This window comes from Lagopus muta, chromosome 18 (genome assembly GCF_023343835.1).
Source record: "Lagopus muta isolate bLagMut1 chromosome 18, bLagMut1 primary, whole genome shotgun sequence".
NCBI lineage: Eukaryota > Metazoa > Chordata > Aves > Galliformes > Phasianidae > Lagopus > Lagopus muta.
The window spans coordinates 1,777,061-1,917,565 of record NC_064450.1 but is presented as its reverse complement, the minus strand read 5'-3'; the positions used below and the strand labels follow the sequence as shown (position 1 = coordinate 1,917,565).

Here is a 140,505-nt window from a genome sequence, read left to right as displayed (position 1 = left end):
CTTGGCGGGGGGGAGCGGGGCCGGGGCAGCCACAGGAGGTGGTGGGAGGAGCACTGTCTGCTGGGGTTGTTCCCATTTGTGGGGGCTGCCGTGGGTCACTGTGATGTGAACAATAGCTTTGCAGATTGCTCTGGCACCAAGAGATGTGCTTTGGTGCCACAGCTCTGCGTTTCCTTGGTTTTGTGGGGAGGGCTGTGGAGCAAGAGGTGTGATCCCAACCGCGGCGCAGTCGTGATGGCCGTTGCGCAGGCACTGGCTGACAAGCGTGCCTAATCAGCGTGCAGAGAAGCTTGTTAGCTGCCCACTATCAGAACCAATCTGTTGACAGGCAGGGCTGGTGTCATAAATCAGGACTTCAGATCGGGAGGCTGAGACAGGGCTCTGCATGCTGCCTGTGGGCGGCAGCTCCGCACGCATTCCCAGACCTGTGGGACACAGAGGGCTGGGGGAAAGGTGTCATCATGGGCCACTGGAGCTGACACTTCTTGGTCACACAGCTGGGTGGGCTCCATCTCGGAGCATCACTGCAGCAGCTTCGTGGGCAGCCATAAAGACAAGGACCAGGATCTTCACCAGTGGTTGATTAATTTACCAGCAATCAGAGAATCACAGAATACCTGGAGTTGGGAGGGACCCGCAGGGATCGTGTTTGAACAGGGTGTCACAGTCTGAAACTGATCCAGGTCTGCAGAGACCCAGCAGAAACCCTCAGCCCGTAGCATCCAGCAGGGGTGGTTGGAGGGCTGGTACCAACCCAACTTCTGGCACGCAGAGGATGCTGTCAGTAGTGCCTTGGTCCCACAGCAGGTGGGACAGTTTGTACTGGGGCAAACCCAAACTGCAGTGGAGAAAACAGATGCCCAGAGCTGTTTTTTTTCTTTTTTCCTTAACTTCTCCTGCCATTACTCTCATCCCAGTAGCACACAATGTCCCCGAGACCTCACTACATTTGCAGCCCCAGCAGTGAGTCCATTCTTTCCCGGGGAGCAGCAGCTCCTATCTGGCTGCTTTCATCTGCTATTAGATCACTCCAGGAATCCTCCTTCAGCAATTAGGCAGCCTCCTCTTCCCTTCTGGAAAACAAACAAACAAAAAAAAAGAACTGTTTTGTCATTAAATGTGATAAAAATCTCCCCTTCATCTAGATTCAAGGAGAAGCTAATCAAAATATTTGCATAATCCTCACGATACTGCACTCATCAGGGCTTTTGTGGTGTCCTGGTTGCAGCAGGTTGAGCATCGTCCCAGCCCAGAGGAGGAGAAGATGGGATGGGTGCTGCAGATCCTGGAGCCCACAGGCATCTCATCTCCTATTGTCCCCATGGCCAAATCCCCAGGTTCTGTCAAGCAGCCCAAACCTTTGCCCATCCACAGGTGCAGAGCTGGGGAGTTTATTCACTGGGCCATCTTGCTGGGCTAGAGTAATGGAAAGAAAGGAATTTTGATGTCTGTCATTCTGCAGTGTCTCAGGTGAACTCCAGCCACGCTCTCCCCAGTCCCACGCTGCCCATCCAGCTCTTGCACATCCCTCACTTTGCTGAGCCCATCCTGCTCAGGGCGTTGGGTACCAGCAGCCAGCACCGCCTGGGTGGGTGTTGCAGTGGTGAATCGCAGCATCCCTTGGGTTGGTGCCTGGGTGCTCCTTCCTCGTCTGTTCACATGCTGAGATTTGGAGTGATGGAAAGAGGCACGTCTTGGCCAGTGGAAGTTGACGTTCCCCATGTCCCACTTTGTGAACAGTGCTCGTGTCGCAGATCCACAGCTGTAGCAACTCTGGATGACTGCACAGTGCCCAAGGGCAGCCCTGTCACGGGGACCTGCTTACCACCTCTGGGCCACCTGTAGACCAGCAGATGTCTGTCCATCCATCCATAAATCCAACCATCCATTCACTCTGCTTCATCCCGCCATGCCCAACAGCTCTCTGTCCATCCCACCCAAACATATGTGACTTTTGCCAGTCATTTCCAAAGACTCTCCTGATTTAAATCCCCCTGGTGGCCTCTTCTCTTCTGATGTGCAGAATTTTTCAGTAGTTTTCTGCCTCATTCCCCCACAGGAAGGCAGGCTGCCTCCTACAGCCCCGTCCAGGTCGATGCCATTGTCCTTGCTTAAATGTATTAGCATGGCTGTGCCCCTGGCAGGGCAGGTGAGCCACGTCCTCCACAATGCTTTCCATTTGCATCCTCAGCAGCTGCAGTGGATCTGTATGAGTCTGTATGAGACACCTGAGAACAAAGACCCACGACAAGGTCATCTTTTTGGTTTGTTTTTCTAGGCAGCATAAATAAATCTGTGCTACTTTGCTCCTGTAGATAATGGCTCTTTTCCTTCATGCACACTATTTTTGGCACAAGCAAGAAGCCTTCATATCTTCCCCTATCTATGGAGCCCACTTTAAAATGTTTCAGCCCTTTATCTTCTCTTTTCCAGCCTGGAAACGATACCATACATCCTTTAAATTTATTTTTGTCTTATGAATCACAAACCTTTAAACAACACCCTGCTGTGTACAAAGAGCCCCTGCTCAACACGAGGGCCATACGGCCATGGCTCCCTGCTGTCCGCATCCAGCAGCAGCTCTGGCACACAGTCCACGTCCTGCTGGAGCCCAGACAAGGCTTTTTGATCCCACAGAGAAGTATTAGTTCAAGCTCTGGACTTTTCTCCTACAGATTTTTGTCAAATGCTCTTGAGGTGCACTGGAAACCATTCAACCTTCTCCTGTTGACAGCCCATTTGCAAATGGAAAAGATATTTCTGCCGTCTTGTGGGGGCAGTTTGTCAGCGCAGGTTTCATTAATGTTTAATTCATTAATATTGGCTTCCTGTAAGTAAAGGTGGGAAATATTTGTGCCAGTTTTTCCTTCTCTGGTGCTCCAGCAGCGCACAGCTCTCTCAGTCCAACCACGATAGGTATCAGCGTGCTGGGATTAGTGGCTTGTGGGGACATCTGGGAGTGCTTGGACATCTCCATGTCGCCGTCATTCCTGCTTTAAGTCAGGAGTTTCACAACCAAAGCCTGAATGTGGAGCTGGCAGGGGAATTCTTCCCAAAGGTTGCTCTTCTGCTCCTTACACATGGAGGTTGTAGGGTCCCTGCTTGTCGGGTGGGACCTCTGCTCATGGCTCTCCTGCCCCACAGTGTGCTCCTGCTGCTCAGCACTGCGGCAGTGAGGTCTTCTCTCTCCAGTCTGCACTCCTTTGCAGTTTCATGCCCATACCTCCTGAGGAATGAGGTGTGTTTACTCACTTTGGGGCAGTCTGTCTGAAGCCCATGCCTGTTGCACAGCTGTGATCCAAGCCACTGGGATGGGAATGCAACTCCCAGCACCACTCACACCCCAAGGTTCTCTGTATCCCATTTCCTCCTTTGTATCTTGTAATAACCTCTCACTTATTTTCATTGTAGGTTACTTATTCCACTATTTAACAGAGCCTTAGCCCAGTAGTTCTGGCTCAGACCCACGGAAATGTGCTCTTCTGCTACTTTCCACCTCCAAACATCATCTGTATAAAATGAAATGCCCCAAGCCCCACTGTAAATTTCACTATTCACCTCTGGTGCTGCCTGCCACCCAAATGGCAGTGAGGTCATTGCATCCTACAGGAGAGCTCATTGTGTGTGAGGTCACTCCTGTTTCTCCAAGCCCACCTACCAGAGCCCTGCTAATGCACACAGCACACACATACGTGGTGTGCCTCACTTCCCCCAGAATGTCGCCCCTTGAAAGCAGTGGAAATATTCCTCTTACATACGCAGTGCATTGGGGTTGGGTGTGAGTGGAGAGTTGTGTCAGCTGCTTCCATGCAGCTGATTGCTGCACACCTCTCCCCTTCTGTGCAATGTGGGGTGATGCTGGCTCTTCTCTCAGCCCTTTCTATTGGGTTGGGCACCACGGTGCTCTTCTGCCTCTTTGCACAGCCCTGGCTGTTTCTCTGGCTGGGACAGGACCAATTCAGCCTCTTCCTTTGCAGCTCCTCTCCCTCCAGCCTGCTGTACTGCTGTGAAATCCTTTCTCCCAGCACTATTTTTGCTTACTTTCAGGATGTGTTCACTCTTGTAATACACTCAGCAAAGTATTTTTCAGTTTATATCTACTTGGATGCCCAGACCATACAACTTGCCGTGGGAATGAGTCTTTGATGGCAAATCTGCTGTCTCCAGGTGGGCCTTTCAATTCACTGCCTGTATCTGTTTGTGAATTCACCCTCGGTTCTAACTTAGAGACAATACCTGCCCCAGTGCTGTCATGTTCTCCCTGCTACTGACTGCATCCCCAAGGAAGATAGCCCCAAGCTGGACCCTGTAGGAGAGCAAACTTCCAGCTGCTCGAGGAACTGCTCAGTGAGATCCCCTGGGACACTGTCCTTAAGGGCATGGGCACAGAACAAAGCTGGCAACTCTTTCAGGACATCCTTCTGAGAGCGCAATGGCTCCCCATCTCCCAGCAGAAGAAACTGAGCAAGGGAAACAGGAGACAAGCATGGCTGAGCAAGGACCTGCAGCTTAAACAGAGGAAAAAATGAAATGTACAGAAAGTGGCAGCAAGGCTGTGCACCCTGGGAGGAAGACGGGGCTGCTACTCTGTGCTTGTAGAGATAGGCTAAGGAAAGCCAAGGTGCAGATGGAGGTGAACTTGGTGAGGGATGTTAAAGATAAAAAGGAGTTCTACAGGTACATAAACAGGAGGAGACAGGACGAAGAGAGCATTCCCGGACTGATCAAAGGTAATGGGAAGCTGTATTCCTCAGACATAAAAAAGCTGAGGTACTCAGTAAGTGCTTTGCCAAAGTCATCACAGGTGGGCAGGCTTCCCGTGCCTGCCAGGACCACTGAGCCTCGAGGTGAGGGTGTGTGAAAACGTTTCCGTCCCAGTGCAACGGTGGAACAAGGCCGAGTCCTCCTGGTGTAACTGAATGCATACAAATCCATGGGGCGGGATGATATCCATCCTGGGGCTCTGAGGGAGATGGCTGATGTGGCTGCCGAGCCGCTCTCCATCGCATGTGAACAGTAGCGGCTGTGCGGTGAAGTCCCCGGTGACTGGAGAAAGGGAAACGTTGCTACCATGGTTAAGAAAGGGTGAGGGCGGTGAGCCTCAGCTCTGTGAGTGGGCTGATGATGGAGCAGATCCTCCTGGAAGCTGTGTTAAGGCACATCCAGCAGAAAGGAGCGATTGGAGACCGCCAGCGTGGCTGCGCCAAGGGCAGATGGTGGCTGAGCGATGTGGCGGCCTTCTATGGTGGAGTGACGGCGTTGGTGGATGGGGGAAGGGCAGCGCATGTCATTGCGTGGACTTGTGCAAGGCCTTGGACATGGTCCCTCGCCATATCCTGCTCTCTAACGTGGAGAGGAGTGGATTTGAAGGCCGGGCTGTTGGATGGACTGGGAGTTGTCTTGGTGGCAGCCAAGGGCTTGTGATCCATGGCTCTGTGTCAGGGTGCTGAAGCCGGTGTCAGGGGCTCAGTAAGGGCAAGCGCAGGGTGCTGCCATTGGGTGGGGGCAATGCAGACTGATATTGAAACAGACTGGGGGAAGATGTGCTTGAGAGCAGCCCTGCGCAGAAGGACTTGGGGTCCTGGTGGGCGAGAAGCTGGCCATGAGGCAGCAGTGAGCGCCTGCAGCCCGGAAGGCCAGCTGTGTTGTGGGCTGCCTGAAAAAGGGGCGGCCAGCAGGAGAGGGAGGTGATCGTCCCCCTCCATCGGCTCCTGTGAGGCCCCATCTGCAGCGCTGCGTCCAGGCCTGGGGCCCCCAGCACAGGAAGGACGTGGAGCTCTGGCAGCGGGTCCAGAGGAGGCAGTGAGATGAGCAGAGGGCTGGAGCAGCTCTGTGTGAGGAAAGGCTGAGGGAACTGGGCCTGTTGAGCGTGGGGAAGAGAAGGCTGCGGGGAGACCTCACGGTGGCCTTCCAGTGCTTGAAGGGAGTGCATGAACAGGAGGGGGAACGGCTGTTTGTGAGGGTGGATGGTGATGGGACAAGGGGAATGGTTTTAAAGTGAGACGGGAGGTTTAGGTTGGATATGAGGAGGAAGTTTTCAGCCAGAGGGTGGTGAGGCACTGGAACAAGTTGCCCAAGGAGGCTGTGGATGCCCCATCCCTGGCGGCACTCAAGGCCAGGCTGCATGTGGCTCTGGGCTGGGCTCTGGGGGGGGGGGTTGGTGCTGCATAAACAACTGCAGGTCGTTGTGGCAAAGTGAATATGACACATTGAATAATTTAAATAATTTAATATAATTGAACATAAAATAACATAAAATAACGTAACATAATCTGATGGAGTCCCACACTGTCGCCGTCCAAGGTGTTGTTGGTGGACAGCCCAGGTTTGGAGGGGTTGGGCTGGGGCCGGTGCCGGTGGCCCTGGAGCACTGCCGCTGCTCTGTGCGAGGGCCGGCGAGGAGCCCAGGGCTACAGGTAGCCTTATTTGTTGGCTGTGTCTCCTGCTGTGGCCGTGTCTCCTGCTGCACCACGTGGGCCGGTTTCTGCCGATGCTCCCGTGTTGGCTGAGCCCACCCAGCTTCGCCTAGCGCGAGCGCTTTTGTTCTGGAGCATCTTGGCTCCGCGGCAGCTTCCTCTTGGTGGCTCGGATGCTGCCAGCGCTCTGCTGGTGCCCGCTGGGGGTGCAGGCAGGGGCTGGGCACTCGGCCGCGTCCTCATCCATGCCCGGGATGTTGTCCGGGACCTCTTTGGGTGCCACTTCTGGAAGAGGAAGAAAATCGCCACAGGGTTAAGGCCAGCTTTCCCACACCAAATGGGTGCAAACACTCCCCCGCCAGCTCTGCTGCCCCCAAACTCACCGCTGTTCATCCAAGCCAGGAGGTCACCGATGTCGGTGATGTCCTCCGGGATGTCGGAGCTAGTTGTCGCTGCTGGAAAGCAAGAAAATGCGCCGTGAGGCAATGCCATCTTTCCCACAGCCACCCGGTGCGGCCAGCCTGCCGCCCGCTCTGCAGCCCCCAAACTCACCAGCTGATTCCAGCGCTGCGATGCTGCAGCTGAGCGGAGCCGCGTTGGGATGGGGGCACACGCCGATGGGTGCTGGTGGCCCCTGGTCCTCCGGCTCCTCGGGCTGCTCTAAGATGGTGGGCAGGGTGCCGGGCACGAGGCGCACCCGCTGCTGCACCGGAGGTCCTTGGAGGACGGTGGAGGGGCCGGGCTGGCTGGCAGCCTGCAGCGGGCAGCTGCCTGCGGGCTGCGGGGGCTGCCCACGCAACACAGCCCCGGGCTGCTGCCCCATTGGCTGCTGGGGCTGCATGGTCCCTGCCACCGGGGGGTGATCCCAGCAGTGGGCAGGGGCATTGGGGGGAGGCATACCCGGCTTCATGCCCCCGGGTAGGAGCAAGAGCAGGGGTAACTGTTGCTCCCCAGGTGGGAGATGTCCCAAAACAGTGAGCAGCCCCTCAGGAGTGAGCTGAACCACAATGGGAGGCACCCCCTGAGGTGGGAGCTGACCCACGGTTGGGGGCTTCCCCCCACGTGGCCGCTTGCCCACAGCTGGGGCCTTCCTCCCACGTGGTCGCTTACCCGCACCTGGGGGCTTCCCCGCAGGTGGGAGCTGACCCACGACTTGGGGCATCACCCCAGAGGGCAGCTGACCCACAACTTGAGGGACCGCCCCAGGTGGCAGCTGAACCACTGTTGTGGGCATCCCCCCAGGTGGAAGCTGACCCACAACTTGGGTTGTCACCCCAGGTGGGAGCTGACCCACCACTTGGGTTGTCACCCCAGGTGGGAGCTGACCCACAACTTGGGGCAGCACCCCAGGTGGGAGCTGAACCACTTGGGGCATCACCCCAGGTGGGAGCTGAACCACTTGGGGCATCCCCCCAGGTGGGAGCTGCGCTCCCTGTCCCTGGACACCTGGTGCCCCAGGCCAGACAGAAGCCTGAGGCACCACGTAGGTGACACTGGGGACAGGGAGGGACTGGGTCGACACTGGCACTGCTCCGCTGCTGTTGGTCTGCATTGCAGCAGTGGCCAGTGGAAGCACAACGGATCCAGGGATAATCGCGTCGGGTGTCGGAAGCACCGTCGGCATCCGTGGAGAAATTCTCTCTGTGGAGAAATGCCCAGATGGGCGCTGGGGTGAGATCTGGGGCACTGGCATCCCCTGGAGGGCTGCCGTGCCAGGAGCAGAGGGAGCCTGCTGCCTTACCTGCCAAGGTAGCTCGAGAGTGGCAGTGGGGGGTTCCGTGACCGCTGGGGTCAGCCCCTCTCCACTGAGGTCACAGTGCGCCTCTGTGTCACGGTCCCGTGGTGACACAGGCATTGCTCTGTGCCTGCCCCGTCACCACCGCTTGCTGTGGCCGCTCAGTGCAGCCTGCCGTTGTTTCAAAGGAGACAATAAAGAGGAGGGAAACGAAGTTTTTGTGTGGTGATGGTGATTGGACAAAGGGGGAATGGTTCTAACGTAAAGGAGGGGAGATTTGAGTTAGCCGTGGGGTGGGATTCTGTCCCAGTGCAATGGTGGAACAAGGCCGAGTCCTCCTGGTGTAACTGAACGCATACAAATCCATGGGGCGGGATGATATCCATCCTGGGGCTCTGAGGGAGATGGCTGATGTGGCTGCCGAGCCGCTCTCCATCGCATGTGAACAGTAGCGGCTGTGCGGTGAAGTCCCCGGTGACTGGAGAAAGGGAAACGTTGCTGCCATGGTTAAGAAAGGGTGAGGGCGGTGAGCCTCAGCTCTGTGCCTGGGCAGATGATGGAGCAGATCCTCCTGGAAGCTGTGTTAAGGCACATCCAGCAGAAAGGAGTGATTGGAGACCGCCAGCGTGGCTGCGCCAAGGGCAGATGGTGCCTGAGCGATGTGGCGGCCTTCTATGGTGGAGTGACGGCGTTGGTGGACGGGGGAAGGGCAGCGCATGTCATTGCGTGGACTTGTGCAAGGCCTTGGACATGGTCCCTCGCCACATCCTGCTCTCTAACGTGGAGAGGAGTGGATTTTTGAGTGGCTGATAAGTCTTCTGCCCTCAAGGCGAACATGGCCCAACAAACAGCTTTCTGAAAGCCCCTGTTCCCAGACGCCGGTTGTGCCCTGTGCTTAGTAGGCTGTCTGCCACTCGCAGCAGCAGCAAAGCCAGCTTCTGGTCAGATCTCTTCACTTGCAGAGCCTGGCAAGAGCAGGAGCACTGCCAAGAGGTGCTGTTGCTTTTGGTGGGCTTGTTGCCACGGCCGGAACCCTGGTGTGCCTTCATAGCCTTGTTGCTTCTTTCCACCTCCCCTTACTGCCTCAGCTGCTCCTGGCTTTTCTGGCTGGAGTAAGATGTAACTGTGACTACAGGTTGATATCTGCTAGCCCACCTCTAACAGGAGGCTGATGATTTGCTTGGTAAAATCCCTTCACATTTAATTTTACTTACTCTCCAGTCATCCAAACTTTAACTGTAATGTGAAGTCCCAGCTTCCAGTCCATCCTTTTATTGCAGCTGTCTTTCTATGCTTCTGTGCCATATTTTCATTGATAGGAAGAGCATAAGTACAGCTGTGTTGTAGAACACACAGATGGTCGATAGGCCACAAGGAGCTTGTGGAGGATGAATACCTCTGCTGCTGTGCTCTACCATGGATGCTGTCCTGCGTGTAGAGGGAACATTCCAACGCTTATTTTTTTGGACACTCCTTTTTTAAAACAACAGCAACAAAGTGGAGTCTCGTCTACAAACTGAATCAAAGCTCTCAGACAACGTTAAGAATTACCACCATCTTATCCATTCCACTATAAATTCCTGATGATCTGCAAGTCCTTTGAGGCTTCTTAATCCTGACCTGAGATCGCTCTGAGAGTGTGCCCAGCAAAAGCACAGCCAGTTTGCTTTTCCTTCAGTGAAATATCGAGTTCAGTCCATGCTGTGAATACCACTGAGCCAACACTGTATTCCTCCTGAGTCACCCTTGGGTGACTGCCCCACAGGCTGCGTTAGAGCAGCCTTAAACAGGTTCCCCACTGACCTCTTCTCCACTCTCCTATTTGATTCTCTCTCTGTACAAACTGGCAAGAAGCAATTGGCTCAAGATAATAAACTCTCCATAAAAACAACCACACTGTGTTGACATTTTTCTGTGCTTACTGCATATATAGAGAGTAAATGTTGTTTTTTTGGGGGGGGCTGCTTAAAGGTGAGTGAGTTTTGCTGATCATTCCCTGTCTGGTTGATGGATCAACTTCTGAGTGGGGAGCAAGGAATCCCTGTGGTACGGTGCTGCTGTCTGCGCACTGGTTTTGTAGCACCGGTTTTGGTGGTTGATCGTAGTTTTGGATTGGGTTTTTTAGGCCACTCCTTCACATCTTCTCCATTCTCACACAACCGCACACGACACAGATTTCCTGTTGTTGAGCAGGAAGACGTTTGCCTTTAATAGCTGAGATTTTTGATGGTACAGGAGCAGCGCTCACCACCTTTGATCAGTTTGATCAGCTCCTTCAGTAGATTCTTCTGATCATCCCGATCTTCATCAGGTGTTTCTGATAGCACCACAGGTTCATCCCAGTTAATCAGTAGAGACAGTTTCTCCAGCATACCGTCCTGCTGCTTCTCCATTTCATCTAGTCTTTCTAGATATCTAGACATCCAGTCTTTCTTGGTGGATGAAAAACTTAGCACGAGCCAGCAGTGTGCTCCTGCAGCTCAGAAAGCAAATGGTATCCCAGGATCCATGAGAAGAGGGGTGGCAGCTGGCACAATGTGATCGTCCCTCTCTGCCCTCATGAGGCCCCAGCTGCAGCACGGCGTCCAGGTCTGGGGTCCCCATTACAGGAAGGACAGGGAGCTGTTGGAGAGGGTCCAGGGGAGGGACACAAAGATGAAGAGGGTGCTGGAGCACCTCCCCTGTGAGGACAGGCTGAGGGAGCTGGGCTTGTTCAGCATGGAGAAGAGAAGGCTGCGGGGTGAGCTCATTGCAGCCTGCAGTACCTAAAGGGAGCCTACAAACAGGAGGGGAATCAACTCTTTGAAAGGGTAGATGATGGCAGGACAAGGGGAAATGGTTCGAAGTCGAGGGACGGAAGATTTAGGTTGGATGTCAGGGGGAAGTTCTTCACTATGAGAGTGGTGATTTGCTGGAACAGCTGCCCAGAGGGGCTGTGGATGCCCCGTCCATCCCTGGAGGTGTTCACTGGCAGGTTGGATGGGACCCTGGGCAGCCTGGGCTGGTATTAAATGTGGAGGTTGGCAGCCCTGCATGCAGCAGGGGGGTTGGAGCTTGATGTCCCTTCCAACCCCTGCCATTGAGTCTATGATCCTATGAATTCTTCCTGCACAGCTGGGGTGATGAAGCCAAATCTATCGCTCAGCCCTGGCTCGGAGCTGGGCCATGGAGCAAGCACGTGCTCCCAGTTAGCAGGCAGAGATCCACCTCCTGCAGGGACTTCTGAGGCCACAGGCAGAACCTGCTTGGCGGAATGCTGAACATACCTGAAACAGGAGGTTGTGGAGGGCTGGGAAGGGGCAGGATAGGGAGGGAGAACTTATGGGAAGTGCTGGGGGAGGATGGCCAGGAAGATGCTGAGCACAGGGAGATGGACGGGAAAAAGACAAAAGCACAGGCTGAAGAAGCTGTGAGATTTGATCCTCTGCTATTCAGCCATCCCCTGCTCAATGCTCCCCGCTGCCTGTGCCTGGTGCCCTTAAAAGGAAAAAGTACATCCAGGGATGCTCCTTCCCTGTGTGAAAATGGGGCTGCTCACACAGCCTTCGCTCTGCCCTTCCTCCCCTCTGCCAAAGGCCTCCACTCCCAGTGCCCATTCATCCTGTGCTGCCTCTGTTCGAGGAGGAGTTCCAGCTCCTGGAAGACATGAATCTTCCCAATGTATCACAAGCTAACAAGCTTGGACAAAGTGCTCCAGATTTCCCTCCGGGGGGACTCAGCAAAAGCTGTGATTTATCACGTTCTGCATGCAGCACTTCCCCAGGCTGAGTGTCGGCCCCAAACTGTGCTTAAAATGTTCCTCCTGCCTGGTTCCTGACCTGAGTGTGACTCGGTGAGCAGGGTGGGACAGCGAGGATTTTATCCCTTCATTCAGGAGACCTAAAGCCCTTTGTGAATATTCGTCATCACTCCAAGGCACTGGAACACTGCTGCCACTTTGGAGAAGCATAAAATGAGTCAAGGATGGTAAAGTGACTTTTGTACACTCACATTGGAGTGGACCCAGGAATGTCTACGAATTTGGGGAGACCCAATTCTGAAGCAGGAGATGAGTTTTGAGGATTTTGCCACAATTCCCAAAGTTCCTCCAGTAATGGGATGGTGTCTCCTGTCATCCTTTGCATCCCTGGTGCAGAGCCTGGGCCCTGCCAAGGAGTTTTGCTGATGAGTCTCCAGCACAGATATCCTTTGGTTGAACATATTACAGCTATGGAAGCTGCTGGAGCTCTCCCAGGGCTACCATGAGCAGGAGATGATGTGGATTTGTGGGGATCTGGACAGCATGTTCCCAGTGACACACAGTGATCGGGACCGGTGAGAAAGTCTCATCTATCTCCAGCTGCATAACTGCAGATCTGTGTGTTCTCCCTCAATCCCAGCTCATGTTGGACCTACAGTGTGCAAGCAGATCAGCCAACAGGTTCATCCCACATGAAAGGTGCTGCAGGTAAAACCAGAAAATACAGTTGTCTCGCCAGCAACCAGCAAGGCAACGACCAAACCTGCTGAGCGGGATGGAAACCGGTCAGGTTGCACCACTGAGCTCAGGGAGGCTGGGCTGGGAGCAAGGCAGCGGGAAGGTTTAGAAATCACTTGTCAGCCTACTTCCAGATGTGTGTTTGCATGTCCAAATGTCAGTTCAGAAGGCATAGGAGGAATGTGTGTGACCTCTCCCTGCTCTGTGTCCAGAACTGCCTGCAGCTCCTGGGCACGTGGAGTGCCTTCTGAGAGCTGCTGGAGCGGTGGTTCCTCAGAGGACTGAGGGTGATGGAGGGGTGAGCTCAGCTCATAGGGCTGCAGGATGAGGCCAGAAGGAATCAGAGAGTCATTAAGGCTGGAGAAGACTAAGATCACCAGGGCCAACCCCATCGCATCCCCACCGTGCCACTAGCTCATGTCCCTCAGTGCCACATCTCCACGCTTCTTGGACACCCCAGGGACAGTGATTCCCCACCTCCCTGCGCAGCCTGTCAGTGCAGCAGCACGCTTTCCAAGAAGAAATTGTTCCTGATAGCCAACATGAACCTCCCGGGTGCAACTTTAGGGCCGTTACCTCTTGTCCCATCGCTAGATCCCTGGGAATCCCCTGCATTCTAGATGGGGACTGGGACGCACACAGGATCATTGATGGAGATGGCATCACTTGTAGGGCTTGTTCAAGCTCTTCCCTTTCCGTGGGTGATGGCTCAGCTCCAGTTATTTCTTCCTTCAGCTCCTCTGGGGTGAATTCTGCAATAGGAGCTGTGCCTTTGGAGACATTCAGCCTGGACTGATGGTGGCTCAGAGGTCTGGAGAACTCAGAGATATTCCCAAAAATGGAGGGGATCTGCTGTCCCCTTCTGCAAAGGCTACGGGCCATTGGCTGGAGCTGGCAGAAGATGAACATGGGACACATGAATGCACAGTTCATGCCACAAGGGCTGGCAGATCTGGGGAGCTCCTCACCAAAGGACACTGTGGCTGCAGAAAGTTTTCATGGATTCAAGGAGATGCTGAATAAGCATCTGAAAAAAAGAGATGTGTTGAGATTTGCTAAACCAACAAACCACACCAGGCCCAGGAAATGTTGCACGCAGAAAGAATCCGGAGAGTGGGAAAGTGTCTGGGGAACAGACTGCATCTGCTTCTCCTGATCTTACTCCTCCCTGGTCACCTTTATTCTATTGCTATTTCATTGGATTTTACCCGCGGTTTGAGTGTCAGCTCCTCCAGCGACATGGAACCTTCCTCTTTCCTTCCTGAGGTATCCAGAAAGAGAAAATAATGTGATTGTAGGAATTGACGAAGGGAGGAGAAGTCAAATGTTCAAAACTCTTAAACTAGGGGCATGGGGTGGAGGAATACCAAGATAAGCTGCTCCCATGCTGCATGCCACCCTCAGTGACTGCCTGGAAATGTGATGGCAGAGGAATGAGGATAATCCCAGTGTCAGGGTCTCCTCCAGGGGACAGTCAGCTCCAATGGGGCTACGGGGCATAGAAGGGTCCTGTAGCACAGTGGGACTTCCAGTGGATCAGACATCCATGAGAAGGTGCAAAGATCTGCCTGAACCTCATCAAGAGCCTCTGCAGGAGGCCAGGCACTGATGGAGGCAGGAGGTGGGCAAACCAGATATGTGGTCTGAACTAACAGGAGGAAAAAGTCCTCCTGTGTCTTCAGTTGTATCAGCAAAATCACATCTTGGACCTTCCTTCTCTCAGATTAAGGTGGTGGCAGGGACCTCAGGCAGGGCATTGCAGCTCTGTCCAAATGGGGTTCCAAGCAGGATCTAAAATGTGTTGGATCTAAAATGTGTTGGATCTAAAATGTGTTGGAGCTTTCATCCCTAATTTATTTTGCTGGTGTGTGACCACAGCTAATGGGAACCTCCCATGCAAGTCACTCCTCTTCCCTTTAATCATTTGGAGGGGCTCCTCAGCAAGCTGCCTCATAACCTGTAATGCATTGCAGCAAAACCTACACATCTGGACACAGTCAGCCCCATGTGGCCATCAGGGCTGGGAATGGACCCTCCTGTCCCTGAGCCCTGGGCAGGACAGCATGGGAGGACATGAGATGGCCTTCAGGGTGCTGGGCCAGGGGCAGGATGCACACAGACCTGGGGAGCAGGAGAGTTTGTGTTTCTCCTTGAGAGATAATTTCACTTCGTGGTGCTTTATTTTTTATATAAAAATCTGAAACCTGAAACATTTCCTGTGAAAGGAACCAAAGGAAAAAATACCATTTTGGGGACAAAACTGCTTCCAGTAGGAAAGCATTTGCTCTGCTTTTGCCTGAAGGAAACTGCAGACACGGTACTGAGGAGGTAGCGTCCCGATGGGGAGCAATGGGGCTGCATCCAGCAGTGTGTGTGTGGGAGGGGGGACGTTTCCCATTCAGAGCAATCTTTTCCAAGCTACTGAGATATCAGGTTTAATAGATTTAATAGAAGCAGAGAGCTGAAATTCTTGAGGCAGCTTTGGCAGTCTAACGAATGTATATGTTCCATGCACAGTATTAAGCCAGTGTTACAGAGCAGCTCGGATAGCAGCAGTCTGGAGTGAATAATGTTACAAGTTCGTTGCTATTAACCTAAAACCAAGTGTTATAAATCCAGGAAATTTGGAGCTGAGGTTAAGCATCAAGGAATTCCAGGCATGCCAGGAATGCAGAGATCCGGCACACAGCACCTGTGGTGCACCCCGGGGGAGGGATAGGGGGGGATGGGGGCTTACAGCTGAGCAGCCCCAGTGAAAGCAGCTCCATGCAGAGAAACGGGGAGGAATAACAAATGCATTTGCACAGAGCTCTGTGCATGGCTCTGGGTGGCTGACCTGCCTGCACACGCTCAGCCCGCTACACGTGCAGGCTGTGGTTAGTGCTCAGCACAAATGAGAAGCAGCGAGCCAGCGGACTAAAATGAGGGAAAAATGAGTTTTTGTGCCTATGGAGGGGATGTTTGGAATGGGTGGCGGGGCTGGGTGTGCAGAGAGCCAAACCGAGCACGTGGCAGATCCATGGCCTTTCCCAACAGCTTCCCACCAGAGATGCTGCCAGGTGGGCGTTCCTGCAGCAGGGCAAATCTGGCCACAGCAGCTCTGGAAGAGCAGCAGCCGGCCCAGTAAAAACCAGCAGGAATCGGGGCAGCCTGGGAGGCTGGCAGGTCACAGGAAGGTCCAGCTTTGCTCTGTGCTTCTGCTGAGCATCACCAAAACACACAGGGACCCTGAGGTGATGCTGGAAGGGCTCTGGTCAGACTGAGGTGCTGGGGCACAGCAGTGTGTGGTGGGGGGCTCTGATGGAGGACACTGCTGCTTCCCACTGTCACTGGTGATTTGCATGCAGCCCCGCACCGTGCAGCACCCCGATTAATGCCCGCTGACAGCTTGCTGTGTGATGCAGCAGCATTAACCCCTGCAGTGCCAGCAGCAGGCAGGCAGGAGTTAATTAGATTGGAATGCGGTTTAATCGCAGGTTTCCTGAGCTGCTCACTGCCTGCTCTTACAAAGCGATGGAAAATGACAAATATTTATCCCCACTGTGGCTGCAGCCCTTTATCTTCCCACATCACCATCAGGCTTTTCCAGCCCGGCGTTCGGCAGGGAGCGTGTAAGCAGATACTATATAAGGGTAAAAGCTGGTTTGGGCAGCTGTCAGCTTTTGCATTCGCTGCATTCCTGGGAGGAGAGGCTTGGGGAGGAGCGGTGGGGCAGGGGCGCTCCTGGCATCCAGGTGTTGCTCGGGTAATGGGGAGCACGATGCCCTCAGTGGGAACAAAAAGGGTTTGTGGGCCCTGATGGGGAATGCAGCCAGTGCCAGGTGCCCCTCTGAGCCCTATAGCTGCTTCCTTTGAGAGCCTGGGCTGGGGGCTGGGAAAGGCTCTGTCCCCCAGGGTCACTCTGTTCCCTGCTGATGTACTAATGTCCCTGGGTGCAGTCTCTGTGCTTGCTGCTGGGATGTCTCCTCGCCTGCTGCAGGGCTGAGATTCGGCGCTTTCTGTCAGCCTGGAGCTCTGCAGGCCCTCCTGAGCTGTTCCATCCTAAGGCGGTGTTTGCACCATGCAAAGCCACCACTTCTCAGTGGGTGCTATTCAAACACAGAACTGTGAAAGCACTCTCCCTCTCTACTCATTTCCACGTGGTTTTGCCCTGAAAAATCTCTTGACTCATCCAAGCTGTCCTGGAGGCATCTGTGGAAGCTGAGCAGAGAACGATGCAAAAAAGTGGTATTTTATTTTTCCTAGGATCAGGTTTAGTTTCCGCTCAGTGATGAGATTTGGTTCTGGAATAACCACGCATATATCAGCTCACAGCACAGTGCCCCATCTGTGGCACCTGTGGGCTCTGCAGCTCTCCCATGACACACAGATACTCACACCAGGAGCTGTGCCCAGCTGGCAGAACACAGCAGGGTTCATCCTCCAGCAGGAGCAACCCTTCCAGCAGTGCCTTCAGCAAAGTCAAAGGAGAGCAAGGTTATATCCAGGGTAATTAATAGCCTGCATGTTTGTTTTGCAGACAGCCTTTTCAGACAGTCAGGCCCATCTTAAACAGGTGAGAAAAGGCACAAGTCCGATTATATATAAAATCATCAAATCATTTGCAAATCGCCTTTATCTTCTTCCTAAGGCTCTGCAAAGCATTGTCACTATGGTGCTTGGCCTTCATCTGCATGTCTGAGCTTGGAGCACTTTCTGAGGAATGCAATTCTGGTTTCTTTGTGGCCTGACACAGGCTGCAACCACAGCAAGGTGGGAAATGGGAATGCTACCTGCATGGGAGCAGGAGGGTGTCATGGGAGTGGGGGAAAGATCACAGGAATGAGGAGATGGTCACGGAGATGGGGAGATGATGAGAGGAGTGGGGAGATTACCACAGGGATGGGAGATGGGCATGGGAGAGGGGAGGTGGCTGTGGGAAAGGGGAGATGGGCATGGGAATGGGGAGATGGCAGGCATGGGGCAGTGATCAGAGGAATGGGATGACCGTGGGACGATCACAGGACTGAGGATATGGCTGTGGGAATGGGGAGGCAATCAGGGAGCACAGTGACGCTCACAGAAATGAAGCTGTGCTGGGGAGATGGCCATGAGAACGGGGTGATGCTGATGGGAACGGATCATGGCCATGCTGGATGCACTCTGCTTCCTGGGAAGCTGTGCTCTTTCAGCCCCTGCTGCCATTCCATGGTTCCTCAGGACTGGCATTTCAGTCCCTGTGGGAGCCATTTGGTGGTACCCAAGCCCTTCCAGCCCTTCCCTCTGTTTGACTCCCGTGCTCTATTTCCAGAGCTCACAACCTGCTGTTGTGCCGGGGGGTTTGACTGCTCCCACGTCTGCTCATCCTTGCCCCCAGGGAACTCAAAGCAGAGATTGATTTTCCCATCCCCTCTCTCCAGCCCAGGGTTTGGCACAGGAGCCAAATCTTTCCCAGGTCGATGACCACTGATAGCTGAGTATTGGCTTGCTAATTAAACGGGTAGGGTTCAGTCAGTCATTAAATGGGATTGAATTAAATTGAATTAGATCATGGCTGGGGGCTACATCCCAGGGTGAGCCCGGCTGTCAGGGCTCCCAGCACAGCGTACCCAACTGGCACACGTGGGCTGAGATTTGCTGCGATAGGGGTGTGATGGAGGATTGCACCTGGCAAGAGCATCCTCAGGAGCAACCTGAATGCACTGCACTCATCAGTGAGCTTCAGGGGAGGGCTTCTCAGCTGGCCTCAGCCAGCAGCAGGATGCTGGTGTTGGAGAGCCCCAGCTGTCCTGCTCTGAAGCCAAAGATAAAACAGGAGCAGAGGAGGATTATAAAGACCAGCTGTGTTGTACAGACCAGATCTGTGAGTGTGGTATGATAAAACACTGTGATAATAGAAAGAGACCTCCTTCTCCCCTTTTATCTCATCCCTTGCACAATGGTGAACTGGATGATGACAGATATCCTTCATGCCCGAAGGACCAAGAAGTGATGCATCAGCACAAACAGAAAAGACTACGCAGCAAAAGAGGCATAACTCACAGGAATGGGATCCCACTGAACATGGGAGATGCGGGCGGCCGGGATGTGCTCCTCTGGCCCTGATCTGCACTGTTCCATGCTGGTGGCACTGGGATGTGCCTGAACTGGGGATACCTGGAGCCACCATCCCAGCTGGGTTGTTCCCAAGCACAGCTCCAGCCCTGTGGGATGGCAGAGTCAGTGAGCCTGGAAGCACTGAGGACTACGAGCACCTCCCAGCCAGAATTTGGGTCTCCTCGTGGACACCTGGACGCTGGCCCAAGGGCCAGGATTATTTATGTGAAGACCAGAGAAAGGTCAGCGTGCCAGGATGCTCACGTGAGCAGGCAGCAGCACGGCTATAAAAAGCCCCGTGATCACTTTCCAACTGGTGATTCAACAACAAATGCAAAAGTAATATTGAAGCCGCCTGCTGTGCCAACTGCTGGCTGTCGGCAGCAATAAAAATGCCGTAAATCAGCTCCAATTAAAGGCTGTATGGAGCTGGGCAGGAGGCTCTGGCTGAAGCTGGGAAACTCCCCGGCACGCCAAGATCACCACGGCAAACCTGCACACCATTACTTGCCGCATGCAATGGGTGATGGATGGTGCTGCAATTGGGTTTTATAGAGTTGGGAGAGTTGGAAGAGCTGGTGTCTGAGCACAAGGTGAGATTTGGGAATGCTTTTCCTTCTGGAGCTGGGATGTACAATGATGAGTTCAGTTCCCAGTGCGGGTCCTGTCCTGCTCTGCCACTGACTGTGTCCAGCGGTCCCCTGAAGCTGAAAACAGCCTGGCCAAGTGTTCCTGCAGCTCTCAGCATCTCACTCTCTCACCATGAGCCCTGTACCTGTGTCCCAGCTTTGCTTCTCCGCTCATGGACACAGCCAAGGCTTTGGATGCCGAGGGCATAGGAGGGCATTGGATATGGGAACTTTTGAATGTGACGCATCTCAGAACAATCGCTGGGTTTGCCCAGCTATGAATGGGACATTCACTTCAGATCAGAAAATGCTGTGGCAGCGTGGGGAGAGGGGCGAGCAGGACAGGGAGAGGACCACCAAGCAATAAATAGGATCTACTGCTGGGACAGCCAAGGTGGCTGCTGTGCACATAGGAACAAATCAGCCGTGCTCATGGAGATGGTGCATGAGGAGCACGCTGCCAATGAACCCTACATTTGAAAGAGGGAAATCTTCCACATTGGGCAAGGAAGATGTGACGAGCTCATCCTGCTGGCATCCAGGCACATAAATCACAGTTGTGCTGGGCGGAGGCTGGTGCTGGGTGAGGCAGAGCCCCACCAGGCAGCGTGCCCTGTACAGGTGCATACACGGGAAAATACCACTGTTTTCTTCACTGTTTTTGCAGTCTGCAACACCACAGCTAGGCTGGAATAGGTGGTCTTCTGAGGTCCGTTCCATCTTGAAGTCCCCTATGATCCTATAATGCCTCAGAAATGTTTCTTTCTGCCTTTTCATCTAATGGCTGAATCCTTTCCTCTTAAAAACAGCGCAGCAAATGGGAAGCACTGCTGCAATACGAGCAGGAGGAGGATCTTGTTGGGGAGCTGCCTGCTCCCAGCCAGCCAGCAGTGGCCAGCAGCTCCCAGCCCTGCGGCGCGGTGCTCCAGGGCCAATCTCAGACATGGTGAGCTGTGCGGGAGGAGGAAAGATCTGGCGGACACGTTCCTGCTTCCCGGGGAAAGGGAGGCTCAGGTTTCGGGTTTTTTAACAGGTTTGTGAACAAACCCTCCTTTTCCTCGAGGGAAGAGAAATGCATGCCAAACCCAGTGCGGAGGGTGGAAGGCGAGGTGGTGAAAATCCTGTTCTACCTTCCCAACCTCTGCTCCTTGCCAATGGGACGGATGGAAGAAAGGGGAAGGAAGAGAGGAAGCGAGGAGCAGGTAAGCACAGGTCCCCACCCGGGTCTCGCTCCCAGCATGATTGCAACAGGTTGATACGAGCCAATCTCATCCCACATCCTTCACGTCACCTGTTCTCCTCTGAAGGCGCCAGTTGTGCAGAACATCCCATGTGTTGCACAAGCCGTCACACGTGGCCTCCTGCTTGTCGGAGGCTCGCTGGGACAGAGCAGCCGTCCTTCACTCTGCTGCTTGGGCCTCGCCTCGGTTGCTGCAGAGGTGGCTATTTTTGCTGATCTGACATCAGGTTCGCAGCAGCCTGTCCGACAAACCATTGTGCAATCCCCTTTGTGAGTAAGAAGCAGACTTTCCATTCCTGATTTAGCTAAGTTTTTAAACTCTCCCAGGCCTAAAATATATGGTGGGTGAGACAATGAAGCTCATATTTGGTGCTGATCCATGCTGAGAGAACACCTCCTGTTTCGAAACGTTTCCTATTGACATATGCGATTAAAAAAACAGCATGGCCCTAGAGGACAGCACGCCTGGAGAAATAAGTGTAACCTCATCTTACTGTAATTTGTTACATCCTGGAAGGCTTTGAATCTCAAGCACGAAGCACGAGGCTTGAGTTTTCAATTCCTTTCAAGCTCCTGCCATGTACATGTTTACTACAAAGTCGTTCTATTGTAGAATAACTTTTATTTTATTCCTACAAAAGCACTTGTCTGGGTTTTGAACCTATGTAACAAAGCTGCCAGATTTTACGCCAGCATTTCTGCCTTTTCCTCACGCCTTCTTTCTGAAGGTGTCAAAACACATCAAGCACGATGTGATCTCACCACTGAGATGGCCGAGGTGAGAACGAAACCTCCTTATTGCGTGGACACTGAAGGGATGGAAAGAAACTGCATCTGCCCGGAGTTACAGCAAGCCAGGATTCAAATTAGAAACCAAATTCACATGGATTTTATTCCCATGTCCCTTGTCGCCACCAAGCACAGATCACATCCACGCATACACAAATCCTGCATTTAAATATTTAATTTTGGCTCGGTATTGTTCAGTGCTTGAAGTTACCAAGGACAGTTTGACCCAGAAAGGTGCTGAGCTGTCCTGCTTAGCAAGGCTGGGGGTCCCTGAGGGAGCCTGGAGCCAGGCTGCGAGCCCTGGAGATGCGCCCAAACGCTGCCGCAGCCAGAAAGCAGGGCAAGGAAGGGGACACAGGGCCCTGCAGGGAGCAGCCATCAGCCTTGCAGAAGTTTGCTCTCCCACCTGCACGGTCTGGTATTAAATGTGGAACCCCTGTGGCAGGGGTTGGAGATTCGTGGTCCTTGAGGTCCCTTCCAACCCAAGCCGTTCAGAGCTGCGGCTGGGCCCTGAGCTGGGGGGCAAACAGCCCACGGAGGCTGCGAGGTCCCTCCCAACTCAAATCATTCTGGGTTTGTGAGATGGAAAATGCTTTCTACCTGCCCTTTCCAGACTTGTGGAGAAGACAACAGTGTCTCTGTGTGTTAAAGACACGCGGTGGGTGTGGGGAGTGCCTCCAAACACCAGTCTGCATATCAATAACGGTGTGATAAGAACAAGAACTCCGTGCTACGTCCCTGACATGCACTACGACACATCTGTGGGATCCCCAAAGGTTTTCCACAGAAATCACTTTCTGAAAGACAAGTCATCACGCAGCATGCCATAGGGCAGAGTTTTCTCCAAGATGCTTCTATTTTTTTTCCTTTTAAAAGACGCCACATGCCTAAAAATGGAAGTTCTGTGAGCGCAGCAGCAGGACGCGTGTGCGCTGCGTGCTTCCACCCATCACCGCCGCTCTGTGGGAGCCGAGCGAGGAAGGGATGGGAGCCCACAGAGCCGTGACCCCAAACCCGGCACGGAGCCACAGCGCTGTGCCGCTTCGGGAGCACCGGGCTCTGCCGGGAGAGCCCTGGGCTGCCGCAGCGGGTCAACGCCCTCATTTCTCTGTGAGACAGGAGGGACCCCCGCACCTCCAGCGCTGCCGTCCGCGGAGTCGCCGCCCGCCGGGCCCGGGCCCTCCTGAGGGGGAGGCGCGCGCCCGCCCCGCGCTGCGGCACCGCGCGCACCGCCCGCTGCAGCGCCGTGAGCGCGCCGCGCCCCCCGCCGGGCGTGCTGCAGCGCGGGGCGAGGCCCGCCGCGACGGGCGTGGCGAGCGCCCAGTGAGAGGAGAGTTTGGAGCCGAGCGGCCAATGAGAGCCGCGGGGCGGGGCGGGGCGAAGAGGCGGGGTTTGGAGGGTAGCGTGCGGAGGTTGCTATGGCCGTGGCCGCGGAGCGGCCGCATGGCGGGCCAATGGGCGAGCGAGCGGCGGCGGACGGACACGCGAGGGAACCAATGGGCGCGCGGCGTGCAGCCGCGGCGGGGGCGGGGCTCGCGGCGGCGGCGAGAGGGGGGCGGAGGGCTCGGTGTGGCGCTAAAGGCGCGCGGCGGGCGGGGGGCGGAGCGGCGCGGTGCTGAGAGCCGGCGGGCGGCGCGAGCTGCGGGGCGCGGCGGTGAGCGGCGCTGCACAGGTGGGGCGGAGGGCCCGGCCGGGGCATCTCCCGATCCCGGGGGGCGGCCGAGGGAAGGGGGGCCGGCGGCCGGGTTCGGGGCGGCGGGGGCGGCGCCGAGGCGCGGGTCCGGCACACAAAGACCCCTTGTGCCGCGCGGGCCGCCCGCGCCGCGCCGAGGGGAGGTGGCCATTTTCTGCCGCTCCGCCGCCGCGCGGGGCCGGGCCGGGCAACGCCGCCCTTTGTGCTGCGGAGGGGTCCCGGAGCGGCCCGGCCCCGCGCCCTTTTGTTCGAGGCCGGAGCGCTTCTCTCGGTTCCTTCGGGTTTTTTGGTTTTATTTTATCTTTTTTCTCTCCTGCCGTCGGCAGCGCCGGATCCCTGCGTGGGAACCGCTCTCATTTGGGTATTCCATGTAAATGCCGTCGTTCGCGGCGCGGGGCGAAGCGGGGCGGCCTTTGTTGTGCGCCGCGGGGATGGGAGCGGCGCTGCGGGGCGGTGGGCGCTGGGCCGCGCTTCTTTCGGCCCCGCGCGTCCCCGAGGCCCGGCGCTGCGGCTCCCGTCGGCTCCCGTCCTCCTTTGGCTGATCGCTGCTTTTTCCTGGCTGAAAGCGGCGGTTATTCCGCACCGGGTCCTGTCGGCGTTTTCCCTTCTCTTTTCTGGAATGCTTTAAATGTTGAGTCATCGCCTCTAGGTTTGAATTAGACGGTCTGTAGCGAGCGCTCTGCTCCCGCACCGCGGGTTCCGTGCCTTGCGTTGAGCTTAGCCGACCTCACGATCCTCCTCGCCTTGCGCGGACCACAGACGTTGTGCTTCGTGCGCCTTGGGCGCGTTGCGGAGCTGCCGTGCCGTGCTGCGGTGACGAATGTGGTTTGCAAAACCTTCCCTGCTTTCACGGCTCGCGGTGTGCTCCGGTAGTATTCAGCATCTGTAGCGAGAGAGGGAACGGTCAGGCAGATCTGTGCGAGGTGTCTGCCTTGACCTTGATGCTCTTTTGGGCAGCTGCAGATAGGACTGCAGAGCCCATGAGCCCTGGATGTAGCGGTGTTGCTGAGTGAGGGTGCCGTGCCCTCCCTCCTAAATAGATGCACTTAGATAAAACGGGCGTGCAGAAGCTCCCATCAGCAGTTTTTCATTCACCTTCATCTGTGAAGCTGCTGGAAAATCCAACATCAGTACTGAACTCGCTGCCTTGTGCCTCGAGGTAAACTCGAGAGGCAGGCATTCCTTATTCTTAATGTGGTCACGTCATTTGTTCACAGTTGGCAACAGAAGCGGGCTGTGAAAGTGCAAAGTCTTGGAGCTTTAGGATGACGATGAGCTTGAAGGCTTGTTGGAGCTTCTGAAGTTCTTGTTTGTAGTTGAAAGTCAACTCTTTGTTAAAGTAAACGGCCTGGTGTCACTCATTCTGCTCTTTACTGTAGTTAGCTGTGTGTTGAATGTTATTTATGTATCATATTTGTTATTCAGTAGAAGTTGAGCTTCCTGGTAAGCTTATGTTAGAATCACCTCTCCTTTTTTTTTAACCACCAAATAAGTATAGGTGCATGTTGTTCTTATGGTTCCTGCCATTGCTGCAGTGTCTCTCTGGTGTACAACTGGACTTGGTTTGTGCTGCTTTTTCTGTAGCGGGTCTGGGATGACATGTGAAAGATCACTGACTTCTGGACAGTGATTTAATTATTCAGAGGGCCACTGCTGAGAGGGGCTTCCAGTTGTATGGCAGTTTCATGCTATGGAAAGCCTTCACACTATGCCATCACCCGTGGGAAGATGCAGACGTTGGTGGCAGACCATTTAATTGGTGTCATGGCTCCGTTTGTGGGTAAGAGTGCAACGTGTAACGTGCTTCTTGCTTCTCTCCTTTGTAATGCACAGGGTAACTGATAGAGGACACCTTCCCTTCCCACAATGGCACAGAGATCTGGGCAGGAAGATCCCGAGAGATACCTCTTTGTGGACAGGGCTGTCATCTACAACCCTGCCACCCAGGCTGATTGGACTGCCAAGAAGTTGGTGTGGATTCCTTCAGAGCGCCATGGCTTTGAGGCAGCCAGCATCAAGGAGGAAAAGGGGGACGAAGTGTTGGTTGAACTGGCAGAGAACGGAAAGAAAGCGTTAGTCAATAAAGATGACATTCAGAAGATGAATCCCCCCAAGTTCTCAAAGGTGGAAGACATGGCAGAATTAACCTGTTTAAATGAAGCCTCTGTACTGCATAATTTAAAGGACCGGTATTACTCTGGGCTCATCTATGTAAGTACTAATTACTGGGTTCATTACGGTTGCTCGTTCAGCTGAAGTTTATCTGATTGCCATTCCTTTGCTTATTTGAAATGGAGGAAGTGGGTCTTGGCTTTGGTTTTGATAACGTAAATGCTTTGTGTCCTTTGCATTGAGATTAGCCCTGTGTCTTTTTCCATGCTGCGTGCAGGTTAGGAGCTCTGTTGTCATAAAACAAATAATAAAAATTTCTCCTATGGAAATAATTCTGCAAGCATCTTTCAAAAATAGAATGCTAAATGGCAGCTCTGGGTGCTTAGCTCATGTGGCTCATTAGAGCACTTGCCTCAGACATGCTTAACTGATACAGTGAATGGTATCAAATGGCTTGTTTGAACTGAGAGATTACAAAACCTAACTTTGCTGAATAACTGCTCTTTAATTGCTCGTATGAATAAACAAGTATCTTGTTTTAACTTGCAGTCTATTAAAAATGGTAATAAGACGTGAATTAAAAGCTGGGAAGTGCTAGGAATGCAGAATGTCTAATGTCAACTCAGTGGGCCAGGAAAGAATGTGTTCAAGTGCTTAAAATCAATAAGATAAAGCTTTCTTTTTTCAGCGGTTTCGAAGCACTAATTGAAAGATGTGGTTTATTGCCATCTTTCTTTTGAGTCAGGAGTCACAAAGGCATTGGGGCATTTCCTCCTTGAACAGCACTGAGTGCTGTCTGTGGCGTGCAGCTCAGAGGAGCTCCTTGTCTCTTGGGCTGACTGCACAGTGGCTCATAGCTTTTGGTGATACTTGGGCTCGACGAGCAGCCCTTCTATCTCAAGTGACTGGAACATCTGCTTAAACACTTGGCTCACTTTAATAAATGCTTGTTCTAAAGCTTAAATCCATTTTTATGTAGTTCTGCTAGTTAGTTGGCTCATTTCTCCTGTCTGCCTAGGCATCAGAGGACCCTTGGTAATGCTTGGATTTAATAGATCTCCTCGTACTTCTGTGTTCACTTCTGTGTGTGTTTTTGCTTTTTGCCATTCCGAGGCTTCCACCAAGAGACTGAGCTCAGCAAAACATGCTTCTGGAATGCTTCCTCTAAGCTTAAAAGTAAACTAAATGGATAATTAGTAAGGACTGGATTGAGAATTAAAAGTAAACAAGTTGATAAGTCAAATATTCTATGTGTGTATCAGTCGTAGTACTAGTTATGGAAGTCATTACCTCCTCTCTACCAGTATTCCTTTATAATGAGAGCTGAAAGGTGTAGGCCTTATACTGGTGCTTGCTTGGATATTTAGGGGCTCCATACATCAGATGTAACCACAGATCTTTCTGGAGGCTGGCGCTGAGAACCTCTCACTCTTCATACAGGCAAATGTGCTGCTGTGTTACTTTGGATGAATGACAAACCAAAAAGCCCTCTGTCTTGCTCTTGTCATACACAGGAGTTTGTGGTAGCTTACAGTTAGCTCACCTATTTCTAACCCTCTCCTGCTTCCCCAAATGGTGCTTTCTGTTTTCATGCTCGAGCTGTGGAGGCGCAGGCTCTGCAACTTGGTTCCTTGGCACTGAGGGACTGCTGTCACATAGGAGGATTACTGCATCCGTATGTTAGTGGTGACCTCCCCGCCCCCGAGCTGGAAGTTGGTTGAGATCAAGAAGCTAATGGATTTGTTGGCCTTAACTGGAGGTCTGAGCCACAGCAACATTGCTGGAGGATGCTGCTTTTACCAAGAATAGTGTGTGTCTGTGCACCCGGAGTAATTGCTTATTTGAAGTTAAAACTCTGCTCACTTTGTGGAGGGGGGGGAGCCACAATTGGAGGCTGAACATTGGCAGAGAATAGGCCACAAGAATTTCAACAGCAGCTTGAGCTGGTGGGATTTTTAGTGCAGTTCTGCTCTCTCTCAAGGATCCCCGTTTCCTCAGCCTTGTACCCGCATTGCTGCTGCTGCTGACTGCACACCCAGGAGCCGTTGCTATTGCCTGGTAACCTGCTGATGTGCATCTGGCATGAAAAGCCAGAGTTAAGAGCTGATGAAGTGAATTATAGGAAACTGACCTTGGCAGGAATTGGATTGAGGCATGTCTGGATTCCCAGGTGCTTTGATAATAACCAAGCTGATGTTCATTTTAGTGCTGACCTTGAGCAGCTGAGATAGCAACGATGAATCTGATGTGCTTTCTATTAATTGCTAACCAGTAGCATACAGAGTTGCCTTTCTAGGAAGTAGGTGAGACTGTCCACTGGAGTAGAGTCCTTTCCTTTCAATCCCTGGAAAGGAAACAAGCTGTTAAATCTGACTGACGAGTCTAGTAATCTATCATTTACCTCTGCAGAATGAAACTAGTGGAGGAGCAGGGAGAGGTGACTACATCCAGCAGGTGCCGAGTTGCACGAGCTGAGCATTGAGAAGAGTTCCATGCAGCATTTAAGGAGGGATGGTGGGCAGTTCTGCAACCTGTAGCATCTCTGGTATCTGTCCAGTGGCATGATCTTGTGTGCTGTATCACTGTGCGAGTGGTGAGCATGAGTGGAGAACTGGAGACTGGTGGTGTGTGAGAGTGTGTTGTCTGTTCTTGGTCCTGTCTTTATTGCTGCTCTCTTCATGATGACACAGAAGACAAAAAGTAGCAGGGTTTGCATGGGATCTGCTGGGAAGAGTGGTTGGAGTGTGAACTGTGGTGAGCCCAGTCAAGGAGGAGACAAAATGATTTCATTTCCTCCTCCATCTTGAACATCACCTGTTCTGCTCCTTGCCATAAGGCTTATTTTCAGTGTAGCTGAAGAACATTAAGATATCTTTCCTGGTGAAAATGTATTATTTTTGCAGTTTATTCTGAAGCATACTATATTCACACCAGAAATGGGGCAAACCTGTCATTATGGCTTCTTGTACATGGACTTTTCTCCTTGACCCACTGACAGTTAAGCATGATCCCACACAGCCTCGAGTTCCACAGATGATCTGTGCTCATGCTGATTTTTATGGTGAAAATCCAGACCTTATGCTTCCCTAGGTATATCCACATTCCTTCTGGTAGGGATATGTCATGTGGATCTCTGATACTCTAGACTGCATACTCTGCTCTGGAATGGCCGGCCTTAACCCTAGCCTCAGTCTGTAATTAGTAGCCTCTTTCCTTGCTGTAGATCAAGAACTGGAGGCAGTTGGTTGTGAGTGTAGCCAGGGGGATCCACAAGGGCTGAGAGGTTGTTGGGAAGGTTTGGATCAATAGGACTTTGCTCAGACTGGTTGTGTGCCAGTTCTTTGTGTCCTTGTGCCTGATGAACTGCTTTCTCAGTGCCTTCTGGGGATGCTGCTGTAAGGGAGGAGTTTGCCTTTGGGCATGAGCTTTGGGTTTTTGGCTTGAGTGAGGGGACATCTTGATGTTTGCAGTAGTGTTCTATATGCAGGTCTTGCAAAGAGTTGTGGCTACCAGCTGTAGATCAGCGTTTCTGTTTAAGTCACATCAGGTAGACATGATTTCAGAGGGCAGGCTGAGGGGGATCTTTAAATCAAATGGCAAAATAGAGGCATCCACTGGGAAGAATCACTTGTAAGGGTCTATCAGCTCTGCACACTGCAGAGTTCTGCAGACCTTTGTGGCCAACTGCAGGCTGTTTGCCTTGTTACTTCATGAGGTTCTGGGTTCCCTCTGAGCCAGCTTCTGACCTCCCCACCGTCCAGCATGGTGTTTGAATGTAGGAATTCATTCTTTGCCTACTGACCTGCTGTGCTGTGAGCTGGGGAGCCGGGAGCTGTGCCACTCGTGACTCAGACAGCTGTGGTGTCAGTTTGCTGCTTCAGAGCAGGGGCTGAAGCTGTGGCTTTGGCTGTCAGAGCTGTAGCTGTCACCTTCTGTTGTGTCCCCTGGACAAAGGAGATATTTGAAATGGATGTCCTGGTGGGGAGCGATGGGGCTGCCAGGGGAGATCACCAAGAAGGCAGAATTTGGTCTGGAAGCAAAATGCAGGGGAAAGAGATGCTGCACGTGATAATATGGAGGGGAAAATACAGAGCTGCTTTGCTGGGGAGCTGCAAATAATGCTCCAGAGGAGTTTCTAGTGTAGGAGGAAGCATTTTCTCCATCTTCATTTGTGTGCTTCATTCTCAACAAAGCATTAAAGATCACAATTCAGAAAGATTATATATAGGTTATACATAGTCAGCTGTGTTCAAAATGAGGTTTCTGCAGAACTTACTATCCAATTTGACTCATGGCTGATGTGAAGAAGAGAACTGTTGGCATATATATGTGGTTTTTTTTCTTTTTTTTACCATTTTCTTCTGTCTGCGCTTTGAAAAAAGGGAGCTTCAGCAGGTGACTGATCATCACACTGCTGAGAGTCCTTCCATTTCAGAGTAAGATCTTATTTTTTCTTGAGCTCCGAATTGAATTTTGTGGTATGCTACATCACTTCAAGGACTGCAGAGCAGAGCTCAGGACTGTTCCTGGTCACTTGAAGTGTTTCAGTGCTTTGGTGGGCAGCAGTCTGGATTCGGTTCTTGTAATATCTTGAATATTTAAGTTGCTCTGAAGTGTTTTAGTAAATAGAAATGCAACTGACTGCAGAGATCAGGAGTGTAAATACCTCCGTTCTGCTGGGTGGAAGGTAAGATGTCTGCAGTACTGCAGCTTGGGCAGGAATTGGGAAGAACAAGCTGATGGCTGTGCTGCTGAGGTAGGACTGCATGGAACTTCCCAGCAATATGAAGCTCTGCTTTTGTCTCGTAGTTCCTTGGTGGAAAATAGAAGGGAAAAAGAGAGCTTCATGCCCAACTCACTAACACATATTTTGTTAAAGCAAAAAGATTCTAAGTAAATGAATGGTGTGGATCCTGCATGAGTTTGACACACCTGTCTGCTTTTCCAGGAGAGAAGAGAGCTGAGTGTCACATCTGAGTTGCAGGGCTGTATTTGACTGATGCATGTGGACAAATAGCTGAGAAGTTCCTAGAAAGCTGTGTGTGTCTGCTCGAGGGCTCTGTGAAAGTCCTGGTGTTTGAATAACTGAGGGGAGACACTGCAGGCCCTGAAGTATCTGCCTTGTGCAAAGGTTGCCATTCCTGTGCCTACCAGGATGGAATGAAGGAGCTGCCCGTTTAAACTGTGGGTGGTGTTGATCTGTCGCTAAGGCTGACCATCAGTATCTTGTAGGGTTTATAAAAACCATATTCAAAATCCATTGCCCCGTGTGTTCTGCTCTGTTCCTTGCTCTCCTGAAGGGAGGGGTCGTTGCCTGCAGTTAATGTGGCTTGCTGATATTCCATAAGTCTTGGCAGTAACTGCTTCCTGACCTCGTTTGGTCACAAGGATTGGAGCAGCTGTCTGAGAAATTGTGTTGGTTTTGGCTTCGCCTGGTTCTGCTGTTCCTGTGGAAGAACAGAGGGATGCTGGGGCACATGGAGGAAGGGTTCAGGTTCAACTCTCAAGTCTTTTGAACTCAAAATATGGATCGTTTTCACCACCCACCACTCAGTTTCATTTTAGCAAAGACTTTTCCAAAAGGGTTGGAAGCTGTGCAACTCCAAGGGCTTCTGGAACTTTCCTGCTAATTACTGCTCTCTGCATATGCTGCTTTTTCCTAGCAGCAAAGAAAACATGCTCACTATTGTGGTTACAAACACTTCGGTAGATATTTCTTAGAATTACAAGTATTATCTCCATAATTGGTCTGCAGCCCAATTTTTTTTTTTCCTATACTTTCCATTTTATTTAGCAGAAGAGGGGGCAGAAAATGACAAATGAGCTGCAGTCCCCAGCTCCAGGGCCTGCTGTGCGGAGCAGGTCTCAAGCTGTAACCTGTTTCTTCTTACGCCACTGCTCCTGTGAGGCCAGAGCATAACCTAGAGCAGTCAGTGTAATTATATAAGCTGCTGTATTCTAATTGTTTCAATTTTTGTGCTGGTCCAGTTGGGAGAACTTCAGATCACTTTGTAACACACTGCTAACAACAGACCCTGCAGGAATCTCGAGTCTGTACCTTCACTTCGTCTTCCCATGAAAATGACCCAGTTGTGTGGGCTCTGGTACTTGATAGCAGGCAGCAGTGCTTGGGTTCAAACTGATGACTGCTTTGACCTCAAGTTGTTTTTAGATTAATTCAGGTTTGTGGAAGACTCAAACGTGATCAAGTAGACTTTTGGTGTACTAAAATCTCTCATCCCTACGCAAGAAGGAATACAAGGTCTGATGTATTCTCTGGTTCCTTTAGCAGTGGTAGCATAGCAGCCCACAGTGATGCAGTAGTTTGGATATGGACTGGTAACACAGTGCCTTTCTTCAGCTGAGTGCTCCATCCAGCAGAGCCCTTTGAGCCCAGTGCCTGCAGCAGGCAGCCTGAGGTGGGCTGGGGGCTGCTGTACGGCCCTGCAGAGCCTGCTAGGGGATATTAATACTGCACTGCCCTGCTGTGAGCTGGGATCATGTTTTCCCCTGTGAGGCTTGGCATGGTTGGGGCTTTTGCACTGTGCTCAGTGACACTGCTGTCAGTCTGAGTGGGGAGCTCTGAGCGGGGCATAACCTGTGCTGCCAAATTACATTGTTTATTCTCTTTTTAAACAGTCTGAAGCCTGTAAATGTGACAGTGTAGTGCTACTGAGCTCCCTGTCTGCAGGGCCGGCTGCAGAGAACATCTGTAGACAATGCTGTTCTGCAGTTTGGGCAGTGTTTTTGCTTTAATAGCTGTATATGTGTTCCCTTTGTCATCCCCACGGAGATCTTGCCCTTCAGCTGTTTGAGTAGCGGCCAGGGCTGCTGTCCCTGTGCAGCCCAGCTTCTGTCAGGCTGAGGCTCCTGCTGCCCCGCTGTGTCTTTCACCCTTGCTGGTGTCTCTGACCTCTGCTTGCTGGATGCCAGTAGGACTGAATTGTTTTAGCTAGAGTTTGTGCAGACATCTGGGTTAATTCAGGTGCCAGGCTGCCAAGTGCTCTGACTGGGGAGCTTGGGCTGGGGGTGATGGTGATGTGCCAGATGCTGGCTGGGCTGCAGCTGCGCATGGTGGAGGATGTGTTCCTCTCCAGGCTACAGCTTCTGGCTTCTCAGGGGCTGAGGAACTACATCCCATTCTGTACAGTGTGAATTTCAGGTTACCTCAGTGAGTAGGGGAGGAAGGCTGTCTGTGAGAGCACACCCAGCTTGGAGGCTTAAGTAAGGTGTGGAGAGTGAAAGGCAGCAGCTGTGCAACCTAAGAAGGTAAAACTGGACAAGGGGACAATGACGTGGTGTTGTGGCTTTCCTATCTAGAGGATGGGCCCTACATTTGCAAACATGGGATACAGGTCTTGTTTTCTAGGCAAGACATTAGTGGGTTACACTGCAATTAATGGTAGGGGATGCCTAGAAGCTTATTTCAGCTTAATTATTGATGTAGTAGTGGACTATATCTATCACTTACTGCATTTGAGGAGCTGCAGATAAACATTGAGCCTGGGTCCTGCAGCAAGGCAAACTGTTCCATTTCTCCCTTTAGAGAACTGACCTGCATCTTGCTGATGTGCTCTGAAACCACTCTTTACAGAGGCCTTTTTCTGGTGTTGCAGCAGGAGGCACCAACCTAGCCATCATAACAGCATTTTCCTTGACAGAAGAACTGCAAGGCTGGACTGTTAAGCTAGGGAGCTGTACAAAGGTTTGGGCACTGTTGCCATTGTAAAGGTACACACACACAGTGATGTTTTGATGTGTTTTTAAGGAAAGACAGCACTGGGGAACCTTTCCTGCTCTGAAGCACTGGTACCAATCAGTGGGAGTGATCCTGTAGTCTGCAAGTTGAAACTTTCTTTTGTGTCTGAAGAGTTCAGATAAAGTGAGAGGTAAATCTTCTGTTACCTGTGTGGCACTGGTAAGCTGCTCTCCAAGAGACAAGTGATGATGCACAGTGTCTGACAGATACGTATGTCTGTCTCTTTCTCAGGTTGCTTACTGCTAGGAATATACCGTAGCTTTCAGATAGGCCTCTGCAAGCAGGCTGAGCTCTGCAGTCTGGGGCTGCATACCAAAATCCAAATTACTAAGTGATATATTACTGGATTAAAGCTTGTAAGCATCTGGAAATATTCAAACGCCACAATTAGTGTCCTGAAGGAGAGTTTGTATACAGCACTGTCAGAGCTCTGCTTTACTGTTTGTCTCTGGAGCCTTGCCTGGAGAGCATGCATTCCAGCAGGCAGCATTGCTGTTGCTTGATATTGTCTATATCCTGTTCCTGTGCAAAGCAGAAATGTGTTTCAAGCAGCTGGCTTAGTTTGCAGCTGATCACACAGTCCTAAGGTGAGTAAGCATCTATACTTCAGTTTTTCAATATACAGACCTAACCCTGTAAGCTGAAACTTGAAGTCTGCTTCCTCATCCAGGACAGTTGCTGTAGCTCTGCAGTGCTCAATTCTCATTCTGGTCTCCTGGCAGAGTTTGGGCCCTGGGAAGCAGAGGAGGCTCAGGGCATCACTCAGCCCTGCCTGGGTCTGAAAGCTTTGGGCACCTGCAGCAGCTGCCTGGGGCTGATCATTGAGCAGGGCATCCATTTGTAAGGCAGGTGTAAATACGTATATGTATTTTCCTCTGGCAGGTCACAATCTCAACCTATTTGTCTTGCCTTCAGGTTACATGTTATCTCTCCTTTGGGGGACCTTGGTGCCATCTTTCCTCAAATAAATGAATCTCTGTAGCATTGTGGTGTTCTGAAAGAAGTGTGACTTCAAATTCTGCAGGGAAAGGGCAGGAGAGTGAACTGAGTGACAGGTATGCAGGGCAGCAGGATGGTTGGGTTTGTGGTATTGTGTGTGGAAGAGCTCTCTTATGGTGGAGATTTAGTGGTCTGATACAAATTTATCCTCCAAATGAATGAACCTCAGCATTGGTGAAAGTGGTGAATAGTTCACTTGCTTATTGGGGTCGTTCCAGATTCTGTGATCCTTGCAATTACTGCACTGGGAGGTGGTCTGGAAAGGCTTCCAGGTTAGGTGTCATCAGTAGAGCTCAGAAACTTGCTAAGTTTGTTTTTATAAGGCGTTAGTTAGACAGCTGCATCCTTGGTAAGGTGTATCCCAGAGAGGTGAACCCAGGTCTGTGGAGCTGGATAGCAGAGCAGGGCCCAGGTGGAGCTGGGTGAAGGGTTCCAGAACCACCCTGTATGAATGAGCTGCACTGGATGATGCCTAATTAACTGTCCGTGTGGCTGCAGTGATCAGAGGATGTGCTGGGGCAGAGCTGGGAGCTGACCTGGCTGTAGGAATTCTTTTCTCATGAGCAGATCTCATCTGCAGTCAGCAGTGAGCTGGTCTTCGTCATCCAAAGTGACCATAGCAGGGAAATGCAGCACAGCTGCTGCTTGCTGACTTGAAGCTGGTGGTTGCAGGATGGGTGGATAAATATGTGCCTTGCTTCTTGCTATCATTGCTTGAATGCTGGAATGATAAAGAGATTTATGGTGATCTTTTGATGTCTTCGTGCTATTGGTACTGCTTGTAGATGAGTGTGGGTGACCTCATTTGGCTCCTTGGTCAGCTGAACCGTGCTATTAAAATAACCGTCCTGCCTTCCCTCTCCATTATGATCTCACTAGTGGCCATGATGCATTTGGTCAGGCAGCTCATTCTATTACTAACCAATTCTTGTAGGAATTTGTTCTCCAAGAGGCAATGCCCACTCGTAAGTCACTGCCAGGGCAGCAGTGCTGGTGGGAGGGGTGGTGGTAGGGCTGGAAGGGAGGCCAGAGAGGGACTGCACTCTCACCAAAGGCCCTTTCCTTATGTTGAGTTAATAATAAGTTGTTCTTTTGTGCTTGGGTCAACTGACCTGATAACATCAGTTTCCTTTCTTGAGAAATACATACGTTATTCCCAAAGATATTTGGCTAGGTAAGGCACTGCAGTTCTTATCATCCAGCATATCAGAACAAAGCAGAGATTCCTTTCCAGTCAGGACATCTGATGTAACACCAAGTTCTTTTCCTTTACTGATAGCCCCTGGCTCAGAGATGGCCTTCTGCCTGTACTTCCAGGATCCTTTGTGCAGAAGGAATAAAGTTCCTCCTCTTCCAAATAAAAATTGTTTTTGAAGTAAAAAATGCTGTAAGATTCTTGTGTTGTCTGCTTAATACTACGTAGGCTCCCAGTGGCTGTCAGTGAAGTCAGGGCTAGCAATAGCTATCCCTCTTCTAACAGTCTGTAAAGGCAAGGCAGTCTTCCTGACCCACAGAGATGCTTGTTGCCTCTGGCAGAAGACAGCTGCTCTCTCTTGCTAACATTCCCATGGTACTAAAGATGCTAATGGTGTTAAAATGTGCTTTCAGAACTTGGTATAAAAGAAAATCTTTCCAGTAATCTTCATTTCATAAGGAAACAACACTAGGTGTGGGTTTAGAAAGGGGGGGAGCCATTCTCATGCCTCGGATGCCTCAGTTAAGGGAGATGACACGAGCTTTCTTCTGGCAGTGCACAAAGTTGTCTTTCTGTTACCTTGCCTTTGTTACTCAGGCCCTTGCAGCCAGTCCATGTTTGCATATCCTCCTGCTGGCAAAGGGAGGACTGATTATTTTCCATCTCTGTATATTGATATGTGCAACTGCTGATGTTTATGTATATCACTTACGTGTGATAACTTCTGTAGAGCAGAGGTTGAACTGTTCCAAAGTCATCTTGATACTTAATTCATGTGGAAATGTGGGCCTTTGTGTATTGCTTGCAGTGTACACTCAATTTCAGTAGCAGTAAAAAAGAAATGCCTCAATACAAGTGACTTCAAAGAGCAGTGTAAAAATTGTACTTGAATGTTTTGATATGATGGCAGCTCTGATGATTTCTGTTCAGTATCAGCTCTAAAAGCAGGTGACAGAACGCTGTCTGCAGTGCCTGCTGCCCTGTGCCCAGGATGGGGGAATGGAAGGAGCAGCATCTCCAGGAGGAGATTGCTTTGGGCCTCTGCAGAAGGAAGACATGGCATCATAGGAAAACAGCAGGATAGCAAGAATAGTGGTTGGGAATAATAGGCTTTTTCCTTATCCAAGTTACATAATAGAATAATGATACATTAGCCTAAATAATAGGGTTTGCTGTTGCACAAAGTCTCTGCTGTCTGTCCTTACCAACCGCTGCCAGTCCCAGCTAAAGATTGTGTGAAGAATGTGATGTCCTCTCTTTGCTGCTTTAAACTCTGGTCTTCCACAAGTGGTGTCTCAGAAATGGACATTTCTGTGTCAGTGCAATAACTCTGGAGATATCTAGTAGTTACTTTTCTCCTCTGTGTTGTGTGATAGGTAAAATCACTGTTCTCTTTTGTAAGCTCTTGATTTTTTTCCTTTAATTTAACAGTTTTTAGCAGATGATTATAGGGTAAATCAATATTGCAGTTCTTCCAAGTATAAAAATGAAAATACTTTCGCAGGCGTGTTACTGAAGGAGTAGAACATCAAAAGGTGCCCTTAATTCTTTAACTTTATAAGTAGAAAAGAGACTAAAATATCTGTGGGAAGGAGATCAGATGTTCCACTTCAATGTTTATTTATGTTGATTATCTTTAAATGACTTTTAATGCAGGTAATTAAAGAGCTTTTTAACAGAACTATAAACCAGCGGTCTGAGGATAGCATGTACTTAAAGTTCTCCAACAGAAAGGACCTTAATTTTGCTCTAAGAGAAATCCAAAATAGCCTGTGAAAAACGTCTTGCTCCTCGTGTTTCTAATTCAATTCTGTGTTTATTAATGAAACCTCTTTTTCTTTTTTAAGACCTATTCAGGGCTGTTCTGCGTAGTTATAAACCCGTACAAGAACCTCCCGATTTACTCAGAGAACATCATAGAGATGTACAGAGGGAAGAAGCGCCACGAAATGCCACCACACATTTATGCCATATCCGAGTCTGCCTACAGATGCATGCTGCAAGGTAAGGGCGTCAACATGTCTTACAGTCATTCAGCGAGTCTCAACTCTTCCATGCACTTAAAGCTCCCGAGTTTTGGAAGTTTAGCAGTGTATTTTCCTGCTGTGTTGTAGTTCTTAATGCAATCTCTATTTCCTCTTGTACTCAAAAAAAAAAAAAAAAAGCTCTCTTACCTTCAGCTTTTAGACCAGAAGTAACTTGGAGCTTGACCCCTCATTGGTGTGTTTGTCTGCCTTACGGCTCAGAAGCAAATGGATGCCAATAGGAGGTGTGCTGTGCCAGCTGGGGGCACTGGAAGTTGTAATGGAAATACTCCCTTCTAAAAGAAAAAGAGATAAGATTGATGTCAAAAGTTGTAAGTGCCCTGGCATTGAGTGAAGTGAGAATGAGAATGAGAATTGAGTGCAATGAAAGGGGAAAGCTGAGGTGTAATGGCTTGTTTCTGTGCTCCTTTAAAAATGGTGACATCTCGGCCATTGGAAGTAATGGTCTGAAATGACAGTGAGACACAGCCAGGTGCTTCACCTTGAAGATCCAGGTTTGTTTTTTACCACCAAACTCACGTGAGCTGTATCTGTAGCAAAGTGAGCAACAATGGTGGGCACTTGGAATTTTGGAAAATGAGCATCTGGCAGATAAATGCATTGAAATAAACACCACTGTGGTAAGTATGTTGAAAGAAGCAACAGCATCAAACTTGTACAACTGCACTGACACAGTGTTGGATGGTGCTGTCTGCACTGGTTCCTGGCTTACGCTGGGGATACCTTACTGATCCAGAAACACCAGCTTGCTCTATCTAGAGAAGTGCATGTAGGACAGAGAGAGGCCTGGAAAACGTGCTGTGTTCTGCTGCACGTGTGGCTGGAAGAGAAGCTACAGCCTGTCAGCACAACACAAACCTCTCACAACTCAGATCAGTCTTCCTAACTTGGAAGACAAGTGCAGACTTTGGGGTTGCATACATACATACAGTGTAAGTCAACATCAGTAGTTCTCAAGGCTCAGATGCTCTCTGTGTATCTGTTCCCCAGTACCAGTTTGTGTCTCTGGACTTCTTGCTGGATGTACAAATTTTGTCCTGAATTTAGGAAACTATGTTTAAAGAAAAAGCTTTCATATGACAGTCTGTGTTTAGTTACAGTTGTTTTCTTTTCATACTGATACATCTCTGTGTTTTTCAGTGCTTACTTGCTTTGTGATTTTGATAGTGTGAATTTTTCTCTCTTAAAAGAATGAGGGCGTGGATTGGAATTAAAATAGCTGGGGGCTGTGCAGCAGGACCAACGTGTTACAGAATGATTTCTTCAAGGTTAACAATGTGTTTCTGGTATCCTTCACCTGTATGGAATTGTTCCCTGGTTATTTTTGCAAGCGATTGCAATCAGGCAGTGAACTTTCTGTTGGTGGTTTGCCTTCACAGTTCCTTTGCTAAGGATAAGTAAGAGCTCAGGAATAGGTATTGGCAGTTGTACAGTAGGCAAATATTTTACTTTAGCAAATTGTTCTTGCCTAATCGGGTTAGATCAGAAGAGACCTCCAGAGGAAGGGAGAAAGCAGCACAGCTTCTGATTTTTGTAGTGCCCTCAGTGAATTGTTTGCAGACATTGCTGTGCTGTAGGAGAAAGGTGGAGTACAGAGCTCTGGAGATATTTGCCTGAAGTATGAGGCATGGCTATTTGTATTGGTGATTTGCCTGGCTTCTCATATTCTTGCGAAGCAGCGATGGGCTGTGATGAGAATGGCTGGTGAGCATTTGTGTGAAGTGGGATAAGTGGAAGGGAGGGGCGGCTCTGCTGCTGCTCAGTGCTGGGCTTTGGTTGCAGGGCCTCTAGATGGGACCTGCTGAGCAAAGCAGTGCTTGAGGGAGCTCAGTTTGAGCCTACAAATACCCTTAGCTGTTACAATTGCAGTTTGTCTAATCTTTCAGAGTGTCAACTAGTACTTACCTTAATAGTAGGAGTCGGTAACAATATTCAACTTATTTTTTGGTTGCCAGTTTGCAGTACAAAACCAAGTGTGGGATGTGCCTGTCACTTGGTAGGGACAGGTTTTTCTTCATAGCTGAGAAGTTGATACAGTTCAGTTTCCTTAATCTAATTATTCCTTACATTTTGCTCTAGACTTTGTCATAAACTTATGGAACAGAAAACCTGTACTGGAAGCTTTTGGCTAGTAGGATTAGGTCTAACCAAGAGCTAGCTGTCTTCATTGCAGCACTTCAGGTGAAGTCATGAGTGGTCTCCACTAACACAGCCTTATTTAAGCATAGTCTGACAACAGTGCTTTTTCTCAGCAGTTGCTAATGTGGCTGTAAAACTGTTTCTGCAGTTCCCATCCCAGTTTGTGCATGCAGTTGCTTTGGGAGGTGTAGATAGGATGGCAAAGGGAGAGTGAACTGGGGGTAGAGAGTTGTTATTCCAGTACTACTGCACATAATTGTTGTGCTACTGTAGTTTCTTTTGATATAGATGACTACCGTGTCCAGTAGTTGGCTTCTGGAATTTAATTATTAGGATTCAAAACTGAGATTGAAGCCATAGGAATGCTGTTTCGTTGGGTAATATGACCATAACCTCAGAGAATACCTTAACCATTAATTTAGGCCAATGAAAGCGGGTTGGCTGTGTTTTCCTGGCCCGCTCAGTGGTATTTTGTGCAGTGTAATCATGTTTACTTTTCTCATAATCATAGCTACTAATTTTCCAGGTGTTGGTGAAATGTGTTTATGCTGATCACCAGGATACTTGGACCTGAGCTGTGTCCAAACAACCAGATTTCTTACAACACAGTTCCTGTGTGCTGGTAGTAAAGGGCAGCAAGTAAACTGCTACTCGGTAGTTCAGCCCTTTTATGCCATTCATTCAGAGCTCAGATGATGAGAGATCGGCTTCACACTTCTGCTGAGCTGAGGGTTCATGTGTTGTGTGAGCCTTAATATTATCTTAAGCAAAAAAAAGAAAAAGGTTGTGAAAGCAGAGGGTTTTTCTGATCAGCAGAAACAGAAGTGATGCATGTGTCTGAATAGGTGCTCGTCATCTTAGGCACTGCTGAAGTGCTCCATTTTGTTAAGCTGATGATGTGCACTGCATGTTGCACTTCACAGCACTCTTACAGAAAGGCTGTATGTGGGGAGTGCTGCAAACTGCCAGCCATAAAGCTGCTGCTGCACTCATCCCTGTGAAGAATTTCCTGTTTGGGAGAGCTGTCATCGCAGGTCAGCTCTCATCTTGCCCTCCAGTGGGAAGCAGAATGGGCTGGAATTCGTTTTGGAATTTGTTAACCGAGGAGGACAAAGGGGGAAGGAAGGGAAAGAGCAGGGGAAGCAGAATATGCTCAGAAAGCCTGGTTTCTCATTTCTGAGAGCAAATAGTAATCTGCAGAGAGATGTGATAGCTTACACTAATTCCACACAAGAAAGAAGGAGGTGGAAAAATCATTTTTAGGGCTGTGTTGCAGCTGGCCAGTTCAGTGCTGGTGCAGCTGTGATGTGCTGAGGATTTGAGGCGAGCTTTGCAAGGAAAAGCAAATCTCAGTGATTGCTTGATCTCATAAGCATTGACTTTCCTGCAAGCCTTGCAGTAAAGATTGAGTGCAGGCAGTCTGTGAGTACCAGGCGGGACGCGGCGCGCTCCGATTACGGCAGCCCGGGTCTCTCATCCGGAAGCACTCATTACCTGCTGTCCTGACCTCAGAAGGTAATAACCTGCAATTCTGCTTTACATGCTGGATTTCCCCTCTGCCTCCCCTACTAATTAGTTTTCAAAGCATTGTGGTGGGAGGCTAAGTGCTACTTCACAGGTGATTTAGTGGATTTCCCTTGTGCTTTCTCTTCATTTTCTTAATGTGAAGTTGAAGCAGTGAGTTCACATAACCCAGGGGCTCCCGGCTTATTGAAGCTGTTTGGCCCTAGACAGAAATCCTATGCATTCATGCATAGGGCCTGGTTGGCATGCTTCACTAAGGAATCCTGGGCAGAGCTTTTCAAAGCTGCTGGGCGGTTGACATGGTCATAAGGAATTGGTGTCCTAATCCCTGTGACAACATTGACCTTAATTCTGTTTGGTAATACAATTTGTAAGACTTGCTGTGTTCCTCTGCACTGCTGAAATGTACAGGCGATGAGCAGCAGAAATATGGATAGGAGCTAGGATTTTCTTTAGGAAATGAATTCTGACTGCTGATTCCTCTATGACTATCTTTTTTTCCCTTTTTTAACAGAAGAGGCTTGACCTGATTGTGCAGGCAGCACTGACATAACTTTCCTCTGGTGCTTTTCCCATACGAGGCTCTCCTCTCCTGCTGTACTTTTTGAGGAAGTGTGGCATTGTCTTCTTATGCCTCTTTATTCACTGAATCTGAACAAAATACATTGTAGGATGTGTTGAGGCAGACTCGGTTTGCTTCTGGTTGCTGAAGACCTGCTTGCCTGCTAATATTACTCTTGTATAATTATGCTTAGTCTCTCCTTTCTATCCCGTTTCCCTGAGGACGTCTTGGTCAGCCCTAAATTAGCACTGGTATTTTCAGACTGCTTTAATCCTGTTCCAGGGGAGCTTTATCAGAAGCTGTGCAATAGGTGAGGGGAGCGCTCGGTGCTGGAGGAGCTGGCACTGCCACTGCTGCTCCCTGCAAAATAGCATACTGACCTATATCTCTAGTTAATTCCCTTTGAAATGCTTCTGGGAAGTGTTTTTTATCGTATGAAATAATTTAGAATAAAACGTGGCAATTCTTTTCTGTATGTTACTGAGTATTGAGGTGGCAGGGACAAGTTGCTGTGAGAGTGAAGAGCCTGGCTAGCATTCTCCATGATGGGAACAGCACATCAAACCTGTTAAATGTGCAATTAATGTTGTTTTTCACAGTATCTTTTTTGAGTTATCAAAACCTCAGAGTTCTTCAGCTCATCACAAAGTGCAGGGTGGCAGGAACTGAACAGAGCTAACTGCTTGGCAGATGTGATGGGAAGGATTTCTGGGCCTCCTTATCATTGCACTGCTTTGTGTTTTCCTTTTATCCAGCCAGGCTGGTGTGGAATGTGAATATTTGTGTGACAGTAACATGGGAATGTGATATACAATGATTTTTAATGGCTGGAAAGAGGGATGGAGAATCGTGAAGGAAGAATTGAAGCAGAATAACTGAAATCCATCATGCTGAAACAGTCTTCTGCCTCATTTCTGAATTTGAAGGAAAATGAGAAATGCTTCTGTCAGCTGAACCTGTGGTGCAGTACTTCATTTCTCCTCACCTCTTTGTTCCTTGGTATCAGATCTGCTTCAGCTGGGGCTGTTTTGATGACCTTGTGCCATATTAGCACATCTCTGAATGATGTCAAAAGCAATTATTGAATAAAGCTTAATGATGCTCGCTGTTAGAATGAGGTTGTATTCTACCACGTGTTTTTTCTCACCTTTAGTAGTGTTTGAAGTTCTTCAGTACTGCAGTACTTGGACAACAGTTCTTAACCTTTGTCTTTTTCTGTGTCAAAATGTGTTTGGATCTCTGCTCTAATTGGAGCTCAACCTCAGGGTTACAAACTTAATTAGACATAATAGTATTTAGAGTGAACTGCTGTTTTCTTAACTCTCAGTTCCTTAGAAGTGTTACTTGAAGTGGTTGACTGTGTTAATTTTTTTGGCATGCCTTCAAGAAGGAGCTTTGGCACTCTCCCTGCCCTTCCCCCGAGGCGCCGTGTTGCACAGCCCAGCCTGAACCTTTTGGTCAACGCTGCGACCAAGCGATGGGAGCTTGAAGATCTGCAGAGCAGGCTGAGCTCATAGCTGGTTTGTGACTGTGCTAGCAGGCAGACAGGAATTCAAGAGCAAGTGCATCCAACTTATGAAATCATTCGTGAGATGATTCATTTGTACGTATTACTCAGCCAGCACCTGCTTCTGGTAAAACTCTATTCCACAGTTTTAGTTTAGATCAAACTTTATTTCAGGGTGGATGTGAAATAAACACTATTTTCTGCTTTTTTTTTTTTTTTTTTCCTCATTTGGTTTTATCCTTCAGATGCCACAAATACAGATATTACTTCCTGCACAGCAAAAGCTTCAATGAATGGTGTTCCTGAGAGCACTTTGCTTACAGCAGCTCTGCTGGTGATGCATGCAGTCATTTTTTTGGTCAGTCATGTCTGCGTTCCTCTGGAGTGCTGAACGAAGAGTCCAGTTGTGCTGGAGCTGCCAGCAGTAGCAATTGCAGTAGCTCCTTTTTTATCCACCCTCCTATTTATTAAATGTTCTTGCTGTGTTCTGGCACAGAAACAAGAAGTAGGAGCAACTGTGAGCTTTTAGCTAGCAGAGAGGAATGGTGAGTGTTCTTCTGTTCTTTGTCTCCAGTAAGCCAAGGCTCTCATCGCCAACATGATTATCAGTGCATCTCAGTGCAAGCTTTCAGTGCTTCCCTAGCTTCCTAACCAGGAGTGATGGCATCATCTAGTATCCATTCACTTGTCTGCCCTTGGTGCTTCCAGGCATTTGGCCAAATGGAAGCTTCTGGCTTTCCAGATGCTCAGGGGCACCAGGTTTCTTTTATTTCAAGGCTTTTTCAGAGTGCTGGCAAGACCATCAGCTTATGTGTACAAGGAAACTCAAAAGAAAAGGAAAGCGAGGCTGCAAGCACCAGATTTCTGAGCATGGAGAAGGAACCGCTGACCTACTCGCTGTGGCTGCGTGTGGATGTTTGGCACAGAGCTGCCCCAGCACCCAGATGTTAGCTGCTGTCTCTGAGATTCTCTTTTAGATCTGCAGATATGACAGTGGTATGCATGATGTCTGTCCAGCGTGTTGGTGGAACCTGTTCCAAAGTATCCAGCTAGCCTTCACAGGAGTGTGTGTATGTGAGGTGGTGTGGGCATAAAGACTCAAAAAGGTTTTTTAGGGAGAGAGCGTGCCTCTCAAACGCACTGATCTGTGAATGAATCTGAGTGGACAGGAGGTCATCTGATAACGACCCACGTGAGTTTTCACATGTAATTTTGGTAATTATCATAAGCACAGGCTCTGAAGTAACTGCAGTGTGAGGGAAGGCCCCATGCAGGTACAGATCTGGTTATGTGGCTGATCTTATCCCTTGTTCTCTGCTTTCTGTGGCTTGGCAGGGTCACTGCTGGAGACATAAACCAGCCTGTGCTTGCGTTCATGCCCCTCGTTTGTAGATTTTTTCGCCTGCAAAATGCAAAGTGATTCTAAGATGACACTTGGCTTATGTGGATTTATTTTTTTAGGACAGCAAAAACAGGAGCCCAGGACGAAGGGCTGTACCTCAGCTCACAGCAGAGGCCACACACATGAGGTGTACGATAAGGAATAAATTGCTCTGGTTGTGCTGGAGCTCTCACTGCTTTGGCAGGAGCTTGTGAGGGTGAAACAGATCTGTCGCAATCTGAATTAATTGTGCAGCAATGGTTAAAAATCAGAGAATAGGATCAAAGTGGAAAACACTTTACTGCCCTGAACTTAAAACTGCTGCCCCAAATTTGACATTTGTACCTTCAGTGCTTTGTGCTGCTCCAGCCTTTCCCTCCTTTGGGAGGAGAGGAAATAAGTCAGGAAAACATTTAAAGAACAGCTGAAGTTATCAAAACTGTGTTCAGCATGGGAATGATAATTGAGGTCAAACAGAACGAGTCTACATCTGAAATGGGACAGGGAGGGGGAATGGTGCTCACATCTCCCACCCATCTCTTCCTATGCGAGAACAAAGGGTCATTAATTGGCAATCACAAGTGATGTGCAGAACAATGAGAAAACATTTCTTAACGGGGCAGCTAAATGGTAGCAGCCCATGTCTCAGGATGTAGGGCTGCTGGAGTTCTGTGCTTCTTGAAAAACTGCTGTTGGAGTGTGATGGACCAGAGACAGAACTCCTGTCTTGCTAAGTCAGCGCTTATTTGTGCCCTGCGTGCGGAGGCAGCCATGGCTGGAGCTGTGCTCTGACATGGCAGGGCTCTGCTTGCAGCTGGCTGTTGGGGGCTGCTGGTCCTTGAAATGGGGGGCATCTCCTGAGCTATCCACTCTTGAAACCTCTTACAAGACAGTAACAGTGGCTCTTAAATATTCTCTGAGGACACTGTTTTGTTACAGTGATCAGTGATTCTAAAAGTAACAACTTCATTGCTAGAGAGCAGAGCCGCAGTAAGTCCATGCACCGCATCTGAGACGTCAGATATTTTGAGGTGAAGCCCCTCAAAAGGCTTGTTATGGATCCTAGAAAACACTCATTAGAGAAGCATCTACAGCTGCAATCCAGCAGCTGCTAAACCATGCACTGAGGTCAGCTCCACTTACCCCAGTTACTGTGCTGGTGTGGGATGTGCCTCTGGGCTGTGTCCTGTCCCCTCTGTGACTGAGGATGAAAACCCAACTGCTCAACTTCCTGTTACAGTCAGAAAGCCCAGCAAAGTCCTCTGCTCTCGTTCCAAACCTGCGGAGTTCAGGCAGAATGGAGTAACTCGGGAAGAGCCCACTTGGTTCATAGCCAGTTCTCTTCAGTGGTTTGTGCCTGCTTAATTGTTTGGGAGGGAGAGGAGCAAAAGTGAATTAGTGAGCCTCAGTGGCAGATATTACTGTCAAAGGACCTCCTTGAGTTATTGTTTCAGTTGACAATGTAATCTTTGTCTAAACAAAATTGTGCTGCAGAGGAAGCAGAGCAACTTAAGCGGGGTTGCTGGAGATTAGAAACCACTGCTATGCTGAGCACTCTGCAGTCCAAATAAACCCTTTTCAGCCTGTGGTTGCCAGCTACCACTAATCTTAGGTTACTGTTAAGCAGTATGCAAATATCGCTGAGAAGTAAGCATAGGGATGGCCCCAGCTGAAGGTTTAGGAGTTGCTCGTTTCTGCTGGGAAAGCAGCCTGTCTGTGTGATGTGAAGAGCTGTGAGCAGAACAAGCGAGGCCTGGCAGCTCCGGAACCTGGTGCCTGATGGGCTGGGACCTCTCACTGCTGTGGCTGTGAAGCGGAAACAGGAGCTGCTGGAGGCCAGTGGCTGTGTCCCATCCCTGCTGCCTGCAGCCCTTGTGCACGCTGTGGCCCAGCCCTTGTCCTGCAGGCTGTCCCTGCGCTGCCCTGTGCTGAGGGCCAGCTGTGTGCTGCAATCCTCCTGAGCTGCAGCAGCTGCCCCTTGCACGGGGCTGCTTGCATTTGGCTTCCCATTAGATAGGATAAATGCACATCTGTTTGGATGGATCTGTTAAGGAGTGCGTTGTCTCTTAATTTCTCTTAGTGTACTTAGCAAATATGTTTTAACTTCTAAATTAAACATGTAGGACTCTCTCTTAATGGAAATAAGTGAAACTGCTGGAACACTGACTGTGAAAACATTGTTTGAGCTTCTTCAAACTTGGTGAGGACTAGACAAAAAATTCTTTCTGATGTATAATGGAGAAGCTGCCCACGGTCCCACAAAGTGGGCAGGATGCAGTCTGGCAGCTATTTGTTTTCTCCTTTTCTGCTGATTAAGCCCCGGCTAGCAAGTCAAAATAAATGTCACAGTTTTTATTTGGGAATTTGGGTAATTTCAAGCTAACATTGCAAATGCTTAACACTCAACTTCTAAAATGGTCTCAATTCTAGCTTGGTTTGTTTTCCCAGGGCTGGGTGCTGTTAGGTTGCACTGTCTGTGCTGGAGCACTTGTGCAGCAGCCTGAGCTCTGGGGTGAGTGAGTGAGTGATGTGTGGCTGTGAGATGTGCAAGAAGTGCTCGCACCCAGCCAGCAGTGGGGTGAGCCCTGCTGGGGTTTGCCTCACCTCTGCCATGCTTCATTTAATGATCAACTCAGTGCATAAGGCAGTCGGTCAGCAAGCAGAACTGAAGCGTGGCAGTTGTGATTTATCTCAAATCTGGCACCTTTTGGAATAAGGTACAGAACCACTTTTTTTTGCTGCTTCTGTTGTTTTTTTTTTTTAAAACTTCACCACTTGCAGAAACATCCACACAGTGCCTTTGTCAGTGCTCACCTTCATAGCAAAGAGATCCTCTCTCAGTCCTTTGTGAAAGACTTGGGCACATCTTGAGCCTTGGAGTAAGAGGTAGGAATTGACTTACTGGACTGCCAAAAGAGGCTTGTGACCATCAGCCTCAGTGCTTACTCCTGTAGACTGTACTCCTGTAGAAGAAATGTAACAGACAGTGCCTCTGTCTTGTGTTGTGCCATGTCAGAAACAGTAAACAGACAAGATCGGGAATTAGTAATTGCTTTAGAGATAGCAGTGCTGTTCTGTCTTCACTTGGAAGTGAAGGGTGTTGTGCTGGAAGAGGAGTTGTGCTGGAATTCTTTGTGGCCTGGTGTCTGAGCTGGCACAGGGGTGTTCTGTGTTCTGTGGGACAAGTGTGAGCACTGCTGAAAAGAAACCAAGCACTGTTATTAATCATAAAACCACTGGTATCTGGGGGGAGGGGAGGAAAGAGGTGCACCTGAATTTCATCTTTGAGGATAAATTGCAGTGTTATGCATTTCAGGACAAATGAGAATCTCTGCAAGTTCACCTCGATCTCAGTTTCAAAGCTATTCAGCTTGGAGATAAGAACTTACAGCTTGTCACTAAGCTGATGGTGACGAGGCAGGAAGAAAAGGGTGAATGCAGTTTCAAGGTGTATCCCTGCTTCCCTAAAGAGAAGACATCACTTCCAACTTCCAGTGGCACCTGTGTGTATGTGGAAGAATCCTGTGATTCTCCTGCTTGTCCTAATGATGTCCCTGACACCTCTCCTTTTTTGTTTTAGTTCCTGAGACCTCCTGGAGTGAGTTATCTCCTGAGGTGTGCTTTGGCTCCTGTGGCATTTTGGATCTCTTCTGATCCTTTGGCCATGTGGAGGTTCAGGTTCATTAAGGAGTTCATAATGGCTGCTTAAATTGAGGTGCCGTAACTTTACCTGCCAGCTTTATAGCGTTGGCAAATTACATGCTTTCTGAAACATTCACTTGCGTGTTTAATGGGCTGTTGTTGGCAAAATACTGTATTCCTATGAACTGTGAGGCTGCAGAAAGTACCCTGACGAACACAACTCAGCTGTGTTGCACAGCTGAAGGTAGAGGTGAAATGTAGAGTCTGCAGTGCTGCTGAAGGAATCTCCCAGGAGCAGAAGTGTTGGGGTGTATTTGCTCTGCAGTAAGATAGGTGCTCAGCAAAACACTTGTGCCTGTCAGTCTTCCTGTGTTATGCTTTTGGAGATGTTTGTTGCAAGTCATTTCATGATGTAAAGTGTTTGATAGTTTATGGAGTATCCAGGCAACATTTTAGTGATAAACACAAAATATAAAGGCATGCTTCGTCTCTGTAACCAGATCGTTTTCTGTGCTTAGCAGTCCAGTAGGACTTGGTCATTCAAAGGTTACTCAAAGCTTGGAGTTCAAGAATGGCAAGTTATCAGACCACCTGTCTCCTTTACGACCCAATCCTATCAATCCTCAGCAGCAAAATCCCTGTGGATGCAGGGTCCCTCTGCTGTAGGCAGTGACTCACTTTCATAAAACCTGTCAGGAATTCAAATTTTAAATCTCTTGGAATTGTCTGATATTTGAGCCTGCTGCTCTGCAGTAGAGGACAAATACCAACGGAGCTTCCAAACCCAACATCCACAACAAACAAGGGAATCAGCCAGGTAACCAAGCTTTTCTTTGTTTATGGACCATGGCACCTGAATGTTAAGTACTGTCTAAAATTGAAATCCCTCTGTTTCCCCATCATCATGCTCTGGAGAAATAAATAGGGTGCATTAAAATGGATCATCTGGAGGGAGTCTGGTGCTGAGGAGAGATGACACTCGACGTAGCTGCAGTGGAGAGCAGTTCCCCTGTCTGTAGGTTCCTGCAGGCTGAAGGGTGGAAGTGCAGCACTGCGTGGCCTTGTCTTTAACAGGGCTTGGGAAAAGGTTAAAACTCACGTTTGTCTCCTTTCACCTCTTCTCTGGAGTTAGCTGTTCTATCTTGCACACTTCTGTTCGTGTTCTTACCTAAATAAGGATTAATGCTGAAAGGACGTGTGGAAAGGGAGGGATAGCAAGACAGTGTTTGTATGAAGGCTGTGACTAAATGTCATCTCAGAGCAGGGAGGGATGCATTAATTCTGGAAGCAAGTAATAGGCCTGTGGAAGTGTTTTGAATGTGTATTTGTTATTATGATAGCTCAAAACCTGGCTTTCTAGTTGGGCAGTTTGCTGTGGCCCCGGATGGCTCTGCCTTTCTTGTGAATTGAGTTGGGAAAGGCAGATCTGGGCAGCTGCTGTACTGCAGTGTAGTAAAGGGGAGCAAGGCAGTTGCAGAGGGTGGGCATTCATTTGCTCACAAGCTGTGCTCTGTAGTTTGGTTTCTGTCCTTCAGTACTACTGCTTGTGAATATTTCTAGGAAACTTGAAGACAGATTCTTCCTTTTCTGCTTGATTATCTTCTACCACTTTATGAATGACCATAGTGTGAGCACAGCAGAACTAAGGCATGCTTTTAAGAAAAGCTGCTCTGTTAAAATACAGTAATTCCTTTGTAGGCGGACTCTAGATTGGAGCAGTGGCTTTTCTGAACATCCTGCCTGAACCAATTACCCAACAAATGCGTTTAATGCACATCTGGAACCTTACCCAGAGTTAGCAGGGGTTGGTTAGGGCTGGTGTGTGTGGGGAGGATAATCCTTTTATAACTTGGAGACAGAAGGGAAGGGAGGAATAAAACATTTCTCTATCCAAACTCTCGAACCTTCTGATTTTTCTATACATGCGTAGTGAAAAATAGATTCCAATGTTTATATTGGTAGATTTTTCATACAGGAAAATGTTGCAAACGTTTGGCAGCCAAGCAACAGCTTTGTTTGAGGAGGTGCCAATTGTTGTCCTCGTACTCAGTGAGATGAGTGAAGTAAGTTTAGGGGCTTTAGGGGAAATAATAGCTTTCAAAGCTGTCATTCTTGTCCTTGTATTCTGGTGTTTCTCCTTTGCTTCAGAGTTTGATCTGTTCAGCACTGGACAAGGTGGTTCCTACCAGGGCTGCAGCCTGCATCAGTCAGGTGTTAAACACAGCACTTGGTTCTTGCCTTGGGAGTGAGAGTCAGCTTCTGGATGGGGGAGGAAGAGGAGACCCAATAGTGATACCAGTGCTTCAATGCCTGATGCCTCCAGACTCTGAATAGTTTGGTGTCTGCAACTGGTGTAACAATCAGCTGCTCCCAGAGGGAAAGACTTGCTCTATGTTGCCACATCTGCCTTGTGCTGGCTGCTCTCTTTCCTTTTATAGATATATTTTGGTAGGATAAAATGTCTGCTAGCACGAGCCCCTGATGTGCAGTGCAGACATGCTTGGGATGGAGGAGCTGGTGGCACGAGCCCTCTGGCTGGGAGCAGCACAGCACTGGGCACTGAGAGAGTGCAGTGCACGGGCTGCTGGTGGGATGGGTGGTTCCATGCCTTCTGTGCACTCATTGCAGCAGTGCTGTGGCACAGGCTGGTCAGGGTGCTGAGCAGCTTGAAAGTGAAGTTCCATTGGTTGGCTCAGCTGCTTGAACTGGCAGGACTTGTACGTTTGGTTGCTGGTCCAAAGTGGAATGGACTGGGGGATGTGAGCAGGGGAAGCAGAGGCATTGGCAGCAGCTCAGGTTATCTCCAGCAGTAGGGGAACTTTAGCCCAAGGCTAATGTCAGACTGTGTTGTCTTTGTGCTTCCTAATTCCTCCATTCAGAAGGACGTGTTATTTTGTAGAAATATTGGCAAGCAGATAATTAAATTTTGTTTTTATTCTTAGGCTCTGTGTGATTTTGGAACTTGTATTTCTAATTAGAAAAACTGTAGTAAGCTTTCCGTGCAGCTTGAATGTTACGACCTTCAGTGCTGTTTGGAGACCTTGAGATATATTTAAATCCAAGCTGCAGCCCTCTGGAGTGATAGATTCCCATGGGACTTCACTGTTTGTTTAATAACAAAGGGTTGGTCTTGTGATGTGGGTCAAACTGAGTCAACAACTTGCTCTCTTCTTCATCTCCTCGTACTGCTTGCTTGTCCCTGTGCCTATATCCGTCTGAATTAAATTGACTTTGTGCTAAATGAGTGCCTTCGATTAGTGAGCTGAGCTGCCTCCACCTGGGAGCAGAGCAGCACCCAGAGCTGCTGGGGCGGCAGGAGCTGAGCTGCTGGAGCAGAAGGGGAGGATTTTCCAAAGAAACCAGAAGTTATCTGGCAGGTACTGATAGAAGAAAGTGTTACTGACCCTGTCTCACAGATGCTTCTCCTTGCTAAAATTATCTGGTAAATCATGTGCTCAAAATGCATTGTGCCTTTGTCGAGAGTATTCATCATCCCAGACTGAAAGCCTATGGAGCAGTGGAAATGCCAAACTTGCTGGTCCTATTGATGAAACTGAGTGACTTGTATTCCCTGTCTCAGTTGCTATAAAGGTTGGAGGAGCTGATAGCCAAACTCGTTCTGCTTTTTGCTCCTGGAATTTTGCCTGCATACGCCATGGGATTTGTTGCATGAGTTTACTCTTTGCATATTTCTGCAAGTCTCTGTCTCGTGGTGGTGTGAGATGTTATCTCATGAAGGCCTTGCTGGAGAGATGATAGTTTTGGGCCTGTTTTTAAGCATCACAAGACTTAGAAGGAAATTTGTTTTCATAACGTATACAAGTTTCCATGAACAACCACTTCAGCTTTAAAAACAAACAAACAAGAGCAAAGGCTATTAAAATCACTGCAACGGATGGTAGATCTCATTCTTTGTCATAATAATGATCTGTTCTGTGGGCTGAGTGCTGCACTTTGTGTTGAAATTGAATCACAGAAAACAGCACAGCCTGGTGAAAATATTTTCACATGTAAGCACAATAAAGTGGTGGTGCTTCCATGCCCCAGATGAGTTCCCAGCAGCTCAGTTCTGTCAAAACACGGCCAAACAGATGCTAGACAGTGCTCTAAGGGACCAGCTCTTTAGGAAGGGACCAGCTGCTTTGAAATCAAGACCCTAAGTAAACTGCTTTATTTGGGGAGTGGAAAGCTAAACCAAACGAACTGCAAATGAATGTTCTTTCTTAGTCCCTTTGCTGTGTCCAGATGGACACAGGAGAATGAATTTGGAGTAACATACTGCAGAGTTTGGCAGCTTCTTTGTGACACGTGCCTGTGCAGGTTCCTGGACATAGAAAATGGAGGAGGTTTTGTGCACTTGCTGAGGTTTCTGGTAAGGCTAGGATACGTGCAGCTGCCTGGACTTCTAGATAATCTTTAGGATGAAAAACTCATTGATACTGCCTAGCTTGTTGTGAGCACGAGCTCTGTGTGGTAAACCCACAGGTAAAACATGGAATGGTACAAAGCAGTAACCCATGCTCACTGCTTTCTGCCAAACTGGTTTTGTTTTCAGGGCAAGCGCTACCTGTATTCCTGGCTGGTTAAGTGATAAACTGAAGAGCTGTTCTTCAGAGGAGTCTTTTTTGACAAACTGCAGTGACAGCATTGTGGAGAAGGGAAAACTGAATTACCTCTTTAGAACCATCATTGCTAATACTACAGTCGGGAAACGCTACCTTTGCACTCCACTCAGGATACTAACTTTGCATTCACTCTGCAGTTTCTTCTAAGTGAGGAGCTGACTGGTGCTGTGTTACCTTGGCTGAGCTGGCATGGAGCTGCCTGTGAAGTTCTGCAGTCTTGGTGCTGCCTGGAGGCAGGCTGGGTCGGAGCTGCTCCTCTTTCCCTTTGGAGCTGACAGCCCCAAGGCCCGTCTGACTGCAGGAGCTCTGGGCTCTGTCTCCTGCTGGTACCTGAAAGTTATTTCTGCTGGAGCTTGCAAGAGCAGCTGCCCTCTATCAAAGCCAGAAGAACACAGAATTTTATAGACCACACTCTTAACATTTCTGCTGTTCTCCCACTGCTGTTGCCTGCTGCCAGCTTTTATTTCCTGCAGTCACAGTCTTCAGCCTTCCTTCTGGTGCATATGGACAGGAGCTGCTTCATACCAGGCACGTGTAGGATGCCAGGTGTCAGCACTCATGTCAGGAATACCACCACTTCTTGAATCCCTTCATTCCCCCTTCTAATAATTTGGCTCGTGTTCCTATTCAGAACTGTTTGAATATTAGTTGCTGTCTGTGCAACAGGTAGGAGAATCACTGGTATCTTTTGCTCTTTCTGAGCACGTAGTTACAGGAGGTGGAAGTGCAAATCCTTGTGTGCTTTAATGTTTTCAGTGAGAACACAAAAGTTGGTGGTGCAGTCCCAGGCCTCTGGTATAGCTGTAACATTATGCAGCAGCATCTGCCTGCAGGAGTCCTTGAATCTGTGTCCTTCAAATGTTCTATTCATATACTCATTAAAATAGCAATGTTCTGCTTTCTTTGGCTGCTTTGTCTGTGCTGGCCATTGAAGGCATGTTTGGAGCTGCTGTCACAAGGGGCTCTCAGCTCTCCCCCCACCTCTGTGAGTTGTGCAGCTCTATGCTGAGGTGCATGAATGGACCTGCAGCTCAGTGTGGCCCAGGCTGCTGTCCCAGTCCCCCCTCAGCTGTGTGGCACTGCTGATGTGAATACTAGCAAAGCTAGGAGAAGGAGACAGAACACATGCCTAGCACCACAGCCTGCTGTAGCTGCCATAACACTGATCCCAGCCCCTTGCTTTGTCCCCACAGCAGCAGCAGCTCTGTAGCTTGAGTTTGTGCTGCTGGGCAGTGGGGAGGCTGAGCACGAGCCCTTCCTGAATGTGGGCAGCTTCTGGGGGAAGTGTGGTCACCTGCTGGTCCTGAGTGCTGGCTGAGGCTGTAATTATGTGTCAACACCTGCTGTTTCACAACAGCATCCTGAGCTTGGCTCACCTCATAGGTGAGGTGCCTGGTTTCATGCTGGCTGCAGAGTTGAGCAGTACCTTACAGCTCAATGTAAGAATAGTTTCTCTGGACCTGTTTTGAAACTCTCTAAAATGGTTTACGCGCTCACCAGAAATAGTCACAAACACTGAGGTTGTATACACAAATACAGATGTACTTCAGATCGATCAGGCATGTGGGGAAGGTGCCTCGCAGCCACTGAGGCTGTGTGCTCCTAGTGTGGGACTGAAACCTGTGTCCTGGAGGGAACTGCGGTGGTTCTCCTGCTGGTTGTTCCCTTCCTGGGCTCCTTCACAGCTCATGGTCAAGGAGAATGGGTAAGGGTTGGGTCAGTGGGGAGCCCAGCTTGTAGCTTTATGTCCACAGAAAATAAAATGAAGCTTGACTTTGAGTTAGTGTAAAGTGGAAGGTCTCAGTTCTCAGGAGGTGGCTGTGTTCTTTTGGAGTAAGTAATGAACATCTGAAGGTATAAAAGCAGCAAAACTTTGTTGGAAACTTAAGGAAAGAAATGTTGAGCTCACTGAAAAACTTGGGCACAAAGGGAGGAGAACATCCTTCACTGCAATGCAATGCTTTACTTTCTGCAGGTATACTTGAATGTTTTGATTATAGAACTTTTAATATAGAGTGCATGATGAAATATATTCTGTAAAGACCCTGTAATTATGGAATGCCTCTTGCAGGGTATGACCTGTCTTCAGGCATTCTTTCCAAAGGTCGTAAGCGCAGCAGCGGGTGTCACAGAAGCTGCACTGTATTGTAGAGCTCAGCTGTGTATTTCCCTGGCTGTCCTTTTGACAAGTCTTTAGTGAATGAGCTGAATTATGGAAGCACTTTAGGCTTGCATGTTAATTAAAAAGAATAAAAAGCTAAAGGGGAAAGCTGCTGCTTGCTAGAGATGCTGGTGCTATTTCCAAGTAGTTATTTCTGGTCATTAGCATTGTGTACTGGAACTGTTTTCTTTCTTGATTAATACTTTAGTATTTTAAATGCTTTATCCAGTGAATCTCTGAAAAGGTGCACACAGAACAAAAGGAATAAGGTCAGCTTTGTCTGAAAGTGTTTGAGAACATTCGTAGTCTGCATTAAAGCAAAATCCCGATTTATGACATCGTAAACTGAATGTCAGATGTGTTGTTTGCTGAGCAGTGTGTGTGAGAACTAAATTATTGAAGGCATCTTACTAAAAATAGTTCGAGATTGTCCTTAAATTGTTAAGCTGAAAAGTTGAATGTCTAAATGTTCATTTAAAACAAACTGTCTTGCAAATTACAGGATAACAGAGGCAAAACTAACCCTGTTCATTCTTGTTTTTGCAGACCGTGAGGACCAATCCATTCTCTGCACGTAAGTGAGCTCTGCTTTTCATTTGGGCACTTTTGGAAGTTTTTGGTGAGAGAGGGGAAGGTCTCAGGTTAACATTGTTGATTGAAGCTCTGGTTGTTACGCCTTGGTCTTCTGCCTTGACAAGTAGCAAGTAGCTGTTAAAGGCAGGATGAAGTGGTGTTCTGTGTAGGGAGATGCTCTTAATAATTAATTCTCCTTATTAAGAGTTCTTACAGGTGTGTGGCACTGAAGAATTGCAGTTTCAAAAATGTCAGTCAAGATGCATGAATCGGAGAGAATTCCCTAAATGTGTGTATCTGTCAAAGAGCTCTGTTACAGCTCTCAGTGTAGTGCCTTGGGAAGCATGAATCCGTGCTGGTCTTGAAACCCTGCTGAGCAGCAGCAGCGCCTTTGACTTGCTTCAAACAAGGGAACTCTGGGCAAGCTGATGCTAAGATTTCCTTCTTTGCTTCTGTGTGGGTGCCTGAATTTGCCTCACCCAGAAGCAGGTTTCCAGCTCCAGTGTAAGTGTGACAGGGAGCTGGCCATGAAAGCTGGGGTAGCGGAGCAATGCAAGTGCTGCACGGTCTGCCTTATGGCACTGCTGAGTTGGTCTGTCCTTGGGCTGCTGCTGAAAGGGGTGATCCAGTCTCACCTCCTTTCACATGCTGTGTTTGTGCTGCCTTCTAAGTTAGCACTGGGTGCTGGTGCTCCATCATAAGGCAGTTTAGGGAGGTAAGGTAGCAGAAAACCACCCTGACCATAGAACGCTGCTTTCCATCTGCTCGCTTCTCCGGCCAGCAGTGCGTGAAGGAGGGATGAACGTGAGGAAGGAAGGCAACAGGGAAATGTCACAGTTGGTAGCAGCCAGCTAGTTTGACTGGTTTGTGTGTTGTGAAACCACACCATGGCTGTGCTGAAGCTGCTTGCAATTAGCTGTCTTGGCTATAACTTGGATATACTCCATTATCTGAGTGGAGCAGGGAGGATGTGGTAGCTGCATGCTCCTGCCTTGGCTGGGTGAGCAGTTGGCCATGCGTTGTGCCAGTGCATAGCAGCTGCTTTGAGGCCATAGTTGGTGAGGATGCCTGCTTCCTGAAATAGCTTGACGGTGAGATTGACTGCTGGGAAGGTTCTGTTTAACTGCCTGACTAACTGCTAGGTACAGTTTGTTCACTGACATGAAGTTCAGATCTTCCACCTACCTCCTGTAAAACAACCTTGACTACCAAACGAGAGGATCCCTCTTCAGTCTTGCTGATAAGGCTATGCTCTTTCAAACCATAGATACTATAAATACAAGCTGCACGGGCCTAGGGACACAGAAGCAAATGCAGTTCTGTTGCTAAGGTCAAGGCACAGTCAGCTAATACAGACTTGCCTCGTTCTCTTGTCCCTTCTCTTAGTAGAACTTGTTTTTGTGATAACTATTTTACATGTGATGTACAGGACAGCCCTCAAAGCACAAATAAGATCCTGGAACAAAAAAAAAAAAGCTTTGTTCTCTGCATGTTTGTGGATGCTTCATGTGGATGCTTCAACATATGCTTGCCCCAGGTGAATTGTTTTGAAGTAGCTTTGTGGCTTTGGGCCTGTGCATGAACTTTGCACTCAATATGGTCAGCCGAGACCACAGCGATTGGAATGACAGTGCTGCAGGATTTACTGAATGTCTGATCTGTTCATTTGGAAATTGAAAAGTCTTCAAAATCTAGTCTTCAATTTTGTTGTTGTCTCACCTGTGGAGTTACCATAAGCTTTTGATCCTTCTGAACTGAAAATGCAATTGAATTCTCTTTTGTATCTGCTGCAGTGCGCTCAGCACGGAATATGTGGGGCTTGTGACATGTTCTGTGTCTTATGTTCTAGGCAATTGGCATGCTGCTTAATGAACAGCACCAGCAGAAGACAGGATTTCAATGCTGCCCTGGAATGATATTGCAAAATGTAACACTGAAACTACTAGCGCCATGATACTGCACAAGTGTTGCTACCTGTAATTCAGTGTATTAGATACTAATCAAGGCTGAACTTGGTAGAAGCGTGACAGCATCTGGCAGAAGCTGGGATTCCAGGTTCTGTTGGCTGTCTTGTTGCTTTAACTCGTATTTATTTTTACTTTTTTACTGAAGTACCTACAGAGCAGTACGCAAAAGAGAAATCCTCATTAAAAGGATCTGTGCCAATGAACATATATTACAGAGAAATATACATTGCTTCATTAACGTGGCCTCGGAGTTACGAAGGGTAAGGTATCAAACCTCCAAAGCAGCCAGATAAAATTCAGTTACATCTTGACTTTTGAGAACGGAGAGACGTGATCTGCTGGTCACTGGGTACAAGTATTCCGTGCTCTTGAGCATCATATTTCCACCACAGCCCAGAAGACTTTGCATTGCTGTCCAACCATTAACACTATTTGGATGCTGACTACAGAAGAACATAGTAGGTGTTACAGACTGCTGTTCAGGTTAACCTTTTTCTTGAAATAATTTGTCTTAGTGCTTTTCTCCAAACTGGACACAGACATAAAAAGCAGCACATCAAAACCACATAAATTCCCTTGCATGTATCTTTTGAACAAGTAGGTTATAAGGACAGCTGCTGACTACAGCACTGCTCCAGAGGTGGTTCTCCCATGGCCTTCAGGACAGAACTGTATTCTTTCATCAGGTTTGCATTTTAAACTCATTACGTGACAACTGGTCAGGTGGGGTATGAAATGACCTCCAGCAAGACCACGGCAAACTTGTTTGTATAGCTGACCAAAAGGACATCTAATATGTTTTTCTCAAGTGTGGATTAGTGTCCAGGACTCGTCTCTATTGCGTTACTGCTTCTGCATTGAAAAGACAAACTGGGCATTTTCCTGCCATGCCACTGGTTTTACAGGTCTTTAACTAAGGCAGGTATAAATACAGTAGGAGTGTGTCTTAACCGCACTGGAGGTGGTTTCAGAAACTCCTTTGGCAGTTCATGAAAGGCTTGATGTCTTCTCATCCCAGACATGTCATCTCAGGACCTGATTCATCTGACTGACCCCAATCTTTAGTAAAGTTGAAGATCTTCAGAATAATTTCTCTCTTCCCCCAGGAGTGATTTAAGCTAGCTAGTGAGAAAGGAAAGACCTCTTGCTTGTGCATGTGGATGGGTGGGGAGTTGTAGTGTGCACGTCGTTCTCCTCTCTCCCATTGCCTTGACCCTAACTGTCTTTATGTGCATCATGGAGGTAGGTCCCCCGCATGGCTTTGCTGAAGGTCTGCCTGGTCAGCATCTTCACCTTTGTCCCTACTTCCAGGTGATGCAGTTTGCTATATTTTTGTTCCCTGTTGTAAGGGTCCAGGTCAGCTCTCAATGCAGCTGGAACGGCACTGTACCAAGTCTCACTCAGACTGCCAGGACAGATGCCCTTTTCCTCTTGACAATCAGGAGTGCTCTTTTGGAATGTCTTTACTGTAAGTCTGGATCTTTAAGGAATTCCAGTCTGTTTCTTCACTGGGGAATCTCTGGAATTGCAGTTATCTTCATGCAGTCAATGAAGTAAATAACTACACATCTAAAGCTGTCGTGAAACTGCAAAGGTGATTACTTAGTGTAATGTCTAACATTCTAGTTAAGTGGCTTCTGTAGCTGTGTTAAGAACTTCTTGATCTTAGACAGTATGTAGACGTTTGAGGACTTGCTCACACTTTGCTGGAGGAGTGACAGTGGCTAACAGTGCAGGGTGGTTCAGCATTTGGTAGAGGCTGGTCACATCTGTGTGACAGCACACGTACATGGGCAGTGTATGGAAAGGCTAGGCTGATGGATGGCTCTCCAGGCATGCCTCTTGCTAGCATCTCACCGTTCTGAAGATAGCAGGGTTACTTGGAGGCTACCTGACTCAACCTAACGATCTGCTGACATTGTGTGAGGACTTTGTGGTCTGTCATCCCCAAAAGATGAGCTTTGCACAAACTGATGGTATGTAATCTCTTCTCAAAGTTGGACTCCACACCAGGAGTGGAAAAACACTGCTGGATGCTTGTGTCAGCAGGACATCGTGTCCTTTGCCTAACATGGAGGCTGGAGAGCATTACTCACATTGCCAACTGGTGTGGTGGTTGTTCAGTTCTCCAATCCAGACTTGCTGACACAGACGAATTTTTGGTCTTGGAGTGGAAGTTTACGTTAAAGTGTAAAACAGTGTGCATTCTCTTTCTCACTGTTACTTCATTCCACCCTCTTCTTTTCACCCACATGCCCATACTCCATCTTTTAAGGAACCAAATACAGGCAGTGCCAGCAATCTGATGTTTCTTCTGGCTTAGAGGTTCACTGTAGGCCTAGCATCCATAAGAAATCAATTACAGAAAAGTAGTATAACTTCATGCTGTGTGTATGCTGAAACAAGAACTCATACAGTGAGGTAGGATGTGAAATTGTGATGAGAAGCTGTGCAGGCTTTTCTGTCTTGAGAAGCTGCAGCTGCTGGAGTTTTGGGAAGTTTTATTGTTTTTCTTTGGATTTTATTCTGTTAATGTTAAATAGAAGAGCTGCCAGGCCGTTGGAGGCTGATGACCAAGATGAAGAAATTTCTTCTGTGGTATATTAGGAATATGAGAAATATTCAAACCTCTCCTGGATTTGTTGTCTTTAACTGCAAGGCAGCTTTTGGAACTTCAAACATGAAAATGTGCCACATTGCACTTTCCTGAATCTAATAGATTCTAAATATGAGAATCTTACCACAAGCCTACGGTATTCTCAAAACTGAGACTGGGCTCGATAAACACTCATTTAGCAGATGCTTGCAGCCATACAAGGATATCTAATCTGAATTGGCTTCAGGAGGAGTGGTGGGGTGTGGAGGGAATAGAGGCTGCTTATTAAAGGACAACAGCAGCAAATACCAAGCATTTTTGTATACAACCTCTGGCCGCAGTCCAGCTTGTAACATTCCCCAGACAACTGGTGTTGAGATGATGAGAAGCATCTAAAGGGGAATGGAGGAGCTGTAAAACAGCCTTGTAAACAGCAAAGCCTGTTAATGCCTCTTCTGTGCTAGTCCAAACTATCACTTACACCTCTTCATTACAGAGCATTAGTAGAGTGATTAAGGCATTCTTGTAATTGCAGGTCTCCACTGTAAATATCTGTTTGTTTATAACTGGCAGAAGATCTACTCGGTTGTGTCTGAGAATAAGTCTCTTTTGTTCTTTGCAGCCATTGTTGTGAGCACAAAGGCCTGTTGTTGGGCCTCTTACTTGCGCAGTCACTTACGTGTGTGCTCCCATGCTTTGGTGCCTTGGGCCTCTTTGCATGAAGCGAAGCGCCACTGCCTGCAGGACTTGTGAGCAGCACGGCTTGTGAAATTGCTTGCTGAGGAGAGCTGCTGCTCCTTCTGCCAAGCATTCAGCCGGGAGCACCTTCTGCTTCCACATAGCTGCCCATCCCTGAGCAGAACTGACACACTGAAACTCTTTGGGCAAGAGAAAGGTTTCGATCCAGGCTCCCAGCATGCTGACCTCTTTAGTTAGTTCTTTGGTATTTTGAATCATGGAGAGATGACTGGTAATGGGATGCATTAGGCACATTTGATCTGATCACCCAAAATATGTTTCAAACGCTTCACAAATGTTTTTGTTCAGCAGGAACTTGGTGTGTGGGCAGCAAAGCGAGGAGAAACCTCTGAATTTCAAAGCTGTGTGTGTGTGTGCTCCTGTCCCGTGTGACTGGCAGTGCTGCATCTCACAGATGCTGCCTCACACCTGGTCTGCAGGTGGAACAGCTGGAACTTCAGGACGAGATGCTGGTGAGGTCCTGTGCTGCACTGACACAAGGTCACCTTGTGTCAAAGCTGCTGGGCAAGATGAGCGGCTGCTTCAGTTTGATTTTCCTTCAGAACAGTGTTTCCCCTTGGCACAGGTCTTCACAGCTGCAAGTTGTCCTGCTGGTGTAATTGCTGCTGCTATAGGCTCTGCGGGAAGAGCTCACTGCTCTCCTGGAACTCAGATCTCTGCTTCTCTCCTGCATGCTGCCCCTTGCTTTCTGACTAGCGGCTCATCTCTCACTGTGTTCCTTTGCCTGTCTTCTCAATGTCAGTCTGTCTAGCAGAAGAAATGCCTTTAACCTAAACCTTGCATAGTGGAAGTAGCAGCTTTGGGGGGGGGTGTGGAAATAGTGCAGCTGGTTGAGAACTCAGTCACTCATCACTAATTTTTTGCCAACCAAATTGTAGCTGAGATGAATTTGCCTGAAGAGTACTTCTCTTCTTGAAAATGACTGCAGGTTTACATCCAGTGAGTTTAAAATCATGCAGAAGCTTTAAAGTGGTCATGCTAGGCAGTTTTTACCAATTTTTCCGCGCAGGTTCGATGCTTATTCAAAGAAAAAGCTTTGCTGTTTTGTAGTGCTTTATCTCTAGAAACTATATTAATTTTCCTGTCAGGCTTCTTAGCCATCTCTGTAATGTTTGCATTAAGGGAGAGCACCTTCAGTTAATTAATGGCACAGTGTTACTCATCCGACTGGAGGCCATTGCTAAAGATGGTCTGCTTGGATGACTCCACTCGATGTGCTTCTTGGCATGCTCCATAGTCAGAGCTGAGAGTTGAATTCATCTCACAAAACCTTGTTTTTGCTCATAATGGAATCAAGGCAGAATTAAGAGGTGAAGTGGTGACCCTGCTGCAGTCATTAGTGATGCTGCCATTGACTGAAGTAAGGCTAGGAGCTCAGCCAAGGGCTTTCATTGTTTAATTTATGGTAACATATTAATTGAGTTGTATTAAAACAAGGTTTTGAAAAAAGTTAATCTTTAGCTTTGTGATACCACTTACTCCATAAATATTGTACATAGCGTTACTAAAAGTTTACCTTTTTTGGGCAGGTTGGTAGAGGTAGAAGGCTTTAATTTATGTATATAATTTATGTGTTTGACTTTCAGGGAAGGATCTAAAGTATGCAGATGTCCTTATTTCTATAAATGAAGAGGACTTCATCCTAAATCTTGTAATTCTTCTAGGGTGCATGGCAGCAGAGCTATCTAGCTTGGTATCTTGCAGGAAATATTTGGCATATTTGTAAGCTCCCAGGAGAGGAGAAGGAGGATGATAACATCCATCAGTATTGCTTTTGAATGAGGGCTCGTATAAAGACCTCTAAAAATCACTATTAGATTTAAAGGCTTTTTAACAAAAGGAATGTATCACAAGCTTTTGACCTTCCTATGCTGTGTGTATGCCAGAGAAGTGATTAGTGGGCTCCTAAAGCTGCGTGCTGTCCTTCTGAAGGCTGACATCTGGGCTGTGCTTGCTGTGCTATTTTCTTTGCACTAGGCGTTTCATCTAGTTCATCTTTTAAAACTTAATACATTGCTTTTATAATAGGTTGTTAAGCTCTAAAGTCCCAGCTAACTGTGTGTTTCCAAGCTCTGATGACAGTAAGAACAAATGGTATTGCTACAAAGTGTAAACGTTTGGCTGTGCTTATTTACTTCTGTTACGTGCTGGTATAGTTTATATTAACACAGCTTTGCCACCACGATCAAGGGGAAGCTAAATAAAGGGGAAGAAATAAAGCAAAATTGACAAGTAAGCATGGGCATCTGAGGTTTGCTTTTTCCTTCCCAATCTTCATGATTATCTGTCACAGTTTTACAGCTTTCTGTGTGGCATCTCGCTGGGTAGAAATGGAACTTTCCTTTTTTTTCCCCTTTCTTTTAAATTCAGCAGAACCCCATGTATTTTCCCTTGTGGCAGTCCCAAGGTACTCTCAGCTTCTATGCTGGGTATTGATGATTTCTTGGCAGAAAGGGAACCTGGTTACCCATTAGCTAATTCTCAGCGCAGTCTTTGTAACCAGCTCTTCAGATGATACATCCCAAGGTTTTTTGTATTGCATGCATCCAGCACAGCTGGTTTATTCGGTGAGTCCTGAGGGACTTCCCCATGTCTCCTAAATGTTTTTCAGTAGTCCAGTGCCAGTGATTTCTACGTGTTCTTATGGTGTTATTGTGCAATTATACTCATTTTCTCATGATGAAGGTCTGCAGCAGTGGGGTGGCAGTAGGTGGTGGCTGCCACCACTGCAATCAAGTGCCCTGGGTGACCCCCAGGCTGTGCTGCACATCCCCATCACGTGGTGCAGTGCTCTCAGCTAACACAGCTCTGCCAGCTCCAACAGGCAGAGTGACCCCAGCATTCCCACCCAGCTCTTTCACGCTGCTCTTCCAGACTGGCTTTGCTCAGGCACTGGGCTGCTCCTGGCCTGCTGGTGGAGCAATGCTCACCTCCTGCCTGCTACCACGAGGTCATCTCTCCCAGTGCAGTTCTGTGTGACTCCTGTGATGTGAGGGGAATGGAGGGTGGATGGAATCCATTCTCTATGAAAACATGGGGTAATGTTGTCTGCATATGCAAAATTACAGTTTCAGCTGCTGTGTTGTCCCATTTTTGTAGACGTTGGGTGTAACATGTGGTAGGGTGCTTCTGAGTTGCCTACCTGACCTGATTTGGAGGTATCCAATACCAAGAGGACACACTGCCGCAAAACCAACACGTGCAGCTTGGTTAGGAAGGGGCTTATGGAGGCTGCAGAAGGATGCACTTGGATCCCCCTAGGAAAATAACGGTTTCCATTTAAAAACCTCAAGTGAGCAACCTGCAGGCAGGCAGCATGTATCCTTGTGGTTCTCAGAGCTGGTTGCTTTCTGGATGCTGGGAACCACCATTCAATGACAGAAGAACTTCAGCTCTTCCAGTGCAACACCATGTAACAAAATGCCTTTTAGTTTGCTGTTCTTGACATGCGAGTCCCTGTCACAGCTGACATGAAATCTCTTTGCAGTGATTAACAGCCAGTTGCATCATTAAGGCAGACCTGGTAGTCTCTGTGTGTGGATTTATTTAAAATAATAACAATGCTTAGCATCATTTGTGTTTGCTGTGCTGTGGGCTTGGCCAAAGCTCTGCCTGTACTGTGTTGGCAGTTGAGTTTAGGGTACCCCATATGGAGACCTTCCAGTGCATTCTGACATTCTGCTTTCAATCTGTCTTAAGAATAGCAGTATGTTAGCTACCTCTATTGATGGGAGCACCGTACCTCTCTGCACCAGTTCATTTCGTAATGAATGGATGTAGCCCCATGGCTACGAGTGTGTTTGAAGCCAGCTCACAGACTGAGAGGAGCTGTGGAGAGTCCGAGTGCTCAAAGTGTGCCTTGCTGTATTTTGAAACATCTGGAGATGTTGAGAGTTTCCGTCAGCTTGGTAATTCCCATCACCAGGTCCTGGAATACGAGATGCACTAAATGTTTAATAGTTTAAATGTATGTATTTGCAGTCCGGAAAAAAATCTGTCTGTGGGCAAAGAACAGGTCTGTTTCTCATTACTTACAGTACCATAGGAATTCAGGCATCTAGTCAGAAGCTTTTAATCAAACAAATGTTACATATTGTATCAACATCCTAATGCTGAGGAGATCTTTAGGATGAAGGAGGTATTTTAAACAAATACTTTGCAGCTCCTTGCAACTCCAGGATTTTGGTTGCAGATGGTTGCTGAAGTTCTGTTGCGCAGTTTGAGCTGTAAGTGGAATGACTGGGGGTTGTCATTATCAAAGAATTGACGAGCTGTTGTAAAATCAATTTTGAGGAAAATGTTTAAAATGTTTTGCAGAGGCGAATCTGGTGCCGGGAAGACTGAAAACACTAAGAAGGTTATTCAGTACCTTGCTCACGTTGCTTCCTCCCATAAAGGAAGAAAGGACCATAATATTCCTGTAAGTTGGGAAATCTTCTCTTTCTTTATTGTTCTACCAAATTCTATTGAAAATAAAACAATAAAATTAATTAACGATGAGCTGTAATGAAATCCTTGCAACTTTGATCAACCATTTTCTCTTTAGTGGCTGAAATGAACACTTAGCAATGGCATTTCCATTTCGTGTCAGCTATTTAACTGTCATCAGATAATAGGCTTTATGCAGGAATTACAATTAGAAACAGTATCAAAACTTTCTGATGCAGTAAATCCCAGTTTCCTAAAGGTATTTCATTAGCATGAACGGTGGACTTGTTTCCTATCAGATGCAGTCTTTAATGCTAGTATGCGTGAAGTGGCTTGCATAGTATCATAGAATCACCAGTGTTTCGAAGGTCCTCCAAGACCTTGCAGTCCAACCATCCACCCAGCACCAATATTTCCCACTAACCCACATCCCTCAGTAAAACATCTGAATGTTTCTTCAACATCTCCAGGGATGGTGCTTCCACCCCCTCCTCGGGCAGCCCATTCCAGCTCCTGACCACTCCTTCAGAGAAGATATTTTTCCTAATATCCAACCTGAACCTCCCCTGTTGCCATGCGAAGCTGTTCCCTGTCATCCTACTGCTAGTTACACGTGAATGGGCTCAAATATCTGTTACTATGAGCACTTGGAGCACTTTGCAATGAAGTACTTATTTAACTTTACTGTCAGGCCAGTAGGTAGCTCTCACCTGTGCTGGTGTGTGCATGCCTTTCTCCAGGAGTACTGCTGGTTGAAAGCTTTCAGGGTGCATTTTCCGGCTTAGCAGCACCTCCTGCTACTTCCTTACTGCATAACACTAAGCACTAGGATGCTCAGAGCTGTCAGTCTTCCTGTGTCAAGGCTTGAATTTCTGGAGAAACAGATATTGAGTTGGGATGAATTTACAAAGAAAGGAAAGCCAAGGATTTGAAGGGAGAGAAACAGAAAGAATACTTTGGAGATAGATTTGGAGAAATCCAGTTGAAAGTAGGGGGAAACTTGAATCTTCCATCTACTTGAAAGCAAATGACATGGCTCTGTAAGTTACTGCTTATTCAAATTGTTGCTGGTTTATTGCACAAAGCAAATCAATGTTAGGTTTTCTCAGAGCATGTCATGCAGTCTGAACAGACTGCAGGTTGTCTCATCTGTCACAGGCCTTAAAGGGAAGTCTTTGCCTTGGAGCATCAACAGTACTGGACAGGTGTTCATACGTTACTTACTAGGGGTGTGTGTGGGTTTGCAGAAGGCTATTTAGGATGTCTTCCATAAGATGTGGTTTTCTATGTGGGTTCTGGCTTATGGGAGTTATTGGCTTTCCATTGAATAACCTTGAGCAGAACCTGCACCTTTTACTGTTTCTGCATGAGTAAAATTGCCCACACCTTTCTGGGGGTAAGGGAATTATGCAGCCTGGATCTGTAACAGCTATTCTTAAATATGCTGTGATAGCTTAGGGTGCCTCTGTTCAAAAGAGACTTCTGCAACCCAGAGACCTCCTGCCAGCTGCTCTTTTGAGTGGATCACGCTTGTAAGTTAGATGAGGTTGCTCAAGACTCTGCTGAGCTGTTTTGAAAAGCTCAAGGGATGGGGATTACACTGCCTCTATGGGAGCCCATTCCAGTGCCTGACCACTTGGAGCCTCATTTCTGACTGTGTAAAAGAGATTGGATATTGGCCTCATTTGTGCTGTGTTTCCACTTTGTGCCAGTATAGTTGCTAAAAGAAGCACCCCTTTGTCAGCATAACAATTCCTGTGGCCACTCACTGGCTTGGAAACTGATACAGGCTCAGGCTGTGCTCTTAATGTCAGCCTGGCTTCAGCGGAGATGAATATTTGTATGAATTGAGGGGGTACAGGGCAAGGGGTAAGCTGCGTGCGACGTGTTGGTGAGGGGAAGGGTGAGCTGCTTTCTTTAAGGCAGCGTTGGCAAATGCAGTTTAAAGCACAGACCAACCAGGAGTTTAATTTCCTCCCCCCATGAGATCGTTTGTGTTGGTGATGTTCATCCCCAGAGTTCTGAAGGTGGCTGTTGTGATTGGCTGCTTTGTGAACCATCGTTGGCATGATGGAGACAGGGGAAGCTTTTATTTCTCACATAACATAGTTTTACCCCCCAAAAAGGAATAGGTCCCGAATGAAAGTTGGATGCTTTGACTGTGTGCTTCATTCACTGTTGTGCCTTATTAAGCACCAAGTGAAGTATTTCTGAAACACACAGACTGTGTAACCAAAACAGCTTTGGAAATGAATTTCCCTTTCTGTAACAACTCGTTTTTACTTATTGCAGACAGCACCCAACCTAGACAACTAACACCCAGAAGTTTAGAAGTGTCAGAACTGGAGTTGTACACACGGCCCCAGTTTGTTCCTGTTGACATTGAAAACTGCAGAGGTTCAGTAGTGGTCTGCAGTACTGCTCTGTACAACACTTGTGTTCTCACAGAGGAGATGCTAAATAGTCTTGTTAAATAGACTGTGAGTTAGGGATTTGTTTTTATCCATCCTCATAAATTACTGACACGCTTATTAGTGAGATATCTGAGTTCTGCATGGCTTTTTTTATGAAGCACTTTGCACGGTGATGAAGGAACAGTTATTTTCCCAGTGCTGTTCTAGGGTTACCTTCAGCCTGACAGACAGACTTGTAAAGATGCTACAAAAACTCAGCTTCCAGTTGGGCACCTCAAGTCTCACTGGAGTAACGCTGCAATTTGTACATCACCAGGTGCGTTCCTCAGGAGCAGGTGAGGAGCAGCACACAGAGCTGTACTGTCACTTGGAGCACAGCGTGGCCCTGTTTGGTATTCAGAACTTGGCTGCGAGGCTTTTGCCTCAGTAGGGCTCTCCTGTGCCCCTGCAGTGGGTTGGGTGAGGTCCACTGTGAAAGAGAAGCAGTATTAACTGTGGAACGTGGCTGAGCTAGATGATATCGAGTCTCTTATCTAGGAGTGGAGTAGGCTTTCTAGAGACACGTGAGGGAGGGAGCACTAAAAACATAGGCTGAAGGTAGGATGGCAGTGAGCCTGGATCATTCACAGGGAGCTTGGTTGGCTTCACAGAGGGCACACGGGCTGCTGGGTTGGTGTGCAGCAAGGGAGGAAGCTGGAAGGTGTTTGTTGACAGCTGAAAACTTACAGCTTCACATTCAACAGATTTGACCTCTGAAGACTGCGGGAGAGATGCTGAGAACTTTGCAAGTAGATCTGATTCATGGTTTATTCAGTTGCTGACTGTGCCGTGTGTGGAGCAGCCTTACAAAGAGTCATGGTGCTTTAACTCAGCTGTCTCAGCCTGGAGGTGACCCACACTGTTATCTCCTGCTGTGCTCAGCTGCCTCTGGGCCATGTGTAGCACCTCCTCTGCTCTCAGTTATTTTTCTGGGTGGTGAGGAGATGTGGAGGCGACGTTTGAAATGAGAAGAAGAAAACAAGGTTGGGTAACTGGACAGAGTAGGGTGGGAAACCAGTGAGAGAGGGTTTGAACAGATTGAGGAAGAAGACATGGACAGAAAGGAGAGTTCTGTTTAGCTTTGTGACTCGTCAGTCACCAACGTACTGGGGGTAGGAATAAGAAAAAAGGTTGGAACTTGTTAATGCATGTGTTACAGAGCTGCTTTACTGCAGTTGTGTAGTGAGCCCTAATTCTAACTCCTGCATTCTGCTTTGGTTTACAAACACCATGGGTTTAGTTGCTGCAAAATACAGAAATAAAGTAGAATGCATACCCAGCTTTCCAAAGGGATGAAAAAAGTGCTGCTTACTGCCCAGGGATCACTGCTAACTTGCATGTACTGCAGGCTGTGTGGGGTTGGGGAATGCTGCCTATGGGCAGATCTGGACCCTATTTGTGGTCAGGTATTTGTAATCAGCAGATAATGTAATAGCAAGACTGAAAATAAATAGCCCAGTTCTATTAATGATATCCATCACTACTGACTCTGTTTCTACTCATCTGAACCTGAGCTGGGCAGTGCCAGAATGAAAGGAATGCGTTTTCTTTCTCAGTAATCAATACAAGACCTCTATTTTCACTAAAATCCAGCTCTCGTGCTGATGCTGCTGTAAGCCTCAGAAATAGCTGTGATTACTTAGTTACTGCATTGGCCTTTGAAGGTGAAATGCAAAGTTGTTTAATTTGTTTCATTAACTTCAGAAGAGATGTAATTGGTTTTGGAGCACAGGACCTTGGGTTGGCTGGCTCAGATGGAGGCTCCCCTTGATGAGGATTTCCCAGGTGTGCTGTAACTGCCCTAATTGAATGGGAGATGTTAAATGCCTGATGGTGCTCAGCCCTGTTCCTAGTGAGGGAATGAGGAGAGAGCAGTGCAGTAAGCAGATAAGCCTCTGAGTTGTGCCTGTCGTTTCCCACTGTTTGAGGATTGCTGGTCTTAGACTGCAATGTTGAACCTGATTTTCAGGTGCCAGGGTTGTTTTCCAAGCAGGTTTGATTGAGCTGTGCTGAATTCACACAGCTTATCTGAATGAGGTGAGGTTCTGGCAGCTGCTTTGAGGAACTCTGTGCAAATCTGTTTTCTTGCACTAAAGCACTTCTAAAGCAGTTCTAGAGCTTCCAACTAACAGGCAATCAGTGGATACCAAGTATCTGACTTTGGTGTGGAGCTCTGTGTCGTACAGTATTTCTCCCCCTCAGGCTCTGTGCCATGAAGCTTAAGTTTGGAAAACTTGCAGATGGAGTCAAGAATATAATAATGAAACCAAAAACGTGTGCTGCTGCAGGAACTGTGCAGAGTTGAACTGTGGGTTTATTTCCCATTCATAGCCTCTTTCCTGGTAAATCTTGTAGGTATTTCAGTTTAAGATTTTGCTTCTTTTGATGCTTGCTCTTGAGTGAAAGAAACAAACCTGGTCTTGGTTGGAGGCTCTGCATCTGTTAAATATTTGATGTGCAGCCCAGAAATAAAACTTCAGATGTTTTAAGGATTGCTTTCCTTACAGGTTCTGCCATAACCTGCCTTATTCTTTAAGGAGGAGCGATCATTTCGTTCATACAAAACCACCTTACTGGGACTGTAGAAATAGTTGTTTAGCATTACGGGTGTTTATTTGGCAGAACTGTGGAAAGCTGTAAAACAAATCATGCTGTTGCCCTTTTCTCTTGCTCCTCAAGGTCCCTCTGTCATCTTGTATTGTATTTGAAATTAGTTCTTTGCATAAGAACGGGTTTTAGCATTTTGTGCATGCAATGGCAAGTGAATAACTCCCTTTCTAAAACCAAATAGTTTGTATGAAGTGAGTAGTACATGGTTAAACTAAACCTGCTGACATGAATAATGTGGGATGTGACTTGCAGCTGGAATGCCTGCTTGCTAACATGTGCGTTTGTTTGTTTGCAACGAACAGCCCGAATCACCCAAACCCGTGAAACATCAGGCAAGTGGTTTTCTTTATGCTTTTCAAGTTATGTAGGTGACCTTCGTCTCTATTTTCTGTCGATTTCCATTTATCTGCACAAGCTTTCCCCCACGTTCTATACAGCTAATAGTAATTTCAGTAACTATTTAAGTGGCTTTGTTGAGAGCATGGGCTGGTGAAGAGCTTACAGGCTCCAAGGCATTGCAGAGCACTGCTCCTCACACCATGGGTGTCCCTGTCCTGGAGCACCTGGGTAACCTCCTCTTGAGCTGAGCTTCTCCAGGGTGCTGTGTGCATGCTGAGTTAGCGTGCCGTAAGGGAGGACAGCAGTTCTTTGTGCTAAATAAAGGATGGGGGTCATTGGAGCTGGCAAAATACTTCTGGTTAACGTATGATTTTCCCTGAATGTTTTTATAGCTGCTCAGGTAACCTGGTCAAAGCTTCAGTTCTCAGGTGTGTAGGGCTTGGTGTATCTGTTTGACTCCAGAAGTGGAGCATCCCCATGGCTCACCAAACTAGGTGGTGTAAGTGCCGTGTACCTGCCCAGCTGAGTTAGCACTCAGTCCCAGCTGCTGTCATCTCGGGCTGGTTGGAGCTGCAGGCTCATGCTGCCCAGCCCCGCCCTGGGCCAGCAGCCACCCCGCTCCAGCTCACCTTGCCCGTGCTGTGTGGCATTGCTTCTGAGCATCAAGAGGAGAATAAGATGGAAGCTGAGGGTAAGACTGTGGGAAGAAGAGCTTGTTCCCACATATCGTGCGAGATGCATGCTCCGATCTCTAACCTGAGATGGTAAGTGATGCCTCTTTGTTGTGGGCATGAGCTTTTCAAATAAGGAGAACGCTTTGCAGTGGCTCTGTGTGATACAGACGAGGCCTGGTAACTCAAGAACTGCCGTGAGTTAAGTTAGCTGGTTGCATTCTCCCCCCATTTTCTGAAAGCTGACCGTAGTGCATCTCAACTCCCAGTGGGGAAGGGGGAAGGAGGGAGCTTTGGTTTACTGGAGGCAGCAGGAAGCCACACGGACAGCGGTGGTGCCTTTGCCAGTGTGTGGTAACTCCTTAAAGCCCTGTAACCCAATCGTGTGTCGGAGCCCCGTGGTCTCATTTTCAGAAGTTACAGACATTCTTCATATTTAACCTGATCCTTCCTCCATCTAAACCTCAGACAATTCAAAGTTGTGGGCTTTTTCTTTTTACTCAAGAATTTCCTTGTTCCAGAAATAAAGCACTGAGTTAATTCTCCTTTAGCTTAGACTCAGCGTGCAGTTGAACTGAATTATTTGTTGGCAGACATTTGAAATGTATCGGTGGAAACATGCTAATCCAGAAGTGTTGATATTGCATAAACCGTAATCATTAACATCTCTGTTTCGATGTCATTTTGAACTACAGAGTGGACCCCTGTTGTATGTGAGTAGCATGTAGCTCCCTGCTCCCCAGTCTTCACAACGACCCAAGCCACTGGGATGCTGGTGTTTCTGAAACTGAGACAACAACCCGTCCTTATCTTAACGTTGTCCTGCATGATGTATTGCATGACTTCACTTTTTCCACGGTTTCAATACTGCTTTTTCCAAGTTCTGGTTAGATGCCTATGCTGGAGATATGCCTGTAGACCAAACTTAAACTGTTTCCAAAGCACTGAATGCTTCCTTAGAAATGTTTTTGACTCTAAAGCAATCTATCTAGAAATGAAAACCACTAAATCCAGTTTAAAATGTTCTACCACCGTTCTTTTCAGCAGCTGTTCTGCACTGTGCAAAGGTTTGCACACAGCAATGGCTGTGGGAAGTCCACGTGTGAAGGACAGCAGCAGAGCTGGCCGGGCTGCAGTCACTGCTTCTCACCTCTCTGATGGCACTGCTGAGTGCTTCCTTCAAACCCCCTGAGATAATCATAAAAATGCACTACAAAACTGACTGCGTTGTGCTGGAGAACACCAATGGGGTGATTTCATGTTGTGTTGCAGGCGTTCCTGTGCACAAGGCTGAATTAGTGCTGTGGTGCACAGAAGCACTTAAAGCATGGTCAAAGCATTCTGGAGTGCAGAGCTTTCAGGCAGCACAGCGATGCTCTGTAGTAAAGCTCAATTCTGAAGTCAGTATGCTTTCTTTTCCAGAATAGATAGAGTTTGAAATGTAAGCTGTGACATGCTTGCTGCGTTTAATATACGTAGCGTGGTTTGTTTCAAGCTGTGTGCAGCATGGTAAGCAAGCTTTTCATTTTTATTTGGTGTCTGAACAGGAGCTGCAGTGTGGTTGGGAGAGGGGATGGGAGGAATGGTGTCAGCAAATGCTTTTTCCTGTCTGACACCTCTGTGTAGGAATTGCTTAAGACTATGAACTGCTTACGTCCACACAGCAGCTGTAACAGTGATCTTATTTCCTTCAAACTGCACGTTTTATCGATTGAAAAGCACTCCTAAGGGCTGTGATGTTGTCAGCCCCAGCTGTGGTTCATTGGCACTGTGGCCCAAGTGTGGTCAGGGCTGAGCTGCATGCGTTCAGTTTTTCTCAGTTCCTTTGGAGTTCATAGAGTATGTAGTCCCAAAGGAATGTTTGGATGGAACCAAGTTCTGAGCAGGTCCTGTTAGAAAGCAAACAGCCATTTGTTTCCAGAAGGACTTGAAATATAATTGAGTATTAAAAATCAGAGTCTCAGGTGTTAACCTGTAAAATTCCTGTGTGAGAATCTGCCTCGAGGAGGTCTAAAGAGACTGAAGTTTCCGTTCCAAAATGCTCAGTGTGGGGCCTGTGTTCATCTACACTATAAACAATTGGAAAAAGCAGGTTTATGAGCACAAACGTCAGTTTTTGAGACTACATCCCAGAGAGATGCAGCTTCACTTCTAAGTTTTTAAACTATCTTTTAAAGCAGGAAAACAGTGTCATACTTTCCTGTGTGCATCTGTGACTCTCGGGCTCGTGGAAGCAGCACAGACTTCTTTTGTTAGCAGAGCTCCTCGTGGGCAGCAATTGTAAAAGCTGTTGTGCAATTTCCTCAAGATAAGTGCTTTGATTTCTACATCCATTGGCTTGAGCTGAAGGAAGCACTTAAAAAAGAAATATTAAAGATGCCTAGCAATTTTGGCAGAATTGGGCAGTTTGAAAATGATCTTTGCATTTGGTGTTACTCAATTCCCACTGTGCCGCTGTGACATACTTGTAGGTGCATTCAGGTCAGAGATGTTACAGTGACATGAGTGTGTGACTGATGGGAAATGAGCACTTCACCGATTTCAAATTCAATGTGGAAAACGAATGTGCTGTCAAATAGCTAAAGAGAGTGAAAAATCTTTAATTAGTTTTTTTCCTCTCAGGCATTTGAAGTCTGTGCCTAATTTCATCAGCCCTAGAGGTGAATTTTTGTTTTCCATCTTCAATGATTTGCAATATCCATGGAGTCCTGTTCAGTCCCCCTGTGTGTGTATTAAACGAGCACAGAGCACAATCTTCACGGGATGGAAGAGGCTGCAGTGAGGGGAGGGCTGATGACCTCCTTCTGAAGATGGTCGCACTGCCACCAGCTGGGTAAAGTGACTGTCAGGAAGAAGCAGGATGTAGGAAGCTTTCACCACGTGCACTGTGTTCATGTCCATGTGCTGTTCTGTTTGTGTGGCTTTTAGGGGGAGCTGGAGCGTCAGCTTCTTCAGGCAAATCCCATTCTGGAATCCTTCGGGAACGCGAAGACGGTGAAAAACGACAACTCCTCCCGCTTTGTGAGTGATCCCTTTTCTCTTGGAGTCTGTAAATCACATGACTGCTTGTGGAGAAATTCCTCTTCACAAGTTTAGCTGGTACCAAAAGGTTTCTTTACTCTTTCCTTGGTGGCCTCAGGTTCTGCTGTAATGCCTTCTGAATTGTGCTGGAGTCACTGAGGATGCATCTTTGTTGGCTTTTGACAAAACTTGGTTTAATTTACCCAGTCTGTAGTGTCCACTGTTGTTGAGATGCCAATGGTATTCGTAGTGTAACAGATATATGTGTGCCATGGAGCTGAACGGTGACTTGCATGCCCAAATCACTGCTGAATGATGATAGAGTCTGAAGAGATGCAGCACCTCTGGGATTTGGCTGAGCGTGTTGCTTTCCTGTCAATAGCTGCTGATTGGTTCAGGGAGAATATCCTCAACTTAAGGAAAAACAAGGCACCAAGCTTACATATAAAAACTGCTCTAAATTTCAATGCCCTTTTGACTGCTTTACTGAAGGGAAGCCAGGAAGATAGCATGACTTACATTTGAGGGCAGAGCACTGCTGTAGCTGGTTGAGTTTGGATGGGTTGGTGCCTTCTGCTTCAATGGTAGGTGACTTCTTTTCTTGTGTTCCTTTGAGGCCGTTGGTGGAATTTGGGGTGAAAAAGCTGTCTTCTGTTTTCAGGGAAAAGTCGTTTATAGTGCAGCTTTAAAACTGTGTGGGAGGCATTAAATCTTTTCTCTCGCAAGAACTGAACTAAAATTTACAGAATAAATGAAAGATTTTTGGCTGCCTGATCTTTCAGCGGCTGCCTGGATTCATTTGTATAAAATCAGCTCAAGCGATAAGGGCTCTGGGGGGTTGCATGACTGAATCCTTCTGTGTTAGCAGTCAAGAAGGGAGAGCAGAGTACTACAGAAATTCAACGTTTTGATAACTTTATAGCCACGTTGGTTGCAGTACTGGCTGATACTCATACATGTTGTGATAGGATTTATATTATCAACAGGTTTGGCTGCCCAGTAATTCTTTGTTCCGTTGCTTGAATCCATCAAACACTGCACTAACTTAACAAAGATACTTTTCTTCATGGAAGTTGTTAGCATCTGCTCTGTATTACGTTGAAGTCTGCACTGCCATCGTGAACATAATCGCTCAGATGGCTCCAGCTCTCTTTTTATAAAGGAACAAGTTTAATGCACTCCAGATGGTGTCGTCTTTATGTTAAAAAAAAGAAAAAAGAAAAAAACACTCATAAAATCTTTAGCAACAGGCATTTCAAAATCCGACTTGAAAAATGTGTCCTCCCACAAAGTGGGAACTGCTGTTGTTCAGCACACACGGGCCTGACAGTCTGAGGCTGTTCTGATAATCCAGATAATACTGAAATGAGGCTCGTGTCAAGGCATTTTCTTCTTCCCTCTCCTTGACAAAATGCAGTGTTCTGCTGTATTTCCGGAAATAAATTCTGGAGGTTGCAGTGGATGGGAAAGTGGTCTTTGTTGGGTTCCTATTCCAGCACTGAATGCTGCTTTCCCCCTTGTGTGGTTTTCAAGAAGCTGTGTACTTCAGTGCTATAACAACAGTGTAAACAGAATTTGGTTGTTAGATACAGTAGTGGTGGTCATGCTACTGATGAGTTAAAGATTTCACAGCAAGACTTGCCTGAGCTACAAGGCATATTAACATCTCGCTTCATGGGAGATAAGCTAGAGAAGCGGCCCATCTCGTGCAGACTTCAATGGGAGCTGAATGTTGAGGCTGAGGGTGTGTGGGTCTCCTCTGTCTGCATTGCCTCCCAGTTAGTTTCATTCATGGAACTGGGGACTGGCAGCAGAAGTTAAATAACCTCTAAGTGTGAAACGGAGTAAAGCAGTTGCTAATTATGCCAGAAAAAGCTACGGACTAGACATGATGTAGTGCTTCACGTTTGCTTTCATATGAAACATGGCAAATTCAAGCCGTGTCCTTCTGAGAAGGATTTGTCATCAGTTATGTGTGTGAAGCTGTCAGCTGCCACTGCTGACACAGGTGCTGACACACGTTCCATCTAGCCAAGGGCTGTATTTCACAAAGTGCCAGTTTCCCCATTGTAACAGTTACAAACATAGCCTTCTGGACTTGTTACTGCACAAAAAATTAAGTGCTTTAAGTTGAGCCTAGATATTCTCAGAAACAGGAATTCTATTGCTGCTCCATGACAGGATGCTTGAAAACGTGCCCCATTCTTTTCCGCAGCTCTGACTTCCCAACCACACTGCAGGTTAAGCAGCAAGGGCAAGCACTGAAGCTAATTCATAGTATTCCAACAGTTTTAAGAGAGCTTTGAGAACTCTGTATTAAAAGCTGTAGAAAGTAAGGCTTCAGCTGGTTTTATGTCTCTTTCGATCCCTGACGTGGCTGGGTGAGAAGCATGCTCAGCCTTGTGTGCAAGTCTCTGACATGACTGGGCTTAACTGGGAAAGTTGAGAAGCTGAAGGTGTTCCGCTAAGTTGTAATTATCTGAATGACTTTGGTAATGTGTGCAGGTGTTGTAATAGTGCAGCATGGCAATACATTCCAAGAACATCAACTACAGTGAGCCATCACTAGAACACATCTATTCTCCAAGCTTGTAGAGTGGAATTTTTAATGTGGAAATCAGTGGTGTGTTCCCTGAGCTAAATAGATCTGCCAAACAGGAATTCTTTAACATACCAATAGAGCAATAATAGCAATAATCTGCCAGACCTGAGGTTTGTGAGGATTTGGATTCTGCGTATCAGCAAACTTTCAGAAATCTGTCTCTTTTCACAAGAGGTTGGTAGGTGACTCTTTGCAGCTGTCATCCAAAGATGCACTTCGGTGGCTGTTAGTAAACTGCCATTGATGCTCGCTGTGCTCCAGAACCTGTTTCTACATAGGTAAGAGTATAGACATTGGATGTGATGAAAACAGAGATCCTGATGTGGTTGCTGAGTGGTCCCACCGGTTTCTTCACATTTGCAACCAAGGCAATACTTAAAGTTTGTGCTTTTGAAACCTGTAAGTATGGCAACAGTACTTTTAGAAGTGGTCCAGCTCCAAGCCAGAGGCAGTGGGGAACATTTGTGGCCGAGTGACAGGCCAGCCTACTGATGTGGCTTCAAAGTGGTTTAATTTGGTTGGACTCTGATACCTGATGTAAAGCACTCACAGCCACCTTCTTCCCAAGATCCACTGTGTGTGTGGGAAGTGTGATCTGTATCACAGAATCATTAAGGGTGAAGAAAGATCTCTAAGATCATCACATCCAATTGTAAGCCCATCACCACCATTCCCAGTAAACTACGTCCCTCAGTGCCATACCTGTGTGGTTCCTGAGCACAGCCAGGGATGGTGACTGCACCACCTCCCCGCACAGCCTGTGCCGAAGCCTGACCACTCTTACAGGAAAAAATGTGTACTGATATCCAGCCTGAACCTCCCCTGGCACAAACTGAGGCCATTCCCTCTCATCCCATCACTCTTACCTGAGAGAAGAGGGCTCCTGCTGCACCACAACCTCCTGTCACGGAGGTGTAAGGGAGCAGTAAGGTCATAGCCTTTCCCTCACCCAGCAGGCGGATGACCTGGTCACAGCAGGAGGTTGGGTCGCTCAGACAGGACCTTTGTGAACCCTGCTGGCTGGGCCTGATCCCCTGGTCATCCTGAAGATAGAATCATAGAATCATTGAAAAGACCTTGAAGACCTTGTCCAACCACAACCTACCCAAACTACCTAACAGCCCTCCACTAAATCCTGTCCCTGAGCACCACATCCAAATGCGTTTTAAACGCATCCAGGGATGCTGACTCAACCACCTCTCTGGGCAGCCCATTGCAGTGCTGAACAACCCTTTCTGTAAAGTTTTTCCTGATACCCAACCTAAACTGGCTCAGCTTGAGGCCATTTCCCCTCATCCTGTCACCAGTGAGCAGAGACCAGCCCCGCTCTGCTGCAAGCGCCTTTCAGATACTGGAAGAGAGCAGTAAGGTCTCCCCTCAGCCTCCTTTTCCCCAGACCGAACAGCCCCGGTTCCTCCAGTCTCTCCCCATAGGCCACATTCTCCAAGCCCTTCACAGCCTTGTTGCCCTTCTCTGGACCTGCTCCAGCACCTCCATGTCCTTTCTGTACTGAGGTGCCCCAAACTGAACACAGCACTCGAGGTGAGGCCTCACCAGTGCTGAGCACAGGGCAGGATGACTTCCCCAGTCCTGCTCACCACAACATTCCTGATCCAAGCCAGGATGCCGTTGGCCTTCTTGGCCACCTGGGCACACTGCTGGCTCATATTCAGCCCACAGTCCGTCAGCCCTTTGTGGAGAAAAGATGTACACTGAAAAGAGGAGTCTGTTCTTTCTTTACAACTGCTAGGGAAGAGAGGGCATGAACAGAGATAGCAAGCACCCTAGTTGTGGAAAAGGAAGAGTTGTGATGGTTGAGGTGGGCAGATAAAGCCTACGTGGGTTAAAGCCTGAAGATGTGGGGATGGGTACATTTAGTATAGCAGTGCTGAGCTTGTATCACTTAAGGACTTTTGTCAATAGGAGAACTTGAGCTTCTCTCTTAGAAAAGTCTTTCATAAGTCTGTCTTACAGACATACCTAAAATCTTAGTGCTTTAACCTTCAGAAAATGTTTGTGTGCACAGAAACGTGTTTCAAGTGATGAGTGCATTGAATGGAGAAGATTTCATTTTGGCTTGTGTGAAATGCCTGTTATTCAATGTGCAAATGCCGTTGTTTTCAAATAGTTGTCATAATCCCAAAGTAATTACTTAACAAACGTATTTTTTCTCTACAGGGCAAGTTCATTAGGATTAACTTTGATGTTACTGGTTATATTGTTGGGGCCAACATTGAGACGTGTATCCTACTTAATGTCATATCGGCATTGGAATGCAGTGAAAGGTTACCTGATTTCTGCAGTCATTCCACCGTGTCCATCTCTTCCTTTGTTTCAAAATAGCTGATCAAGTATCACAGTCAGCATGCTTCCTTATGCTTAGAAACCGGATATCCCAGCATTTAACGCTCTGAAATCCGCTGGATTTTCTGGCCAGCCTTAAAAGCAGGGTATGTGAAAGTTAAGCAAGTTATTTCAAGTGTTCTCCCTCTGTGACAGTGGTGGAGGAATACACTGCTAATTAAAAGTGCTCACACTACTGTGCCCAGTGCTCAGTGCCCTCACTGCTGTCTGCCAGGAAGGAGGAGCTCAGCAACAGCCCTGGCACTGCAGGTGTCGTTGTACCAGGTCAGCTTCTGGTGTCCCAGGCCTTCTGGATAGCAGGCAAGGCCAAGTAACACAAGACCTACTAGCAATTAATGCTGAAGCCTAGGTTAGTTTTAGCTTTGAGGCCCGTTTTTATTTATGACTGCCTAAAAACAAGTGAGAACACTTACACTAAAAGCCTTTCTCAAGTGGTTTTGTTTATGCTAAGGATGTGCATGTAAACTTTTTTAGTCTGTTTAGACTATTCTGGGGGAAATAGCAGCAGGGTGGTCATCAAATTATGAAATCAAAAGCTTTGGTCAACAATACCTTGTGAATGTTATTCATAAACAGTGATACAACTCAGCTTTCATTCTGTGCCTACAAGTTGACTGCTTCATGTGAAGTGCAGTGTGTGTTTGCTGCTCCACACAATGTAATTTCCCAGTAATGCTGGGGAATGCCTACAGTTAGTTATTCAAAATACAGTTTAATGCTGAGTGATTTTCTTTCTCAGTTCAGTATTTAGCACAGCAGTGATGGCAGCTGTTGCTTTTATGAAAATGCAGGTAACTGTTCTGCCTGGGGCTTTGTGAGGACAGGAGGACTTTGCTCTTAGGGAGTTGTTTTCAGGGCAGGATCTGCCTTTGTGTCAGACATTTCAAGTAGGATATCTCACGTTTGTGTTACAGTATGGGACATCAAAATGTGAAAGCATTAACATAGCAGCTTGTGGCAGCTTATTAGAAGTTACCTGCTGCACATGGTTGAATTTGAAAAGTGTTTAAAGGCAATGCAGAATATCTTACGAGAATGCTGCCTTGTGAAATTGATAAAAGTGCTGAATGCACTTCAGCTGAAGTACTGCAGAGTTCAGCAGCTGCTGGGTTTTTGTTCTTAGAGTAGCACTACCATCCTCAGAGAGGAATGACTGAAGAAGGATGACCAGCTCCCCTCTCACTTAGGCTCCAGTTGATCCATTACAGTGGTTGTCAGCTGCAGGCAGCAAGGAGATCCAGGCACCATCCAAGAAATGAGTTTGCTGCAATTAAAGTGAGCTTCTATCTGAATTTGAAACCCCTCATTGAGCGTTACTGAAAGTTTGTGTTGGGTTTAGTCCTGTCATTACTATGAAAGTCCCTTTTGCTCCTTGTTGAATTACACAGCCTGCTTTGAAAGAGTTCTGTTTGCACAGGATGTTCTTTTTACCAAAAAATGTAGAAGATCCTTGACTAGCTGTGATCAGACCTGCTGGAGAAGTCTCGCGCTGTTCGCCAAGCTAAAGATGAGAGGACATTTCATATCTTCTACCAGCTGCTGGCTGGAGCAGGAGAGCACCTCAAGTGTAAGTGAAGATTCCCACTCGTTGATCCTGTTTCTTCTGTGTCCTGAGTTTGTTTTTTTGTTAACACAATAGTGTTTGAACTATCGTTTGGTCTTGAAACTGAATTTTGAAAGAAGAGCAAAGGAAAAGGCCAGGTGGCTTTATTTTGAAATAACTTCTGTGTTCTGTCAAGCGTGCTGTCAAGCCACAAGCAGATGGCTGCTCCATGGCAAAGTCCGCTTTGGGCAGGGTGGTGGCTTCAGTGTCCGGCCAGGATTCACTGAAGTGAAACTGCAGCACTTCTCACTGATTAATAATGAATCCTGCTGGCAGTCACAGCCAGACCCATTCCAAGCAGCTCCTTCTAACTGGGGGGAACAGCAGCCATTTTGCCAAAATACAACGAAACCCTGAGGCTTTCTCCACCCTTTGCAGTACTGTGTTGATCCTCTTTGTCTTTGGTACCTGGGAATTCCTGCTAGGCTGTGAGAAGTGGAGCTGTATGAAAGCACAGACTTCTGAGAATTGATCCATTCCTTCTGTATAAGAAAAATCTGTATTTGACATTTCTGATGTGTCATCAATACCAAGCTCCACTTCTGCCAGCATCTGTTACTTTTCAATAGAGATGCTTGTTTTGGGATACTTTAAATAGGAATTCATGATTATGGTAGACCTGAGTAAGGTAATGTCCTTTTTACAGGCATGATGCATTAAAGAGCTAGTGTAGGTTGCTACAGACAGAAGCAAGAATCCCAGAATTTCTGCTTTTAGAACACACTGATGTTTAGAGTTTAGAAAGAACGAATTGCTAAGCTGGTATGATGACATGCAGTCATAGCTGAGGAACTTTATTTTTTTGTAAAGCATGGGTTATTCCTCTAGTGAAAGCAGAGCACAAGTGGGTGTGAATAGCAGTTATTTAGCTTGTTCTTCTCTTCTCCTTCCCCCCAATACAGCTGACTTACTGCTTGAAGGATTTAATAATTACAGATTTTTATCCAATGGCTACATCCCCATTCCTGGGCAACAAGACAAGGATAACTTTCAGGAGACAATGGAAGCAATGCATATCATGGGCTTTTCACACGATGAGATCTTGTGTAAGTGAAACCTCTTGCATTTTTAAAGTGTACTTTTTTCTCTCTTGCACACACTCACTACGTTAGTCACCAAATTTAACATTGCTTCAGTATCTCGACAGCCTGCATCAAGCATTTGCTTAACATAAGCTTACAGCTGAGTTAAAACCATTTGCCTAAAAAGTGTAGTACGAGCTTCATTTCCTTTGTGGACTTGTACTTCAACTTTGGAAGGAAAGTGTCTTAAGAGGCAAAAATTGTGAAGCTGAGCCCTTTTCAATGAACTGGTCTGTATGTCTTTGTTGATACAGCAATGCTGAAGGTGGTGTCTTCAGTGCTACAGTTTGGAAATATTTCCTTTAAGAAGGAGAGAAATACTGATCAAGCTTCTATGCCGGAGAACACTGGTGAGTGGATTGCATTTGTTTGGCTTCCATTAACTTGAGCTGGGGTTTCTTCCTACCATTTGTTAGTGCATATCTCTTGAAAGTACAGAGCAGTCTTCTGAGCTTCCTTGCTGAAGTTTTGTGCCAAAAAGAGGCCATGATAGTGATGGTAGTAGCCAAGGGGCAATTAGTAAAATTCTCTTCCATTCTTGTAATACAGACAAATTTAGGTATCCATCAACAGAATTTATGTTGTTTGCATTGCTTTTAAACTTTGGATAAGTATTTCAGTTCTAGTCTTGTTTATTGCTATCTACAAAGACTTCAGCACTGGGAGAAAGTGCGTGCTTAAATGGAGTTGTTTTCTTTGGTTCTTGACAGCAGTTTGCTTGCCAATGATAAGAACCCTTGAGCCAAGCACAACTTCCATAGTGAAATGGGGGAACTTAAGAATGCTTTGTTTCAGAAAATCTGGTTTCTGAAGTGGTATGGTAGTGTGACTAGAAATGAATTTCTCTTTTAGTGCCTTCACTGTAACGCAATCAGCATTTTCAGGAATTCTTCCTTTGCTAAGCTGCTGAAATGGTTTACAGATTTTTAACTTAGTACTTAAGTTTTGGCCTTCTAAAAGCTGTGATGGAAAGTCAGCTTTGAGAGCTGCCTTCAACGCACAGAGCGGGAAGAAGAATTCACAAGACCTGCTGCACACACAACTCAAATTCTCGTCCACCTTGTTCCATAATTGCCCTTAATTTGCTGTGCCTGCTTGCTGCTTGTGGTGTCCAAAACTTTTGTCATTCCCCAGCAGTGGCCTTCTGCCCAAAGTGTTCCAGCAGGCAGGTATGGATTACAGCTGGGTAATCATTGACTCGGCATTTGGCTGGCAGTTTGCATTTGGGGTTTTTCAGGGAGAGAAAAAGGCTGGGTGTGGGATTGGTTTTTGGGCTGAGGCAACTCAATGGAGTTGGTTTTTTTTCCATTAAAAAAAAAAAAGGGATATACAAAAGAAATAGATGTTTCTTCTTTCCTGACCATCTTCACTTTTGCTTTATTACTATCAATTTTGGACATTATATCCAATATTGTACTTAAGAATTTTGATATATTTATACTGTTGAACAGTTGTAACGCTGGATATAAAGTTCTGAATTTAAAAGAGAAGATGCTGAAAAGCTCAGCTCGTGGTTGAAGCCTCTGGCTGTTGTCCTGCATTTAAGAAGTGCTGTGTTGGTCTACTTGGTGATTCTTACCACGTCTTTTTGAAGGCACTTTTTGAAACTGATCTTTACCAGTTTGTCATCTGTATTGTCACATCTCGCTGATGGCTTTCCTCAGTGTCCTGCAGAGAACTGGTGGTGCTGAGTTTGGTGTGTCTTGAATAGGCTGGGAAGACAATTGTGTGGGTGGTGAAGCAACCTGTATTCAGGGGAAAAAAAGTGGAAGATTTTACCCAGTGTCATTGATAAAGGTGTTAAATAGTGCTGATCTACTTGTCTTTGGGTTTCCACCTGGGTGTCAAGCAGTTGTCTGCAGTGCTTTGAGTTCTACCCTCCGGCCTTTTCCTTGTCCACCAAGTGAACCGTGCATCATTTCCATGCCTCTCCACTTCATGGGCAGGGATGTTGTGCAGCACAGCATCAAACTGCACAAATCCAGGTAGATGGTGTCATATCCCTCATCTACCAGTGCCATAACGCCATTATGGAGCAGATCTCAGATGATTGCCCTTAAGGAAGCAGTGCTGGCTGTCACCAATAGGGCTTCCCTTAGGGCATGTCGTACCTGACAAATGTCCGTGCATGCAGCTAAAGTGAAGGCAGTGCTCTGCTTGTGGTGCCACGTGAATTTCACCACAGCTGTGTTTGCATTAATTTGCAGGGACAGGCAGAATCTTTTAAAGGAAGCGGTGTTCTGAATGCCACCTAAAGAAAAATATAGAGGAAGCTTTTGTATGTTGGTATCAAGATCTACTTTTAATGAGGATTTATAAAAACAGCTCTTCTTATTTCTACGATAAATCAATGAGCCGCTGGATTAGAAAGCTGAGGGTTTGAAACAACTTCCTGGACAGTGTGCAGGGCGCCCTGCTGCAGGCAGCACTTACCAGGCCTTAAAATATCCACAGTGCCAACTTCATTTTTAGAAATCTGGAATCATAAGCACCTAACCTGCTGGAAAGGTGGTGTGGAAAAAGGATTGGTGCGACAAAAATATGCAGCGATGGTGTGAGTAATGCCTAATGTCAGATAACAAGGCTGACATCAGGAGTTTTTGCTGTCTAAAAGTGAGCTGCTCTTTGCTCAGTTCGAAACTTGACTGTGTAACACATTGTACAATGTGCTCCATATGGACTGTAATACAAACATGCATAGCTTTATGCTGACAGCTGTCTGTACTGGAAAGGTTTGTAAGCGACCTTTAATAAGATGGAGTTGACGTGTGGCATCATGCTGTGTTCTGTTTTTTGTTTCTGGAGGTGAAAATGTTTCCACTCAAGACATGAGGATGTGTCTGCAGGCAGTGGTCTGCTGCAATTTCTTGAGCTCTAGCATTTTTCACATTTCCTTGAGGGAAGTTGGTGGGGTCTTTCTTTCTGTAGTCACTTGTATCAGCTTTTTGAAGTCCTGCAGACGTGGGCTCTGCAGTCGGGTAGGTCTGTCCCCAAAAGCAGTGCATCTCCCTGACAGCGACTTTGCACAGCTGTTCAATTCTTAGGTCAGCTCATCGAATGCCTTTATTCAGTAGCTTGCTTCACCCGTGTTGCTGGCTGCTGTGCAGGATTTAAGTGCTGACATTTGTTACTTTTATACCCAGTCGCACAGAAACTCTGCCATCTGCTGGGAATGAATGTCATGGAATTCACCCGGGCCATTCTGACACCACGCATCAAGGTCGGCAGAGACTATGTCCAGAAAGCCCAGACCAAAGAACAAGTAAGTTTGGGTACTGGAAATTAAGTGACAGAGAGCCCCATCCTGGTTAGCTTTTAGTACAGAAAGGCGGTATTAATTGTGTACTGCCTCCAAATTTAAATTTAGTTTTCATTAAATGTTCTTACATGGTAGAAGTCTGTAGGAGAGTATGAGGAAAATCTTCCTTTTCCTTGGCCTTCTGCTGGTTTCATCATTTCACTTGTTCTTATCAAATGCATAGAGGTCTTTTTATGCAGCAGTTTAAAATGACATCTCAGTAACTTTGCAGAAACCTGCTGCTTGTTTTCATTCCTCAGTGGCATTAACTCCATTAAACTTCTTTTGTTACTCAGCTATCCCTGGTAGCATCCGTGTCTGTGTTCTTTTGATGACTTTTCCAGAGTCAATAAATCTTCCTGTTTGAATTTGCAGGCAGACTTTGCAGTGGAAGCTTTGGCAAAAGCCACCTATGAACGCCTCTTCCGCTGGCTCGTTCACCGCATTAACAAAGCTTTGGACCGGACCAAACGACAGGGAGCATCTTTCATTGGAATTCTGGATATCGCTGGATTTGAGATCTTTGAGGTACTTCACAACTTCAACCAGACTTTCTTTTCCTCTCCACGTTGCTGTGCGTTCAGGCTTAGCTGTAGAACCTCTTAATGCGTGCATGTTCCAAGGCTGCAGGAGGGCTTTGTGTTTTGTATTGTAGTGCTCTGATAACCTGAATGATAGTGCCAGGAAGTCACACTCTGGTCTAAACCATTCTTCTATGTGTATGTGATGTTCTTGTATGTGATGGTTCAACAGTTGTTTTTCCTATGACATGCTAGTTTCATATATGAATAATCCTTTTTCCACTTGTTTCCACAGCACACTTGAATGTTGTGTAGTTTGGGGAATTGCCTCATGAAGTAATTTCCATTTTTACTTCCAAACGTGATAAATGTTGACACTGAATTAACACTGCTTCCTAATGCTCTTTTTGCAGTTGAACTCCTTTGAGCAGCTCTGCATCAACTACACCAATGAGAAGCTTCAGCAGTTGTTCAATCACACGATGTTTATCCTGGAGCAAGAGGAGTACCAACGAGAGGGCATAGAGTGGAATTTCATTGACTTTGGACTGGATCTGCAGCCTTGCATTGACTTAATTGAAAGACCTGTGAGTTTGTGCAGTAAAAATGCTCTAAGACAAAGAGATTCAACCTGGGGGTTTGTTGTTTAACGCCTGCAAATTTATGCAGAGATATTTTGAATAGCAGTTGCAGAAAACAAGTTAATTTGAAGGATGGGTCCAAAGACTAAAATACCATGTATTAGTAAAAGGATTTATCCTGAAAGGATTTTGCCCTGATGTCAGCATAGAGCACCGTGGTATTAAGCTACTATTTTTACATGCTTTCCCTTATAGTAACAAAGACTTCAGTCCTGTCACTTTCATGCTAAACCATGGCAGTGCATTATAGAAGCTTTACTGTGCATTGGTTAGAAGGCCCTGTAAATAGTTCAGCAGTATTTTAAAGGTGGTGTTACCACAGTGCTTTTATATTCTGGTTGCCCAATATAGGGAAGCTTAAGGCTTTAAGCACAAGCTGGTTTCAGGAGTGGGCAGGGGTAACAAAGATCACCATTCCTAGAAGGTTTTCTCTCTTTCCACATTAGAAGTAAGCCATCAAAATTATTTTGAACTTTTTAATTTACACCACGGCGTTGTGGTTACTGTTCTGTACGTTCAGCTGTGTGTCTCGGGTGCACAAAGTCATTACTGCTAACAGTTCTGTGCATCCCGAGGAGAAGAGCTGTGCTCTTTGTTTGGTGCTGTTCAGTTTTGTTCTTTGTGTTGGAGTAGGAGAAGGGAAGTCTCGTTTCAGTTCTGACAGTTCTGCTCTTGAAATGCAAAACTTTGGAAAGTTTTGTCTCCTTGGAAGGTAAAATATCTTCCACAAAGACTGGGGAGTGCTTTCAGTATTGCAGATGTTAAGTGAATATCCTATCCTCAATCCAAGTGCATTGAGTTACAAGAAGTAGCTCTTCAAGCAAATGTTGGTACTGTCCTAATTTTTGACACCTGAAATATTTTATGTCACGCTGTAGGTAAATATAAACAACTCTTCAAATGTGTTAGCTTCATGTTCATTAGATGCTTTAGATATACAAATATTTATGACCAGTTTTTCCATTGCATTCCTGTGTGCATCACTCTGTCTTCCCCGATTCTGCAAGCATTTCTGCAGCTGTACAGCAGGTGTTGGTTCTTCCCCACTTCATTTCAAGAACAAGCAAACCCTCGAGCAGGGTGCAAAGTGAAAGCTAAGCCTGCTGGATCGTTCTGGGTGCTGCTACTGCATATCAGCACAGGGGTTGGTGTGGTGGCTGCCCCAGGGGTACTGAGTGCCTTTGGGGGATAATGATCTGCAGTTTTGCCCACATTAAAGCTTGACAGTAACTGCTGTAGAAATGATGAGTGTGCTGCTGTGTACACACACGTTGCAGAGATGTTTGTATGGAGCTCTGGAGGTCATCTATGCAGGCTCTGCTGAAAGCAAGGCTCTGGTCATCGCCAGATCATGTCAGCTGTTTGTGAGCACATCTCCATTGGAATGAATGGATGGAACCAGTCACAATGGAACTAGATTCCCTCACAATTTGCTTTAATTTAAATCAAGTGTGAATCAGCTGGACAAGTTTTTATTGCAGCATTCAGTGGGGTGTCTTAAATGCAAAATATTAAGAAAATAAATGCATATTAAACACGGACGTGAATCCATCTGTATTTCAGGCAAACCCTCCTGGTGTGTTGGCGCTGTTGGATGAAGAATGCTGGTTTCCTAAAGCTACTGACAAAACATTTGTGGAAAAACTGGTCCAAGAGCAAGGAACCCACTCCAAATTCCAAAAGCCAAGACAGCTGAAGGACAAAGCAGATTTCTGCATTATTCACTATGCAGGGAAGGTAAGAGAGTGATGTGGAGAACTTGGTTAGAAATGTTCATTTGGGGAAACTAATATGAGGTGTATCACAGCAGATAGCAGTGATACATATTAATATTAAATTAAAATTTCAGTTCCCTTTAATTTTGCTGTCAGTTCTTAAAGGTGAGTTTCCTCAAGGTTAAGAGGAATCTATTTTGAATATCTCTGCAAGTGGATGGAAGTGCTGTAAGGCTGTGCCAGTGCTGACTTCTTCTCTTGTGTTCCCTCCATTCAGTGGAAGGCTTTGTGTATCCCTGTTTATAACTTTATCTTTACTGTTGATTCAGTCTTTATATTTCTGCTGGGGGTTGGAGATCAGAAGCAGTGTGAACAGGTCCATGGGGCAACCATCCAATTCTTGACAGCATTTTGTGGAACCTCCATGATCATGCTGTCTGTACTGTAAGGCCGTGCTCATAAGCAGATTCATGATTAGCTAAGCTTAGTCCTGGTACTGTTTGTTTGCTCTAATTTAGAATCATAGAATCATAGAATCACTAAGGTTGGAAAAGACCTAAAAGATCACCCAGTCCAACCGTTCACCTATTCCCAATAGCTCCTACTAAACCATGTCCATCAACACAACATCCAGTTAGAAGGAACTAACTCTGTGAATTGAACTATCCTTTAAATTAAGTGTTCATAGCTGTTATTGTCTGTTTGGTGTCACTGCAGCCAACTGGATAATTACAGTAAAAAGTGAAATAAAGAAATTGGATCTGTTGTATCAATACCTAAAATATTAGCTAAGAAACAATCAAATCATCATTTACTGCAGTTCATAGTAAATGAGCTGTGAAATGAAATATTACCTTTAGGTAATCAAAATGAAGTAAAACATCTTTGTACCTGACTGCAGGGAAGTAATAGATCTGAAGAGGAGTTCAGCTGTGTCACACTGTGTTTCTGTGATACTGACAGTGCATTGCATCAACCTTCTGGGATAGGAGGCATTTCTCAGTTATTAACCAGCATCTGTGTGTCCTTCTGAAATTGTTTGTAAAATATCTTTTCCTGCAAGAAATACGACGATGAAAGGGTTTATGTAGAACTGCTACATCACAGTAAAAATACTCACTTTTCAGCACATTCTTAGTTGAGTCTTGAAACATTTATCTAAAGTAAATGAAAAAGAGAGTAAAGATAATACGCTCTGATTTATGGCATTTGGCTGCTCTGCAGGTAGACTACAAGGCAGATGAGTGGCTGATGAAGAACATGGACCCACTGAATGACAACGTGGCGACGCTGCTGCACCAGTCTTCTGACAAATTTGTTGCAGAGCTTTGGAAGGATGGTAAGAGATGGTGCTCTGAGTACGACTGGTTAGAGCCTTCTTGTGGACCAGTACCTGTTTCTGTGCCTGTGATCTCCTTACCCTCATCTGTACATTGTAGATACCTACGTTTTCTCTGTTTAGCACCAGAGGTACAGAAGAAGCTGCGTGGCTCATATGGTCTGTGCACATATCCCATTTCTGAGTAGCTGCTTCTCATATTCATTATTTGAAGAGATACTCACTACTTGTCAACCTGTGTCAAATTTTATCTGTAATACCACATCCAAAACTCTTAATTTGACTTGCTGCTTTGAAGTTCTGTATATAAACAGCTGTAGTACTACTTGCTATTAGCAAAGTGTCTCATCTTATATGAGCACCAGCACAGTGCAGTGGTGAGTAATACCATGGAAAGCAGCATTTCCTACAATAAAATCCATTAGCAGTCATGCTAGTGCTTAAATATTGCATATTAAAATCAGACACAGTATTTTTCCTGCATAACTGCACATTGCTGTTTAGATAGTTTTATGTGCACTCTAGCTTTAAGTATTTCTTGCTGTTTTCACTGAAATAATCCTAGAAACAGCCAAATAAATACTGAGCAGGGACTCCTCTAGTTACTGACATCACAGTGTATTAATAACAATATGCTTATCACATAATGTCTATAGTTGCTTACTCCAGGAAGAAAATCAAGCTTGTAAGATAAATGATGCTGTAGGTTTCTTCTGGGTTTCCACCTTCTCAGGAATACTGGCTTGGCTCAGCTGCAAAGAGGTGTTATAATGAATACATATAAAGAACTTTTTGGTGGAGGGTCTATTCCTTTCCCTTTGAGTACATGCATAAAAACGAGTGTTTGGATCCAAATATTCAAAACCTGCTTCCACAGATGATTGAAATGTGCATGGAATATATTGTGGCCTAACAGCCTTCGTAGCACGATTAAGTCTGCTTGCAATTGATGAACCTGTTCTGTATACTAACTGAAGTGTCTTATGTATCTGCTCTTCTGTCTTTCTGTTTTTGCTGTTTCTCTGCCTTAGAGATTCAGAATATTCAGAGAGCCTGTTTCTATGACAATATTACTGGTCTTCATGATCCACCAGGTGAATGGATGTAAAACCGTAGGCCTACTAAAGGCAGGGCTGTTGTATCTACAGGAAAACCATTCTTGCTCGTAGGCTTGCATGAACTTTTTCATTTCATGCTCTATTTAGGTATACCTCCACCAGGCCGATGTTCTGAGTGCATACCTATTCAGTTGCTGCTGCATACATATAGCATCTATATTTTATGCATTGCAGATCAGAAGGTTTGTTGCTTCCTGGTTCTATGTTGAGATGCAGAATTGCTGCTTCAATAATAATTCTGGTAGCTCCGACTATTTGAGACAATGCATAAGCTATATGACACTATCAAGCTTCTTTCTGCAGTCCAACATTGACAAAACTCTGAAAAGCTGTGGGACGTAGATGTGTCTTTGTGGAGGGGAGGTGAAGGATCTCATAAATAGAGTGCTGCAGTGGTGGTAGTCAACGAGAAGTTTCTTTTAGATTTGATGGAATTGTCCTTTTACTAAAAACTTCATAAAACGTTTCACTTTGTGGAAGTTGGGCTCCTTTTTTTCCCCCCAAAGTATTGAAATCAAACCATTTAACTACTTAAAAAAAAAAAGTATTTAATCAACCTCTTCCTCATCATTCCCTTGTTCCAGTTCCCAAGTTTTGAAGCATGTGCAGTCTGTGCATTCAAGCCTTCCCATTTTTACTCAGAGCCCACTGTTTTCTGTACACTGCATGCTGTAGGAGGTGATATTTCCTAAGGTAATTACTAGACACTACTAGATTACTAGTGTGAGTTGAGAGACCTTCGTCTGTGGGTGATCCCAGTTGTGCTGTTCAATAACTGCTCTTGGCCTGAGCTGAGATGCAACTTCAGCACTGCTTCTGCGAAGATGAGCAGCCTCAGTATAGTTGGTTGGAGACACAACAAGAAGCACAGTTAGTCTTGATGCATTTGCAAAACTTTAAAACAGCCCCGTGTCTCAGAGATGCCAAAGGCTGAGTGGGGTCCAGGCATCAGTGGTGCCTGTTGGGTGCTCCATTCTGATACATTACAAATTAAGCTGATGTGTTCATCTTCTGTAAGGCTGCTTCCCAGTAATTTCTCTCCCACTTCTGATGTAGAACTCAGTTCTGCTTGAGAATAAACATTTGGAATGTGATCTTATGAACAATTTGCCACCTACTTGCTCTTAGCTTTAATAAGCACCTTTGGTTCTTGCATTTCCAACTGCCTGTGGAAGATGTGGGCTCTGCACTACATGAGACTTGCAAGTGGGTATTCAAACTTGTTGCTCTGTATGTTTCAGCCCTTAATTTTCCAGCTTTGTACAGACCTTTGAAAACCAGATGGGTTCAAGTATGAGACAAAATACTGTAACTACTGATTAATATATACAAAACTAATCCTGGTAGCAATTCCCTTTGCTTTGGTTTGAACAGATGTGAAGATAACCCAACAAAAATGTAAAGCCTAGATACAGCTGCTTCTTTCTGGCTGGCCAGCTTGTATTTTCTGGAGAACCAACACATCGTGTGTTTCTGCTCAGCATTAAGGACCCCAGCTATTATTAAATGCTAAGCCCCCCCCTTCTGCTTCTGAAGCAAACTGTTGAACTGATTGTTGACATGAATGTGGAATCCCATTTTTGTTCATATTTTGGCAGTAAGGTCTTACTGCTGGCAGTCAGATTTGCCATTTGTGAAAAGGAGCAAACAAGCAAAACACCCAAACAAAAGAAACCAACAGCAGGGAGATCCTCACCCAACACGTTTCAAAATCAAGGAAAAGGAGTCGTCTCTGCTCTGGCACTTCCTGGCAGCTTTGAGGTGCTCTGTGTGCAGTTTTCCTGTGGTTAAAGTGCTCTTTTGGCAAGGGAAATCTTTTCAGGTAGATAGAAAGATTGAAAGAATGATTCAGAATTGCTCACTAGCGAAAGTCTGGCAGACAGTTTTTTTTCCCCCCCTCTTGTCACTGGCATAATACTATTTCCATCTCTTCTGTAAGTCATTCCTTTCTCTTCTTTGAGTGTTCAGTAATAGTCATGCTTAACAAGTATAGTTATCCGACTCTACATTTTGAACAGCTATGCCCAGATAACTGATTCCAAATGCTCAACCCAGAGGTACTCCCTGCTGGAGGAATTCTAATAATTTCCAGTTCCTAGGCAACAGTCTCTCTTCTGACTGTGCAGGATGTGTGTTTACTGGTCATGTAGAACTGCAAGTAAAGAGCTGGATGTTTTAGTAGGTTCCTACTAAAGCTACACTACTCTGCTGTATAAGCTTGTGGCTTCTGGTTCCACTGCTTCTGCACAACGTCCCTGGTACATGCTGACTGCCTTGCCTACTGGTGGCATCTCCTGTCATTTGTCCCACAAAGCTTTTGCTGCTGCACTGTTGCTCTTCTCTCTTCGCATCTCTTTATCCTGACAAATATTGAGGTTCACTTCACTGTTTTCTCTTTGCCTTCCCAGTGGATCGTATCGTGGGTCTGGATCAGGTCACTGGCATAACAGAGACTGCTTTTGGCTCTGCATACAAGACCAAGAAGGGCATGTTTCGTACTGTTGGGCAGCTGTACAAAGAATCTCTCACCAAGCTGATGGCGACGCTCCGAAACACCAACCCCAACTTTGTTCGCTGCATCATTCCAAATCACGAAAAGAGGGTTTGTGCTCCAGTCCATTCCTTCAATTCTTTCTCTTTGTTAGCGTTGGATTTATTCACGCTGTCCTCATCTTCTCTTTGAAATCAGAAGCCAGGCTTTGAAAAGCTTTCCACACTGACCAAATATGGTTTGGGCGACCTGACCAAGTGGGAGATGTCCCTCCTTGCCCCGTGGCAAGGAAGTTGGAATTAGATGGTCTTTAAAGTCCTTTCCAACCCTATCTCCGTGGTTCTATGAAGAAATATCTTCTCAGTGTTCCCAGTACATCCCTTATTTAGATAGTTGGCTGAGAAATTTAAACTGAATAGAAATTAAAGTGTAAAAATCATCTTTGTTTTGTTTATCCAGGCTGGAAAATTAGATCCACACCTTGTTCTAGATCAGCTTCGTTGCAATGGTGTTCTGGAAGGAATAAGGATTTGTCGACAAGGATTTCCAAACAGGATAGTGTTCCAGGAATTTAGGCAGAGGTAATAATACGTACAGTCTGCTGAGGTTTTTATTTTTAAGATGAAGTTCCTTGTTAAACACTTGAAGGGGGGGGACAACAAAAAAAACAACACAGCTGAAACAAAATCCAAAACAGTTCTTCTGAAGTGGTGTGAACTTAAATGCTACAGGTTTACTCTAAAGAGAAAAGATAAGTGAGAGCAACCTAAGCTGCGTGTCTGGAGAGTCTCCTTTGCCACACACTTGTTGACTGTAGCTTTATGGCTTTATAAAAATGTTACTGGCTATTGGTGAATGTAAATATTTGTTAAATTTGCCTTGAAGGTATGAGATCCTTACTCCCAATGCAATTCCAAAAGGCTTTATGGATGGCAAGCAAGCCTGTGAGCGCATGGTAAGTGTTCATAAATATTGTTAAAACGTTGAAAAGTTGAAACAAAAAAAAAATGTTGTTAATGTAAAAATGATGTACATTCCTGTCCATTTAGATCAGAGCCTTGGAGCTGGACCCCAACTTATACAGAATTGGACAGAGCAAGATCTTTTTCCGAGCTGGTGTCCTGGCACACTTAGAGGAAGAACGAGACCTGAAGATCACAGACATTATCATCTTCTTCCAGGCAGTCTGCAGAGGATACCTGGCCAGAAAGTACGTGTGCTTTTGAGACTGGCTTTTCTTGTGGTCACCTTAAGCCTCTTTGTTAGGGAGCTGGGCTTCAGAGTTTCCATCTGAGGATTTTTCTTAAGAAAGCATGTTGCTGAAAGTATTGCAGTTATGTCCAAGGCAAGTAGGTCACTTTTACCCACCTGTTCTAACAACAGCTCCTTTTCTTAACCTTACCTGTGTGGCACATGCAGCTGTTTACAATTTAGCTACTGACTGCAAAAATCTCTCCTCCTGCTCCTTAGGTTCTCAGAAATACTTTGGAAAGCTGTTTTTATTTTTAAATTAAAGAAAAGTTCCTTGTTTAATTCACACTTTATCTTTTTGAGGACAAAGTCTGTTAACAGTAAGAACAAACAGCTTTTATTGTTATTGTTCCGAAAGCAGTGACTCCAGCTCTTTCCTAGCCTTTTTAATATAAGGAATGAACACTCATAAGTCAGATAGTCACCCAAACTCAAAAATAAACCTTTTATGGTCTACAAGTGTTCAACGGTTGGATAACCTTTAAAACAAGCAAGCAGAGCCCTTGGCAGATGCTTTACTTAGCTGTATTTAACATTAAATGTTTTGCTTTCTCTGTCTTCAGGGCCTTTGCAAAAAAACAACAGCAACTGAGTGCACTGAAAATCCTGCAGAGGAATTGTGCTGCATATTTAAAGCTTAGGCACTGGCAGTGGTGGAGGGTCTTCACAAAGGTTTGTTACGTTCTGTCACTTTCTCTGACTTGAGTAAATAAGTGAATGCAGATTCTCACGTGTTCATTTTGAATCTCTGTAGGTGAAGCCTCTTCTCCAGGTGACTCGCCAGGAAGAGGAACTTCAAGCCAAGGATGAAGAGTTAATGAAGGTTAAAGAAAAACAGACAAAAGTGGAAGCAGAACTTGAGGAAATGGAGAGGAAACATCAACAGGTTTGTGCCCCATTCAGCTTCTAGGGTATGGAATTTGTATTGCAGTACCTTCTGGGTGAGGGAGGCATCTGTGATCAAAGCACTGTTCTCATCAGGCAGGTTAACTGTTTTCTTAACACTTGACTAAAAGCTGAAAGCAGGAGATAAAAGGAAAGCATTCCTTCAGGAATAGAGACAGTGTATTGAAAAGAAGAAAAAGGTGGTTCTGTTGTCATTTCCTGGTTTTTGGAAAACCTCAGTAGCAGCAGCAGCTTTTCCATCTTCAGATACGTTTTTAGGGTGAGGAACTTCCATCGTGTGCCAGTGCTGCTTAAGGCACAGGGAAACAATTAGGGCATTGCTGGGCAAAGCTGAAAATGAATTTATGGTAAGACTGATAGCAACTTGAAGAACAGCTGAAGGAGTATGTCAGTGGAGGCAGACCTGTATTTGTCACTGTCATTTGAGGCATGCTATTACTGTGGTGTGGATATCTTGAATGGGGGAATGTTAATTCATGTTTACACAGTGTTTACACAGTTTACACAGTGACTGCAAATACCAGTTCAAACACACTGCTCTGCTTCTCTGCAAGGCCAGTCCTGCAAAACAGGCACTTCCCTCCTCTTTGTGCTGCTGGTAGAAGGGGAAGTGGTGCAAGTGTCCTGCTGGGGTCTGTGGGGGGGTGGGGACACAAAGAAATGAATATTGCTGTAGTGCTGCTTCTAGAGTTGGTGCCTTCTGGCCTGTGCTAAACCCTGTGCTAGAGATGTTCTTTTCTGCATGTGGACCAGGGAGCCTTGAGCTGGAGCAGAACTTGACATTTAGGTAACTCTGTAGTTGCCATATGTGTGTAGTCTCTCATGAAAGACTTCAGAATGTGAAGTTGCTGCTGCTCTGCTACTTTTTCCTTAATATTTGCAGCTCCTAGAAGAGAAGAACATCCTTGCAGAGCAGCTACAGGCTGAGACAGAGCTCTTTGCAGAAGCTGAGGAGATGAGGGCTCGCTTGGCTGCCAAAAAACAAGAGTTGGAAGAAATTCTCCATGACTTGGAATCCAGGGTTGAGGAGGAAGAGGAAAGAAATCAAATATTGCAGAATGAGAAAAAGAAAATGCAGGGCCATATTCAGGTATGCTTCTTGGTAACTGGAAATGGAAAAGAATGCAAAGGGAGCAGTTAAAAGGGTGGGAATGCTTACTTACCATCTCCACGGTATGGAGGAAGGTAGATCCTTAGCACCACGTGTGGAATGCAGTCAATTTGATTCTTTATTTCTTGTTACTGTCTCTGTAATTCCAGAAGTATGAGAGTGAGGGAAGAAGGAGAAATGTAAAAAATGCAGTGTTGGATTTATTGCATGTTCAGGTGGAGGATTGATGGCAGCAAGCACTTCCTGAGTGAGCAGGAGCCTGCAATGGCTGCTTGTCTGCTTTCTTCTGGAGACTGATGGGATGATACCAATTTTAAGGGAAATGTTTCTTTTCAACATAAATGTAGTGAAAATCCTTTAGGTTCTATGAAAGAAAGACAGCTTCATCTCCCTTGAGTTGCTTGTTTTCTCTGAAGTGTTTGAAGATGAGTTAGATGTTTCCTTTTGAACATCTGGGGACTTCAAAACCTTTACTGATTGAGGGGTTCCCCAAGAGCTTAACTGTCTTTCAGCAGAGTTCTTGGTGGAGAGACAAAGCCCACTGCCATGGCTCTTGATGCCTTTTAGTAAGTATCCACGGATGAACAGAAGCACAGTACATCACTGCTTTTCTGCTGGCATCGAGGTACTTGTGCCAATCTCAAAGCCATTCAGTTGTAGGATTGAGCTCTAGATTCATACAGAAATCATGGACTGGTGTCCTGTGGCATCTTTTCCCCACCACGTGTGCTTTTATACCCTATTTGGATGCAGTATCCTAGGAAGTTGACGTGCAGCCCAACCCATCTTGGTTATAATTAATAGTGCTGGGTCCCATTTCCCCCTGTGGTGGATTGTTATTGTATGTGAAGAATTAGGTAGGTGAAAGATTGTGGTGGAGTGAGAATACGTTTCCTAGGCAGCATGCTGCAGCCAAATCTAAAATACAGAGTGTAAAGGATTCCACCTGTGTCACGTGGCACTTAATTTCTTTACCAGCTTGCTGATTGCTTGTAGCTGAATCTGACAAAGTGAAAGTATTTTTTTTTTTTTAGTTTTATTTGGGGCAACTGTTTGCTTTTTTTTCAAAATAATGTATTTTTTCCACTAAGTAAAAGAAGAAAAATATTAACATATGGGTAACCTGGAAAATACAAACATGCAAATTGCCTCTCTTGCCAGGACCTGGAGGAACAGCTGGATGAGGAGGAGGGAGCTAGGCAGAAGCTGCAGCTTGAAAAAGTGACAGCTGAAGCTAAGATCAAGAAAATGGAAGAAGAGATCCTACTGTTGGAGGACCAAAATTCCAAATTTTTGAAGGTGAGGCTAGTTTGTTTGGTAGAGATTCTCCTCAGAAATGAATCAGAAATGAATCAGTGATACCAAGTGACAGCAGCAGCTTCAGATATTTTGAGAGCTCTGTTAGCTTTAGAGTTTGTGCCTGAAGACTTGTGGGGTTGCAACAGGTTGAAGCTGAGACTTAAAGCTGCTTTAGAAGTGGCCTTTAGGAGGGTCACACTTGCCATGTGTTTCTAGTGCTCTCAGGCAGAGTTTGATGCAGTGTTTGTCATAGCTACTGTTGTTCTTTGGTAGCTCTGCAGATGCTACCATTATTCTTTGTGAACTGTACAGATGTTCTGAGACTTAAGTGATAAGGAAGGAAACCAGCCCTCCCAGCCATTAATCCCATGTTCTTGGGAAACAGATGTTCATGCTTCCATTTTATTTCAGTTTATTCCAATTGAGCCTTAATACTGATGGATCAGGCACATGCAGTAACACTTGTATAGAATGCTGTGTGGGATCTCTGTGGATTTTGTGCCTTCAGTTGTTTGTGCTGTTCAGAGACTCTGAGGCATTGAAGTTTTTCCCCTCCCTCCCACTTCTCTCCTAACTAGGAAAAGAAGCTGATGGAGGACAGAATTGCTGAATGTACTTCTCAGCTGGCTGAAGAAGAAGAAAAGGCCAAAAACTTGGCCAAACTGAAGAACAAACAGGAGATGATGATCACTGATTTGGAAGGTTTGTTCTTTTACATCTGCCTATCAGCAGCTTTGAGGTCGTGCTGGAAAGGAATGGATCGCTCACAGCAGTGTACAGATACCTGGTTTGGTCTTCTGAATGTACCCTGACACGTGCATACCTCAATAGCTTGACAACCTTGCAAGAAATGTTGTGCTCTTGCAAGGCTTGTTGCATCTGGCTCCTCCTTGTTCTTCAGCCCACGTTACAGTTTTAAGAATCCATTTCATTTACAGATGCAGTCAGGAATTCGTGATGTTGCACGAATCCCTTGCTAACAAGGTAAAGCATCTGACTCTTAGGAATTCCTGTGCTTTTCTCTAATAATTTCTTAAAAACATTTCTGCAGGAATGTTATTTGCCATTCATTTATTCAAAAAGAAAAAAAAAATTGGAAGCCTAAGCAAACATGAATTATTTTGTTTTTCTCAATGTTTTGTATATCTGAAGTGGTTCCATTTTTCTGTCCACTTTGTCTGGATTGTTTAACTGTTTTGTCACAGATTGAAGCTGCCCTGCGTATGCACGTAACCCTGCTTAATTTGGAAAGGAAAATAAATGTATGAAAAACCCCTGTGATTGTGCATAGCTATTACACAGTGTGAATAGAGTGCCAAGTTGAAATTGCAAGGCAGAATTACTCTGTGTCCTAATTTGGAAATAGTTTTGCACCAGTTATATGATGGCCTGTCTTGCCACTGTTAAAACTGAGGTGCTTATGGAGGAACACCAGAGCTGCGTTTTCCCTGGGAAGGTGGGTGTTGAGCTGATAGGGATGGAAGGAGATTGATGTGCCTTTGCTTTAAAAATCAGCTTCTATGGCAGAGGCCAAGAGTTGGGAATGGGCACAACTGGAAAATAATTCTGGAATCGTTGTTTGCTTGACTCAGGATCAGTGGTTCTGAAGCTGTTGGACAGATGTGTTTGGTTATGGTGCCATTCTGAGATTGATGACCGAAAAATGGAAATTAAAGCTTAAGTGTAAGGCACGCGATTTGTTGGCTGGCAAAGCACTATAGAATAATATTTACTCTTGGCAGTGGTTCAAGGAGCCTTAAAGCTTTCTCTGCCTGGGTCTTGGCGCTGCTGGGCACTAAAATTTAGAGCAAAAAAGCAATTAATTCTGCTGTGAGATTTCTTGTGTCTTCTCGCTGTCTTGTGGCAGCGTTCTGAATAAAGCTCCTCAGAAATATGATGTGAAAACAGAAGGAAAAATGCCTTTTTTTTTTGTTTTGTAAGAAACTTTTTAGAGGGAGAGGATTTTCCAGAGAAATGTACTGATGGTCTGAATTACCCTGGGAGGCTGTGACAGATCATTCTTGAGCATCATGGCTCTCCTTCCATAAAGAAGATGGGGGCCTGAACCAGGAGCAAGCTTAGAAAATATGGGAAAATCTATGCATAAAGAGGACCCACAAAATATTAACTAAGTCTAATAATTATGTTTATGCTCTTGTATGTGGAATTATGCTAGGTCTGCACTAAGCATCAGTGGTTTGGAAAACTTCTGTGGCTCCAGTGTTACACAGCTGGCCGTCAGCTGGCTGCTGAGCAGTGCTGAGGCAGCGACTGCCTGCTCTGTCACAGGCAGGGGGGTGAGGTGCATTGATGGAGCACTGATAAGGGGGTGTTTTTCACAGAGAAATGCCTCAGGGCAGGAGTATCTCAACTAAAGAAGTTTAAAGTTTGCAAAGCCTTGCTGAATATCCATGGGATGTGTTTGAAATATCCATGGGATGTGTTTGAAATATCCATGGGATGTGTTTGAAATATCCATGGGATGTGGTAGTGGCACACATGCTTCCAAAAAACTGTTTGTCCAAGCTTTCTTAAGCCTGTACTTTCCAGTAGATGTTTTGGAGCCTTGCCTCCCCCTTCAGAAGCTGTTGCACACTGTCATTTTTTCCAGACCTTTGCTGATCTTCATTTTTGAATCCTCGTGCATGTGATCATCTGACCCAGCATTTCAAACTGCTCTTCTGCCAGACCCCATTCCTTACTTTCTGTTAAGGCTGAGTTGTTTCTGTTCCCTTACTTCCATCTTTTTGCTTCCTCCAAGGTAGCTGATTTCCTCTGAACTTTTTTCTGCATCATGAAGTTTTGCTTCTTTATTTCCTCTCTCCCAGTCAGCATTCCAGCTAGAAACTGGATGAAGAATTGACTTAATATTAATTAAACTTCCACCCCTCCTGCCACCCTCTTCCCTTGCCCCCAAACCATTGGAGGATTATCAGATTTTAAAAAAAACCAACTTACAAATCCTTGTCACTTCTATAGAGCGCCTAAAGAAAGAGGAGAAAACACGTCAGGAGTTAGAAAAAGCTAAGAGAAAACTAGATGGTGAAACAACAGACCTACAGGACCAAATAGCTGAGCTGCAAGCCCAGATTGAAGAGCTGAAGATCCAGCTGGCCAAGAAGGAGGAAGAGCTGCAGGCTGCTCTTGCGAGGTCAGAGCACAGTGGGGTTTAGGAGGGATGGTAGAAAGCTGCTTTCCATGACTGCTTTGAGTTAACTGTAATCATATTGGGCTGGGAGCGTTAGCACAGACACCAGAGGGAATCTGTAGACATCAGTGTGCTGTGAGCAGGCATGGCCAAACCAGGATTCAGTGTTTTGTGTGTCCTTGCACTACAAAGGTGCAGCAGTGTACAGGAGTTGGAGCTCTGGAAGCTGTTTGGTCCCCAGAGTTCAGACTCAAGAGGGAAAAACGTTTAATTGTCAGTGAGTCAGAGTGCTTTCCATGGCTGGGTGGGAAACAAATGATCAGGGCTGTGTGGTAGCCTTGCTGTTGGAACCATCTGATATAGATGGAATGCATTTTTGTATTTTGAGTGGTGTTGCAGAAAGCATTCAGCAGACGGTGCGTTTTTGGGATGGTGTTGAATGAGATCTGCAAAACTGAAACGTTTGGATGTGAACTTGAAAAGTTGGATCATTCTTACAGTGCATCTTATGGCACTGTGCTTGTCGAGACATTAAGAAAGCTGCTGCACAGTTTATCTGAAGTTTTACAGTGTGTTTTTTTAAGCCATTGCGTATGTAATTAATGCCAGGCTTATGAGAACAGAGAAAAACGATTGGCTGTTGTGCCTTTGTTCAACAGAGGAGATGAAGAAGCAGTTCAGAAAAACAATGCACTGAAAGTGATAAGAGAGTTGCAGGCCCAGATTGCAGAACTGCAGGAGGACCTTGAATCTGAGAAGGCATCACGCAACAAGGCAGAAAAGCAGAAAAGAGACTTAAGTGAAGAGTTGGAGGCTTTGAAAACTGAGCTGGAAGATACCTTGGATACCACTGCAGCACAGCAAGAGCTGAGGTGGGGTCACGTACCACGTACAGTGTAATAAAGCACTGATAAAATTGACCTGTCATTTACTAGAGATTGAAATGGTGGTTTTGGTTTGTTTTTGTTTTAATTTCTAACTGATGTTTGCTGCAGGACAAAACGTGAGCAGGAGGTGGCTGAGCTGAAGAAAGCAATTGAAGAGGAAACCAAGAACCACGAAGCACAGATCCAGGAAATCAGGCAGAGGCATGCCACTGCCCTGGAAGAGCTCTCTGAACAACTTGAACAGGCCAAAAGGGTGAGCAGAAATGAATTACAGAAATGCATTGTTCTGTTTCTGGGTTTTACATAAGAATGTAACTGTTCTGGGACCTTCTGCTCACATCTGCAGAGCTGAATTGTCTTTATTTGTACATGATGACTGTCACAATTGAACCAAATGTGTTTCATGTGAATGTATTGAAGCTCCTGGATTTGGCGTCTGTGAAAAGCCTCGATTGGTCTTGGGAAGAAATACACCTAGAGGTCAAATCATGTGGGAGTTATCAGCAGCCCACATGCTTATTTGGTGAAAAGCAGTTCACAGCGTGCGTGATGAGCAGAGTGCTTCCAAATATGGACACTGTAGCATCAGCACTGAGAAATAAGGAGCTCTGAGTGCAGGTGCTGTGAAGTGCTTCCAGCCACTCCAACTCTGCACTTGTACTGGGAACTCCAGTGCCAGGTATGTGTGCAGCATCTGGCCTATCTGTGCAGCTCTTGCCTTCGGTGGTAACCACCAGCAGAGCAGGTAGGAGCAGACACTCCTTTGTTATTACCCAGAGGTAGCATTATTTCTACTGGTGGGTGTTTTGTTCAAGAGCAGAATTATTCCAGTACTGCCAAAAAGAGCATTCAGCTTTTGTGATGGCAGTGTTGGTCACTCACAAATAGATTTGTGGACAGTTTGTGAGCTGTAGCCCTATTTTTATATAGGGAATAACTCACAGGATTCCTTAACTGAAAATACTGAGTGAGAAATGCACCAGTTAAACTGCTGGAAAATGAGTTTTTTTCACTGGAAGAACTTGCATACTGTGCTTCTTGTTTAATAAATGCCAACAGCAGGGCATGAAAAATGAAAAAAATGCCCTGCAATCTTCAACAAGGGTCCTCTGAGAAAATGATGTCAGTTTTGGTGAGAATGGAGCTGACAGAACTAATAGTAAGAATGGGACTTAAAAATAATTGGCATAAGAGGTGTTTCAAAAGATTTTTTTGACAAATGTCAGTGCAGTGGTGGAAAGTGCTTTGCTGTGCACTTGCTGCCTGCTACGCCTACTAAAATCAGGGCAACTTCAGCTGATATCTTTCCTTTTATTTCTGTGAGATGAGCCATGCTGCTCTGTTAATGGGCACATTCCTTCCTACTTACAGAGCCACTCTAACAGTCATTTTACAGCACTGATGTCCCAGATCTTACTGAAGTCACAGAGGAGCCTTGTGGTGCTCGCTGATACCTGCAGTGTCTGAAAGTGGATTAACTGGCATTAACTCCTATTTGTCTAACGTACACAGAATGTTAGCTGGCAACATGCTAAGCACTGGACTTGCAGCTTGCTGAGTGCTTGTTTCATCTTTGAACTTGTAACGTGGATTTGCTGGACTGAGTTACAATTTTTTGAAGCAGATTTCTTTATTGATACATGTAACAAAGTGTTGGATTTCTTTCATTTCTTTTCTTTCCTAGTTCAAAGCAAACCTTGAAAAAAACAAGCAAGGCCTGGAGTCTGACAACAAGGAGTTGGCCTGTGAGGTGAAGGTGTTGCAGCAGGTCAAGGCAGAGTCTGAGCATAAGAGGAAGAAGCTTGATGCTCAGGTACAAGAACTGACTGCTAAGGTGACAGAAGGCGAAAGGCTGAGGGTGGAGCTGGCGGAGAAAGCCAACAAGCTGCAGGTAAGGCTTTATGGAAGTCCTGAGCTGCTGAAAAATAGGCAAGGAAGTGAAAATCTTCAGATGTCTGCAGGAATAACTGGGCAAAGCATCCTTCAAAGATGCAGCTGGGGCTGCGGGAGTTGGGCTCCTGGGTGCCAGAGGTGGGCAGTGACCTCATCGTGTTGCTGGTGGGGACTTCAGGAGCCTTAAAGTGATGATGCACCTCTGAAAAAAAATAGCCCCAAAAGCTCAGGCTTCTGAGTGTCAGCTGTGTAATAATTAATGGTGCCTTCTGAGTGCGTTCCCATCCCGGAGACCAAATCCTGAAGGAGGCTTTGCCAGCTGCTGGCCTTCAGGTTTGATCTTGGATAGAGGGCTGAGCAGACTGGGCTGTTCTCATGTGGAGGTGCGAGCAAAATGTGCTGAAAGTCACTGGTTGCCTTTTGTGTTCAGAGTTGGGATCTTGGCAGGTAAGGATTGCAAGTCCCATTATTTGGGAAATAGAGAAAATGAGCAAAAAAGGACCAGGGCTGACTTGTGGGGTGAATCAACATAATGCCCTTCAGAATGGGGATGGCCCCGTTCATTTCAGAGGAAGACTTCATGCATCCTCTTACAGTAGCCCCTAAGAAACACAGTCTGAAGTAACTGGAGTTGGCACCTGATGTTGGTGGCCTTTGCAGAGGTGCCTTAAAGCCAGATGTCATCATGATAATCCTTGAATTCATGCTCCCATATAGTCCCATAATTAAGAATAACATTTGACTATGAGTGCAGAATATTGGCCTGCAGATACTGGAGTGACATGTTCCATTAAATGGCATAGCTGCCATCTTACACCACTGAAGCTCAATACTGGCATCCAGCTTAAGTTTACATTTAGTTTGTGATACCTGTATACTGGGGGCTACTGTTGTCACTGCATACCTGGAATCTGAGGCTGGTTCTGAAGCTCCAGCTCCCAGTGGGATGCAGGATTTGCCATGAGTCAGCTGCATGCTGTTACCTTGAGGCTGCTTGCTTTGCAGAATGAGTTGGATAATGTCTCAAGTCTCCTGGAGGAAGCAGAGAAGAAAGGCATCAAGTTTGCCAAGGATGCAGCTAGTTTGGAATCCCAGCTTCAGGATACACAGGTGTGTGTGCAGCAAAGCCTGAGATCTGCACTTGAGCTTTGTTCCTTACCAAACTGCTGACTGCAGAGCAGAAAACACGTTTTCATTCGTGGCTTTGAAAGTCCACTGAATAGAATCTGTACTTCCTCTTTGTGTCCAGTGAAATATGACGTGTAAACGACTGCTCAGCTACGTGTGAGGCCAGTTTTTCATGATCAGAGGTGCACTATTTGATAGACAGTAATCTTTCAGTTTCTGTTCTGTTTTGTAGTCTGTGGGAGATAAGTGTTTAGTCAGGAAAAGCTCTCCCAAGTAGAATGTTGATGTGAACGAGATTCTTGAAGGATATGGAAGGTGCCTCGAGGTGAGGGCTGGTAGCATTTCTTACAGCTGAAGGTCTTAAAACTGCCTGTAGCTGTTGTTTATTTTAAATAATGTAGGTTTCATGGCATTATCACTCAAATACACTTCTTCAGGTGTAGAAATGCTAATGGGGACTACCTGAATAAGCACAAAGGTGAGTGAGGAAGGGGGCTGAGGGAAGGTTGCTACACCTTCATTAATTTCTATTATGACAGCTTTTATTACCACATTACAGCTGTTTTTTCAACTGACTTTTAGATTGCTGCAGTACAGCAAAGCTTCAGTGTGCTGCCACTGCAAGATTTACTGCTGCTTTTTTATTCCTGGGTCATTTCAAATAGGTGTTCTATGCTAAAGAGGAAAAGCAAATTCTAAAGATAATTTCTCAGCTCATCCCTTCTAAACAAAGGAAAAATATTATCTATGAACTTCTAGAATACTGTGGCATACATTCCCTTATCAGAAATAAGCTTTAGAGAGGTTTGCCCCAAATGAATGTTTACTGCCTTATTGGAAAACTGAATTTCAGTTGTTTTCATAAGCATGTCACTGAATGAGAATCTTGCAAGAAAAATAATTAAGCCTGAAACTCTTGATAGAGCAATGGAGGATGGTAGTCAAAGTGAGCTTTGAATATCTGTGTGACAGGAGCTACTTCAGGAAGAAACCCGCCAGAAACTCAACCTGAGCAGCAGAATTAGGCAGCTGGAAGAGGAGAAGAACAACCTGCAAGAGCAGCAGGAGGAGGAGGAGGAGGCCAGGAAGAACCTGGAGAAACAGATGCTGGCCTTGCAGGCACAGGTGGGTTGTTGCACAGGGCAGAACGTCTGTAAGGTCTGAAAACTGGGGAAGATGTCATCTGAAGTCACCAAGCCAGGCTGTGTGCTGTGTCTGTGGGGCTGTGGGTGCCCTGTCCCTGGAGGGGCTCAGGCTGAGCACAGCCTTCAGCAGCCTGCTGTGGGTGGAAGGTGCCCTGGTCATAGCAGAGAATCGGAACTGGGTGGTTTTCAGGGTCCCTTGCAATTCAAGACAGCCCGTGATCTAACTTGCAGAAATGGTGGATTGCATTTCTGAATGGTGCTTCCTGTGTTCTTCCCCCACTGCAGCAATGATTGGCACAACCAACTGTAACGGGCAGAACGTGGCTCTGTTTTGTTTGCTGCTGGCTCACCATTTTTGTGTTACTTTAGCCAGTGATAGCAGCTGTTTGTGGTTTTGTAGTCTGGGCTTGATGCTTTTGTTAAGCACTATTATCTTCTTCTGATACATTTCAGTTAGCAGAGGCTAAGAAGAAGGTAGATGATGACCTGGGAACAATTGAAGGTTTGGAGGAGAATAAGAAGAAATTGCTGAAGGATATGGAATCCTTAAGCCAACGCCTGGAAGAGAAGGCAATGGCTTATGACAAACTGGAAAAGACAAAGAATCGCCTGCAGCAAGAGCTGGATGACTTGATGGTAGATCTGGATCATCAGCGCCAGATTGTGTCTAACCTGGAGAAAAAGCAGAAGAAATTCGATCAGGTAATCTAATTTCCTGTCATCTTACTACAATCTTTACATGGCGTTTGCTTCAGTAGTTACTGCATTAATGTTGGAGATAGAAGAATCCAGCCAGAGCACAGTGGTTGTTGATGACTCTGATGGGAGCATCGTGGCCCTTTTATGGGTGGGCAGCCCGTGAGCTACGTGTCACCTTTGAGTTCTGTTTCATCATGAAATAAGCTCCTTATGTGTGCAAAAGGAAATGATATTGGAACAGAAACTCAACTTAAAAAGCTTTAGTTAAGCTTGAGGGATTACAGTAAGAAAGGACAGGAGGACCAAAAGTCAAATTGAACACATTCGTGTTGACTGACAGCTTTCTTTCCTCATCTCATCCCTGAACAGCTTCAGCTGTTTCCTTAACCAGCGCTCTGACCACGTCCTAAAAGGCCAGAGAGAACTTCTGAAGGCTGGTTAAACCTAAACCATTGACCACTTGAATGACTGTAACACACAGGGCTGTAAGGAGCTGATTATAGAACAAGGAGATTGATTTGTCTGTTTGTGTGATTTTGTTGTTCAGATGCTGGCAGAAGAGAAGAACATTTCTGCTAGATATGCAGAGGAGAGAGATCGTGCTGAGGCAGAGGCAAGGGAGAAGGAAACAAAAGCACTGTCTCTGGCTCGGGCTTTGGAAGAAGCCCTGGAAGCAAAGGAAGAGTTTGAGAGACAGAACAAACAATTGCGTGCAGATATGGAGGACTTAATGAGTTCTAAAGATGATGTGGGCAAAAATGTAAGTACTTCTCCTCCTTTTATTTTGTTACACTACATGGGGGATAGCACAGTAAAACTCCCTCACTGGAGGGGATGTTTGACACAACAGAAAGCATTATGTAACACAAACTACTCGAGGTATGAATGCAGAGTCTGGAGGTAACATTTCAGGCTTAATCGCATCCTCCAAAGAGACCATGGAGGGCAGAAGTTGCTGGCTAAATGGCTGCTCGAGATTCAAGAGCTTGTCTCAGTGTGTTCTCTTTGTCACATTGACTGCACAGCTCCTCCTCCTCATAATCTACACAGCTTTTTCTTGTTGTGCAGTTAGAAAAGCTTCTCTGCTGTTCTGATTCAGACATCATCACAAAGCAGAGCTGCTGTGTCCGTGCCTTCCTTCACTGTTACTAACACTCTTGTTTAGACAGCAGAGGGTCTGATAAATGCTTGTGGTTTAGGTCCATGAGCTGGAGAAATCCAAGCGAACTTTAGAGCAACAGGTTGAAGAGATGAGAACTCAACTTGAGGAACTGGAAGATGAACTGCAGGCCACAGAAGATGCTAAGCTTCGTTTGGAGGTGAACATGCAAGCTATGAAAGCCCAGTTTGAGAGAGATCTGCAAGCCAGAGATGAGCAGAATGAAGAGAAAAAGAGGATGCTGGTCAAACAAGTATGTCTGGTTTACTGCACTTCATTGCACTTCATAGAGGGAAGGGTGTGAGGCCTGTTGCCAAAGTTTTGGGCTTCCTTACTAACTTACTACTAGAAAATAAAATCACTTCCTTAAAGACCCCACCGTATAACAGATCTCTAGCATTGATCTTACTGAATAGCTGAGAATCTCTAATATGTGGATCTTGTAGAAACAAACAGCCTTGGAAGGCTTCTGAAGTTTTACAATGCAAAAATTGTCATTAACTTGCCTAGGATGGGAGCCCTTGATGTTAACATAAGGAGCGAAGTTGGTTTTTGTATACAAAAAGAGAAATAACTCATGATCACTAAGTAGCTGAACAGATGAAATGGGAATGCTTCTAACAGTGAGTTATTGTCTGTTTCCTTTTGTCAGATCAGAGATCTCTGCTTCCAATTTGTGGATTTGTTTTTTGCCATCTGCAGTGTCTTCCCCTTAGCTTGCATTCTGTAGTCTCTTCCAATCAAGTCACATTCATTCAGTTGTTCAAAGGCCTTTTGGGTTCTCAGACCATTAGTTGGGACTTGGTGTTGGTTCCACTGCTGGCACAGATCTGCTAAATGCCTTCACCTCACAGGTGCGAGAGCTGGAGGCAGAGCTGGAGGATGAGCGCAAGCAGAGGGCTCTTGCTGTAGCAGCCAAGAAGAAAATGGAGATGGACCTGAAGGACCTGGAGGGTCAGATAGAAGCTGCAAACAAGGCTCGAGATGAAGCCATCAAACAGCTGCGTAAGCTGCAGGTAAGCCCAGCTCGAGCTGTGCTCTGTCCTGTGCTGACAGTCACGTCTGCTGCTTCTCATTAAACACATCTGTAGTCAGGAGGCAGCAGGAGTGTCGAAAGTCGACTGCTGGCATGTCAGAGTGTCCAGCCTGAACACAGCATCTCTTGTCATCCTTCTGTTGGTATGGAGTTAAGGCTGCTCCCATGGACTTCTGGCCAGTCGTGGTCTTTTCCTTTGTTTCAACACTTTTCTGAAGGATTTGCTGCATATTGCTTTACAGGGCACATTTTTTAAATTTTCTGTCTTTGAATTTGCTGATTTGGGCTCAGCTGTTCCTGATTGCTGCTTCCTCAAGAACATCTTAAGGCACTGTCAGCCAAAAGCGCTTCAGAGAAAAAGAAGGAGTAACTTCCAGTTGCTTTTAAAAAGCTCCAAGTTGCTCATTCTTCTTCTTTGGCAAGAGATCCCAGTCCTTGCACTGAGGATTTATTTCCCATTCCCAGAAAAATGCTCAACATTTGGTAGAGTTGAGTTTTGCCAAAGATTTCTCAGTGCCGTGGTCCAGAGCTGCAGAAGTGTGAGATCGTGGCAAGGCCACGTAAGGCACACAGCAAATTAAGGTGCCTTTCTGCCCTGTCCTCTCTGTGCCTTGCCAGTCCAACAGAACACAGACAGCTCTGGGCCAGAGTCCAGGCTGTGGGTGAGGAGGGAAGGCTGAAGCAGGCCGTGCTGGTGTCTGACAGCATCGTGCTCCCCTCCAGGACAGGTCAGGTAGAGATCTTGTTGCTGAGCTCTGTGTGCCTTCATGCAAGCACCCAAAATAAGTATTCTCAGGATTGGAGGCATTCCAAAGATGCAAGTCTAATTTAAATGCCGTTTCTCTCCAGCTTTCATGCTCTTTTAGTATCTTAAGTCAAACTGGTACAGCTTAATGCACACTGAGGTCTTAGCAGTGTGTGTAAGTAGAAGCTAAGCACGAGCTTCTAGCCTGTCTGTACAAAATGGGTTTGGTACTGCTGCACTGAGGTCAGTTTTACCTTGTATAACTGAAATATGCTTTTCCAGTCAAAGTACATAGATTTTTTTTCCCCAAATCACTCCAAAAGCCTTATCTTTTCCACCAGTTCCACAACAAATGTAATTGAACAGCTCTTTGAGTTCTTTTCTCCACAAGAAACATACCAAACAAATTAAGGAAAGCCCTATAATAGGATATTTGTGATGAGGAATGCATGATGGAGACAAGAAAATGAAGTTAAATTGTAAAAATAATTGAAGGTGCATTGAAATGGAATGAAGTCGCTCTGGGGGAAGGACGCCTTTCCTCTAAAGGGTCAAAAATGCTTCAGAGCTCCTGATGGATCTCGTGGCTCCCTAATGCAGCGTGGCTGTGGGACTTTTCCATCCGCAGGCTCAAATGAAGGACTACCAGCGGGAGCTGGAAGAGGCGCGTGCGTCCAGAGACGAGATCTTTGCTCAGTCCAAGGAGAGTGAAAAGAAACTGAAAGGTCTGGAAGCAGAAATACTTCAGCTCCAGGAGGTGAGAGTGAACTTCACCACGCTTATTTTCCTTGGTAGAGTAAGGAGAAGGTTGGGCAGTAGGAGTGAAAATCTGTCCTGCTGTGTTGAGCAGAAATGGGAGCCAGGAGAGCTTTCTCTTCCCACCTCATCACCCTGCTTCCTTCAGCAGCTCTCTGGTGAGCTTGGGCTTCAGTGGAATCATTCCAGCTGAATCCTTTACTTCTCTGTCTGAGCTGCATGACAGCTTATGAGATACAAGGCCTCACTGAACTTGCAGGGAGGTTCAGGAGTCTCTGCGAGTTGTGGTGCACACTGTCAGTACTGACACTGGGGATTGGAAATGCAGAAAGGCCAGGAATCTCACCATCCCACCTCAGTGCACCACTGAAGTCTGCTGACTTTCTGCCACATAATACAGCTTCAGATGTGAAATTCAGTGCTGTTTGTTCTACTGTGCTGAAGCCCCACAGTGTGTTTTCTTTTCTTGCGTTGGTGCTCTGTACTCTGGAGGTGTAAGAAACTCAGCTTGCTTAACATAGTGCCCGTTTTACATTGAGCATGTAGCACACTGTGATCAGTCCAACAGTGTCTGTTTGTTTTCTTACTGCTTACAGCTTCAGTGTTTCTGTTGTTTGTGTGTTTTAGAGGCTGTGGATGCCCCATCCCTGCAGGCATTCAAGGCCAGGCTGGATGTGGCTCTGGGCAGCCTGGGCTGCTGGTTGGCGACCTGCACACAGCAGGGGGTTGGAACTGATGAGCACTGTGCTCCTTTTCAACCCAGGCCATTCTATCATTCTGTGATTGCAGCAATATTACCTTTCAGGCATCTCCCAGAAGCATCTCCAAGGACAAACTGTTTCCAGGCCTTCTGAGATCCATAACATGTCTCTTCTGAAACCTTTGCAGGAGTTTGCAGCATCTGAACGAGCCCGCCGTCACGCTGAGCAGGAAAGGGACGAGCTGGCTGACGAGATCGCAAACAGCGCTTCAGGAAAGTGAGTCTCAGGCGTATCAGCGTCTGAAGGGCTTCAGGCAGCAGCAGCTGCGGTTCTCAAAAGCCTGATGGCAAATTCTGTGTTCATTCGCCTTCGTGAATGCAAAGCGACCGGCTGTGCATCGCACTGAACGTGTGCTGAGCCCAGTGCTTCTCTCCTAGGTCAGCGCTGCTGGATGAGAAGCGCCGGCTGGAGGCTCGCATTGCACAGCTGGAGGAGGAGCTGGAAGAAGAGCAGAGCAACATGGAGCTTCTCAACGAGCGGTTCCGGAAAACCACGCTGCAGGTGAGTTGGTGGTGGTTGCTGTCAGGACAGCTCGTGCTTGGGTCGAGTGGAGGCTGTGCATGGCTCCAAATGATCCGTTCCCCTCCTCTGAAAGGTTGACACGCTGAATTCTGAGCTGGCCGGGGAGCGCAGCGCCGCGCAGAAGAGCGAAAATGCACGGCAGCAGCTGGAGAGGCAGAACAAGGAGCTGAAAGCCAAGCTGCAGGAGCTGGAGGGATCGGTGAAGTCAAAGTTCAAGGCAACGATTTCTACTCTAGAGGCCAAGATTGCTCAGCTAGAAGAACAGCTTGAGCAGGAAGCAAAGTAAGGAAAAATGTGTGTGCTGTCAGTAGAGTGTCTGAGGCATCCGTGCCTTGAGGTGCTGTGGGGCTGAGGTGTGAGCTCACAGCTCCAGCACAGCTAGTAGGTGTTAGTATTTAGAAACCTGTTGGAGGGACTGACTTGAATCAGATGCACTGGGGCTGAAAGTTTCAGTGTGTGCTCCTTAACTGAAACTGCTGATGTATTTCTTGAAGTTAACAAGTGATTGTGGTTGGTGGCCCTGCATGTGGCAGGGGGCTGGAGACTCATGATCCTTGAGGTCCCTTCCAACCCTGGCCATTCTGTGATTCTGTGACTGTGTGGACTGGCAGTCCCAGAAACCACAGCTGCTTTAGTAGGAGCTTCTTAAGACCAAACATCTCCTTGAGACACTGGTCATTATGGGTTAGGCTTTAAAGGGAAGGAGGGCCACAGGGATGCTGAAGGACCTGGAGCTTCTCTCCTGTGAGGAAGGGCTTAAAGCTGTGACTGCAGAGCCTGGAGGAGGACTGGGGACGCCATCTGTGTACACACATCCATCAGAGAGGTGCAGAGAATGGAGCCTGGCTCTTGTCAGTGGTGCCCAGGGACAGGACAGAAGGCAGTGGGCAGGAGCTGGAATACAGAGGGTTCCACCTGAGCATCAGGAAGCACTTTTTGTCTGGGGGTGACGGAGCACTGGCACGGGTTGTGGAGAGATTGTGGGGTCTCTTCCTTGGAGGCATTCAAAAGCTGCTGGGTATGGAAAAGCAGCTCTGATAGCCCTGTTGGAGCAGATGGCCTACAGGGGTCCCTCCTCACCTCAGACATTCTTTGAAGTAAATCTTGTGCTCTGGACAAGTCGTCTTTCTCCAGGCTGCTGCTTTCCATCAGTCCTCCAACTTCTTTTTTCCCTGCCTTGTCTTAGGAAGATTGAAAGTCTTATCCCCACCTTCATTCCTCTTGGGCTTTTGGCTCAGGACCATGACATTGCTTAGCACTGCTCTGTTGAATCTTGCTGTGTAGAAGCACATCCCTGTGCCTCCTTTCAGCCCTCTGACGGTACTTGTGCTGCTCAGTGCTTGTACTGCATGCTTCTAAAGCTGGTGCTCACAGCCTCCACGTGGCTTCTGATCCTTTCCAGGGAAAGAGCAGCTGCAAACAAACTGGTGCGACGCACAGAGAAGAAATTAAAAGAAGTCTTCATGCAGGTGGAGGACGAGCGCCGACACGCAGACCAATACAAGGAGCAGGTGGGTGGAGTGGCTTAGCTTGTGCTTGGGAAAGATGGGAAAAAGCCTGCTTTGAGTGGAAAGGCATCGTTAAGAAGCTTTTTAATGAAGACGTGAGGGAATCCCAGTCTCGATAGGTGAACTGGCGGAGCGGTTCCTTGCCTGCTCCCTGTGATAGCTCTGCTGTGATGATGTGTTATGCACATCTCTGAGACCCAGCTGTTGTGGGCTGTTCCCAGGAATCCAGATGGGAGTCTGCACTGAGGCTCCGTCTCCAGCAGGGGTGGTTGGGGCGCTGGAGAACCTCTCTGCCTTTCCACGCTGCAGGGCTGCAGCTGCTGAGTTTGATCCTGACAACTTGATTTTGTGTTTTAGATGGAAAAAGCAAATGCCAGGATGAAGCAGCTGAAGCGTCAGCTGGAGGAGGCTGAGGAGGAAGCCACACGTGCAAATGCTTCCCGACGTAAACTGCAGCGTGAGCTGGACGATGCCACAGAGGCTAACGAGGGCCTGAGCAGGGAGGTCAGCACCCTGAAAAACAGGTTAAGGTACGTGGTGCAGGAGTTGGCAGGGCTTCATCTGGGTGCCCTCTGACCGTGTCTGTAATGCTGCGTCCTTGGGGGCTGCTCAGCTGTGGAGCTGTGGAAGCAGAGTTGCTGCTGTTAGAGGTTGGGCTGCACTGGAGTCTGCTGGGAGCTGATGCCTGAGCCAGGTGTGATGGTTGAGGCAGCTGCTGGCTGTGAAGATGTTCCTGATGGCTCTTGAGCCAGAACTCTTCAGAGCGTATATCCTGGGTTGGCTGGGGCCGCTGCCTGAGTCCAGCAGCAGGAGGCGACATGGCTCAGTTATGCTCTTCTAGTGGCAAGCACTGATTGTGTTGCTCCCAGCCGACTCCAGGGGAGCTTTTCACACTTGGATTGCAAAGCTCTGCTCTCAGCATTTGTATCCAGTATGGAGCAGGGCTGGAGGAGGGGAGGCTGCAGGAGGAAAACCATCCCGGGTTGCTGCAGGGCCAGCAGTGGCAGGAGGGGTGCAGTGCAGCGCTTCTAAGCAAGTTGCTTTTGAAGAACCCACCCTGCTCAGTGCGTGGTGTGAAATAAGCAGAGCAGCAGAACGTCTGTGGGCGTCCTGTGATGGGAGCAGTGCTTCCAACGCTCCTCCTGGGAACCTGCAGCTCAGCTGGGAGCCGTCAGGGCAGCGTGAGGACGATGCAAAGGCTGTTCTCTGCTTGATGCTTGCAGGAGGGGCGGCCCCATCACCTTTTCCTCCAGCCGATCCGGCAGGCGCCAGCTGCACATCGAAGGGGCCTCCCTGGAGCTCTCGGACGACGACGCGGAGAGCAAAGGCAGCGACGTGAACGAGGCGCAGCCGAGCCCTGCTGAGTAGAGCCCCGCACACCGTTTGCATGCAGAGACCTTTACACCACAGTGGGCAGAGCGAGGAGGACTTTCCTGACCACCAGGCTGCCTTGTGGCCCTAAATCTGCCTTACAAAATGTCGGCATGCTACAAGGTTACTTACCGTAGGTCAACTATGTCTTAAGGCTCTCCAGCCTCACCATACTGTACCCCGCTTCAGATATAGGTACAACTGCTTTTTTTTTTACATGTAGTAACAAAACGGGATCGTCTCTGTTCAGTGCATCTATTTTCCAGACACTCATTGTAAAGCCATTTTATAAAGCATCATGTGAAGGATGAAACTTTCTGTATCGGTTAAAAAAACCCCACGAAACTTCATTCCCAGAGGGTAGGTGGTTGGGACGGCCCCATTGGCATGGCTCAGCATGCTTTGTACAGACAACATCCTTCCATTTCTTCTGTGCTCGGGCAGCCCTGGCTGCGCTGAGCCCCTCGGATCGTTGAAGACCAAACCGCACCCGCATCTTTTTTTCTCCTAACTGTTGTGATCGGCACACAATCAGGGAGTGAACTGTGAAGAGCCTCGGGAAGCGTTAGAGGGAAGCGTAGGGATGAGTGAGTAGTGTCCATTTTTTAACCCTCAGAACCATTTTGGAGTGTTCTCAGCACCTGCTTCATCCATTAGTGTCATGCAGTACAGGCAAACGCGTCACCGTTCCTCTCTGTACAGTACTTTGCAGCTGTAGCATCCTGCTCTTCCATGCCCACCAGCTCTGTATATATACACTAAGGCTAGTTCAATGTGCACACCAGTGGAAAACAAGCATCAGCACAGGCGCAGTAATTTATGAACTTGAGGACGGTGCCACGGCCGCGCTGCCAGCGCTGCACAGAGGGTGTTGCCTGCCTGCAGTTAACAAGCCAGTGGATGTGAATCCTTCTTTCGTTGTTGTTGCTGTTGTTTTTTATTTTGAGCAGTATTACAGCGAGTAGTTAGCGTTCTTTTTGTTTAAATAGCTGGAAAACTGACATTACAGAAAGTGCCTTAGACACTACAGTACTAAGACAATGTTACATATATAATTTGCCTATATAACGATGATTTAATGTATTAATTTTGACTGTGCTTCATATCATGTACCTCTCTAGTCCAAGTGGTATTATGGATATTAGTGACGATGAATCAGTGTTAATAGGAACCTTCCTCTGCCACGCGCCCAACAAACAGATACGGATTTCCTTTTTTTGGTTAAAAGCTTTAACATCTGTCGCAAAGGTTGTGTTGTGTGTTTGGGTATTTTTAATCAAACTGGCTGTTGACCACCAGGCATCTGACTGCAAATATCTTGTTTTCTTGTATACCCATATTTCTAGACAATGATTTTTGTAAGACAATAAATTTATTCATTATAGCTGTGGCCGCCTGCTCTGTTTACTTACAGGAAGAGCTATTTCTTGAGGCTGGCATAGACCTTAATAAATGAGAATATGGCTGGAAGCTGACTTCTCCCTTCTTAGTGTTTTGGTTTTCTGTTTTGCTCTCTTCTACCTCAGTACAGCGTGAAGTGTTGGGGGAGGGCTGAGCCTTACAACTTCCATGGAGCGCAGCTCTGGATCACAAAGGGATCTCAATGCCTCCAAACACTTCCCATCCTCCGAGCTCCAGTTCTGTAGCTGTCAGGTCTGACCTCTCCTGGGAGCAGGGAGAGCTGCGCCTGTTGCCTCCACAGCCAGGACTGGCAGCAGGGGGGTGGCAGAGCTGGGAGCTCAGTGCTGCAGCTGGGAGCCGTGGGAGCTGCACAGATGGGCTGCAACCAAGCGTGGGCTGTGAGCATCGCGTTGGGCCGGGCTGCTGCTTCTGTCCATGTGGTGCCCTGCTGCCAGCTCCTGCCCTGCTCCTCACAGGCTGCTCTCAGCTGTGCTGCTGCTCCTCCTGCTGCAAAGGAAGAAGCCTCACCGCCCTGTGATCACAGTGCTGCAGAGGTGGTGCTGTGCCCCACGTGTCACAGCCTGTGCTCCCATCTCCCTGTTGTACTGTGGCCACTCGGGCTCTGTGCAAGAGCAGGTTATTGCTGGTAGGGCATTTTCCAACTGACCTCAATGAAGGCAGCCCTGTCCACATGGTGTCCCCTCTCCTCCTGCCCAGCACTTCTCCCCCAGGAAGGAGCTGCCATGGATGCAGGCGCGCCTCTGCCCCAACACCAGCTGGCAATGAGGCATTTCCACAGGCTGCCACTGCAGGGCAGCAGCAGGAAGGCTGTGCTGTGATCGTGAGTCAGGAGTGGGATGGAGACCATGAGTACCTGGGGAAGCACAGGGCTCTGCTGCTGGGGGCAGCGCTGGAGCAGGCACAGCTCTGGGGGGGTGCGTGGGGTCCTAAACCCGGCCAGCGCTGCCCCTCATTGCCTGCAGCTGGACACCTCCACCAGGAGCCCAAGCAGATTCCTGCCCCACAGCACAGGGAGCAGAGGTGCGCTCAGCCCCACTGGCTCCGTGCACCAACAGTGTGTGCAGTGCCAAGCTAAGGGGCAGGAGCTGCACAGAAGAGCAGTGCCTCCCACCCTGCCCTCCGGCTCAGCCAAAAACACTGCAGGACAAACACAGCCACCGCTGCCTCTTCTGCAAAATCCACCAATTCCACATTAAAAGAACTTTATTTTGGGAATATTACTCTCAGGTTTTGGTTGTTGGTTTTTTTTTTGTCTTTAAACCACATTATGCTGTGTGCCCACGGTGTTATGGTACACTGTCCTACTGAAACATGCCATATAGACTTTGAATAAATAAAGCTACAAAGCCCAAGTTAAGTTATGTACAAAGATCTTAGGCAAAGATAATATGTTTACAAACCTATGTACAATAAAACAAATGTAAACAGTCAAATGCAGCAGAGGATGCACAGGAAAAGAGGAGCATAGGGGCCCTAAGGGCAAAGGGGGAAACGCTCCCACCTCTGTTCTGCTGGGGCCGATGGTTTCTCTCAGCGCTCGTAAATAAACCAATGTACAGCTGCAGAGCCAAGGAACACGATGGACCAAACTGGGAAGGTTTTTTTTTTCCCTCAGACCCCCCTGGGGTTCGTTGGTTCACATCAAAATCCACCGACTCTGAGGCACAGCGACAGAGAACTCGCACAAATACATCGCCTGAAAGACCCACAAGGAACACAGTCGCCCAAAACTGTCACAGAAGCCTGCAGGTGACACTGAAATCCCGTCCTATATTACAGAGCTGAACATGGGGCCGAGGGATGCAGGGTGCTGGGAGGAGGCAGTTCGTGGGCACTGCAGTCCATGGGCTGAGCGGCTTCCTAAAGAGCTGATGTCTGGCTGGGGGGGCAGAAGTGCCACAAAGGAGGGCAGAGTGCTGGGATGGTTCAGGCACATGGGAAAAAGCTCGCTGCAGGCCCCGTGCCACGGGAGGAGGCTCCAGCCAAGCTCAGCCCAGAGCTGCTAAGGGCACTGGTGCTAAATGATGTGTGCTGGGCCTTCCTCAGCAAAGTCCCACGCCAGCACCAGCTCTACCTCCATCTGCTGGGCAGGGGAAGGGCCTTATGGACACAGCCAGCTGCTCACCTGTCCAGCAGTGATTTCTATGCTGCATTCACTCACATCCCCAGAGCTCACTGCCAGCCTCCACTCCTGCTCCCAGCCTCACTCAGTGTGTCTTGAGAGGTTTGAGCCCCATGGGGAAGGACAGCAGCTGGTTGGCTCAAACAGCAGGATGTGAGATCAGGCAGGGAGAGGCGTAGCCTTCAAGAAAAGCGGCAAATGTTTTTGTCACACCAAACCTAACTGAGAAAAGAGATGCAGTGACAGGTCGAGCAGCACCTGGCTGAGGTTCTGCATCCCCTGCAACAGAGCACTATGTGTCAGCTTGTGCAACACGTGGTACGGGGCCGCAGAGCACACCCACTACAGTTAACTCTATTAACAGGACACGAAAGGCTGCAAGCATGGGCTCTCCTCCAGCAGCACGGGCACTGCTGCATGCCATGGTGCAGGTCCTGTTCCTGCAGGGCAGGGAGGGGGAAGAAACCAAAGCACTTCTCTTGTTGGGCCGAGAAAAGCGTCCGCGAGTCCAAGCACAGCCTGGCGCCGACTCATACGCTCAGGGGGAGCATGCCAGGTGCTGAGGAAGGTCTGGAGGCTCCCAGTCCCGGGGTCCCTTGATCAAAGCCGTTTACTGCCCTGAGAAGCAACAAGAGACAGGCAGGTCAGTACCAGCCCACCCTGGGGCTGAGCCCAGCCCCTCCACCCCAGACCTCCCTGCTGCACACACACCCAGGGGCAGCGCTGTGCTGACTGCACAGGGGCCATACAGAGGATGAGGGGCGACGGCCTCAAGGGTGGCACAGCCACAGGCAGCTCAGCTGCCGCCCAGGCCCATTCCCCACATCCTTCCCTCCTGCCCAGCAGCAGCTGCTCCCAGCCTGCAGGCTCCGGGCAGCCCTCAGGGCACAGCCGGGCAGGGCTGGCTCCCCTCCAGCCCAACTGGAGGCTCAACACAGGCTGATCCCAGCACAGTGGAGGCATCCGTCCGTCCACCTGCACACGCTCACACAGCTGCAGTGCAACCGCGCAATGGAGAATGGGCTCAGTGAGAACAGGCAGCACACAGTAAAGCACAGCGGAGCTGGGGCTGTAGAAGGGCTCCGGGGCCTCCAGGCCTCCCCCACCCCTCCCTGCTGAGCCCCCAAACCCACAGCCTCCACCCAGCTGCAAACCACAAGCTCACCCCTTCCCACAGCTGCTCTCAGCTGCGAGGCACACAGCCCAGGGAGCAGCACACGTGTGTGACAGCCTTCCGCAGCCTCCACTCTGTTTGGGTTTTGATCTCCTCAATTCAGCTCTGCACACACCACCTAAGCTCGCCGTCCGCTGCTTGCCGTCAGCCCAGCCTTGATGAGGAGATGCAGTTACCCCTCAACAGCACAGCACACCCACCCGACTGCTGCCCCCGTGCTCCCTGTGCCCAGCAATTACAGCGCTGATCCAGAGGAGCAGATGAAGAACCTGAATGCCTGCTAGCAAGGTTGGCTTCCCATGGTAATGCTGCTGCAGAGCCCTCCCCACCTCCAGCAGAGCCTGTCGCACCCCACATGGGGCTGTGGGGGGGAAACCTGTGCCTCCTTTCCTGTTAAGGCTGAAATTTCAACTGACTGAGACACGACCTGCAATGTGTTTCAGAGGCAGGTGCCTCCATGCAGCAAAACACCACTGGAAGAGTCCTTAGAGCAGATGCACCCTGCTATTGCCACGTGAATGAAGGGGCAGGAAGCCGACCTGGTCCCAACATGACTCTGCAAATGACTTATCAGGGAGAGAGCAGCTCTGCCAAGCAGCGCAGGGGAGAACGAAAAAATAAATGGGATTAAAAAGCAGTGGTTTGCTTCCTTTGGAAGAGAAAAGAGACATTCGAGGCAGGAATGGCAGAGTTTCACCTTTAAGGGATGCAACTCCTTTCAGCTCCTGCTCCAAGGCCCATTCAGCAGCACGGGTGCCCTTTTCACATCCCAGAGAAGCATAACCAAGGCCAGAGGCCATGAAGCAGTCAGGCCCTCCTCACAGATGCCACACAGACATGGCAGGGCCCAGACTGAGCTGGGGAGACACCAACAGCTTCACGAAGCCCAGGACAAAAAGGAGAAGGAGCCATCGCTGAGCGGGGTGCAGCAGGGCAGGGGACACACACTGCACACTGCTGGCGTCACCCTTGGTGCAGAAATGAAGATGAAGCAGCAGCTCTGATTTACAGAGAGCTCTCTCTATGGTGAGTCCATCAGGGCCGGCGCCTCAGACTGATCCCAAGCCAACAGTCCCTGCTGGAAACATTCCCCCCTGCAGCAGCTCCTGCTGGGTGTTTCTGACTGCTGTCCTGACCATGGCACACATTTTGTGCCCATTTCCAGCTGCTCTCCATCCTGTGATTGCTCCAGCTGGATCTTTACTCGTTAATCTGTATTTCAAGCTGTATTTCATCCTTAGCACAAAGCCTCTCTTAACTCTAAGCATCAAACAGAACCTCAACAGAACACTGTCCTGGAGCCCAATAACCCAGCCTGGCCCCCACTGCACACACAGCAGGGAAGGGCCATCCCTGCTCCCTCCAAGGCAGGCCAACACCCAGCACAGTGCTGAGGAAGAAACAAGGCAGAGGACACACTGACTGCAGGATTAGCTGGGGTAAGAGCAGCAATGCTTCACCCCATATCTCTGTCACATCCGACTCCATCAGAAACATGCATATATTTGAAGAGTTATTAAACCAAGAAAGCAAGCAGCACTCAACCTTACAGCTGGAACTGGTCACAGCACCAGAGAAACTTATCTAAAGCAAAGAGAAAGAAAGATTATAGCCTCAGGCCTCAATCATTGCCTATTAGTTCGTAGTGCTACGAGAACTACCTCATGCAGTTAGCATATCCACCAACTCTGCACCTCCAAGCACCGCAGTTAAAATGCATGCAGCTTATCATTGCAAATGAATTCATTTACCCATGACCAAGGTGGGGAATATCACCTTTTCACGCCTAGTGGAGAAAAAGTGAAACAGTTTATGCACACAGTGAAGACATTCTTGGACACAACCCTGAGTTAAGCCACAGGGAAAAGGGTTTGACTGAACCTCACCTGGCTGCTGATCCCTGAGCTCTGCACAAGGATGCTCTGCAGGGCAGACAGGGATCCTAGGTGCAGTGACTGCCACCACAGCTGCTCACACGGTGGCACTGCCAGCAGCGTGCAAGCAGAGGCACATCTCACTTTTAAACACAGCCCAGCAGATTCACAGAACAAACAGCAACTGCAGTGCTCTGATGCTCAAAGAAAAGGACTGAGGGAGTTGTGAGCAAGGAGCTCATGCCCCAAGGAACAAACAGCTCGTCTTGGCTCACTGCAGTCCCAGCTCAGCTGTCGTTGTGCCTCTGCGGCACCCATCAAGGTCAGAGGCATTTTATTCCCCAGGTGGATCGCAGTCCCTAACAGCTAACAACAATTCTAACTGCAAAAGAACAAATTTCCATCACAGAACACCCCTCAGGTGCTGCTCTGTAGACCTGGGGGTGCACACAGAGCCACCACGTTTCTAAAGGAACCAGTCTGCAGGAAAGTGATCTTATACCAGACTTAGTAGAGCACAAAATAAAAACAAAACCCAAGACAGCAGATAATTCCTGACCCTTCCAATTCTTCTGCAAAGCTCGCGTGCAAGCCCAGCTGTTCTCCAAACCTCCCCTCAAACGATTCTGAGGTAACTGCTCCTATCCTGGCTTCCACACCTGCTTCAGCTGCCCGCCTAGCTCTGCTCAGCAAGCACAGAGCAGGAGTTTGATGAGACACAGAGGCTCAAACACTTTCAGCAACAAAAAGGCAGAGAAAGGAAAGCAAATGGAACCGTAATGACATGGCTGGATTACCTCTGGCACAATCCCACCACCCAACAACTGGCCGTTCATAAGGCAGCGGCTGCAGACTGGACCGGGTCTAGGAGCGCGGGTGGCTGTTTCAGGCTCCAGCGACAGTTTGGGGCAGGGAAGAGAGAACAGGGGCTGGAGAGAAAGGAGAAGAGGGGAGAAGAAAGGGCAAAACCTCGGCTCAGCCAACCGCTGTGATGCACTCAGGTCTGGTGGCAGGGCTCTGCTCTGCCCTCACGCACAGCGAGGCAGGGTTACGTGTGTGTGCAGCACAGCGCTGCACCCGGCCCTGGGCCACGAGGAAGGCAGAGCAGGGCAGCTGTGAGGTGTGAGCTGCTGATCCCACGGCCTGCAGCACATCTGTGTTCAGAGGGGAGGGATGGGACTGTGTAAGGATCTCTAAGAACGTGCAGGTAAATTGGTCACCTCCATCACTTCCCCAGTCTGTTAGCATCCTTCAAGTCTGCTGAGGAAGTGCACTATCAAAGGGACACATGTCTAAGCCTTTTTCAGCTACAGCCTGCCCTGAACTGCAGGCAGCCAGCCCAGATAGCAAGGGTGATGACAATCAGAAGGTAATTAGAAGCGACTCCCATCCCACGCAGCAATCAGCTAATTACCATACCACAGTTCACTGTAGCCATGCTGCCTCCCAAGAACACTTCTAATGTCTCCCCAGCACTGCTCTGACAGCCTGCACATGAAATGGAGCCCACGGTGCCGCCACCACTGCTGTGGTGATGCACAGACCCTGGTCAGCCTCCCAGTACGCAGCCAACCTCACAGTCTGCCCCATTTGCAGGTGATGCTGACCTTGCTAAGTATGTGAACACTCCCTTTTCTAAAAGCAAGAAACACCAGTAGCTCTGAAAGCTCTTCTTCTTGCCAGTTTCTAAGATGCAACATGCCCTGCTACCCACATAGCAACATGATTCAGCTCCCACAAGGAGGATTCCAGAAACCCAGCCTGTCTACTTCTATGTGGCACTCTTTAAGTTGTTTAAAGATCCCAATAAATGCTGTTTAGAGGATGTGCTGAATATCAGCGTTAAAACTGCTCTGGCTTGAAGTCTAATAGGGAAGACTATTGCCAGCAGAGAGCACAGAGGGTGTTTTGCACAGTGCCATTGAGCACAGGTTTCCCTATTGCTGGGTAACACAGGAGGAGAGCCTGGCTGTGCACCCTGCTCCTCAGGGCTGCTCATGCAACCACAGGGCCCTGAGCTACAAAGGACTGTGGGAAAATCCTCCTGCTGAACCACTTCCCCATACCAGAGAGGAAGCTCCAACTATGAGCAAGTCACAGGGTGGTTTTTCCTGCAAATGCTGCCTCAAACACTACGGCTGACACACAACAGGACGGCACAGGACAGCTGTCCCTTCTATCAGCAAGGATTTCACAGTCAGTAATGTGTGCTTTTTCACTGATAGCAGGGAGGAGAAGAGCAAAGAGGGAACCACTCTCCAAGGAAGCAGTGCTGCCCACTTAGTGCTCTTACTAAGGGAACCTGCAGCTCTGCAGTTCAGGCACTCCCCGCACACAAGCATTCCAACAGCTGTGGCAGCCCCACCACTGCCTGCTTGAGATCCTTGTGAAGGGCACAATCACTGCACCAGAAGGTTTATGCAGCCACCAAGAGCTGGGGCAGCAGAGGGCAGCGCAGGCAGTGACATCCCACCAGCTGAGACGTCAAAAACTTGCTTTTCTTTTTGCTTTACAGGTGGAAGCAAAGGCCTGCAGTGGAACAAAGTGAAGCAAATTTGCCTGCAGTGGAACGCTGCTCCTCTGTCCCCTGGAGAACCTGGCTGCACAGATTTGTCTGACTGGACAAAAGCTAAAAACAAGCCAAGGAAAACTTCTGTTTCACACAGCATCCTGAAACATCCACCCCCCTCAGTGTACAAACACATGATGGCTTACCCTTTGTCAAAGAAAGAAGTATGCCCTGCATGAGGGAACTTGGTGCCGTTGCTGCTCATCGCGCTGCTGTTAGCGGTCCCTGAAATGTAGGATTTCCGTGATGCCTGGTCCTTTGCAAAATTCCTGCAAGCAGCTAACTTGGATTCTAAGGCCTGTGAAAGGAAAAGAGAGGTGGGGGAGGGAGAAGAGGGATTACTTTTTTTTTTTTTAGAGAAAATATTTTGCTGCTCAAGTTCAGGCTTTAGCATGACCAGAAATCAGCATGGTCAGAACCCCAGTGTGACCATCTTAGGCAAAAAATGAGCTAGATGGGAACAGAGCTGCTGTTTTCTCCAGTCAGAAGCACGTAATGAGATGCTGATGCAGACTGCCAGGTGCAGTCCTCCTCCATTAGGGTAAGGACTTTACAAGAAATCAACTCTCATTTAGGTACCTGAAGCACGGAAGTCAGATGCTGGAGGTGGTAACTGAAAGCTCCTGTTCCAGAGTTAGAGCGATGCTGGTGTAAGCTGACCAAAAAGCTCAAGGAGAAAAGCAGAATCCTCCAATTTCAGGAGGCACAGCATATTTGTAAAGTTGCATTTTTCCCCAGGAAAGTATCTTTCTGGTATTTCCTAATCACTGCCTGCAAAACTTCACCTGTTTCTTTATCCTCCCTGCTAAGCTTCAGAAGAGGTGCTACAGACCCCCCATAAGAGGGAAACAAAGGCAGCTAAGCCTATCTCCAGGGGTTCTACCTCATCTCTACCACATCCAAGCAAGTCTGACAAGTTCTTTTCCTCCTATACAAGGTAGCAGACTTGCCTCATCCCCTGACTCCTAGCAGGGAGGGCACCAAAACTGAGCTGTCCATGTAGCTTGCTGTCTCACATGCCAGCAAGAAAGCTGAGGGGAACATCTTGGAGAGAAAGGGAGCCCCAGGCACAGGATGAGGCACCCAATGGGTAAGCCAACCCACAGAAACCCTGCACATCCTATAATTATTACTAAGTAAATGCATCAGCTGGAATTTAGTATCGCTGGCTGTGTGTGTTTAAGAATAGGCTGGGAAAGAAGCACGCTTATTTGGCATTTCCTGTCCTCGCAGAGTAATCACATGGGATGTCATTAAGCTCCCTAAATCCCCTACAGACTCTTACTCACAATGATCCCATTTTAAACATGCCACTCTGGAACCCTGAGCCGTCCTGCTGCCCTTTCAACCCAGGCTTGATGAGCTCACAAGCTCTAAATACAAGCAATGATCTGATTTTTAATGTCAGATTTGGCTAAAACAACCATATTCATGCCAGCTATTTCTGTTCTTAGTGCAAACCACAAGGGACAAAGGAAAGCCAGCCCTGGAGGCTAGACACCAAGGCTACCATGCTTCCACTCGAAACACTGCCCAAGGAGGTAAGCAAACAAGCTTCTCACCACTCACAAGTTGTGTCTTCATTCAGCTGGAAAGCCTGGCATCCTAAGCAACACCACAACAGATGTCAAAAGCACTTCTTTCCTGCTCACAGTTGTAATCCCTTTAGAGGCTCGCATTTCACCTCCCAATCAACTACAGATGGGAACACTCGGCTTTCTCCCGATTTATTCTTTCACTTTCTTACCAAAGGGCTATTTTATTTTTTATAACCTATTCATTTAAGTTCTCAGTAACTTCTGCAGATCTCCTCAGAGCCTCCATCTGCTATCAGCTCACCTCCCATGAATAACACAATTGTGCAGTGGGTCCTAAGGCTGAGGTTCAGCTGAGTCCTGCTTTCACATGAAACATGAACAAGCATCTGCTAACACCCAGCCTCCATGCACCAAGAAAGTCTTTACTCCAAAAACAGATTTTATCTCTAAAAGCTGGCATCAGATCCTTAGCAACCCGCTCCATGAATCAAGATAATTAAAAAACAAGCGTTGTCACATCCCAAACACTAAGTGTGGACAGTTTAAGAGAGACACCTTAGAAACTCCAGCACTAATTCAGCATGAGCCAAGGCCTCTTCATCCCCCATGTGGATGAACTCTCAGGGAAGGCACAGAACTGGGGACAGTTCAGTACACAGCACTCACCCCAACTTTCCGTAAGAGATCCCCCACGATGTTGAGTGCAGATATTCTAGCTGAAGGAGTAAGAGGGCTTGTACCAAATCCATTTGGTATAGCTGCAAACAAACACACTTCATTATATATGTGCCACTCCTCCACTATTTCATTTTTAAATAACTCCTGTAAGGAGGTAAATCTTAGATCTGACTGCAGACTCTTTGTACAAACAGTAACACAGGCTACAGATCACTAGCCACAGAGAAAAAGCTTAATTCCTGCCCACTCCCCTCCTGCCCATTAGATACACACACGCAGAGTTCACGCACTCTCCATCTGCATAGCTGCTGCCTGCAATCCATCTAATCCAACCAGAGCTTTCTCTGGAGTCTACTTTGATTTAAAATAAATTGTTTTAATCCTCGTGATTGACCTGAGCCTTCCAGATGGAAGAGGACTAGGCTAATATCCCACTGCCTGACAGCACAGCACCCCGCAAGCACACGCTAACAAAGACAGCCCAGCACTGCTACCCACCATTTACCCACCAGGGAACTTCAGCTGAAATGTTACTTACTGCATTCCCTGTGACCCCAAACGTATTCTACTGCAGAGCAAGATCCTCGCCCCTACAAAGCAGTAGCTAAGCTTCTCCCTTTCTTTCCCACAGTATTAACTAATTACACTTATTAAATAGGTCTGACACTGCTCTGGTATTTCAGCACACGTTATGTAGGGTCCACACGTATCTGTGTTCACTTTGAATTTACTAACAAGGGCCTGTCTGAAGTTATTTTTCGACAAGCAGAACGTACTCCCACCCAATCAGGCACAGTTTCCAGGAATTATACCTTTGGGGGAAGGAAAACTATTTTCAGATCCTTTTCCAACAGGCGTAGCTGGCAAGGAGAGAGATGCCTGGACAGCTGAATCCATCTTCTCACAGTCCAGAGTTGGAGAGCTGGGCGCAGACTTGCGGGTGACTTCCTGCTGCCTTTCCCGTACTGCCAGCTCCTGCCGCAGGTCTGAGCACGCAGACAAAACACACAGCACATCAGTGGCAGATTTCTCCAGCATTCCACAGAACAACAGAATTCTTGCAGAGAATACTCTGCAGTAATCAGTGAGTCACTGTCGCTGCCTCCCTCCAGCAGCAAAGCCCTCCATCTCAAATAAGGCAGAGCTCGAAAGGCCACACAGTGCTGGCCCAGAGAGCTGCGTGCACCCAGAGCACAAGGCTGGTGACCTGCGCTCACATTCCTCCCCACTTGTAGTTTGAGTTCCATGGAAAGCAGGCTGCAGAAGAACACAGCCACTCACAAATGCCTGCTAACTGCACTCAGCTGGGAGGCCATGGAAACAGACTGATGACCTGATCTTGTGTTTCTAATTCCTAACGCTGCCCTTCCAGTTTAATCATCTGCTGGACTGCACACTAGCCATTGGGAAGGGGTTGTGTCTGCTGTTTCTTGATTCATCAAGATGAGAACAAGCAGACTAAAGAGGTTCATAGCCCAAATGACAGAGGATGAGAAGGGAAATTAGGAATCCAGTGCTTTATTCCCACTATCTCTCTGGACTGCTCTGTATCACCACCTTGCTGCCTCCCATTCCACACAGATTTGCTATAAAGAACATCCAGCACAATTCAGCAATGGATCTGTGAAGTCTCAAGCAGGGCCCAGAGGCAAATCACTAATACATTACATGGTTGGGTTTTTTGTTTGTGTTTGTTTGCTTTTCAGGCACAGCCTAAAAAGGTCCTTTTTAGGTCCTTGCTTTCACTGAGAAATTGCTTCCAAAGAAATAGTTTGGAAAGAATGCTGAAAAACACGGATGTCTAACCTGCAGTGATGGCATGCTAACGCTGCTCCATCAGAGCAATCATGTTCCCCAACCACCAAAATAGAAATAAAGTTTCCCCCACATTCTCAACATGAAACCTCTCAGGGAATTCCCAGCTCTTACAGCTCTGAGGATTATCTGAAGCATCTCTGATGCCACGGCTCTAACCACAGTCTTTAATGCCATATCTTAAAGAAGCCAGGCAACTTCCAACAGGTTCAGAAGGTAACAGCAGGCAGCATTTTTAAAGATAATTATTTACCATTTGGCATGCATTTCCTTGTCACTTCCTGTACTTTCCCTGTGCCTTGTGGCACAAAGCCACAGAGAGGAAACTTCTAGAACAGTTTTCAGCTCTATTAAATCTGTGGAAAGCAGTATGTTTTTACTCAGCTTGGTTAAAAACCCTGAAAGAATCTGACACTGATTTTACCCAACGGGAGGAATTCTTTCCTCTTAGATTCAGTGAACACACAAAGAACAGAGAACATACTGCTTATTAGCAGGTAAATTCCAACGCTTATATTACACATCCAGTTTCAATCTCATTAAGTGAAGCTTTCCATAAACATGAGCTCTGGTTGCTTCATGTCTCTGTTAGTAAGTCAGCAATGTACAAAGACAGAACTAATCAAGCAAGCCATACCTCTGGCTTCATCCTTTAATCTCTGTACAGAAACTAGCAGTGACTCCTTGTCATCCAGTTCACTTTCTAGAAACGCGTTTCTCTCTATCGCCTGGTTCAGCCTTTGCTCAAAGTCTTCCAATGAAACTATTGTTGCCCTAGAAACAAAATCCAGAATATTAGATTCTTCAGCTCAGCTAACTTAAAAGTGTATTCAAATACATAATAGAGGAAAAATGTTAGCAGGACCTACATTCAAGATAGTTACTTGAAAGCTATGAAAATGCTTCTTAGGAGGGACTAGAGCTCCAAAGAAGAGAGAGAGAGATGAAAAGAACATGATAGTATCTAGCTCTCCAAGATGTGCCAAAGAGCTGGGGCAGAGCCAGCCTGGCACACCGAGCTCCATTTTTCCCAAGTCATTCTCCAAAGTCATGTATTTCGTGTGTCAGCTCTGGAGAAACAGGCAGCAGCTCACAGAAAGAAGGGCACTGGGATGCTTGTCCCGTGATATCAGTGAGACAACTTATGTGTGTCAAAAGTTAGTCATGAGGTTAAGAGTGCTGTGGAAACAAGGCCTCAGCTCTCAGATCTTACTGCCAAATAGCCAGAGGCTCATTCCTGGTCCCACTGAATCAATGGCAAAATTCCCATTCAGCAGAGCGGAAGCACGATCGACTCCAAAAACGGGCGTCTCCTGCAGCAGCCTGCTCATTTTCTGCACTTACACAGACCACATCTGCTCCCCACCGTCATTAAGCTGTTATGCAAGGAAAGAGGAGACTCCTTTGGCGTGTTTAATTTAAAAGGGACCAAGTAAAGCACCAGCTTCCTACTTCAAAGGGGCTTTGAGCTACAGGGATCACAAACGTAAGAGTCACTGGGCTGGCAGTATCAAAATTAGAGCACTGGCCTCGCTTGCACAGCTCATTGCTCACAAGAACACAAAGCACCTCAGGTCCCCCCAAAAGCTTTTCTTCTGTAACGCAAAACTACCAGCTGATGGAGGTGAACTCCAAGGGTAAGTTGCACTTTACAAAGAGTCAAGTGACTTAGGATTTTTTTTAATTATTATTTTTTACATGTGCATTTTTGTTCTCCTCCCCCACTCCCCCATTAAAGGAATAATAAAATGATGAATCTGAATAATAAAATGATGAATAACACAGACAAGATCCAGCGAATATTTAAGGAAATAAGAGTTTTGCAGCCTTCACCTCTTGGCACGCTCCAAGTCATCGTTGGCCTGCTCCAGCTCCCTGACATACTTATGAAGCTGATCTTTAATGGCCCGGGTCTGGCTCAGGTCATCCTCTAACAATGACACCTGCTTGTAGCTCTGTGCATACTGGTGCTCCAGTTTCTCCTGAAAGAGAGAGGCGTAGAGAGGGAAGTATCAGCAGCATCCTCGAAGCAACATGCTAACTGCGGTCTGCACATCTGGGACTGCAAGGCAAAAACTGTACAGGCAGGGGGAACTCAGAACATCAGCAAGGAACAAAAGATACGATTGCACACGCTGCCTTGTGCACTGACTGCTCTTAACGACACAGCTGGCTGTTCAGCTGCTCTAAAGCCACAAACATCTAGAAAACCAGAGAGAAATCAAACTGCACAGCCTTCCCTTTCAGTGCCTCCCTCCCCTTACAACGGCCACAGACACAAGAACTCATCTGACATCTCCATTGCTGAAAATCAGAGCCACTGCAATCTGTTACTGGACACCTCCAAGTTCACAAACTTATCTTTGAAAGGCTGGAAGATGAATTCCAAAACATGCTCTCACCTGCTTTAAGGGTGCAGACAGGGGCTTATGGAAAAACTGCTGACCTTAAAAGAATAGGTACCAGCCTTACAGACATAACTAGGACTGGATATGTGAACAAGAAATTCTCAAAATATCACTTCTATTGGGTAAGATCCCAACCCTTGCTTTCATAAAATAATCCAAGATCACCAGAACAAGTACTTTTCAGGACCCCAAGAGAGGCAAGAACTCCTTAATGGACAGACACTAACTAGAATTCCCTTTCTGTACACAAACAGATCTTTATGCAGTCCCTATCCCCACAGATATGGCTATCAAGAAAAAATTAGGAGAATCCCCCCAAAAGATGTCACCAATCACCCACTGTCACATTTCAGTAGGGTGCCAAAAGACGAAGGAGAAATTCTGGGGGAAAAAAAAAAGAAAAAAAAAGTCCAGAAAGAGGACAAAATCATGGTCTGACAAAACAAACTTGTGTTGTCCTCCCTGTTGCTATGTGATGCTGCCTGTGTACACAACAAAGCACCACTTAGCGAAGCCTAAAGATTTCAAACAAACGAGCACAAACTCAATGACAAGTGTTTAATGACGTGAACAAGAAAAAGTCCTTGAGAAATTTCTCTGGTGTGCTGCTGGCCTTATTTGGAGTACATGCCATGCTCAAGAGTAGAGCTTAAGCAGATGATTCCTTTACATCGTTTAGACCTCCAGTGACCCAGAACAGAACAGACAGCCTGAAATGATACCCACGACATATCTGAAGGAAGAAGTTACAGATGAGACCTACCTTCAATGTTTCCACTTCATATTTCAGCCTTTGGTTATCTGCTTGTAAATCTCTATTCCTCTGCTCAGCCTGCACTAGCTGCGCTTCCAACTCAGCTTCTAGTTCCCTGCTTCCCTCCTGAAATTCAGCCAGTTCTTCACGAGCTTCCTGGAAGCTGGAAGGAGATTTCATCAGTTCAAAATGCAGCATCTCTCAAGCACAAAGTTCACTGCTCTTCAGAAATAATTAGATGAAAAGGCAACAAGAGTTTTAAAGTGTTTAACCACAGACCTCTGCAAGGAAAATTAAAAATGGGGGAAACAGAGCAATTGTATTGTTTACCTACTAATGGAAATTCACCCCTTTATACCAAATAACTCCATTAAATGCACATGCAAATACAACCTATAGCAAGGCTATTTCCAGGATTCCTGCTAGTCTGTACCCCACTAGACGTCACTCTAGCAGACTTGAGAGAGTCACGACATAAAGCTTTTAACCTGCTTCAGGCAAAAACCAGCACAGAACAATCACTGCATCACTACCTGCAAATAGAAGTGTGCTGGAAAGCATTCAGGTTTGAATCTCAGGGTTGCTAAATGCTTTGGTAGGAAGCCAGCACCTACCCTCCTTACACCACTGCAAGGTATTAAATGACTTGTAGCAGCAACTCCACATACTTCACTAATTACATTTTCATCTTTACCATATGTAGCAGCTCTTTGCAACCGGCAGAGTTGGCTTTAGGAACCTACATCTCGATTGGCACCAGTGAGACCTTCCTGACAGACTTTTTCACACAGCTCAAGGATCTCAAATGCCCACACCCTGCCCCCTACACCCAGAAGACAGACCCAAACAAAAAACAGCTTGCACACTGGGCTCCTTAGGCTGGCTTTGCTTCTATTGCACACCAGTAACACAGAGTGCAAGAAAAGCTTTCTGAAATGTACGAGCTGGAAACCTCCAGTGCTGACTCCCCTCCCCCACAACAAACAAACAAATCAACAACCACCACGAACCACAAGCAGCACTGAAGACAACAAGCTCTCCTGCCACTTTTTGTAACCAAAAAGCATTCTGCTCCCCTTAAAAGACAGCAGAGGCAAACACAGGCAGGACTAAGAGGTATAACAGACTTCAATATATTGCAGCCAGCTACCAAATCAGAAACTTCTCAGACTGAGTGCAAGAAGCCCAGGGGAACAGTAATGATGCCAGGCAAGCCCACAGGCAGTCTTCTTACTGCAAAACATCAAGCTACTACTTAAGACAGCATTTTAATTATACAAAGATGCACATTATCATAAAAGGGCTCTTCTCTTGCTCTAACTTGCTCAGGCTTGAGTTCACGGCATGGTAACACAGGGAACGAAATACTTAGCCTCCACAAGGCTGGATTTAAAAGCTGCACCTAAACTGGAAATGCAGAGAGTCATTTTAATACATTTTTGGTAAAGTCTCACAGAGAAACAGACTAAGCCACATCCTCAGTCACCAAGAACCAAATCCACTCTGAAAATATACAACAGTACCTTTGTTTGTACTTCAAGGAAAGCTCTTTCCAATAGGCAGTTTCCTCCTTTGGACTTGAGAAGGTCGGAATTTCCTCACTGTCCATGTTCAATATGATCTGTAGGATGCACACGTAAGAAAGCAATTTTAGTATGATGAGGCAGGCAGAGCAAACCCCCCCACTGCTGCTGTACTTCAATGCTGGGCCCTGCAGACTTGACACTGGCCTGTGAGTGTTAATGATCCCTAACAGCCACCTCTGAGCAAAGACCAGCTGCAACAAGTAACTCCATGCTCTGCAACCTCTGGAAACGCTCATGCAGCCTGAAACAAAACCAGAAATCTGGGCTGTATCCTTTACTGACCACTGAAGCAGCAGTTAATGCCACTGGCACATTTAGGACCACCACTGGTAAGAATTTACAGCTATCACAGTTTCCACTTTGATTAGTAAAAGGCTCTTCCTACAGCGCACACTGCAACACTGTCTGCCATGACTGCACAGAGAGCTCCCCACACACCAGGCCTCAGACACGGCTGAAGATGACGATAAGAACAAAGCAGTGGTGCTGGATCTGCATGCACTGCAGTACCCGGGGATGCACTCAGCCAGGCCCAGCTCCCAGCTCCAGGCAGCACTGTGTCATTTTCAAGCTCCCACCAACCTTCTTGCTCACAGGCAGCCATATCTTTTTTTTTTTTCTTTCCTCTCCAAAAAGCAAAACTTAAAATAGATCATAAATCTCCAGAAAAGAATAAGCTGAAACTAACCTCTATTGCAGAGCCTTTAAACAATGTTTGTACCAAGCTCATCGCAGCGGATTAACCACTGCAGCTGACCTACAAGTCCTGACTTTCACATTCTGACAGTCAATAGCCAATGCTGTCCCTCCAGGCCTGAAAGTGTCACACTGACATGTCCTGCATCTCAGTGACCCACATGTGAGACACCCAGAAGTGGCACAAAACAACAGCAGAGCTCCCATTAGCAGGCACAGCAGCCCACCCCAGAGGCTGGTGCTTGGCTCACCCAAAGGCAGGGCTGAACTGACACACTGCTCTGCAGCTGCCACAGCGCAGGGCACAGAACCAACCTTACCCACAGGGCGCTCAGTACATCCAAAAAGCCTCAACTCTCTCCCTGTTTACCTAACTCACAGCTGTGCTGCAGCAGCAGTCTGCCATGCAACAGGCCTTTATGCTGCCTGACCGTGCCTCCTTTCCTACACGGTCCTGAACTGAGAGAATAAAACATGGGAGGCACTACCATTCCTCCCAGCACATGTATTTTCAGTCCTGCTGTTCCTCATTAGATGCAAGTTACTTTGGGTGTATGTGCCTCAGTTACTGCACCTGTTACCAAGGCAGTTTAATGACAAGCAGGAACGAATCAAGTCCTGTGTCTGCAGTGGATGCAGAGCCCATGAATCACCTCCTGAGCTGCCACTGTCTCACAGCCTGATGCATCAAGGCAGGCAGATATCTGCTGTGGCTCAGGCCAGCTCCTGAATTGCTATGCAGATTTGTGGGTTGAGGAAGAGGTGAGCAGTCGGTTACTGCTGCGTGTGTCCATAACATCAGTCCCCAGCAATCACACTGAAACCACTTCATAAGTCTTCAGTCTCGTGGCTCTCAGCTGGCACTCTCGGGTCAGCCAGAAGCACATTTTCCTCTCATTAAACGAAGCATATCATTGAACAGGGTCAGCTCCCACAGCTGTGCCTAAAGGTAAACAACCAGGGAACCACCCACCGGCTGAATTCAGAGAAAAGTCAGTACGAGGAAGTACCTTACATCATTTCCTAGAAGCAGCACGATAACGTGTGCCTGGGTCCACGACTCCTTCCTGTCTGCTTGCACAAGGCACACCCTTGTACCAACGCCCCAGGAGCCCTGCAAGCAGCAGCAATCACTCTTCCTTCAAAACAGCCCCCAGGTCTCCTCGTGGGACGGAGCCGAGCTGCCACAGCCAGTCCCCAGCCTCATCCATCTCGCTATGCAGCAACAGCTCACAGCTCCCCACACTCCATGCTTTCCATCGCACCCAATGCTGCCAGCACTGGGTTTTGATCTGCCAACTGCACTACAGAAACACCCCCATCAGAAGCTCGTGCCAACATGCTAGCTAAGCATTTGTGCAAACAAACTTTTATCATTTCTCCCCCGTGCCTGGAGGACAAGAGAAAGAGGAGAGCACACTCACACTATACACAGTGGCTCCGAGCCGTAAGACTGCTTTAAGAGACACAGGCAGCTCCCAACCTGCACCTCTCCCTTCTGCCAGCCTTTGCCCATTCCCCCCACTCACGGTACAGAAAACCAGACCTATCCAAACGCCCAGCAAAAAGCAGCTCCGCGGCGTTAACAGAACCTAACACACAACTCCCAACATCTGACAGTGGGACGGTGGTGCCCACGGGATGCCAGCAGTCGGACACAAAGCACTGTGCTGTAGCGCATTGCCTCGGGCATTGTGTGAGAGCTGAGCCCAGCACAAGCCCTTCCCATTCAGGAGCTCCTCTGCATACGTGGCACTTGCAGAATCAGGCCTTTGACAGACAACACTGGGGCTTTCAGGAACAGACAAGACAATGCAGCAGCGTCTTCCAGGGAAAAGGAGAGCAGGCTCATGCCGATGCCCACTCGGAATTCATTACAACACAGCTCAGCATTCACGCAGCACCCTGGGAAAACTCAGTTACACGGGCAGAACTCCAGATCCAAGCAGCTCTACAACAAGAGCTATGTTCAGAATGCGACGGCTCCTTTCAAGCCCCCCATTACACAGGGACAGAGCGACTCCACACTTAGAAGTGGAACAGCTTTTCCACGCTGCGATTCCTCTGAAAAACTGGAGCTTGTGGGTTACAAACTTCACTGAATCGTGTTTTGGTGTTCTTATCTGCTTACTTATCTGGTTGTACACAACACCCTAATCTGGCTTCCCACTCCCCAAAGCATCCTGGTACATGGGTGACTCAGTATTTTCCAGATACTAAAAGACTTGAAGTCTGAATCCAACACACAGCAGAAGTGACTAAGCTAACAGGTAAGCAGCACTCCCCTCAAGTGCTTCAACAAACCTTGCACCCGAGGCCAAACTGTTATTTTCATGGAGCCACCTCTCAGCTGAGCCATTAAAACACAAGCAGAAAGCGTAACAGAGAACCTTAAAAAAAGCTCCCCTGGCTCCCCATGTGACTGGAGGCTGGGTGATGGCTTGGATCAAATGTCCCACCAGAACACTAAGCCTGAAACACAACACGATGCTTAGAAGCTCAGACTCCCAGCCAGCCCTCCCACAGCTCAGAACCCACCCTGCTCCATTCCCAAAAGCCAGCTCCACTGGCTGACACATCAGGAGCTACAGAAGCACCTCCAAACCCACTGCATCCAAAGCGATCCTGAGCGCTGCTCACACGCAGCTGCGACTGCCCAATACCTTCAGGAAGCAAAGATGGAGAACTAAGAAAAGAGGCCAAGCATTGCTACTCAAATACGACAAGTCACAGTGCTGGCACTGCCACAGCCGCAGTGTTTTGCTGACCACCGGAGGTAACACAAAGGTCAGTTGACCTTTGGAATTAACCGAACAACTGCCTGCAATGGGACTGGATAAAGAGACCCTGCCAAAGTCACATCTGCCCTTCAGGTCTCAATGTAACGACTGATGCTGGCTGTCACAGTCCCCTAAAGAGGGAAGTGCCACGTCATAGCTGCAGTCCTCCCTGTGCCCCAGGCTGCTGCCATCACCCTGAGCTGTGATGCAGAGCAGGATCAGTGCCAGCACGAGGCTGTCCAAACCCACAGTATTTGCTTCTGCCCGTTTTACACCCTTTCACAAACACAAAAGCCTAAAGAAAACCCGTTTCTACCATTCCTCACCTCCCCAACCCACAAGACCTGACAGGTAACCCCCAAGCCTGTTAAAATAAACTTTATTATTATTTTTTTAATCAAAAGATTCAAAGCATGGTTGTGAATTTGAGCACATTTGCGTTGTCTTTCACTTATTAGCAAAGGGAAAGCAAACAATCAAAAGCAAACAAACAATCAGAAGCCACGGATTAGATTTCTCCAATCAACTCGCTCTTGTTTTTCTCATCCTGAAATAGGAGCCAGAGGCATTTTCATGCGCGTTTTGGAAGGCTGCCTGCTTCCATCGCTGCTTCGGAAAGTGAACCTCTGTCTTTTCCTGCAATACTATTTTTGAACTGAATGTTCTCTGGTGAACCACAACAAATGCCTCCTTGCCTCTTGCAACAGCAGCCTATGAGCTTCCAGGAAAAAAATAGTCTTAGAGCACGCAGCATCAGCACTGTCCATAATAATGAATCCTGCTCCTCCCGTGAGCACAGCACAGCAGGCAGAAGGTAAGCAAACCCTACCTGCAGGAACTCTGTGCCAGGTTCAGGCTAAAAGCCCTTAAAACAACCCGAGAGCAAACAGCTCAGCCTTATCTCAACAGTCTCCTGCAGAATCTGCGTACTAACCTCATACAGCAGGTATGCTTTGTACCATGTGGCCTAGACTTGCATACCTAGCACATAAGGTATCTGACGGGGGGCAAAACCCAACCAACCACACGCACAGCCCAACTAGCAAAGGCATCAGAATTCAGCACTAAAATCATTTATTTCTTTCACAGACAACACAATCAGATCTCTATTTGTTCCTAGGCAACGCCACCAAAGCATCCTCGAAACGAAGACCTGAAGAGGTTGGCACAAGGACCAGCACCTGCAGAGATGGAGGGGAGGCCCCTGCCCATGGGCACGTGCCAGGATCCGGGGCCACCTGCAAAGCCCCACGTGCCGTGCCCACCCCAGCTATCACCCCTCAAATCCTTGCTACCTTTCTCTTAAAGCCCTGCAACACTGCAGCACGACCTGCCTGGGAGCAATGACTTCATCTGAGAGCTTATGACAAGCATAGCAAAGAGCCTGTGACAAAAGACAGCACGCAGGTCCCTGGAGCCTCCACATTTCTCAGCAATTAATACCATTCCAATGAAAAAATTCCTTGGGAAGACAGTGGCCAGAGGGCTATGATACTTCTGGACGCTGCACAATGACAAGTGACTTAGAAAGAAAAGCACTTAATGCAGATTTCTCCTCAGATCCGTGAACTGCCTTTAAATCACCTCAAATTGAGTAGTACCAGGGAGGGGAAAACCTTTTGTAACACCCACCACCCATGAGTCACAGGGCAGCCAGGCCTTAGGGCCCTTCAGCACACGGATCACAAGATGAAAGTTCGCTCTAATAGACCAAGGAAGTAAGAAGCACTTTGTTTCCGTGCTTTTGGCAGTCCCAGCCCAGGCACTCCTCTGGTGACAACTCTCCTTGTGGCACCAACAGCCTTGATTCTCTTCTCTCTTTTGTCTTTACCCCCCCTTTTCCCACAGTTGAGGATTATCTCATGCCTACAGCCCCCATGTGCTCACAGAAAGCAGGGCTTTACCCCAAAAGGAGAGGAGGACATGGAGTGACATATTCCTCTCAATAAATACCTTCACCTCTCAAAAACGTGCAGAACAACTTTGCACAGAGAGGTGAGCATCTGGGATCTGTTCTGCAGCTTGACCACAGCCCAGCCAGGCTGAGGTGTGTGAGGACAGAGGAGCTCTTCCAAGGCAGACCCAAGATTAATAATTTAAAGAACAAACCAAAACAGTCAACCACACCACTTAACCCACACCTCTCACAGTTAGCTGGCACTACCAGCCAGCGTGTCTGTGCACTGTCTGATGCATCAAGTTTAAATACAAACAAATAAATATAACAGCTTCCTATATTTCTTACTACTACAGATGCTAATACATTTCTAAGCAAAAATTGACCTTGGCAAGGCCACCTACCATCCATGAGGTCCTGGAATTTTTTTAATGCAAAATGAAATTGCCTTAAATATCCAAGGAGTATTTCCACTCCATTTCACTCAATTAACCACAGAATCGCCACGGTTGGGGAAGGGACCTCAAGGATCGTGAAGCTCCAACCCCTTGCCACAAGCAGGGCCACCAACCTCCACATTTCACAGCAGCTCAGGCTGCCCAGGGCCCCATCCAACCTGCCAGTGAACACCTCCAGGGATGGACAAGGCATCCACAGCCTCTCTGGGCAGCTGTTCCAGCTCCTCACCACTCTCTCTGTGAAGAACTTCCCCCTGACATCCAACCTAAATCTTCCCTCCCTCCAATTAAAATCATTTCCCCTCGTCCTGCTGTTATCTACCCTTTCAAAGAGTTGACTCCCCTCCTGTTTGTAGGCTCCCTTTAGGTACTGAAGGCTGCAATGAGCTCACCCTGCAGCCTTCTCTTCTCCACGCTGAACAAGCCCAGGTCCCTCAGCCTGTCCTCATAGAGGAGGTGATTCCAGAACCCTCTTCATCTTCATGGCTCTCCTCTGGACCCTCTCCAACAACTCCCTGTCTTTCTTGTATGGGGACTCCAGGCCTGGACACAGTACTGCAGCTGGGGCCTCACAAGGCACAGTAGAGAGGGACAATCACCTCCCTGTCCCTGCTGGCCCACTTCCTTGGGCACAAAACAAAAAAATCCCTCTCTGCACTCCTCACTGAGTCAAGCGAGTTTTGAGTTTCAGAAGGAGCAGAGCAGCCCTGAGTCACCAAGCAGGGGTGGAGAACAATGAGCTGCGTGGGTGAGGAGAGCCATCCTCGTCAGCAGGAGATCTTAATGGGAAGTCACTCAGCTGCAAGTCCAGCTCCAGGAGCTGTGCCTCATGTCAGTGTGCTCATCCCTCACGTCACGTCTGCTGCAATTGGGGTCAAACTCATCAAACTGGCAGGGCCTGCTGGGATGGGGCACGGCAGCACAGAGCCCTGCTGAGCACAGGGGGAACCTGCAGTGTGGAATACCCAGCACAGACAGACCCGGCATCGGCAGCAGCAAACAGCATCTCTGACAGAGCAGCAAACCAAGCCGCGGCTGTGAGAGGGAAGAAAGGTGACAGCACGCTCCGTGCAACCAGCGTCATTAAGGGCGGGCATTAATTGGCACCGCCTGAAGCTCCCATCCGCCGGTCACGTACCTGCCAGCACTGCAGGCCGTGCCAGCTCTCAGCACTGCGAACCCTAGGGCTGAAAAGAACGGAACGGAGGAACACGAGCTGCGTCTGCGGCCGGCAGGGAAAGCGACCAGCGGCACCGGGAGGGACGAGACCACCGAGACGCCGCGGGGCGGCGATTCCCGTCGGGGCCCAACGCCGCCCTCCCCCTCGTCGCCCGCCTCAGCCCCGCGCACAGCCGCCGGGCGGCCCGCGGTCCCCAGCCCCGCTCCCCCCGCCCAAGCCCCGCAGCCCGACCCTCTCCGCGCCCGCCCTCCCGCCCGCCTCGTGCCGCCCCGCGGCCTCCTGCAGACGGACAGACAGACGGACGGCACCGGCCGCGCGCCGTTACCTCAGGAGCCCGGGGTGGGGGGGGGGGGGTAGCGGCTCGCATAGGGCGGTGGCCGCGCGAGCAGAGCCAGGCCGGGCCGCCGACAGACAGGCAGGCGCATCCGCCAATGAGAGGCAGAGGGGCCGTGCAGCCGACCAATAGAATGCGCTGCAGGGCGGGAGCTGCCCCGTTGTCACTTTGCAGCCAATAGGTGGAAGAAGCCGGGGCCGCAGCCCCTCAATGCCCATTGCCCATCGCTTATCGCCCATCGCTCAATGTCCATTACCCAGCGGACCGGCTGCTGACCGCCACGGCCCCCCTCGTCCCCTGTACCCGCCGCGGCCGCTGCTCACCGGAGCGCATCCCCTGTCACTGCCGCAGCATCACCCGCCGCCGGCGGAACTGCTTCATCCGGGCACCACGGTGGGCGGGGCGATATCGTGACGTCACGTGGGGCGGGTCTGAGGGCGGGGTGAAGCGTGGCCGCGCCCCCCGTGCCGCTTCTATGCGTGGTGTCGGAGCCGGGATGTGCGCTGCTCCCACCGGTGCGGATCTGCTGCGTTTCCTGGTTTTCCTATTGCTAGACTCGGAAGTGGCCGCGGGTGGGGCAGGGACGTGCCGACCTCTTCCGGCCTCTGAGGCCGAGGAACCGGGGCCGCCCACCTGTGCCGGGCTTGGAGCAGCGGCACATCCCGAGATGCCCACGCGGTCCCGTAGGGTTCGGCCCTGGGCTCTGTCGCGGTGTTCCCGTCCTTCACGGACGCCGAGTGTGGCCCACGTGTCCCAGCGGGCCGCCCGCCTCCCTTCCTGCCATTGTCCCCGTCAGACAAGGAAGTGGGCCAGCAGGGACAGGGAGGTGATTGTCCCTCTCTACTGTGCCTTGTGAGGCCCCAGCTGCAGTACTGTGTCCAGGTCTGGAATCCCCAGTACAAGAAAGACAGGGAGCTGTTGGAGAGGGTCCAGAGGAGAGCCACGAAGATGAAGAGGGTGCTGCAGCACCTCCCCTATGAGGACAGGCTGAGGGAGCTG

General features: G+C 47.5%; 3 protein-coding genes across 10 annotated transcripts; 1 reads left to right on the top strand and 2 right to left on the bottom strand.

Moving 5' to 3' along the window:
* Positions 1–6,525: 6,525 nt before the first annotated feature.
* Positions 6,526–7,578, bottom strand: LOC125702356 (proline-rich protein 2-like). The gene is made up of 3 exons (XM_048965520.1): positions 6,969–7,578; positions 6,800–6,871; positions 6,526–6,701 (listed from the first exon to the last, which is right to left on the bottom strand). Exons 1-3 carry the CDS (start codon positions 7,576–7,578, stop codon positions 6,526–6,528), a joined length of 858 nt encoding a protein of 285 aa, XP_048821477.1.
* A 15,365-nt stretch (positions 7,579–22,943) lies between these two features.
* On the top strand, positions 22,944–115,696 carry MYH10 (myosin heavy chain 10). 4 transcript variants are annotated; one of them, XM_048965325.1, is made up of 42 exons: positions 22,944–23,033; positions 24,888–25,265; positions 36,967–37,123; positions 55,252–55,279; positions 64,918–65,020; positions 70,394–70,423; positions 74,030–74,122; positions 78,903–78,966; positions 80,557–80,655; positions 81,594–81,737; positions 82,028–82,123; positions 84,917–85,035; positions 85,447–85,599; positions 86,006–86,179; positions 87,797–87,970; positions 89,173–89,287; positions 92,814–93,007; positions 93,356–93,477; positions 93,782–93,851; positions 93,946–94,106; positions 94,711–94,819; positions 94,902–95,033; positions 95,937–96,143; positions 97,326–97,463; positions 98,042–98,165; positions 100,443–100,614; positions 101,271–101,483; positions 101,607–101,751; positions 103,183–103,389; positions 104,397–104,501; positions 105,492–105,644; positions 106,118–106,366; positions 106,911–107,123; positions 107,563–107,775; positions 108,377–108,538; positions 109,932–110,060; positions 110,948–111,036; positions 111,198–111,321; positions 111,416–111,624; positions 112,745–112,853; positions 113,208–113,380; positions 114,074–115,696. In XM_048965325.1, exons 2-42 carry the CDS (start codon positions 24,921–24,923, stop codon positions 114,216–114,218), a joined length of 5,961 nt encoding a protein of 1,986 aa, XP_048821282.1. In that variant the 5' UTR covers positions 22,944–23,033; positions 24,888–24,920; the 3' UTR covers positions 114,219–115,696. The 4 variants fall into 4 exon arrangements, with proteins under 4 accessions (XP_048821282.1, XP_048821281.1, XP_048821283.1 ...); XM_048965324.1 differs by lacking the exon at positions 22,944–23,033 and adding an exon at positions 23,213–23,415; XM_048965326.1 differs by lacking the exons at positions 22,944–23,033; positions 70,394–70,423 and adding an exon at positions 23,214–23,415.
* A 1,132-nt stretch (positions 115,697–116,828) lies between these two features.
* Positions 116,829–139,961, bottom strand: NDEL1 (nudE neurodevelopment protein 1 like 1). Of its 5 annotated transcripts, none has more exons than XR_007380508.1 (11): positions 139,763–139,877; positions 132,099–132,196; positions 130,585–130,738; positions 129,247–129,395; positions 128,051–128,187; positions 126,411–126,584; positions 125,587–125,678; positions 123,529–123,680; positions 121,611–121,742; positions 120,691–120,725; positions 118,289–118,383 (listed from the first exon to the last, which is right to left on the bottom strand). XR_007380508.1 is itself a non-coding variant. In XM_048965359.1 (10 exons), the coding sequence occupies exons 2-9, from the start codon at positions 132,182–132,184 to the stop codon at positions 121,646–121,648; spliced, it is 1,041 nt and encodes a 346-aa protein (XP_048821316.1). In that variant the 5' UTR covers positions 132,185–132,196; positions 139,498–139,522; the 3' UTR covers positions 118,272–118,383; positions 121,611–121,645. The 5 variants fall into 5 exon arrangements, 2 of the variants coding, with proteins under 2 accessions (XP_048821317.1, XP_048821316.1); XR_007380506.1 differs by lacking the exon at positions 139,763–139,877 and adding an exon at positions 139,498–139,522; XR_007380507.1 differs by having other exon boundaries at positions 118,290–118,383; positions 139,830–139,961.
* Between the last annotated feature and the right edge of the window lie 544 nt (positions 139,962–140,505).

What these genes read in the sequence shown, in the direction of transcription:
- LOC125702356 (XM_048965520.1), bottom strand. Translation starts at nt 7,578, where the DNA reads ATGCCCCAAGTCGTGGGTCAGCTCCCACCTGCGGGGAAGCCCCCAGGT. An exon ending in CGCAGCGCTGGAATCAGCTG is followed by an intron (nt 6,872 to 6,968) that starts GTGAGTTTGGGG and finishes CTTGCTTTCCAG; the next exon opens with CAGCGACAACTAGCTCCGAC. An exon ending in CCTGGCTTGGATGAACAGCG is followed by an intron (nt 6,702 to 6,799) that starts GTGAGTTTGGGG and finishes TTCCTCTTCCAG; the next exon opens with AAGTGGCACCCAAAGAGGTC.
- MYH10 (XM_048965325.1), top strand. Translation starts at nt 24,921, where the DNA reads ATGGCACAGAGATCTGGGCAGGAAGATCCCGAGAGATACCTCTTTGTG. An exon ending in ATTACTCTGGGCTCATCTAT is followed by an intron (nt 25,266 to 36,966) that starts GTAAGTACTAAT and finishes TTCTTTTTTAAG; the next exon opens with ACCTATTCAGGGCTGTTCTG. An exon ending in AGAAAGCCAACAAGCTGCAG is followed by an intron (nt 103,390 to 104,396) that starts GTAAGGCTTTAT and finishes CTTGCTTTGCAG; the next exon opens with AATGAGTTGGATAATGTCTC.
- NDEL1 (XM_048965359.1), bottom strand. Translation starts at nt 132,184, where the DNA reads ATGGACAGTGAGGAAATTCCGACCTTCTCAAGTCCAAAGGAGGAAACT. An exon ending in TCCTTGAAGTACAAACAAAG is followed by an intron (nt 130,739 to 132,098) that starts GTACTGTTGTAT and finishes ATCTCCTTCCAG; the next exon opens with CTTCCAGGAAGCTCGTGAAG. An exon ending in ACTTCTTTCTTTGACAAAGG is followed by an intron (nt 121,743 to 123,528) that starts GTAAGCCATCAT and finishes CTTTCTCTCCAG; the next exon opens with CCCCTGTTCTCTCTTCCCTG.